Here is a 144,179-nt window from a genome sequence, read left to right as displayed (position 1 = left end):
CCAACAAGTATACCAAGGTTCTGAGCAGTAGATCTTTGCCAACAGTGGACAACCGTACATTCAAAACGGTCAAAATCAACCATTTTACAATGGTCTTTTCCACCAACCTTACTAGTCATACCAGCATCAAATGCATTATGCTAGCATGCAAAGACCAACTGCTCAGGCGATTCCATCGTATCCCGGGTATGCTTCACCTAACCTGAGCCAACAGTTACCATTCGTGGCAACTCTAGAGTTACCTGATTTACACCGGTTAACAAACGATCCAATTGCTTACGCCCCTTGGTGGTCGGCGATTCCACACAAACTTCCATCAGATATTCCTAAGTTTAATGGAAATCCGGGTGAAGATCCATCGAATCACGTGATGACATTTCATCTATGGTGTTCGTCAAACACCTTAAATGATGATTTGATAAGGCTTCGCCTCTTTCAGAGGACGTTAACGGGTCCAGCGGCTAAATGGTATATTGAATTACCTAGAGCTTCGTTCGACAACTTCAGCACCTTAGCCACTACCTTTTTAACCCATTTTCAATTACCTATAAGGTATGAAATGGGAACGGAAATCCTTACCAACTTCAAACAGACAACGGCCACTCACATATCTGATCATATACATGAGTGGCGACGTCGTCGTAGGATGGTAAAAACATACGTCCCCGATCAGCTATTAGCTGAATGGTTTATCAAGTCATTACTTCCGGCCATCACAAAAGATGTGGCCAAGGGGGGGGTCGTAACAGAAGAGCAAGTTATAGCTCGTGCGCAATATCTGGACTTGGTCTATACTCAGTCTGGCACGCTCTACGACAAAATACCTGACGCCCCTAGACCGGAATTCTCAATTCCTCCTCCTCCTAAATCAAACAATGACTCTCATGCCAGTGATGGCGTGATTGGCACGACAAACGTGAAATCGACAAAGGCTACATCCAAGAAAGCCCATAAGGTTTCAGATCAAAATGAAAAAGACGAAATTCTTGCTTCGGAAGTAAATGCCGTATCGACAGATAAGGGCAAAGAAACCAAACAACCAGGAAGCAAGAAGAAACAAAACAAAGGGAAGAAGAAGAAACAGGGTGAGCCATCACCTGAAGAACCTTCTTCAAACCCTCCTAGAAAGAGGAAATATCCATGCAGTATATGCGATGAGGAGGATCATTGGACAAGGGATTGTCCATACAAAGCTGAGCTGAAGAAATTCTTTAAGAGTTCGAAAACCTCAGCAGTGTTAACTGATCCATTTCCAAATCCAGGGACAAATCTGGTTGATAGTGGAAATGCTTCCCCGTCTCAAGTGCTAATGTTGTCGGTTTCAAAACAGTAGAATGATGCTTTGATCTCGACGAGGAACAAAGATTACGGGAATCCGCAGCTGTCGAACAACAAGGATAAAGATCAACCAAGTAGTTCGACAACAACTTCGACAGAAGTTGTAATGCCACCAGCAATACCTAAATTAACAATAAAACTGCCAAAGGGAGTAGTGCACAAGTCGACATTTAATCCTCGCGCTAGGGCAGCGCAGCATTATAACATAGTGGAAGATTTGGCCCAATCGCCATCCGCTATGTCGACTCTTGAAGTACTACAAAATTGCCCATCCCAAAGGCAGGCTTTGTTATCAGCTATTAGTGGGGTTGACCCAAGGGATTCTAATCTTGTATCCTTCGATCATAAAGGATACGATCCTCAGTTACCAGCTCAATTAGCTTTCCTTATTCAAGTGAAAGCCCTCAACAAAACCGTTCATCGAACGATTATTGATGAGGGGGCATCCACATGTATTATGTCGATGAGTTGCTGGAAAACTTTAGGATCTCCAACCTTGTCGCGATCTTCGACAACATTAAAAGCATTTGATGGACGATCGTATACCCCATATGGTATCCTGAATAACTTGAAAGTTGAACTAGGAGGGAAAACAGTAGAAATAGATGTCGAAGTCATCGATGGGAACCTTCAATACAACATCCTACTAGGAAGACCATGGATCTATGCCATGGCAGCTGTCGTGTCAACCTATTTTAGAAAGATTGCATTCCCTTTCCAAGGAGGGATTACAATCGTCGACCAGCAAAACTTCCTCCCCAATGGTTCTCAGGTTACGGGAAGCATTCCAATGATCCATGAAAGCAACCATCCGCTTCAAAATATCGGAGTAGGCCTACTGAAAGACCGCACCTTAATGGGAACTTTCGCGCTTCCACCTCCAACCTATATAGGGGAAGTAGCATTGGTAGGGGCCTGCAACATGATATCTTCCGCACAAAAGATTTCAGAAGACGATATTGACATGGATCATGCAATGGTTTTGCCCCCAAGCCCAACGAGGATATTGTAGCAATCAATGTTCCTAGCTTGGGAGGCAAACCCAAATCAATGCTCATCGTGCGTTTGCGTAGATAGGTCTAGAGAATATGGTACCCCAATGGATCCTTGGTCGCGAGTGCATGGAACCGACGAAGGAATCATACAATCAATGTTGATTGAGGGGGCACCATGGAATGATAGCCACCATCGTTCCTTTCTTCCGGATTGTGAAGAAGATACTCGAGATGACCTTTATCATCCTTCAGTCTTTGAATTCCTATCAAATACTGTAAATACGGTGGATTCCGAGCGGAACCTATCCAATATTGAAGAGACTATAGCCATAAATATCTCGACCAAAACAGATGTTGTAGAGAATATTTATGTTGGAAAATGTTGTTCTCCTTCAGAGCTGGAAATATATAACGCTCTTTTTCACGAATTTAGAGATGTCTTTACTTGGTCATATGATGAAATTCCAGGTATTGACTCGAGTATCGTTGAACATGAAATTAAGATGTATCCTGATGTCAAACCAGTAAGACAACGGCTTCGGCAGGTGCACCCCAAGAAAGCCGCTGCCATTAAGGCAGAAGTTGAAAAACTTCTCCATGCTGGTTTCATCTACCCGGTTCCTCTAACCGATTGGGTATCGAATATTGTCCCTGTTATGAAAAAACAAGGAACAATTAGAGTGTGTGTCGATTATAGGGATGTAAATCAAGCTTGTCCAAAAGACAACTACCCTACACCCTTCATCGACCAGATAATTGATGAATGCGCCGGATGTGAAATATTTTCATTTATGGATGGATTCTCCGGGTATAATCAAATAAATATCCGCCCACAAGACCAGTCAAAGACTGCATTTATTTGTCCGTGGGGCACATTCGCATATCGAAAATTACCCTTTGGTTTAAAGAACGCTGGGGCGACGTTTCAGAGGGCAATGAATTATGCCTTCCACGACATCAAGAACATCGTTCAACCATACCTTGACGACCTTCCGGCTCACTCGCGAAAGCGGACTGATCATCCGCAGCATTTAAGAGCGATATTTCTACGTTGCCGACACTACAAGATACGACTCAATCCACACAAATGTGTATTTTGCGTCAGTTCTGGTCCTTTACTTGTCTTTGTAGTCTCCAAGGACGGGATTCGTCTCGACCCCTGTAAGGTTCAGGCAATCATAAATTTGCCTCCACCTTCAAATTTGCTTCAGATTCAGAAACTCCAAGGGAAAGCAAACTTTCTGAGGAGGTTCATTCCAAATTACACAGAACTTGCTAAAGGTTATACTCATCTTTTGAAAAAGGATGTAACTTTTGTCTGGGATCAGGTGGCGCAAGCTTCCTTTGATGCTCTGAAAGATTCTCTAGTAAAAGCATCATTAATGTATGCCCCGGACTATCAAAGAGACTTCAACCTGTATCTGGCTGCAGCAGATACGACCATTGCGATGGTTTTAGTTCAAGAAGTCGATGGAATTGAACATCCTATATATTATTTAAGTAAAAACTTAAATGATACAGAAAGCAAATATTCGTACGTTGAAAAGCTAGCACTTGCTGCTGTTCAAGCGATACAAAGATTTCGACATTATGTCCTCTTTCGGAAAACTACCGTTCTATCAGATTGCAACCCCATGACTTATATATTGTCGCGACAGTTGCTGGGGGGCAAATATTCAAAATGGATAGAGATCCTTCAAGAGTTTGATCTGGAATTTGTAAAATCCAAATCAAAGAAAGCTTTGGTTTTCGCAGAATTATTATGCGATCTCCCATCGTCGTCCAACGATGAAACATCCCAAGAATCAATCGTGGACGAAAGTTTGTTTCTGATATCCGCAAGCGATGAATGGTATGGAGATATAACTGTTTATCTCCAAACCCAAAGATTTCGGCCAAACACCTCCCACTCAGAACAAAAACGTATTCGATACCAAGCAAAAGACTACATGATCGTCGGTGATACACTTTACCGTCGTGGTGTCGATACGGTTCTGAGAAGGTGCCTCACCCACGAGAAAGCCGAAAAAGCCCTGAATGAGTGTCATTCAGGCGCCTGTGGGGGGCATCAATCTGGTTATGCTACAACACAAAAAATCTTACGAGCAGGATACTTCTGGCCAACCATGTTCAAAGATTGCATAACCGCAGTCAGTAGTAGCCATGCTTGTCAGATTTTTGATAGCAAAACCAGAAGACCCCCCGCTCCGCTACAGCCAATAGTAGCTGTGGGGCCTTTTGCCAAATGGGGCATCGATTTCATGACATGTAACCCCACCTCGACCGGGGGGCATGGGTATATCATAGTCGCGGTTGACTATTTTACCAAATGGGCCGAGGCGATGCCTACATTAGATAATACTGGTGAAACAGCTGCCCTATTCTTTTTCAATCATGTAGTCGCCAGATTCGGCATACCACAGGCTATAGTTACAGATCATGGATCACATTTTCACAATCACATGATGGTCGAATTAGCTGCCAAACTAGGTTTGTCTCACAACAGCTCTACCCCATATTATCCGCAAGCTAACGGGCAAGTTGAAGCAATCAACAAAGTCCTGAAGCGCATGCTGCAAAGGATGATTGGGGTTCACAAAAGAAGATGGCACCTAATCTTGTACTCAGCTTTGTGGGCCTATCGAACATTGGTAAGGAATGCAACTGGATTCACACCTTTCCAAATGGTGTATGGCCTGGAAGCAATCCTACCAATCCAGTGTGAAATCTCGTCTCTTAAACTCGCAATTGATCTCCTCCCCGGAACTTCAGAAGAAGAGGCTCGTTTCTTGGAGTTAATCCAATTAGATGAAACCCGTTGTGACACCGCATTGGCTAACGAAGCCCATAAGAAACGAGTCAAGGCGCAGTTCGACAAGAATGTCAAACCCCGTGTCTTCTCAGAAGGTGATTTGGTCTTGCTTTACGACCAAGAATCCGATAAATTGGGAGCTGGTAAATTTAAGTCTTTATGGATGGGCCCCTATATTGTTAAGAGGGTATTAGCAAAAGGAGCCTACGAGTTAATGGATTATGATGGAATTCCACTGGTGCAACCTCGTAACGGGTTGTACCTCAAGCGTTACTATGCCTAATAGTAACCTATATGCTTTTGTTACATTTTTGTTTTCGCTAAAGTGTTTATTTTGGTTAAGTAATCCACTTTTACATTTATTGCAGATGTCAAATCCATTGGAACCGTGTGTTGGATATGCCGACGGAGCGAGTCGTAGTTCATGGAACCTATCCTCCGCAGCCTGGGCCATTTTTGATCCAAGTGGCGAGTTAGTGAGTTTCAGAGGGGTATGTATTGGTCAATCAACGAATAACATCGCTGAGTATAGCACGTTGATAGAACTACTCTCTGATGCCATCACCCATGGTATATGCCGACTAATCGTCAGGCTAGACTCGCAACTCGTAATACTGCAACTCACTGGTATCTACTCTGTCCGAAATCCAGCTATTTATCGCAAGTTCCTAAGGGTTAAGATTTTGGAAAGACAATTTGATTTTATTCAATATCAACACATTTCCAGAAACTTAAACACATTAACCGACTCATTAGCAAACTATGTGTTAGATAGACATTTGCAAAATTGATAAAAAGAGAAGCATCATCAATGTTTAACATATGGATCACATGAACCGAAATAAAACTCCGAAAATCAAAAATATATATAGCTGTTTATGGTTTACATATAATGTTCTGTAACCAAGACAAAATCGGTCATATGACCCAAAACTCAAAATGCTAGGGGGCACCCTAGTCTAATGATGCTCGTGATAGCAAGTCACGGCCTGTTCGATCATGCGCAAGAGACGAGTCCATCGTCTGGGCACACCAGTAGTATGCCGCTGTAGTTGCAACGGCAACTCGTCAATCCTCACATCTGGAATACCGAGAGTAAGGCTCTCGACCTGCTCCTGCACAGCTGAAAGAGTCTCAGCCACATCAAGATCGCGAAGAATAACTCTCCCGGTAGCCTCTCCTGCTGGGGCGACAGCTGGCACTCTCGGACGGGCTACTGGGCCAACGGGACCAACCTCTGCATGTACACATGAGTTTGATTAAAAGTCTTGATAGAATAAAGCACAAGAACATTATAAACAAAAACAATAAACAGTGATATGGTCAGAGATTTTACCAATAGCACCCCACTGCTCGCCAGCCGGCAGTACTAAATCTGGATCACCCCGGAAATCCATGCCAACATATGGATACTCGGCATAAAACATCTCCTGACGATCGAACCACCTAAAGAAGGTATCAGAAAAGGAAATCTGAGACTGGCCTGCATGCCGAGACATGTGAACAACCCATCTCTGCATACGTGGTTCGGTAGGAGAAGGTAAGTCAAGTGCAATGTACTGAGGCTGCATCAGTGGTATCCTCTCCAAGGCAAAGGCGGTCAAAATAGAACCGAACCCAAAGTTCTTCAATCTTCCGGTCTTTACCTTGGTCAGCTGTTCTTTCATCACCAGAAGTACTGCATCACACCAGTTGAACAATTTCGGTTGGAGGCATTCCAAGGCATGCTGCATATAGGACCTGTTGGCTACATGAAGAGAAGCACTACCGGCCATCCTGCCAAAAGTAAACAAGATAGCCCTGAGGGGCCTGTCGGTGACATCGCGGATAATGATCTTGCCGTCTTTACTCGGCTGAGATCCTTCCCTACAATACTGGCAGACATAATCTCTCACAGAATCGCTCCCCTGGACCGAACCTGACAAAGAGATGGGGGCACCTCGCCTCGACAAACCAGTCAAGAAATAGATGTCCACTGCTGTCAAGGGGATGGACTTGCCCCTAATCTGAAAAACTTGGTGGTTGGGATCCCAAGCATCGAGCAAACATTGCAGTAAGTTGATCTACTGTCTCATGCTAGAGATACGGAAGAACTTCAGCAAGCCACAGTTCCTCAGCGCGTTCACAGTAACTGGATCATGTAGGGCAATCATGTCCTCTTCTTCATGCTCTCGTTCTCACCATGTAAGGGTCATTTTTGCTCAAAGATCCCTGCAAAACAAACAAGAGAAGGAGTAAGATCCTGATTTTGATGCAAAACAAGCAAAATTTTCATTAAAAAATTGTGCAACAAGTTCCTCTTTTTCGCCCAACGCACCTACAGGAGTGGTTCACCTGCGTTGAATGTCAAACTGCCTTCATACTGGCTGACATTCAGCGCAGGTTTCGCTAGGCACAGGGTGCGTTGATTGAAAAACGAGCCCATGAAACCCCAGGGGCTCAGAAAAATAGGAAAAGAGGCACAGAATGCAAAAAGGAAACCATGAAAAGAAAGAGCTAGGGTTTAGCTCCTACCTGGTCCAAACGGCGCCGAGAATCGTCCACAGAATCTCCCGAAATCAGTTGATGAAAATTGAAGAGGAAGAGGCACCTCCAAAACTCCAACAAACCAAAGGCAAATGAAATGGTAAAATGAGAGGTAAAAACACTTTTTAATTGCTTTTCACGTAGTTCAAAGTAAAAAATTAGTGTGTAAATCTCATTTTCAAGCAAATATTGTTTATTTCTAACTCGTTTGATGAAGCAGTCGAAGATACAATACTATCTATTAAAAGAACAAAGCTATTTATGGTAAAAATAAAAAACAAGACCATCGTCGAGCAGTTTTAGCACACAGTTCATGCTCGTTAAAAAATAAACGCAAGATCCGAGCAGTTTTAGCGCATAGTTCATGCTCGTTAAAAAATAAACATAAGATCGAGCAAATGTTTCCACCCGCATTTAAGCTCGTTAAAAAATGAACTATTCCGGTAAATAACCACCGTGAATGTAGCACCATCAGCCATTAAAGCCTTGGTCGTGTTTTCCCTTCACCTCCACTTTTCCATTGGCCGATCATTCACCTCCATATTATTGTTTACCCATTTTGAGGAACAGCTGCGAAGAGTGATTTCACTAGCCATCCTTGTGACACTGCCGTGATTTGGAAATTCCAATCCTTCCCTGGAATCAGCTGCTACCCATTTTATCACTCGTTCCTCAAAAGACGAGTCTTCTTTAAGCTCTTTTCATTTGACTCGTAAAATATGAAAAGATTGCTGAGTTTTGGCCTTCCAGCTCATTAAAGTGACCGGAAGAGCTATCCCTCCTCTAGATTTTAATCTTTTTGGACCTAAGGGATTATTGCACAAAAAGATCGAGCGCTTGTTTTGTTCGGCTTGTTAAAGATATCGAAAATTCATCCCTTCTGTATTGTTTTATACTTTTTCGGACTTAAGGGATTAGATGACGAAAAAGGACTTCTGGAGTTAACTTTATGTACCTTTTCAGACTCTCTAAAAATGAAAAGGACCAAGTTATCCTTGTCGTTAGACTCGTTAAATGGATGAAATAGCGACAAACTTGTCTTTAGACGAGAACGAGTTTCACTATCGCTAGGCTCGTTAAAACATAGCGATGGGCTTGCCCGAAGGGCAAGTTATAGAACAAGCATATGTTATCCTCCTCAAGCTTGACAAAAATAAAGAGGTACTGGTCAGCAATGACTGGGGAAAAATTGGGAGAAACTCAAGAAAACTTTGATGGTAGCAAGTCGCTCTTGAACATGACACTTTTCCTCCGTACCACAATTGGGTTGGGTTGTTTCATTCACCGGTCACATCACCATGGTCTCGCCATACCATCCATATTTGTGGTAATGCTACCGATCCATTGCATAAGTGTCACCATATGTTCAAGAGAAGTCGTTCAGAGAAGTCACCTGTGTCCCATCCACTACCATACATTATACTCTTTCATGACCGCCACCCTGAATCATATGTAATCAGATCGTTTTCACCTCCATAAAAATCATTAGCTCCGTTCCGTGTCATCGATGTGGGATTCATTAAGGCCCTCCTTTGACGGATCGCTTCTTGTCGACATCAGCTCATTATCCAAGAAGTTGATCTAGGAACACCCCCTTCAGTACTTTGAAGCTTGCATGCCTCAATGGCAAGTTTCTCACTTCCGGCGACAGGTATACATCGATGACCTTCGACCGAAAGATTTTGCGTGGTGTTCGACGCCAAGTCCTCTATTCACACCACGTGAATTGTACTGCAGTACCTTGAGGGTCATCTTCATTATCGGTGATTCCTCTCGCGCTTGTTAACAGTTTACATCATTGACTGGTAATCAAGTGATTTCTTTCCATGTTCGACTTCAGAGCAATTCTCACATGGATCGACTTGTACTTAGAGTGAAGATCGGACGAGATTGAAGACCCCGGATCTAGTTTCATCCATCCGGGCTGCGATATATATTCAGAAAATAAAGACATGGAAATGTACAGCTTTGCAGCACAGATAATCATCCTACCAAAAGGATGATGGCTCTATCAGAATCATCAGTCTATCATCAGACGATTGTCTGTTATATGTACATGAAAATGAATTTATAAAGCTGAGCATGGGAATGCCCGCCTCAGCTAGATCATGAAAAAAGTATGAAAATAATGTATTGTATTGTATTGTATTACAGGTCTCCTCCCAGCATTGAAAGAACTTCGGATCCTCCTAATAAAGCATTTCACCCTATAAACGACCTCATACTTTAGGGGGCAACTGTTATAGACATTTTTGTGCCTAAGCATGAAATGTCCATAATCCAAGGGATCCAAAGTTCCTAAACATGTTGTTCCTACCCCTAGAGGAACAAGGCCAACAAACCACAGCAATTCACAAAAGTTCTCCACCAGAAACTGCTCAAAAACAAGTCAATTCAGGATCAATTCAGAGGCTCCACTAGCTGCTTGTGTTGAAATTCAGAGGCTACACTGGCTAGTTGCATTGCAACGCAGGTGTAAGCACTACCAGGGTGCGCTGAGCGGGAAATGACAAATGGCAGGATCCTTTGTGCGAGGTGTAAAGACTGTGGAAGCTTCCAGAATCTTCCTCCATGACACTTGCCTTGCTGAGTTCGACTAAGTGATGAGTAAGAGGCTCTTAGTCTCCAAGTGGAAGCAAGAACCGACAGAGAGAGAGGACACTATTCAGATCTCAAGCTGACTCATCTTCTCTCCAAACATCTATATATAGATCTCTCCTCCATGAGATCTAGAGGCTGGAATTTTGTTATTGCAAAGAATTACTGTTGGTTTGAGATTGGAATCATTGGGTGCTTAATGCTTTGAAGGGAGGTGAAGATAGGAATTTCATTTGTTGGGAGGTAGATGCTGGATTGGAACTCTCTTGGTTGTATCTCCTCCTGAACCTTGTTATTTCATCAATAAAGCTATCTTGGTTTCTCCTATATGCTGATGTGTCTTTGATGTATGATTGCATTAGTATATTTGGTTTATTTCTAATCCTGAACTAGTTATGAATATGAATCTATGTCTTTGTGTAGTGTTCCCTTCTTGTGATCTTGCAGGAACCTGTTGAAGCTGGGCGAGCGAGAAGGCAAGTAGCTGGGAACTCTCAGAGAGAAGAGAAACCGGATCGAGGGACAAACGAAAGACACCGGTTAGTCCATCCATCTCTCTTCATTCTTATTTCATAAAGGAAGAATACTAGAATAGCTGTCTCTGTTTGTTGCTAAGGCACTGTCACACCTTAGGTGGATAGGATCGTCCTGCATAGGCATTTTTCCCCACAACAATGTTCATCTCTTATCTAATCTTCGTACAAAAAAATCCATGAGAATCTTTTGATTCTCAAACTGTTTAAACTAAAAGCATTTTCTTAAATAAATTACATGAAATAAAAGAAATTCCATAATAATGCTCATTTTAGTGAGTAACTAAAATAGAGGATTATAACTTTTATAACTGATTTGGATGATTTCTCAAGAGAGGTCAAATCCTTGCTGGACTTGATAAGTAGCACTGTACACATAAGCTCTTGAATATGGTATTGAGAAGACATAGTACTCATATAGCTAAGTTGGTTGATTTGTCAAGAGAGGTCAAATTCTTGCTAGCCTTGATAAGTAGCACTATACACATAATCTCTTGAAGATGGCATTGAGAAAACATAGTACTCATCATCATAAAATATATTATCAACATCAATATAAACAACAATTCTATTTCCTTGATGCAACAATGTTGTAAAATCCTAGAAAGAAACATCACATCCTCGGGGAAAAGGGAGTAGCAACATCCTAACAAGATGAGTCATCTTGTAAGCATCCTTGTTTTTCATTTTGTTAGTAAAGCCAACCAAAAAAAATTATCCTCGCATCAAAAGCAAGAAAAACTACATAAGTTAGAGTGACATACTTCAGTAAAAAAGATAATTAATTGAATAAAAGGATGTGGTTCTAAAGGTGAAAGTGATTGAAAACATAAGGAAATAGTGGTGAAAAGGATGCCAATTCCTAGACCCAACATCTCCCCCCAACTAAAGCAACTACATGTCCTCATGCATACCATCAATTAGCCTTTAATGGATGTTGTGAGTGTAACTCAGTGAAATTATAAGCCTTTATTGGATCCTTAGTGATAACACTATATCGTTCAAAAGAAATCAAACCTAGCCACTAATTCTCCACCCCCTAAGTTTCAACTGAAAATAATGCTGATACTTAAGTGTTGGAAGCCAAATCAAAGGAAATTAGAACTTCAACCTAGGACAAGTAGGGCCACAACATCTAATATAATTAACATTCATTGGTATTCTTGAAAGAGAATTTTCAAAACGTGGGTATAAGTATGGGTCTTCATCCTTATGCCCATTATCACACATTTTTCATCTTAATTTTCCACCTTCTAGTGCACCCTATCTTAACTTTTCAATGTCCATAACTTTTCTATAGGGCACACACATTGTAGTCATTCTATCTAGAGACTGAAGAAACTTTCCATATGTTCTAACCACTGCTGCAGCAGAGCTTGGTTCCCGTTGGATCCACAACACCTTATTCTTCTACTTTTTTGTTACAACCTCATGGTATAATTTCCAACTTATCTAATTTTGAACAAATGAAGTGAATACCATGATCTAGATCTCCCCACATAAGGTTAGATACTTAAACTCTTTCTTCCATAATATATGAATTCATACAAATACAACTCGCACAAAAACTATTATTTTTCAAAGTTACACTACTTGAAAACCTCTAGAAAACACATAATAATGGATATTTTTTATGGCCTTCTTTATTTAATAGTTGTTAACCAAAAAAGAATGAATATTTTATGAAGAAATAAGGGATAGGAGGGAGAGGGATTTCTACATCTCAATAATTCATGTAGAAGATTGTACATATGCTCCTCAATTCCAATCATACTTCACTACATCCAATGAGGGAGATGCAGTAAGTGGTAAAAATGGGCGCTTCAAATTTTTGTGCCACATTATTATTTGGATTTGGGTTAGTTTGTACAGGTAGCTAGCGTCATAGAGGAGGATTACTCAATGGTGTATTGGAAGGAATTTTTAACTATTGTTGATGCACGAGTAACTATATAGGAAATTGTATTAGAAGATAGGTTCCACACCATCCTTGAGGCCATGGAAATGTTTGATTCAGAGGAGAGGGTGACTAGGGCCAAGGCATAGGGTTCTAAATAGAGGAGGGTTGGAAAATTTCCAATGGATTGTGGAATACTACAATTGCTAAGGAACCTACTAAGGATTATACATATTAGCTCATGTATTGAAAGAATATGATGGGTCTTGAGCCATACCTAGTGGCCGTGATTGCCATGGTTTCTTAGAGCCAATGAAATCTGATGACTTAGTCTCTTCACCTAATTCCTTGAATACCACTTTTAACCCTAGAAACAATGGGTAATGTCTTGTAGAATTGATCTTGCTCCCAAATGTTACTAATTTTTACATCATTAAGTTGGAACTCTATGAGGGGTTTTTTGTCTTACAATTGGGGCAGAAAATTGACAACTATTTCTGAGATTCAGCTGGCTTCTGCTTCACTTGTAACATATCTAATTGACAACATAGATAACTAATAATATTGGTCTTAAACTTTTCAAATATATCACTAATTTCTTCCCTTGTTACCTTGCCATGGGCTGATTTTTGTATTCTATCATAAGCATTTCATGCTAAAGTTTGATTCCTTGCTGATCCTCTTAATCTCGTCAAACAAAGTGGATCTATGTCATCATATGGCCCCTTTGATATGTCCCCTTTTCCCATGAGGTTGAACATGTCCAGAAAATCATCCTTCAGTCCTTGAATAAAAACTGTCTTTAAGATATCTTTATCCAAATCACTATTCTTGGAATTCTGTTAACTGTATTGGGGGCACTCAATATAATATTCCAAGATCTCATCCTACCTTAGGTACATTTTAAAAAGTTCCTTGCTTGGCCTATGGTCCTACAATATTCTTGATATTTCTCCCAAATGGGTTTTCTTCATGTCAACCCAGGAAGAAATAGATGTACCACCAAGTCATACAAACCCTCTTAACGCAAATCCCTTCAAAGTAGCAGGGATAAACTTTAGTTTTTAGGCATATGAGGTGTAATCATAAATTTGACATAAAACATTGAATTTGAAAAGAAAAGTATTAAGATATTCATCAGTTGTGCCCTAAAACCTTGGGATTTTTGACAACATAATTTTCTTCATTAGATCTTGTCCCTGAATGTTCCCAATATGGAATTGAACGATGGTAACTATGTCATGTACATTTTCATTTTCCATCTGATTATTCAAAAAAAATTTAGGGTTCATCAATTTTTTTTGGATAATAGTTTTTCATCTTGTTGCGAAAGCTTTTCTGATGGCTACTTAGGCTGGCTTATAGTACTCCTTGAGTCTTGAGTAGAGTTATCAAGAGGTTACATGTTTCCAAACTTATTTCTTGGTGTTCTGAATTCTCTCCATCTATACCTCCCTATCATTTTGATAAGTATTGATATTCACCTTCTGTTGATGCATATGATTTAAATATTCTTGGACTTGCTTCCAAGGAAGAGGGTTCACCAGATTTTGTCTCCCAAATATTTTCTCCAAAAGAAAATGACCCTTGAGATTCCATCCTTTGAGGAATATTTCCAAAAGTGGATGATTTATAGGATCTTGTTTTTTGAGAACTTACTCTTGGGGCAGGGGATTCTACCTCTGCTTTTGAGATAAGTTCCTAAATAAATTTCACCCGCCCCAAGTATTTATTTTTCCTCTCTCCATATCCCTTTATTCTTTCATGGTTAGTATTTTTAGGGGAACCAAATTTCTCTTATTCTCTATTCATGAAACTTATGTGTCCTGAATCAGTATGAGGCCAAGCCCACTTCAGTATGTCAGAGAGGCGTAGTTTCTTACCTCTAGTCTTACTACATTGTCACCTTAGAGTTAGGAACACTTCTAATATACTATATTTCAAGAATGCATTTATAAAAACAAACAATTCTAGTTATGCTCTTACACCTTTAATAGCCTCTTCGACAAAAACACTAAAATGTTGGCTGAATTAATTGTCTAAATAAAAGAAATCAATTTCTCACACATAAATTATCAACCAAGGTAAGTTTGTTATTTCAAGGTTATCATGCATAATTTATGTAAGCAACAATTGAGAACTAACATTGGCTAGTTCATAATTGTTGCTAAGCTTTCCTTTACAAGAACTTGGAAATCAATCAAACCAAAAGTTTTTGTAACTCTTCACACTTTCAGGAATAGAAATCAATGCAATAGAAGTCTCAATGTCAAACACTCTCTTGCATAAAAATAATGCTATGCACACAAGGCTAGAAATGAAATCACACTTGTAGAATAAAATAGTACTCATCTACTCTAAGATCAATATCGTAAGGAAAAGAAATAACACTCCTTGAAATCCATTTCTCACTTGCACAAAATCATTCAATCACAACCACACACAACCATCAATCAAATCAAAATCAACCCGCTCATTAACTACATAACACATTGTATCAGATGTAACAAAAATTAAATAATATATCAACAGTGGATTATAAATCTGTAGTAGCAATTGAACAAGAATAGTAGCAGATAGTTAGTAAGGATCAATCTAGGAAAAAATATGATGGCACATGAGGGACCTATATTAAATATTCTGCAAGCCAATTAACCAAACAATAACAACAATCTATCAAGAAGGAAATATGGAACAATTATAAATTGAAATGACGTAATTAAATACCATAACCTATAAGTGAATTAAAATAAATTAACTACACTACCTTTATAGACATAGTGATCCCATCTAAAGAGGAGGGCCCTTCATCCTTAGTATGTAGTTGGTAAAATCAAAACTTGTAGGCTAGCACAACAAATCATAAATGGACCACAAACTCACAGAACATTGCATTAGATCTGAAAATAAAATATAAGGATGCACAGTCTAAAAATAATGATGCCACCCCCCGCATGAGGTAGATGGAACATATCTTATAGGTTCATATCCTATCTAATATTGGTAACAAAATAAACCATGAAAATCTTTCGATTCTCAGGTTATTCAAAATAAAAGTATTTTCTTAAACAAATTATTGGAAATAACAATGATGTGGTAATGGTGCCTCATTTTAGTGTGTAACTAAAACAAAGGATTATAACATTTAAGGCCAAGTTGGTTGATTTGTCAAGAGAGGTCAAATCCATGTTTGCACAATGGTCTTGGTTAACCTTTCCAAGTAGAAGCATACACATAAACTCTCAAAGATGGCACCAAGAAAATAGAGTACAAATAAGCACAAAATAAAGTATTAGCATCGAAATAATAGCAGATGTATTGACCTTGTCTGAAAATGTCACAAAATCCTAGAAAGAAACACTTCATCATGTAAGAAAAATGGAGTAACAACATCCCAACAAGTTAAGTCATCTTGTAAACATCCTTCTTTGCCATTTTGTCAGCAAAGCCACCCAAAAATAATTATCCTCTCATCAAATGCAAAACAAATTGGATAATTTAGAGTGACATGAAACAATGGCATACTTTACTGAAAAGGATAATTAATTGAATAAAAGGATGTGGTTGTAAAGGTGAAAGTGATCGAAAAGGTAAGGAAATAGTGATGAAAAGGATTCCAATTATTTGACCCAATAGTTCCTTTTTGGGTTCTTTCTTAGACTTCCTCTCTAGTTCTTCTTGATTCGCTAATTTCCCCTTCTATCCAAGCTTCATGTTAGAACCTCCATCTTCTTTGAATGACCAAATCTTATTGGTTAGGGTATCCATTACGAGTCTCACATTACGGTTTATATCTGCAACTTTTGATTCCAACCATGCAAACATCTCCTTTGTAGGGTCCTAAGGTTTATTCACAGATTTGATGGCCATAGCTAAAGTTTTGTGACTTTTGGCATAACTGATCTAGATCTCTTTCAAATCCTCACAATATACCTCTAGAAGCTTTCTCTGATACCAATATGATTTGTAAATATCATTGATATTCTAGTGGACAGTTCATCACAATAGATGTAATGAAATTATACTTAAAATATGACATCTACGTTATGAGGGTTAATTTCTCCTTATATTTATGGATTCATTAATTATTGTATTATGCTTATGCATGCGATAGATAAAGTATGAAAAAAATAGAAAATGGTGAACTAAAACTCACAAACAACAATTGACAAAAGAATAACCTAGGAAACCCCTTCGAGGGAAGTCAAGGAATGATGTGCTCTTACTTGTGGGGGATATATATTGTATTCAACCAAATACTTAACCTTTTAGGATGCAATTTGGCATGCGGTTATATTTTCAAGAGAGTAGGGATGGATTTCCTTCTGAGATAGTGTTGTGCTCTACAACAACCCCCCATTTCATATCATTTTTAATATTATCATATGAAATGGGTCCCTTTAGAGTTTAATTGGTATCAATATTTTATTGTTCAAAAAATAATCAAATGAAATCATTATATAAAACCCTTTTGAAAAACCCATTTGATTAAATAAAACAAATCTTTGTCATTGCGATAAAGCGATCGCAAGATCGCATATCGCAATGACATAAGGTATATAAATGAGTGGCACATTGATCTCCGCCGATGCGATATCGCAATCGGCCATCGGCGATACTTTATGCAGATTTTAAAAGCACCCACATGCCATTAGCCCCGATGTGATATGCAATCGGCGATCGGCGATCGGCGATACTCTATAAAGCAGTCTTAACGCGCCCAAAGCTTTCCACCCCGATGCGATGCGATATCGCAATCGGCAATCGGCAGTATCACATGCATAATAATAAGGCACCCAGGTCTTACCCCCGATGCGATGCGATATCGCTATCGGCGATTGGAGGTTGTCAATAGTGTCAATACAAGAGGTTTTAAGGTTGTCCCGATACCCGATTGTGATAAAGCGCAGATTTCAATAAAAAGCCGTTAAGTGATTGGATATCGCGATTCATTCATATTTAAACCTTGATCTGTTAAGCAATCATTCACCTGCGCTCAACCGCCAAAACATCCATAGCACGCTTAAACGGGTCATTCGGCCGAATAATGGTATAATGGGCATTTAAGGGATGGCAGGTTTTAAACGGCCAATTAATGTGATCATAAGTCCTAAAATCCTCCCATGGATTGTGTCTGCACCCATTTTAAAAGCTAATCCATTATTACGCATCTGTCAATATTTTTCATCACTTGCAAGTTTTCATTGCTATTTCTCTGTATTACGCATATTTGCACCTCTGTGCAGAATTCATCCGAAGGAGAAAGCTCAAACAAAATGGGGAAGAAATCCAAGAAGGCCACAGGCGCTTTCACTACGCCAGCTGCAGGACAGGTTCTCACTAGCCAGAAGAAAGGATTAATTTTGGATACAACATGTTCAGGTCTCGGCAAAACTACTTGGCAGGGTACCTACAACTTAATCGAAATCGAAGAACCTACGGTGATAATAGCAGAAGCCACTGCTGATTCCACTCGGAAATCTGAGTCCACTCTCAAGGATTTGGCTGACTCCTTCCTTCACAGGATAGCAGCCAGGGAGCAAATTCTCCCATACACAGATGTAGTACGTTGGGCAATTGAAGAAATCCCAATCACGGACAGAACCTTCAGCACCAGGGATGGGAGAATTTTCGGGTCGTTCAAAGCTGAGAACTTGAGGCAGATGTATCATTTGCCCGAACCAGAGAAGATATACAATAAGGCGTTCCTGGAGAAATTCGCAAGTGAAAATGAAGTTGAATCCGAGCCCATCCGGGATTGGAGACAAAATCCGGCCAAGCATAAACACGAATCTTCCGGTAAGTACTCGGTTGACTCTCTGGCTTCTCCTTATTGCTATGCCGGAATAATGATGTGTAGACTATGGGGATTGCATGACTCTTCTAATTTCACCATAGAAATGGTGCCTCTAATGGAAGCAGCAGTAAACAGTATAATTATGGATTGGGCCACTATCCTCTCTGACAAATTAGCAACAGCTGTGCTTGAGTTTAGAAATAAGACTGTCGTCACTGAAAGGAAAATTCCCCCATTCTATTACAGTGCATATATTTTAGATACATTATGTTTCAATTCTGAATTTCCCGTCCTCGGCTGGAGGTGGACGCCACAAGATCCCACGGCTATCCACATTTACCATCAGAAATTATGGAAGACCTCTTATAAGCATCATCTGTACCAAATCTGCAATGGCTTTATGGTGCCTATTTATTATTCTATTTTTGATAAACCCATTCCCAAGATTTCCTATCAAGCTTCGTTTGATTTAACAGCCGTAGTTAGTTGGTTTGGAGAAGAGAGATTTACCTACATAAGAGTTTTCGGCAGCCAAGCCAACCCACATGTTCTCCCTTTGTACATACCAGATAAACTGCTAGCAAGAGAAATCGCTTGTCAGATTACGGCTGAGAGTACTACACAGACTCTCAAGAAAGAAAAGAAGAGGGGCTGGCCCTCTTTTCCCTTGAAGTGTGGTGTCTATACTCTGCATGATCTCAAACATGCAGAAAAGGAAGCCACAAAGATTCAATCCTTAACTCTGGCGACTATCCCAAATAGGCCGTTTGATCCAAACAAAGTTGTCTATACTGCACTAGAACAGGCCAAATTGACAAAATTTGAGCATAAAGAAGATACGTTTGACGACCTGTTCGTTTCAACCGAATCAATAGGTCAGGCTAGAGAACTCGCTAGAATAAAATATAATGATGAAGGGTTGACTGAGTTTAATAAACTTAGAGAACAGAGGTTGCAAACTCTGCCTCTAGATTTACTAGCAACGACCCCAGCGACATCATCAAGCGAGTCTGGTCGGCAACAGTCAAAGGAACCTCCTGTTATAACAAAGGATCATAAGAAGGAACAGGAGGAAAAGCAGAGGAGAGAACAAGAAGAACGGCAGAGAAAAGAAAATGAGGAAAGACAGAGGAAAGAGAAAGAGGAACAGCAAAAGAAAGAACATGAGGAAAGGCAAAAGAGGGAACAAGAGGAGCAACAGAAGAAAGAGCAGGAAAAAGAGCAGAAGGAGTCCCAAGCCGAAAAGGAGAAACAAACCACCACTGATGTCAATGTGGATACTAATATAGACCCCAAATTGCTCCAGGAATGGCAGCAATTTCATTCCATCATCAGTGGCTTGGAATGTTCGAAGGATACAGACACTTCCAAGACAAATGACACACAGGACATCACTTCACCTCAGGTTCTAAGTGGAACCAGCGGCCCACCCATTTCTAAGGATGTTGAGATAATACCAAAGGACCCCTCCGACCAAATCATTCTCCAGGTAGAAGATATTCCTCCCCTGGATGTTTTCTACAGCCCAAGGCATAGAGCAGTTGTAAAGCGACAAAGGAAAAGACGAAGGACTGATCAACCTTCCATCTTTCCAGAGCAGACAGTCACGGGTAATGTAGTTTGGAAGGAGGAATTGGACCCCTCCGATGACCTGACAAAACTGTCACAGTATGCGGGAGCCTATTCGGCAGCGACGATTGATAAGGCATCGGAGGTAAGTCTTCTACTGAAAACCAAGGACCAAGAAATTTTCGCATTACAGGCAGAATTGGCTGAGACAAAGCAGAAGGCAGAGCAAGCAGAGGAGCAATTGTTGGCACAACAGCAAATGAACAGTCAATTAACTCAGCAATTGCAGGCAGAAAAGCAAAGGATCGACCAAAGTGCGATCCAGAAACAGAAGGAATTATCAGAGGCATTGGCACAATTAAGGGCAGCGAACGAGCAAATGATGAAAACAAAGGATGAGCAAATCGCTCAATTGTCATCGCAGCTCGAAAAAGTAAAGGGCACTTCACAAGTGGCAGAATTCAGAGCGGAAGCATCACTAATAAACAGTGCATTAATATCCCAAGTTAAGCTCTTGTGTCAGCAAATCGCTCAAGCAGAGCCACTGTGTGAATTAACGACCTCCATAAATCAGCAGGTAGAGAAGGCCAGGAATGAATTGGATCAAGCTGAAGAGATCATAACTGCATTTCTTGACTGGCGAGATTCTGAGCAAGGGAGAGAAGCAAATTTGCCCAGGATCTCGGAAACACATAAAGACATACTCTTCACCGAATGGCATTCTCAGATGATGAAAGCAGAGAGGGCAGCTTCAAGATGTAAAGCAACTTCCAGCAATCTAGTGGAACTAGTTAACAACACTCTCTACTTATCAAATATGATTTCCCAATGCACACCAGGAAAGATGACAACAACAAACACATTGGAGCAATCATGTTATCCTGATTTAGAGGAAAAGGGGAGATTAATCGCTGGGATTAATAGTTTAAGCTTGGAAGCATATTGGCTCTTTCTGATTAAGCCGCATACACAGAGAGCCGCCCTTAAGTGCCTAACAGATGCAATCGGGTATATAATTCCCGATATTCAGGATGCCACCTATGCCGCCCAGCTCAGTTCGCGCCTCAACAAACCTCCTGAAGTAGAGCCAATGCTTGCGATAAGTCAGCTCAGATTTAAAGGCAAGCAGCCGACTTGATGAATCATGCTCCCGCCTGCCAGATCGCTGGCAAAAATAGAATCAAAAGTTATTGATACCAATTTAGTAGGATTTCTGTTTATTAGATATTTAAATTAGTTTAGTATTTATAGACCCTTTCATTGTTTTGGAAAGGGTCGTAAAGTTTTGTAACAGACTTAAAAGACTGAAGTTTGCACTACTGTGCTTCAGTCAATATTCTTTTATGAAACTGGACCAGTTGTTCTTAATTTGACAAGGAAGCTTCTTTATGCAATTGTGCACTATTGTCTTTGTTGAGAATGTTTTTGCGTTGAAGGAAGAACTACAAATAGCGATTGATATTGGGAGTGTCAAGAAGCTCATATGGTATTTCTATCTATGTCTGAATTCATTCCTTTCATATGAATTGTTATGTGATTATTCTTGCTATTGTTGATTATATGCATGCGCTGTAACAACAAATCTTTATTCATTCCACTATTGGATGTTTTATGATGTGCCTTTTCTTTAAATCATGTATATGACAATGATATAAATGATAAAGTGTGGTAATATCGCCTTAATCGCTTTGCTTAACTATTTAAGCATAGCAATCATGAATAGAATAACGTCCATGTCTGTCAAATGGAGTCATCTATATGCCCGCTTATAGATACGGATCATCAAGCGCTGCACTTTAAAAGCTCAATAAGTCCCCGGGATAGATCATAGTTATTATACTCTTGTCAATAGTTTTAGTTATTCGCTCATCGCTAGCGTAGTTTATAAATCATTCATTCATCCCGTTTATCTATTTTTGGGAAACTGGTCCCATTACCCCCAGTCGGAGCCACTATTCCAAACGGAAAAGGAGCTGTACTAAGGTTCGGACCGGGTGGTTATCCCCAATGTTGTTGCAGCGATTTTCGAGGCATCAACATTTTTGGCGCTAGAAGGAGGGCCTGACTGTGAATGGCAAGCAAACCCAAATCTGCAAGCCATTCTAAGAGTAATTCTCCCTCCAAATCTCCTCGTACTTCCCAATTGCATGCTGGTTCTCCAGTATACAATCAAGAAGGAGAGGAATCAACTACCACTGCTCAAACCCATCATACTCCAGAACAATTAAGTCTTGAATCCCCTGAAGTCCAGTCTCTTATCCACAAACTTCAGAGATTCTCGATTTCGCCACAGAAATCGGAGGTATCACAAAGCAGTGCAACTTCGCAGTTCAATTTATCTCATCCTCTCACCAGACTTCAAAGCGAAAAGCTCGGTATTGAACCCACTGAGTTCCCTTTACCCAAAAGGAAAAAGGCGAAGAAATATACTGAAGGATCTGATAGTGGAGAACTTTCATCCACATCCTCCATTTCATCTTCCCATCTGCAAAGTCAACCATCCACTCCTCCATTACATATTGTTGTTCACCAGGGATTAGAAGCCTCAACATCCCAACCTGCTCACTCCTCAGCATTATTTCCTTCCCATACATATGGAATTCCAACAGTAGTATCAACCACTATTGCTATTATAATGGCAGACCCATGGACCAGGCCAGGTGCAGTCAACATGCCTGCACCATTGCATCCTTTACCAGATGCTCCTGAAAAATGGCTACCCAAGTTTAACCCAGATGATGGAACCCAGGCTGAGGAACACATTAATAATTTTATGTTAGTAGTCAACTTGAAAGGAGTAATAGAACAAGATGTTGTTGTTAGACTTTTCCCTTACACCTTGCAAGGATCAGCTGGATCCTGGTATTTCTCTTTACCCTCTGGTTCCATTACCAGTTGGAACACTTGCCAAGAGCAGTTTCTTACCAAATATGGAGATGATAGGTCTTTGGCTACTTTAATAAACGACCTCTCCAATCTGAGAATAGAGCATAGGGAGCCAATAAAGGAATTTAATGCTAGATTCAATAAACTCCTGAATAAAATCCCTACAGCTTCCAAACCAAGTGAACAAATTCGAAGCGAATGGTATATCACCGCCATACCTGCTAATATAGCCATTTTTGTAGACAGGGCTAGGAAACCTACCTTAGCTGAAACATGAGAGAAGCACTTGCTGTGGAAAAGCGCATCAATGCCCTAGAGAAGAAAGCTGCTCTGGAAGACAGAAAAGCCAAAAAAGTCTCTTTCAAAGAGGATTCCAAGAAGAAAAACCCAAAAGACCCATATGACATGGAGGGTTTGCAAAAGGTCCTGAAAACTTTGTCTAATGAAATGGTTGAAATAAAGAAACAGGTGGCCGAAACCTCAAACAAAAGACCATTTAGGACTTATAAGAAAACTGAACCAAAGCCACCGAATGTCATATCTAACGCAGATTCAGAGCAAGAAGAAGAAGAAGAGGAAACAACCTCACAAACTGATGATGAAGAAGAAGTAGCTGAATGCCACGGAATGTGGGATTTTATACTCCCCAACTCTGATACCGATAATGAAGAAGAAGCCTTCCCAGTCACTACTAGAAGTAAAAGTACTTCTGAACCTGCCCAGGCAACTTCAAAGAAAAGGAGTGCAGGTGCTGCCACAGCAAAGGAAAAAGTACCTCCAAAGAAATCACCTGCAGTAGTTCCCCAAAACCAGCCTTCAACTTCTAATTCTCCTTTAACATCTAAAACATTAGTGGTATCCGATTCAATGGAATACAACATTGTTGATGACATGAAGAAAACTAAAGCAAACATAACCATGTTTGAACTTAGTAAATTAAAGCATCAGCAAAAATTACTTCTTAAAGAATTGAATGTTGTTCCCTCTACACCTCTTCCCAGTGCAAAAGCTGCTAACTATTCAGGCCAACCTCCTCCAGGTATGGTTGAAGCTACCGATTCAGTTCTGATTGGGGATAGATCAAATTCTCATACTCCACCCTTCCTTCTAACCTATGAGATCTATAACAGAAACCTGCACAACTGTTTAATTGACTCAGGGGCATCATCTAACATAATGCCAGCTTCAGTTTGTTCTAAACTGAATATTGAACCCCAGAAGTCTGCTATCCATATTGTACAGTTGGATAGGACCAAAGTACAGTTGTGGGAGAAATTAATTCCGTAACTATCAGGTTGTCTGCTGATCCCAGAGTAGTACAAAGGATTGACATCCTAATAGCCGATATACCTGAATTTTACGGTTTAATTCTGAGTAGGGATTGGTCCGAAAAATTGCATGGGTACATTTCCACTGATTGGTCACATATGTGGCTTCCCTATAAGGGTAAGCCAAATCAAATAAGGATCGATCGAGAAAAACATATGACCCACACAGTTACTGAATTTGAACAAGAAAACCAACCCGTAGCATTCAACAACAACATTTTGGGAAATTATTCATCAGAGTCATTCTTTGGCAACTTTGTTGCCCAACCCTCCCCTTTCTCAGTTAATCATTTTTCATCTCAGATTGAGAATTTTTCACAAACAGATAGGTCTAGATGTTTCAATGATGATGAGAAAACTGTAAATATGTTTGTTAATACTCCTTTATTTTGGTCTTTATATTTTGATGGCTCCAAGTCTAGCGAAGGCTCAGGAGCGGGATGTGTTTTGGTTAGTCCACATGGGGAAAAAACAATGCTGTCTTGTAGGTTAGAATTTGAATGCACTAACAACACAGCCGAATATGAAGCTTTAGTCCAGGGATTATATAAAGCAATCGGCCTTAAAGTGCAATACCTAAAAGTATTCGGCGATTCTGAAATTATTGTTAAATAGGTGAGGAATGCAATTCGTTGTCTTTCAAATCACCTCAAGCATTATCAATCGCTAGTGCAAGATCTTACCTCACACTTTTCTGCATTCAACATTTCCTCCATTCCTAGGTCGCAAAATTCGGCAGCCGACCTACTAGCCAATGTAGCTTCCAAGCTTCTACCTTCTGAAGACTACAGCCCTGATAGATTTTCCGTAGAATTGATTTTTAGGCCTTCAATTCCCGATAATGTCACTAATTGGAGAGTATTCAACCATGATGAGGATATTTTACAATTCTTAACTTCTGAAAAGTCCTATGATAATCAAATCATTGAAGAAGATGAGCATGACTCCCAAATAAAAGAAACACCTCAGGAAAATGCAATTCCTAAGCCTGTGGTAAAGCTAGAAGATCTTTATGATATTAAAGACAGGTTTAAACCTGTAACTAATGCAAAGCTCCAAAGCTCTACCCTAAGGTTTGAATTGATAAATTTAGGTACTGAGCAAGCTCCTCAAAATGTTAATTTAGGATTAGGACTTTCCTTGGAAGAGAAAGAGGCATTCATTAAACTGTTAAGGAAAAATAAACAGGTTTTTGCTTGGAAATACGATGATTTGAAGACTTATGATACATCTATTATCCAACATACCATTCCAATGCTTCCCGATCAGAAACCGATTCAGCAGAAGTTAAGAAAAATACATCCAAACTTAGAGAGCCAGATAAAGTCGGAACTTAACAAACTCCTGAAAGCCAAGATTATTTTTCCAGTCCGACACTCAAACTGGGTCTCTAATATGGTGCCAGTCAGAAAGAAAAATGGCGACATTCGAATTTGTATTGATTTCAGAAACTTGAATAAAGCAAGCTTGAAAGACAATTTCCCATTGCCTACTATGGAGCAAATACTTCAATCAGTAGCAGGCTCTGAATTGATGTCCTTTCTAGATGGTTTCTCAGGATACAACCAAGTCCTGGTTCATCCTGATGATCAGCTTAAAACTACATTCAGAACAAAATGGGGAACATATGCATATCAGAAAATGACTTTTGGACTTATAAATGCTGGAGCGACATTCCAAAGAGCTATGGATACAACTTTTAGAGGGTTGATTAATAGAACAGTAGTCGTCTATCTAGACGATATAACTGTATTCTCTAAAGAGAGGTCTAATCATTTGTATGACTTGAGTCAAATCTTTCAACACTGCAAGAGATATGGTATTTCTCTTAACCCTAAAAAGTCGTTCTTTGCTCTTGATCAAGGGAAGCTCTTGGGTTTTATTGTGTCCAAAGATGGCATTTATATTGATCCTGATCGGATCAAAGAAATCTCTGAAATCCCGTTCCCACACAATAAAAAATCAATGCAGTCATTTTTAGGCCAGATCAATTTTGTTAAAAGATTTGTTCCAGATTTTTCTCAAATTATTTTTCCACTTCAAACAATGATTAAGAAAAATTCAGTCTTTAAATGGGGATCAGCAGAGAAAGAAGCTTTTGATCTAATCAAGCAATCAATAGTCAATGCCCCATCCTTAAATACTCCAAATTTTTCCAATCATTTTACATTGTATACCATCGCATCCAACTCATCGTATGCTGCAGTACTCACGTAACTAAATGATCACAATTTGGAAGCACCCATTTCATTTTTTAGTTCGAATCTTCAGGGTGCTGAACTAAATTACTCCGATGTAGAAAAACAAGCCTTTGCTGTATTTAAAGCAGTCAAACATTATAGACCCTTCCTTCTGAAAACCCACACAAAAGTTATAGTTCCTTTCCCAGCGGTAAGGCAACTATTAATCCAAAAAGAACTGGGTGAAAAAAGGGCAAATTGGGTCACAGCGCTTCAAGAGTATGACTTAGAAATTAGGCCAGCAAAGATTGTTAGGGGCCAAGGTTTTTGCAGGATATTGGCAGGAGCATCCAACATTCCTGAATCAAGCGATACAGATCAAGCTGAAGAAATCAATCAGATAAGTGTTACTGATTCTGAATCTCAATATGCAGATTTAATCTTTTATTTAAAGAATGGTTATGCACCTCCAAATCTGTCTTACAAGAACAAAAGGGCCATTAGGTTAAAAGCGAAGAATTTTACAATTATTGATGATGTGCTTTTTAAGAAGAATTATGATTCTGTTTTATTAAGATGCCTTGAGAAACCTGAAGCCCAAAAGGTTTTGCAGGAGTTACATGATGGACCAGCAGGAGGACATTTTGGAGCTGACACAATAGCTCACAAGATTATTCATGTTGGATATTATTGGCCCACTCTGTTTAAATATGCCCACGAGTATGTAAGGAAATGCCTCAATTGCCAAACTTCTAATGGAAGACAACGAAAACCGGCTTTCCCTTTGCAACCAGTCAACATTGAACAACCATTTGAGCAATGGGGATTGGATATCATTGGGGAAATTAATCCACCTTCTTCCAAACAGCATAAGTATATCCTTACTGCTACCGATTATTTTACTAAATGGGTTGAGGCAATCCCTTTGAAGACAGCAAATTCTGAAGCAATCATTGAATTCATAGATCAATTCATCATTACCAGGTTTGGTGTCCCAAATGCTCTTGTTTTTTATAATGCTTCTTATTTCTCAGGCAATGCTATGTTTGATTTCGCTATTAAAAGAGGATTTAAATTAAAGTATTCTGCTAATTACTATCCCCAGGGTAATGGTTTAGCAGAATCTACCAATAAGAATCTGATCAAAATTATTAAGCGAACTATCGAACAGAATCATAGAAACTGGCACAAATCCTTAGTGTTTGCATTATGGGCTGATAGGATAACACAGAAAGCTTCTATAGGAACTTCTCCGTTTAATCTTGTGTATGGAAAAGAAGCAATACTACCCACAAATCTTGTTCTTCCTTCTTTAGCCCTAGTGCAGTTTATTGAGGAAAGTCCTTCCTCTTCTATTCAACTTAGACATGACCAAATTCTAAAATTAGAAGAGGAAAGAGAAAAAGCCAAGGTTATCCATGCCAAACATCAGCAAATCATCAAAGCAGCTTTTGATTCAGTCTCATCCGGTTCAAAACAATTCCAAGTCGGTGATTTAGTTCTGAAATGGGACAAAGCCCATGAGGACAAGGGCAAACACACCAAGTTCCAGAAGTTGTGGCTTGGACCATTTCAGATCTGTGAGAAGATAGGCCATTCGACCTTTATATTGCAAGATTTATCAGGTTTGAGAGATTCTCTCCCTGTTAATGGTCTTATCTTGAAAAAATTCTTCAATTGAGAAGGTAACCCCTTCTCCTTTCATTTTGGTAGGATTTTATAGTTTGTAGGATTTTTTAAGAAATAAGGTTGTAAGGTATCTTCCATTGACCTTTTGCTGTGTTTGAAAAGTTATCCATGGAAGTAGCATGAATATTTGCTTTTAAATAATAGAACTCTTAACCAAAAGGGATAATTTCTAGGAAATTAGGTATCATTGTATTCTGAAACCACAATTCAAGTTTTGTGAACTCCTCTCAAAGCATAGAAGTATTGTAAATCATTTTCTGTTTTCAAATTGGTCGTAAAAGGTTATCAATATCAAGATAGAAGCCAATCCAATTTCAGCATCTTCAACTCTTACCCTATCATCCATTTACTCTTAAGGAGAAGATTTTTCATCCCATTCACTAAAGATTATGATTATTCAGAGTGTAATTCTAAAATATAGATATTAAAGATAAGAGGTCTTATTACAAGCCTGCTTACCATGTTCATAGGGAAATAATTTAACTGACATTACCAATACTGCATACCAAAACAGGGTAATGGCTTGAAATTACAAGACAAGGGGTCTCATCACGAGCCAGCTTGTTCAGTTAGATTACTACCAGTGAATGGCATTGTCAAAAGCTGGCCACAAAACCAGGACAATGGCTTTTTATCCTGTCAATGGCAGAAAAGAGAAGAAGAACAAAATATGAAAACATGTTTTGAATTCATTCTGTTAATCACACTCTTAATTGGATGGGACAATGGACAATCACATGGTTAAAAGGTATCCCTGTCGAAACTATAAACGTTTGCTGGCAGCAGAGGCTCTACCTATGACAGATGAGTTTACTATAAAAGCTGATTTGGAAAGGTTTTCTGTTTTATCATTATAAACCAATAAAGGCCTATTTAAAACTTAGAATGTATTTATTTTCTTAAAAAAGGGAGGAAGTTAGCAAAATAGTTTCATTTTATTCGGAATGCATATATATCTAGTTATATTAGAATTTTCCCCTTTGATTGAAACTCTATTTTGAAAAAGTTTAAGTATTTCTATGATTTCCAGAGATAACTGGTTCTTCCAGCGAATCGCCAATTGTTGTGCTCTACAACAACCCCCCATTTCATATCATTTTTATTTATAAATATTATCATATGAAATGGGTCCCTTTAGAGTTTAATTGGTATCAATATTTTATTGTTCAAAAAGGTCCGATAATCAAATGAAATCATTATATAAAACCCTTTTGAAAAACCCATTTGATTAAATAAAACAAATCTTTGTCATTGCGATAAAGTGATCGCAAGATCGCATATCGCAATGACATAAGGTATATAAATGAGTGGCACATTGATCTCCGCCGATGCGATATCGCAATCGGCCATCGACGATACTTTATGCAGATTTTAAAAGCACCCACATGCCATTAGCCCTGATGCGATATGCAATCGGCGATCGGCGATCGACGATACTCTATAAAGCAGTCTTAACGCGCCAATGCTTTCCGCCCCGATGCAATGTGATATCGCAATCGGCAATCGGCAGTATCCCATGCACAATAATAAGGCGCCCAGGTCTTACCCCCGATGCGATGCGATATCGCAATCGGCAATCGGCGATACACTATTTATGCACATTATAATCCTCATTCTCCCGACGTGATGCGATATTGCTATCGGCGATTGGAGGTTGTCAATAGTGTCAATACAAGAGTTTTAAAGGTTGTCCCGATACCCGATTGCGATAAAGCGCAGATTTCAATAAAAAGCCTTTAACTGATGGGATATCACGATTCATTCATATTTAAACCTTGATCTGTTAAGCAATCATTCACCTGCGCTCAACCGCCAAAACATCCATAGCACGCTTAAACGGGTCATTCGGCCGAATAATGGTATAATGGGCATTTAAGGGATGGCAGGTTTTAAACGGCCAATTAATGTGATCATAAGTCCTAAAATCCTCCCATGGATTGTGTCTGCGCCCATTTTAAAAGCTAATCCCTTATTACGCATCTGTCAATATTTCTCATCACTTGCAAGTTTTCATTGCTATTTCTCTGTATTACGCATATTTGCGCCTCTGTGCAGAATTCATCCGAAGGAGAAAGCTCAAACAAAATGGGGAAGAAATCCAAGAAGGCCACAGGCGCTTTCACTACGCCAGCTGCAGGACAGGTTCTCACTAGCCAGAAGAAAGGATTAATTTCGGATACAACATGTTCAGGTCTCGGCAAAACTACTTGGCAGGGTACCTACAACTTAATCGAAATCGAAGAACCTACGGTGACAATAGCAGAAGCCACTGCTGATTCCACTCGGAAATCTGAGTCCACTCTCAAGGATTTGGCTGACTCCTTCCTTCACAGGATAGCAGCCAGGGAGCAAATTCTCCCATACACAGATGTAGTACGTTGGACAATTGAAGAAATCCCAATTACGGACAGAACCTTCAGCACCAGGGATGGGAGAATTTTTGGGTCGTTCAAAGCTGAGAACTTGAGGCAGATGTATCATTTGCCCGAACCAGAGAAGATATACAATAAGGCGTTCCTGGAGAAATTCGCAAGTGAATGAAGTTGAATCCGAGCCCATCCGGGATTGGAGACAAAATCCGGCCAAGCATAAACACGAATCTTCCGGTAAGTACTCGGTTGACTCTCTGGCTTCTCCTTATTGCTATGCCGGAATAATGATTTGTAGACTATGGGGATTGCATGACTCTTCTAATTTCACCATAGAAATGGTGCCTCTAATGGAAGCAGCAGTAAACAGTATAATTATGGATTGGGCCACTATCCTCTCTGACAAATTAGCAACAGTTGTGCTTGAGTTTAGAAATAAGATTGTCGTCACTAAAAGGAAAATTTCCCCATTATATTACAGTGCATATATTTTAGATACATTATGTTTCAATTCTGAATTTCCCGTCCTCGGCTGGAGTTGGACGCCACAAGATCCCACGGCTATCCACATTTACCACCAGAAATTATGGAAGACCTCTTATAAGCATCATCTGTACCAAATTTGCAATGGCTTTATGGTGCCTATTTATTATTCTATTTTTGATAAACCCATTCCCAAGATTTCCTATCAAGCTTCGTTTGATTTAACAGCCGTAGGGAGTTGGTTTGGAGAAGAGAGATTTACCTACATAAGAGTTTTCGGCAGCCAAGCCAACCCACATGTTCTCCCTTTGTACATACCAGATAAACTGCTAGCAAGAGAAATCGCTTATCAGATTACGGCTGAGAGTACTACACAAACTCTCAAGAAAGAAAAGAAGAGGGGCTGGCCCTCTTTTCCCTTGAAGTTTGGTGTCTATACTCTGCATGATCTCAAACATGCAGAAAAGGAAGCCACAAAGATTCAATCCTTAACTCTGGCGACTATCCCAAATAGGCCGTTTGATCCAAACAAAGTTGCCTATACTGCACTAGAACAGGCCAAATTGACAAAATTTGAGCATAAAGAAGATATGTTTGACGACCTATTCGTTGCAACCGAATCAATAGGTCAGGCTAGAGAACTCGCTATAATAAAATATAATGATGAAGGGTTGACTGAGTTTAATAAACTTAGAGAACAAAGGTTGCAAACTCTGCCTCTATATTTACTAGCAACGACCCCAACGACATCACCAAGCGAGTCTGGTTGGCAACAGTCAAAGGAACCTCCTGTTATAACAAAGGATCATAAGAAGGAACAGGAGGAAAAGCAGAGGAGAGAACAAGAAGAACAGCAGAGAAAACAAAATGAGGAAAGACAGAGGAAAGAGAAAGAGGAACAGCAAAAGAAAGAACATGAGGAAAGGCAAAAGAGGGAACAAGAGGAGCAACAGAAGAAAGAGCAGGAAAAAGAGCGGAAGGAGTCCCAAGCCGAAAAGGAGAAACAAACCACCACTGATGTCAATGTGGATACTAATATAGACCCCAAATTTCTCCAAGAATGGCAACAATTTCATTCCATCATCAGTGGCTTGGAATGTTCGAAGGATACAGACACTTCCAAGACAAATGACACACAGGACATCACTTCACCTCAGGTTCTAAGTGGAACCAGCGGCCCACCCATTTCTAAGGATGTTGAGATAATACCAAAGGACCCCTCCGACCAAATCATTCTCCAGGTAGAAGATATTCCTCCCCTGGATGTTTTCTACAGCCCGAGGCATAGAGCAGTTGTAAAGCGACAAAGGAAAAGACGAAGGACTGATCAACCTTCCATCTTTCCAGAGCAGACAGTCACGGGTAATGTAGTTTGGAAGGAGGAATTGGACCCCTTCGATGACCTAACAAAACTGTCACAGTATGCGGGAGCTTATTCGGCAGGGACGATTGATAAGGTATCGGAGGTAAGTCTTCTACTGAAAACGAAGGACCAAGAAATTTTCGCATTACAGGCAGAATTGGCTTAGACAAAGCAGAAGGCAGAGCAAGCAGAGGAGCAATTGTTGGCACAACAGCAAATGAATAGTCAATTAACTCAGCAATTGCAGGCAGAAAAGCAAAGGATCGACCAAAGTGCAATCCAAAAACAGAAGGAATTAACTGAGGCATTGGCACAATTAAGGGCAGCGAACAAGCAAATGATGAAAACAAAGGATGAGCAAATCGCTCAATTGTCATCACAGCTCGAAAAGGTAAATGGCACTTCACAAGTGGCAGAATTCAGAGCGGAAGCATCTGTTGTGGGGAAAAGTATCCGACTCGGATGACCCTATCCCTACTCTAAAGGTGACAGTCTTTAGCAACAACTGAAAGTAAAGCTTTGATATTTTCCTTTATGAAAGTACAGAGAGAAGGAAGAAAAGGTTAACCAACCTGGTGTCTTTCGCTTAGTCGATCCTTATCCTCTCTCTTTGTCTCTTGTTCCTAGCTCCTTGCTCTCTTTTCTGGTCCAGCTACACACAGATCCTGCACAAAACAAGAGAGGAAACTACAAGATACATGTACTCATAACTGATGCATGGATTAGAGTGAATCAAATATACAAGTAAATACAATACATCAATGCAATACAAGTATATAGGAGAACATGCAAAACTTTATTGATAGAAGTAACAGGGTTCTGAGAAGGTTACAACCAATGATGGCTCCAATCCAGCAGCACCTCCCCAGCAGCAAGAACTCTCCTCTTCACCTCTAGTAAAACAATCACCCAATAGCTCTAACTGTAAACCAACAGCACCTCCTTGCTTTACACAAAATTCCAGCCCCCTTTAGACCTCATAGAAGAGCTCTATATATAGGAGAGAAGAAGAAAAGAAGAGTCAGCTTGAGACTGACATGAAGCTGCCTTGTGTCCTCTCCCTCTTCAGTTAATCTTCAGTTCTTGAGTCCACTTGGAGATCCTTGCTTACACATGGTGATCAAGTACCTCTTACTCATCACAGGGCGAATCTCATGAACCAAGTGTCAGTTTGGAAGCTTCCTGGGCAGTTGACACCTTGCAGAATGACTGTGCCACTTGGCCAATCTCGCCCAGCGCAGGTAGCCTTCATTAGATTTGACTTCCAGCGCAGGTACAAGGAGGAGCAGTTGACATTCAGCGCAGTTGCTCAGTGGAGCAGCTGACATGATCCAAAATTAGCCTGTTTTGAAGTGTTTTCAGGTGGAGAACTGATTGGAAGTGCTGTTGTTTGATGACCTTGTTCTTTTAGGGGTAAGAACAACATGTTTAGGGACTGAGGATCCCTGTAATTATTGACATTTCATGCTCCATGTCGCGAGGCACAAAAATGTCTATAACAGTTGCCCCCTAAAGTATGAGGCCGTTTATCGGGTGAAATGCTTTATCTAGAGGGTCCGAAGTTCATTCCAGTGCTGAGAAGGCGCCCTGTAATACAATACAATACAATACATTATTTTTCATTCTGTTTTCATGATCTAGCTGAGGCGGGCATTCCCATGCTCAGCTTTATAAATACATTTTGGTACATAGAACAGACGATCGTCTGATAGTAGACTGATAATTCTCTGCTGAAATTATCATCCTTTGAATAGGATGATCATCTGCTGCAATGATGTACATGACAAATGCTTTTATATTTCCTGAATATATATCGCAGCCCGGATGGATGAAACTAGATCCGGGGTCTTCAAACTCGTTCGATCTTCACTCTAAGTACAAGTCGATCCATGTGAGAATTTCGCTGAAGTCGAACATGGAAAGACATCGCTTGATTACCGGTCAATAATGAAAACCGTTAACAAGCGCGAGAGGAATCACCAATAATGACGATGACCCTCAAGGTACTGCAGTACAATTCACGTGGCGTGAATAAAGGACTTGGCGTCGAACGCCATGCAAAATCTTCTGGTCGAAGGTCATTGATGTATACCTGTCGCCGGAAGTGAGAAACTTGCCATTGAGGCATGCAAGCTTCAAAGTACTGATGGGGGTTGTTCCTAGATCAACTTCTTGGATAATGAGCTGAAGTCGACAAGAAGCGATCCGTCAAAGGAGGGCCTTAATGAATCCCACATCAATGACACGGAACGGAGCTAATGATTTTAGTGGAGGTGAAAACAAACTGTGACATATGATTCAGGGTGGCGATCATGAATGGATGAAGGATAATGTATGGCAGTGGATGGGACACGGTTGACACTTTCAGAATGACCCCTCTTGAACATATAACGACACTGATGCGATGGATCGGTAGCATTACCCCAAATGTGGATGGTTTGGCGAGGACCATGGTGATGAGACCGGTGAATGAAACAACCCAACCCGATGTGGTACGGAGGAAAAGTGTCATGTTCAAGAGTGACTTGCTACCATTAAACTTTGATGTTCTCCCAATTTTTCCCCAGTCATTTCTGACCAGTACCTCTTTATTTTTGTCAAGCTTGAGGAGGATAACATATGCTTGTTCTATAACCTGCCCTTCGGGCAAGCCCATCGCTATGATTTAACGAGCTTAGCGATAGGGAAACTCGTTCTCGTCTAAAGACAAGTTTGTCGCTATTTAATCATTTTAACGAGTCTAACGACAAAGAAAACTCGGTCCTTTTCATCTTTAGAGAGTCTGAAAAGGTACAAAAAGTTAACTCCATAATTCCTTTTTCGTCAGCTAATCCCTTAAGTCCGAAAAAGTATAAAACAATACAGAAGGGATGGTCGTTCGGTACTTTTAACGAGCCGAACAAGACAAGCGCTCGATCCTTTTGTGCAATAATCCCTCAGGTCCAAAAAGATTAAAATTTAGAGGAGGGATAGCGTTCCGGTCATTTAACGAGCTGGAAGGCCAAAACTCGGCAAACTTTTCATATTTTACGAGTTAGTGAAAAGAGCTCAAAGAAGACTCGTCTTTTGAGGAACGAGTGATAAACAGGGATAGCAGCAGATTCCAGGTACAAATTGGAATTTTCCAATCACGGCAGTGTCACAAGGATGGCTAGATGAAATCACTCTTCGCAGCTGTTTCTCAAAAGAGGTAAACACACAAATGGAAGTGAATGATCGGCCAAATGAACAGTGGAGGTGATGGATGAAAACACGATCAAGGTTCTTATGGCTGATGAATTTACAATCTCAAAAGGTTATTTACCGGGATAGGTTCATTTTTTCCATGAGCTTGAACTCTGGGGGAAACTTTTGCTCACACTTTTCTATTTTTTAACGAGCATAAATTCAGTCATAAAACTGCTCGAATTTTGCGTTTATTTTTTAACGAGCATGAACTATATGCTAAAACTGCTCGATATACCAGTCATAAAAAGAACGCCTCCTATGAGATAACTATTTTTTAAGGAGCTTTATCTCACAAAGCTATGCTCCAATTTTGGCAAATTTTACTTTTGCCCCACAGGCTTTCTTCATGCAAGGTCAGAAACGGCTAATCCTACGAGTTTAAAGGGTTAGACCTACAGGTTTAAAGGGAGGACCTAAAAATTTAAAAAATAAATAGTCGTCCCTTGCTTGCATTCCAAAAGTTTGCATGCCCCCAGGTATAGGATAGAATCTCGAGGCTGCCCCTCCTCTCCCCTACCTCTGCTTTTCTTTGGGTGTTCACAGTTATTTGTCATCTTGCTAATCTGATGTTAACGATACTTGTCTTCTCGTTATTCTAAGGGGTCTTGCCCACTTTTAATAAACAACTATTTGTGACAATAGAAGAACACTACTCAAAGACAAAACATTGGTATTATTGAGGGAGGCTTGCCTCTTTCTTATTATCCGAAGAGGGTTCTATTCGCTGCCGCAAATCAATCTCTTTCTTCGGCGGTGTCTATCATTGGGTTGTCCAAAGATGGTTACCCTCTGTCACAACAATATAGTCCCCTACTTTGTAAGCTACCCCTGCTTATCCTTCAAAACATATGTTCTAATGGGCGAGGCTTGAATTCAAAGATGGTTACTATTCGTCGCAATAAGGGAATTCCTACTTGGGCAGTGCCCACCTCTTTAGACAAAGGTGAATGACTCTTTTGCCAAACACATATCTTTAACAAAAGAACACTATTCCAGAACAACCCCACTTCCTTCCACGGACGGGGTACGGACTAGTCATATTCTTCTGCGGAAATTCTTCCTTATACCCGGGGTTTCTTCTGCCCGAAGCAGACCAGGGTGCATGCCCCCTGGGTCCTAGTCTTTCTTTCCGAATCACTCGCACTCATTGGGAAGGAGGACCGGGGGTGGAGGCGAATCTTGAGTGAACAGACCATTTAGGAATGGTATTTGACTATTTGCGATGCGAGATCCCGGAAACGAAAGTTGGTCTACGAGCTTGACCACCCTTCCTTCGTGTGGAAAACACATTACTCTAAAGAGTGAGGAGACTATCGCTCCCATGCAATAAATATAGTCGCGTCCAAGGAGTAGGTTATAATCCAAGGGTCCTTGGACGACCATCACGTTCATATTAACAGTCTTCCCTTTCAATGTAACAGGTACATTGGGGAGGATTCCTAATGGTCGACTGGTTCCTTTATCAAAACCCGAGAGATTTCTCAACTCAGGTAAAAGCGCTGGGGAACCCAGTGCTTTCCAAGCAACAGAGGAAAGGATACTCACAGACGCCCCTTCATCAATGATAGTACCAGCCATAATCATTCTATAGATCTGGACAATGATTCTGAATGGTATACTGGCTGGTAACCGGGGTCTGCCTAGTTGATTCCAATCAAAGGATACAACCAGGTTGCTTGGTGGTGGGACCGAATATACGGCCGGATATGACTCTGATGATGTTCCTTCCTGCGATAAAGGAATGGGCGCATTGCCTTGACGCTCATCGGAGTCGGTGCTGATGAAAAGAACCTGGATGGTGTCATCCTTATTCTTTTCAGTGAGGGTGTCGCATGAAGATGACTCTTCGGCGACGGTGTCATTTGAAGACGGGTCTTCAATGACGGAGTCATTGGACGATAGAACCTCTGAAGGAAGAACCGGGTCAACTGCCGTTTCGACCTTTAGACTTTCGTCTGGTCTGGATTCAGTAGGTTCATTCTCAATGACCGACACTTCAGCTGACCACTTGAGCGGGCCAGCTGGATTTTCAACTATTGAGGGATTAGGCACGAGTTTTTGGTATCCAGGAGGAAGTCGTAACGGTGATACCGGACGATCTTCCAAAACTCTTTTTGCCTCATCTAAGAATGGACATTTGTGGATGGCATGATTGCCTTCACACAATAGACAGGGTGATCTTGGTCCCCTTCTTCGTCCTTCACTCTCATTAGTTGACGGATTGCAATCAACATGACAACCAGAGGTTGATGCTACCGGATTGTGCAACCTCGGGGACCAGTCCCTTAGTACCCAGGGAATACAAGGACAATCACGATGGAAGTGGATCCCTTTGCAAATGACACATGGCGATTTAGGCCCGGTCGGTGCAGTGTGTGGGTTTTTGTCAGCTTTCTTCTGCTTGCCCCCAGTCGCCTTCGCCAGAGGCTCCTTCTGCTTCTTTTCTCTCTTCTTCTTTTCCTTCTTCTCCTTGGGAGGCTGACTTTTGCCAGCTCTACCTTGCAAAGATGAAGGATCAGAGGAAGTATCATAAGAAGTGGAAGGCTGGTGGGTAGTTCTAGATTGTTCTAACTGTTGATTCGACTGCTCAGGATTAGTGGCGATCTGGACTACATTAGTTGAAAAGAGCCATACAGGTAGGCCAATTGTCAATCCTGGAAGTGACAATGTTGCCATATGAGGCGCACCAACATCTCCCCAAGAGGAGAAGGGATTTGGACTTCCGCCAAGGTTACCTCCTTGGTTGGTGGGCTCCATACTTTTCAACTGAAAGATCAACGTGGGAATAACAGGTGATTATGTTCCGCTTAAAATAAATTTTATTAACGACGCTTTTAGACACAAACTTGCTTTTTCATGTTTTAAGAGTCGAGAAAAAGCTAAAGATGACTCTAGTCGCCTTCGATGTTTTAACGAGCCCGAAGTGACAAATGCTCGGTTGGACTTTTTCAGTTATAGAGTTTGAAAAAGGCCAAAAGAAACTGCTCTGGAGATCTAGGCAGAGGGTGTGCCAAACCTTTCGCGAAACCACAGAATACGTTTTACGGTACGGTTGGTCGATCTTCGTGAATGCTGTGTTCACTGCATCGCGATCAGTAGGGCGGCCGACACGGTTTCCTAAGGATAAAGGATAAAAGCCTATAGGGGTCTCCCAATATACGCGACGGTACGCGGGAGCACAAGTCCGTGTTAGTGCCACCGACTCTCAGGAGGAATCACCCACCTTCGTAGAGATCGACAGTCACTATGTTTAACGACGCCGGAACACATCTCTACCTAGACCTCTAGATGTTTGCGTTATGTTACAAAGCGTTGTTATGTAAATTGGGTTTATTTTAATGTTGATCTTGCTTAACAGTTTGCCTTTCAGGGTCGCCACGAGATGTATATATACAACTTCCTATATGCAATCTAAGATGAGAAGCAAATCTTTTCAATCTTTCAACTTTGAAAACCTTAATCTACTGAGGGAAAAGAAAGACACAACTTTTTCCACAGATCATAGAACACACACTAAAATGCACATTTCCTAAATCGTCAAGCACACAGTCAAATGCAAAATGCACAATGCATGTATTTCTTTTCGTTATCCTTAATGTTGATGTAAGACAGAAAGGAAACTGTTGTATAATTTTGAATCTAATTTCAAGTAGAAATAAACAAGCTTGTCCAATAATAAAAAAGACACCTTATGATCAACTTGTTTAAACACAGGAAATGTATAGGTCCAAACCATAAAAATGAAAAACAAACAAACTCAAACAGCCATGAACAGTAATAAAACTAGCTCTTAAGATCACAAAGACACTTTTACAGTTCAGGATCTAAGAGGCCACAGCTATACTGGTTCGCTTTTCACAATGGGAAACTGTAACTGAAACAAGAAATACTGAAAGAACATTCACAGTTTCATCACACAACTGAGGCGGAATAATGTCAAGGAGAAGTGGTTTACAGCAAGTACAATGACCAGCAAGCAATCAGCAAAAAATCAGTGAAAACAGGGCTGAGACACAATGGGAAAACTGAGCAAGACAAAGGCTAACTGGACCAGCGCAGGCTCTGGTCTATCAATTTGACTCTCAGCGCAGTTCCCGAAGGGAGTACCTGCGCTGTAATGCAGACTGCCTGTGGACAGCCTGCACTGACACACGAGAGTTGCGTCTACAAAGAATTCCGGGTCATAAAAAGCTCAAAAATGCACTGTTTTTGCTGAAATAAAAAGCTATAGGTCAAGTACAGGCTAAGGGATGATCAAGAGGATGAAGATCTATCACAAAGAGTAAAGAGTCTTTTGTAGATAAGCTCTTCAAATCTTGAATTTGCTCAGCAAATGAGCAAGAGTAGCAGACCCTCTACTTCGCTTTTGATATAGTCAAAAGCTTTTCGATTTGGTACTCTTTTCTTCAAGAAATGAATAGCAAAATACTACAAACACCAACAAGATACTAGGTTCCCCAGTGGAGTCGCCAGTTTGTTGTGGGGAAAAGTATCCGACTCGGATGACCCTATCCCTACTCTAAAGGTGACAGTCTTTAGCAACAACTGAAAGTAAAGCTTTGATATTTTCCTTTATGAAAGTACAGAGAGAAGGAAGAAAAGGTTAACCAACCTGGTGTCTTTCGCTTAGTCGATCCTTATCCTCTCTCTTTGTCTCTTGTTCCCAGCTCCTTGCTCTCTTTGCCGGTCCAGCTACACACAGATCCTGCACAAAACAAGAGAGGAAACTACAAGATACATGTACTCATAACTGATGCATGGATTAGAGTGAATCAAATATACAAGTAAATACAATACATCAATGCAATACAAGTATATAGGAGAACATGCAAAACTTTATTGATAGAAGTAACAGGGTTCTGAGAAGGTTACAACCAATGATGGCTCCAATCCAGCAGCACCTCCCCAGCAGCAAGAACTCTCCTCTTCACCTCTAGTAAAACAATCACCCAATATCTCTAACTGTAAACCAACAGCACCTCCTTGCTTTACACAAAATTCCAGCCCCCTTTAGACCTCATAGAAGAGCTCTATATATAGGAGAGAAGAAGAAAAGAAGAGTCAGCTTGAGACTGACATGAAGCTGCCTTGTGTCCTCTCCCTCTTCAGTTAATCTTCAGTTCTTGAGTCCACTTGGAGATCCTTGCTTACACATGGTGATCAAGTACCTCTTACTCATCACAGGGCGAATCTCATGAACCAAGTGTCAGTTTGGAAGCTTCCTGGGCAGTTGACACCTTGCAGAATGACTGTGCCACTTGGCCAATCTCGCCCAGCGCAGGTAGCCTTCATTAGATTTGACTTCCAGCGCAGGTACAAGGAGGAGCAGTTGCATTCCAGCGCAGATGCTTAGTGGAGCAGCTGACATGATCCAAAATTAGCCTGTTTTGAAGTGTTTTCAGGTGGAGAACTGATTGGAAGTGCTGTTGTTTGATGACCTTGTTCTTTTAGGGGTAAGAACAACATGTTTAGGGACTGAGGATCCCTGTAATTATTGACATTTCATGCTCCATGTCGCGAGGCACAAAAATGTCTATAACAGCATCACTAATAAACAGTGCATTAATATCCCAAGTTAAGCTCTTCTGTTAGCAAATCGCTCAAGCAGAGCCACTGTGTGAATTAAGGACCTCCATAAATCAGCAGGTAGAGAAGGCCAGGAATGAATTGGATCAAGCCGAAGAGATCATAACTGCATTTCTTGACTGGCGAGATTCTGAGCAAGGGAGAGAAGCAAATTTGCCCAGGATCTCGGAAACACATAAAGACATACTCTTCACCGAATGGCATTCTCAGATGATGAAAGCAGAGAGGGCAGCTTCAAGATGTAAAGCAACTTCCAGCAATCTAGTGGAACTAGTTAACAACACTCTCTACTTATCAAATATGATTTCCCAATGCACACCAGGAAAGATGACAACAACAAACACATTGGAGCAATCATGTTATCCTGATTTAGAGGAAAAGGGGAGATTAATCGCTGGGATTAATAGTTTAAGCTTGGAAGCATATTGGCTCTTTTTGATTAAGCCGCATACACAGAGAGCCGCCCTTAAGTGTCGAACAGATGCAATCGGGTATATAATTCCCGATATTCAGGATGCCACCTATGTCGCCCAGCTCAGTTCGCGCCTCAAAAAACCTCCTGAAGTAGAGCCAATGCTTGCGATAAGTCAGCTCAGATTTAAAGGAAAGCAGCCGACTTGATGAATCATGCTCCCACCTGCCAGATTGCTGGCAAAAAATAGAATCAAAAGTTATTGATACCAATTTAGTAGGATTTCTGTTTATTAGATATTTAAATTAGTTTAGTATTTATATACCCTTTCATTGTTTTGGAAAGGGTCGTAAAGTTTTGTAACAGACTTAAAAGACTGAAGTTTGCACTACTGTGCTTCAGTCAATATTCTTTTATGAAACTGGACCAGTTGTTCTTAATTTGACAAGGAAGCTTCTTTATGCAATTGTGCACTATTGTCTTTGTTGAGAATGTTTTTGCGTTGAAGGAAGAACTACAAATAGCGATTGATATTGGGAGTGTCAAGCAGCTCATATGGTATTTCTATCTATGTCTGAATTCATTCCTTTCATATGAATTGTTATGTGATTATTCTTGCTATTGTTGATTATATGCATGCGCTGTAACAGCAGATATTTATTCATTCCACTATTGGATGTTTTATGATGTGCCTTTTCTTTAAATCATGTATATGACAATGATATAAATGATAAAGTGTGGTAATATCGCCTTAATCGCTTTTCTTAACTATTTAAGCATAGCAATCATGAATAGAATAATGTCCATGTCTGTCAAATGGAGTCATCTATATGCCCGCTTATAGATACCGATCATCAAGCGCTGCACTTTAAAAGCTCAATAAGTCCCCGGGATAGATCATAGTTATTATACTCTTGTCAATAGTTTTAGTTATTCGCTCATCGCTAGCGTAGTTTATAAATCATTCATTCATCCCGTTTGTCTATTTTTGGGAAACTGGTCCCATTACCCCCAGTCGGAGCCACTATTCCAAACGGAAAAGGAGTTGTACTAAGGTCCGGACCGGGTGGTTATCCCCAATGTTGTTGCAATGATTTTTGAGGCATCAACAGATAGATAAGTTGGGATTCATGTTTAGGTTATATACTAGAAACTGACATACTAGCAAAAGGGATGCATTGATTTCTTATTTTGAAAGGAAGAAGGTGTAGTTTCTATATCAAATAAAGTTTGGTTTATGGATATGTCCTATTTGTCAATAAAACCCCGTCACTTATTGTTTATGCTAGGGGTGAGACCATGTCAGACACCCTTGTATGGATAAAACTTCTTGGACTCCCCATGGAACCGTATACTATTAAGGATTTAAACATAGTCTTTGATAGTTCCCTAAAATTGTGACTTTTGATGCCATAACTTGATGAGAGGAATCCATTTAGGATTATAAAGGTTCAAGTAGGGTATGTAGCATACGCACCTTTTTTTTAGAATTTCTTGCAAATATTTTCCTTTTAGTTGTTTTACGGATCTTGCTAGGGTGACTTCCTCCACATCCATTTATTTTGCACCATCCTGGGTATCTCCTAGAATTGTTTCTTTATTTCTGGGTTGTCTTTTCATGTCTCTTCTTGGCTGGTTTCTAGTTCCTTTCTTTTGATATATCTTTGATCTATATCTGGATCCACAAATTTTGTTCCTTGTGTTGAATTATCTGCATTTGCACCATATGTTTTGTAGAGATTTCTACAAACTTGGCTCTGATACCATGTAGAAAATCTACCGTAGGTTAACCCGATAATTCAATATGAATCAAAGAAGAATACTATAACCTAATTCTACTATCAATTTGTGGAAGCTTAAAGATCGAGCTGGACAATATAACCAAAAGAAGAAGAATCAATCACACAATACACATGAAAATACTTTGGGGAAAGCCTCGGCTAAAAAACCCCACACTATTGTATTATCATACAGGTGGAAATACATAGGAATTATACAAAGCCTTAGCTCTCATAGCTAGCCAGCTCTTAGTACAATCCTCATAGATGCTCATAGGCAATCTAGGCTTCTCTCCCACCTTCCACTCTACCCTCCAATCTCTTATTTCCATGTGTTGTTCCTAGTGGATGATCTTCCTTCAATCAAGTGGATGACCTCCTCCAAAATTGCGCAATACTCAAGGATTATTGCCTTGACTGCATGCATGAGTTTTTATCCAAGAGAAAACACATGTAACTGATAGTACACTGCCCTTGACATTAATATCAACTGGATCTTTCTCAGAATAGACATGCATGTATTTCTGATGAGGGAATCTTCAGTTAACTGGAGTAGCACTAGTTGATTGCATGCATGCATCAACTGACTATTAACTCACCATTAGTTCCTCAAACGGTTTGGAACTAATTTAACTGCACTTAACTCAGTAAACTAAGTTAACTAACTACAACTCAAATATAACTCAATATTATCTCCTTAATTTAAGGGATAACTCTTGCATGACTTCAAAAATACTTCTAACTTGAATTTCTCCAACTAATTAATTTGAAACAAATTAATTAATTATTTCCAAGTAGCTGTTAAGACTAAATTCAATTTTAATTCCCAATTTAATTCAGGGAAAAATTAAATTGGAATATTCTTGTTTCCATATTTCAACATCCCTCTCAACAAGAAAGGGATTATCTGCCACCCCGATCCTGTCTCTATGGAACTCGAATTTACACTTTGACAATGCCTTTGTCAAAATGTTAGCATCTTGCTCCTCTGTTGAAATATATACTGCAACACATGATCCTCCTCGATCTATGAAAAGCCACGGGCAACAAATCTTGCCTTATGCTTCTCCACACTACCATCAGCAGCTTGCTTTACCTTGTAAAGCTAATGGGAATTCACAACTGACTTGTTCTCCGGTCTCGGAACCATGTCCCAAACATTGTTACAAACTATGGAGTCATACTCCTCCACCATAGCATCAACCCAAATTGGCTGTTGCATTGCTTCCTTAAAGGAAGATGGCTCAGTCTCAACACATTCCCCAGCAAAGGCCATGTATCTAGTGTACCTCTCAGGTTACCTCCTCTATCTGTGCTGAGAAGATGGTGCTCCCACATTCTCTCTTGCATCCTTCAACAATCTGTTAGCTTCTCTTGTGCGCTTTCGTCCATCAATGGAAGAGTCTACTTGAGTGGATGTCTCCACTCTTGGAACCTCTGCATGCAGCTACTCCGCATCACTCTGAAGCTCCTCCTCCTCAGGAACCAACAGTTCCTCCACAACCTGTAGTTGGAGCTCCCTCTCAAGGCAAACTTGCATGGCCTTCTGCTCATCAAACTTAAGATCTTTGTGAACCACTATCCTCCGATTGGTAGGCAAGTACACTCGATAGTTATGAGGTGTATCAATGTACCCCACAAATATCCCCAACTCTGCTTTCAGTTCAAGCTTCTTCTATGCATCTATTGTCTCATGGAAATATACCGATGAGCCAAAGATCCTGAAGTGACCCACATCTGGTCTCTTACCAGAGAAAGCTTCCTCCAGTGTCTTTATCCCAAGTATGCGATGCGGGCTTCTATTCTACAAATAGACCACTGTGTTGCATGCCTCAACCCACAAGTGAAGTGGTAGGCCTTAGTCATGCAGCATTACCCATGCTTCCCTTACAATAGTTATGTTCTTCCTCTCGGACACCCCATTCTATTGTGGGTTATGAGGTGCCGTCAACTCTCGTTTAATTCCTTCCATAGCACAAAAGTACTTAAACTCTTGAAAGACATATTCTCCACCATTGTCACTTCTCAAGGCCTTGACCTTCTTCCTTGACTCTTTCTCCACCAAAGCTTTGAACTCACAAAACTTTGTGAAGGTTTGGTCCTTCTTCTGCATGAAATAAATCCAACATTTATGAGAATAGTCATCAATGAAAATCACAAAATACCTTTGGTTCACTGTGGATGCCATCAAGAATGGTCCACACACATCAGTATGAACTCGCTCTAAGAAAACCTCTACTCAACTATCTCATTCATGAAAGGAAGAATTGGTGTACTTTTCCAAGGTACAAACTTTGCATGTGTCAACTTGCTCAAGTTTACCTTTGGGAAGTCCTGTAGATATCTGCTACAATATCTTCAAAGCCCCATGGTGCAAATGGCCCAACCAACTATGCCACAACTCACCAATGTCTTGGCTTTGCACCAATTCTGCTTTCGTACTCAATGTTGCACAATCATCTAGCTCTAGTTTATAGATAGTCTTCACCCGAATCCCTATCCTCTTGGTCTGACCCATGGCTATGTGCCTTAGGAATGCCTTTCCTTTATTCAAGACAACATTGCAACCTTTGTCCTCCAACATCGCGACTGATACCAAGTTCTTCTCCAGTCCAAGCACATACTTTACATCTGTCAAGGTGATAGGAGCTCCATGCTCCCTCTGAAAAGAAACTGTGCCCACTCTTGAAACATTATACCTTCCATCGTCACCCTCTATGCGCATCTTGAGGTCTTTCTCCTCCAAGGTACTGAATAAATTTTTATCACCGGTCATGTGGAATGAGGCTCCACTGTCAAGATACTAGACACAACCCATCATCGATGACACCATGCATGCAATGAGGGTAAAGTCCATTTCGAACTGAGAGGCTAATGCCTCACCTTCCGATCCTTCCAAGGATCCCTTCTTGGACTTCTTCGATGGGCAATTAGTCACATAATGTCCCATCTTGTGATAATTAAAGCATCTTACTTTACACATGTCACCCTTATTCCCTCCATGAGAAGAATTTGATTTGAAATGGGAAGCCTTCCCCTTCCCTTTCCTTGCCTTACTTGATAAGGCCAAATTTTCTTCATCATCATTCTTGGATGAATAACCATATCATGTGCTCCCCCTGATCTCCTCCTGCATAAGATCCAATCACAGTCGTTCCCAATCTGGAAATTTCTCCCTTCCATTCACAAAGTCCTGGTAGCTATTCCAACTCTTTGAAAGGTCAAGGAGAGAGAGGCTCACCATATCATCATTGGCAGTAGTTATTTCCACACTGCCAAGCTCATCTATGTAGGTGGTGAGCTTGTTTAGATATGTGGAAATAGTACCGCCCTTGTCCATCTTGATTCTTTGAAGCTTATCCTTGAGCGCCAATTTCCTCTGGTCACTACTGTTTTGGTAGAGGTCCTTCAATGTATTCCACATTGAAAATGAAGTGTCCTTCCCATGGATACTCGAGACAATATGGTATCAAACTCATACACTCCAAAGGGCCTAGACATGTTTTGGAGTCTTCATGGGTCACTTTGACCATCACAATCTAACATTCCTTCAACTATTGCAGCAAGGCACCTTTATGCCTTTGTCTTCAAGAATGCCTCCTTGAATAGTCTCTATTAATATATCTCCTCAAACACCTTTTTCCATTCTTATTGAGAACACATGCAGGTAAGGATCACTCATGGCAAGAAAAAATCAGTCTAGAAATACCCTACTCTAATATGATTCATGCAATGTACCAACTATAGATAGAAAATGTACGAGGGAAAGGCAAGCTAAAATTTTGGGCATTGAGTGCACTTGTAGGAGTCAAGGAGGTAGGGCTTTATCACTAAGACTATGGCATGCACAACTGTGTAAGCATAGGAGGTAGGGTGAACACATAACACACTTACAAGAGGTAAGGGTGCAAGGTTTTCTAACTAAAACTATGCCATGCGCTAAGGAAGAAATCCAAGACCAAAAGGAGGGTGCAAATCACATTCCTAAGGCATAAGGAGGGGCATCACTACCCACTAGAAGTGCATAATGCCCAAAACTAGGCATCCAGGGTAGGGTTAGTGCAAGGAGGAAGAGTAAGCAACAAGGAGAGGGGTCATTTTGACTAGGATTACGCAGTGCAAAGGAGAGAGAGGGAAGGCTTAGAGTGGCATTGAGTGCATCTTCAACTGACAATTAAGGTCACAACGAGGCTCTTGAAGTGTGAAATGCATTATTCCTAGCTTAGAAGGAATGTTGCAAGGTTAGTAAAATGATTAAGTATGGAAGAGTGAAACATGGAAAAACACGATGAGTTAGGGGTATGGTCAAACTTTACACATCTCAACTTGTCAATAAAATTTTAGGTAGGACTCAAGACTAAGAAGTTTCATCAAAAAAACAGTTCAAAAACAATCTCCAAGTGTTATAAGTGAAGTATGAGCATTTGTGACACATAAGTGTCATTTTGTGACTCGAAAGTGCATTATAACTATTCTTGGTGATATGACGACACTTATGAAGGGACACAGACACTTGAAATATGTGTGAAAACATAAAATGACACTTGAAGACCAAAAGAGATGATTCGCATAATGACAAGTAGGCCCCAAAATTTAAATATAGCTAAAATTTTGGAGGGTATTTATAGTAGCGGCAACACTTGGTGACACACTAAATGAAATCCAACTTCTATGTCTATGTTTATCTTTCTGTGAAGAGCCTAGCCCTTTAGGAGGTATTGAATAATCATAAGGATCACCCTAGTTTTAACACTTATCTCAAATTAACATGGGTTCTCGTATTCCTTGCTTAGCTTAATGACATGTAAAGACATGTCAAACCTCAATTGTTTCGATTTGGAAAGGATAATAATGTATTGAGCTTCTGATATTCATATGTTAAGCACATTCCTCAGTGTTTATCCACTGCCAGTGGGCCTGTTCAGTACCTCGATGGAGTCAGATCAAGGAATCATAAGCATCACCTCACTGCCAATATCCATGTTCAATACCTTGGTGAATTTTCTTGCTTCACCTCTTTACATAGGAATCATTTCTCTTCACCTCTTTATTTAGTTACCAATATAATGTACAAAGGAAACTACTTGTTTTGAAGGTGGAAGTGGGATCCCATATTATTTTACATGTAAGAGAGGTTGTACCTTCTTTAAGGGATTCATATTAATATGAAATTTGAGGTTTTCTCCTTTCATTTCTTTACTCAATCAAGTCAGCACATGACCCACCATTAATTAAAATTCCAAGTCAAGAATGAATATCCAAAGGTATGAGCATCATAGTTCCACCAAGATTTTTCCATTCTATGTGACTCGTATTTTCCATTTACACGTAACTTGAGTTACAACACTTAGACCCAAACAAAGAAAGAGACCAAGTATTGTAGTAGTCACAATCCATTTTTATTTCCACCACATTGTTCGTGTGTGCCATGCATACATTCTCACACAAGGTCTTATTTATGTACATTGACTGAATAAATAAGAAATAAACATGACATGACAAGACACACAACACATGACAAGGAAAGAAAATTGTATAGAGGTAGGAACACAAACTAGGGCTGCTACTCGAAATAATGATTAAGATCTTCGTCGTTGATGGGAAGAGGATCAGTCCTCCCATATAAGGATTTTACTCTATAAGAATGGTGGCCAATATTTTCATAGGTGTTGTAGGGTCCAATCCACAAAAACTAAAATTTGGTGTGATTTCCTTTCTCTTCATAGGCTTTATCCCACTTCAATACTAGGTCTCCAAGATCGAAATATTTATTCCCTAAAAACTTCTTGTCAAATTACCACTTGATTCAGTTCTGGTGGATTGAAATTTTTTATTTTTCTTTGATCCTTTCTTCCTCTAGCTTGAGAAGGGTAACTATCCTACTCTAAACAAGAAGACAAGGTTTACCTTTAAACTCTTGAGAACGCTGCAAGGTTGAAAGGTATATGTTCAGAGAAAGGATAGCTTTTTACCATATACAAATAAATAGGGAGAGGTATTCAGAGAGGGTTTGTGAGTAACAAGGTCAACCCTTAGTGCATTCAAAAAGGAATTATGCCATTTCCTTTGTTCAAAGTAAACAATTTTCTTCATAATATGTATTAGATTCTTGTTGGTAGAATTAGCGAAATTCTTCCACTGAGGGTAGTAGTTTGATGCATGTTTTAAAACAATAAAATTTTCTAATGTAAACTCATAAATATTAAATGATGAAAATTAAGTTGCATTATCAAAGACAAGCAATGTAGGAATGCCAAACTTGGTTATGATGTTTTGTTTGCAAAACTGGATGACTTCCTAATCGTTAACTTGTCTTAGCGTTATTGTTTCAATCCACCTAGTGAAATAATTTGTTGTGGTTAAAATGTTTCAATGTTACTTTAATGAATGACGAAATACTTCATCAATAACATCCAATCCCCACTATTGAAATGGTTCCTCAGTTTCTATGGGTAACAATGGGGTAGTTGACTTCCTATCATGGCCAACATATCTTTAACACATTGGGAACTTTTGAGCATAGGCATGTGCATCCTTAAATAATTTGGGCCAATAGTAACCAACCGTCATCACCTTGTGAGTAGTGTTATCATCCACGAAGTTCCCACCTGTTGGTCCATAGTGAAGATATATTAACACCCTTTCCAAATATGGAGGCTCTAGACATATGAGCAGTACACTATTGTGGTGCTTTCGAAAAAGCACACCATGCACAAGTTTATAAGATAAGGATTTAAAGATAATTTTCCTTTTCTATTTTGTGGATATATATGAAAGCAAGGTGTTGTGCTCTAGTTATTGTCGTATGTCTCCATACCAATATGTGGTTGTACATGTAGGAATATATTGTTCAATGTTATACATTTCGATCTCTTGTTCCCACCTAGAAGAATCCTCTTCTAATGAATCTACTGATTTTTATCTAAGATGAAGGAAACCATGGCCTTAAATAGTATGAACTGGCTTGAATTCAAGATCATATTATTCTAGGAATGTCATCCAGTTTTCCCTTCTCTCATCCAACTCTTATTGCACCAAGAGTGATCTAACTGTCAGATCAGGCACGCATATAATAATGTGAGCTTTCAGGAGGTAAGGCCTGAAACACTTAACCACCCATTATACTGCATATGATTTCTTATCAATGGTGGGATAATTCAGTTTTGAGCCTTGTAAACTAGCACTCATGAAATATATAGGTTTCTCGTTTCCTTGATTTTCCTTCTGTGTTAACAAGACCATGATAGATGTGTCAGAAGAAAAAGCGTATAATGCTAGGGCATCAACGATGGCTTGCTTGGTTTGGGAAAAGGAATATTTCTCTATCTTCTCACATTTATATATAGCATCCTTATTTATCATTCTTGTAATGGTTTAATGATATGTGCATAATCGAAGATGAACTTTGGAAGAAAAATATTATTTCCCATGAAAGATTCCATCACTTTCTTGTTCACAAGAAAAGGGATTTAAGCAATAGTCTTGGCCCTCTCTAGGTCAAACTTAATTCCACTCTTATTGATAATGTATGTTAAGAGGTTACCTTCAGATAGACTAAAGATGCTCTTCTTTAGATTTAGTGATATTCCATACTTATGACATAACTTAAAATTTTTCTTTAGATGATGGATGTGATATGATCTTTTCATGGAAAATATTGTTATGTCATCCAAGTAGACAACCAAACTTTGGTTGATCAATCAATGGAATGTGATGTCCATGGCCCTTGAAATGTAGTGCCAACATTAATAATTCCAAATGGAATGTGCTTGAAAGAAAATGTCCCCCACTTCGTCTTGAAGGTGGTTTTCAATCTATCCAGTTCTACTACTAGTACTTGATTGTATTCATAGAATCCATCTAGTAACGAGAAAATTTCTGACCTAGATATTGTTTGGAACTTGATTGAGGTCGCGAAAATCAACATACGATCGTATCTCACCAAACTTTTTTCGTGACAAGAATCAGGTTGGAAACCCATGTAGAATAACAAATATTAAAGATGATCCAAGCATCTAACTTCCTTAATTCCTTTTGAATTAATGGTTTGAGCATCATATGAAATTTCCTTAGCTTCTGTTGAAATGACTTCTCCCCTTCTTTGATAGGAATTAGATGCTAGGTGATACATGTATCATATATATTTATATTGTCAGACATCCATCCAAATACATCTTGATATTGTTTGAAAAGATGAATGAACAAATATCATTCTTGAGGAGAACAACATGTACTAAGGTTCACATATTTCATATCTTCTTCAGTTCCAAAATTCACTTTTTAGTGTGAAAACGTTGAGCTTTAAGTCTTTGTATTCATTAGTCCTCTAAAATAGTTTTGCAGATCATATAATTTCTCAAGAGATAATACACCTTTCATCATTGGATTCCCTTTAGATACTTGGGTTGTTTCCTGCAAAGCCTCTTTGTGCTCATCTTCTTCAATAGCCACATATTTGAAAACATTAGCATCTTCCATGAAGTGCAATCGCTGATCATCATTAAATACATGAAATTTATTTACATTTCCCGACCCAAATGGAATATAAATAATTTATATATAAATTCTATCTTTTAATGGTGGAATCATAGCAGTTGCATTGGCTAATGTATCTGTGGAAACATTACGAATTCTAGGAACAAAACTGACATTAAATTCTTTAAAGAATGAAATGAGATGCCATACCTCTTGTTTGTAGTTTCTCAAATTAATTGAAACAAAGTGAATGGTATTCCATACCTCATGGGTAACAATCTCTGAATCGTCAATTACCTTAAGTACTTCCACCTTGAGGTCTCTGATTTCTTCAATCCCAAAATGAGTGCTTCATATTCAGCAGTTTTGTTTGTGTAGTTGAACTCCAAAGGGACAAGATAAGATATGTCTTTTATTATGAGGGTCACTAAGAATACAAATAGCTCCAAAACCCTCCTGATTTTTAGAGCCATCAAAGTATAAAGTCTAGATGTCAGCAACTACTGGGTTAGTTCCTACACTAGTAGGTGTACATCTATGTTAAAAATTTCATTAACACCAATTGGACTACAAGAAACGAGTTCCAATTGTGTATCAAATGGTATAGGAGAGAGCTGCGCTTGATACCATCCATGATTAACCTTCAGAAATCAATTTCCAATAATGGCATGTGCAAAGTTGATTGGCTCATTATGTCCCTCAAGCGATATCACGCTATGTTTAATATAAGGTTAAATCTCTACTCAAAACTGATTATTTATTCCCTTATAGGGAAGCCATAAATATGTCTAGTTTGTAGAAAAATATCCTTGTAGTTTTCTCAACCAGTCTCTACTTAGAAGAAAACTGTAGGCTTCAAGAATTTCCATAATAAAAATATTGATGCATTGGTGAACTCTATCATTTGATGACGAATGAATGATAAAATTATTGAGTTCACCAATTTCCTCAACCAATGATCTATCGAGTTGTATGAATTTGGCACAGTCTTTTCCCATTTTTTGTTAATCTTCTTGGAAATAGGCAAAGGCATGACATTTGCAGATGCACCATAATTAAAAATGCAATTATGGAAATTATAGTTAAAGATTTAAAACTTTAAAAGAAAAGGAGGACATGTAGTATGTGAGTTCATATTAGAAACATTAACCACATATTCAATAATACCATGAGACTTACTTGACAAGGCCTGAGAAGAAGAAAATTCTTTACCTGATGAACGCTGTGATGAAAATGCTTAGACGATCAGTTCACATTGTCATGTTATCTTCACGTGCTCTCACATTAAGATATTTTCACGAGCCGTTTTCATATCCTTAATAATATGATAATCAATCGCTTCCTCATTAGCAAGATGTGTTGAAGTGTTAGGTGGTATAGTTTTGTTCAAAGACTCGTGAGTGATGAACTTATTCATATTTCCTGTTGGCATTATGACACAAGTTTGGCACTATGGCACAGGTGTTGTCCTTGATGGCAACTCACTCAAAGGGCAGATCACAGTTCAGGCTCTCAGCATGAAAGAAAATATGGTATATGCAGGTTCCTCTTAACAAAATCGCGTATACATGCGGGTGTACCGATCAAAAGGCACGCATACTTATGTACGCACTTTCATGCAAAGAAAAGCACGTACATGTGGGAAAAATTATGGTTGGTCCATGGTATTTAGTCTGACATATTTGAACCTATGGTTTTGGTCCTTGGTATTGCATCCAAAAAGTTGAACCCAGGTATTGAGTCCCTAGTATTGGATCTCTATGGTTTTGGACCATGGTTTGAGTAAGGCCTAAGACTATAAAAAGGGAAGGAGATCATTTGGCAAGGATAAGAACGGAAGTATTGAATCAAAACTTAAAGATATATTCATAATATATTATGAATATATTATTAAGAAAAATTTCCAAGATACATCATTACAAATAGACACCACTAGCTCCAACAGTGGAGAATTAAGCCACTACTTGCTCCTCAAAAGAAAATATCTCCTCTCTAATGCCTAGTTTGAGAAGTTAAGGTGAAAATTCCATTGCTTGAGTAATGAGGCTTGTTTTATAGCAAGGGGGATGACCTTTTATATCCCCATGACTCTTGAACTACTCTTATGACTTTGGGACTTTTAATATGACCTTTGGACATCCACAAGACTTTTGGACATTTACTAGTGACTCTTTTGTCCATATGTGACTCTCGAGCTTTCCCAATATTTACATTTACAATATTTCCCAAAATACATAATCATTTTCCACATCATCATATTGTTGCGACAACAAGGCAAGTCATTGAAGTTGATTACTTGGATTTCACATGAAGTTCTTTGATAAGTTATGACACTGCCACTAAGTATTCAATAATTTGTACAGATCTTGCACTATGATATCTTTCTACCCTCCAAAGGGCCTAGACATATTTTGGAGTCTTCATGGGTCACTTTGACCATCACAATCCAACATTCCTTCAAATTTCACAAAAAGGTACCTTTATGCCTTTATCTTCAATAATTCCTCCTTGAATAACTTCTATTTATAGATATCCTCAAACATATTTTGTCATGCTTATTGAGAACACTTGCAAGTAAGGATCACTCATGGAAAGAAAACAATAGTCTGAAAATATCCTACTCTACTATGATTATACAATGTACCAATTGTGGATCAACAATGTGCAAGGGAGAAGGAATATGACCTTATGGGTGCCAAGCACACTTGTAGGAGTCAAGGAGGAAGGTATTTCTCATTGAGACTACACCATGCACAACTATGGAAGAGGAGGTGGTAGGGTGAGTGCAGAGTGTACTTGCAAGAGGTAAGGGTGCAAGGTTTTCTAACTGTAACTGCACCATGCGCTAAGGAGGAAATATAGGGCAAAAAGGAGGGTACAAAGTGTAGACTTAAGGCAGAAGGAGGGACATCACTTCCCACTGGAAGTGCGCAGTGTACAACACTAGGCAGCCAAGGCCAGGGATAGCACAGGGAGGAAGAGTAAGCATCAAGGAGAGAGGTCCTGCTGACTAGGATTGCATAGTTCAAAGGGGAGAGAGGGAAGGCTTAGGGTGGAACAGAGTGCATCTCCAACTAATAAGGAAGGTCACAACTAGGCTCTATAAGTGCACAATGCCTAGCCCAAAGGAAAAGTTGCAAAGTTAGCAAAATAACTATGGAAGAGTCAAACATGGAAAAACATGATGTGTTAGGGGTATGATCAGGATTTACATGTATAAACTCGTCAATAAAACTCATACATGACCCAAGTCTAAGAAATATTAATCAAAAATCGAGTTCACAAACAATCTCCAATTGCTACAAGTGAAGTATGAGAAGTTTTGACACATAAGTGTCGTTTTGTGATTAGAAAGTCAGCTATGGTTCAAAAGTGAGCTATCTATTTTTGATGATGATCAAAACTTAAAGATATATTCATAATGTATTATGAATATATTATTAAGAAAAATTTCCAAGATACATCATTACAAATAGACACCACTAGCTCCAACAGTGGAGAATTAAGCCACTACTTGCTCCTCAAAAGAAAATATCTCCTCTCTAATGCCTAGTTTGAGAAGTTAATTACTTGTATTCTATAGGATAATTACTTAACCTTAAAACTCATTAAAATATATACACACAATATAAAATCCTTAGACATTTGAATATTTTTATATTTTTCATAGTAAGGAATAATAATATTTTCCAAGGTTTGTACATTATGATATAAATTCCACCTTTATAATTTTTCCCTCTACATCATTGATCGTCATGGTGGCTTTTTAAGAAACACATAATAAAGTTGTAGTGATAATATTGAATAACTAATGAATTTATTGTTATTGGAGAAGTGATAGGCTTCATCTGCAAATCCAAATTTCTCTTGAATCCAAGATTGATTCTGACAAAAACATTTTATACGACATCTAGCTAGGTTTTTCTCATAGATTTTCTACAACATCCCTCGCTAAGTGTCATCATGACGCACTCATATGTTCCAAAATTCCCTTCTACAAGAACATTATTTCAGAGATAATAAAGATCAATAATTTTTTGCTACAACATCTCATTACACGTCACCAAACATCAATGAAAAAATTTGTCAATCCAAATCTATTAGGGAAAGACAACGTCATTATGGGAGTGTACTAGTAGAAGTGAAACTAGGGTAGATGCTTCCCAAGATGGTGAAAGAACCAAAATTTGAAGTACGGTCGAGAATACTAGGAAACTACCTCTAATACATCAAATACCACACCTTGATCTGTAAGTTCATAGAAATGTGACCAACTAAAAGGTATTTAATCAATCGGATCCAAAACTAATGCTATCCAAAGGGCCAGATAAACTTAGTGCTAGGAGCTAATCAGTTTTATACAATCATTTTTTGAAACATAGAGAATAGAACTAGGGTTTTTAAGAATGAGCCTTACTTCTTCAACAATGTAAGTCTATACATGTGCTTTTGGAAGGAGAGATATAACCTAGAAAAGGAGGACATCCTTGTAGCCCTTGTGTTGGTGTGGCTTTTCTCACTTCCCAGGAAATTATGGAATGAGGAAGTCTTGGGAGGGATGAGGAAAATAATAAGTGCCTTTGTCAAAGTGTTGAAGGAAATAAAAATATGCATTCCAATACACTTTTTATGTATTCATCTATGTGTATATGAGCATTTTGGAACCCCTATTGACCTCCATAGACATATATCACCATGATGAACTACACCAAAAATATTTGGACTATGTGCATGTTCCATTCCATTGTTGCAGATGCCATGAATATGGCCACTTATTTTGAGATATCCTCTAAGTTAGAAGGAAGTTCCTCAAGATAAATAGTGGAAAATATATGTAGAGGGATTTGAGAGATGTTGTCACTACTACAACACCCACCAAAATTTTGACTATATTTGAATTTTAGAGCCTACTTGTCATCATGCGAAGTGTCACTTTTTGTTTTCAAGTGTTTTTCTATGTTTTCACACATATTTTAAGTGTTTGTTTCCATTCCTAAGTGCCTTTAGATCATCAAAAATAGATAACTCACTTTTGAACCATAGCTGACTTTCTAATCACAAAATGACGCTTATGTGTCAAAACTTCTCATACTTCACTTGTAGCAATTGGAGATTGTTTGTGAACTAGAGTTTTGATTAATATTTCTTAGACTTGGGTCATGTATGAGTTTTATTGACGAGTTTATACATGTAAATCCTGATCATACCCCTAACACATCATGTTTTTCCATGTTTGACTCTTCCATAGTTATTTTGCTAACTTTGCAACTTTTCCTTTGGGCTAGGCATTGTGCACTTATAGAGCCTAGTTGTGACCTTCCTTATTAGTTGGAGATGCACTCTGTTCCACCCTAAGCCTTCCCTCTCTCACCTTTGCACTATGCAATCCTAGTCAGCAGGACCTCTCTCCTTGATGCTTACTCTTCCTCCCTGTGCTATCCTTGGCCTTGGCTGCCTAGTGTTGTACACTGCACACTTCCAGTGGGAAGTGATGTCCCTCCTTCTGCCTTAAGTCTACACTTTTTACCCTCCTTGTTGCCCTATATTTCCTCCTTAGCGCATGGTGCAGTTACAGTTAGAAAACCTTGCACCCTTACCTCTTGCAAGTACACTCTGCACTCACCCTACCACCTCCTCTTCCATAGTTGTGCATGGTGTAGTCTCAATGAGAAATACCTTCCTCCTTGACTCCTACAAGTATGCTTTGCACCCATAAGGTCATATTCCTTCTCCCTTGCACATTGTTGATCCACAATTGGTACATTGTATAATCATAGTAGAGTAGGATATTTTCAGACTATTGTTTTCTTTCCATGAGTGATCCTTACTTGCAAGTGTTCTCAATAAGCATGACAAAATATGTTTGAGGATATCTATAAATAGAAGTTATTCAAGGAGGAATTATTGAAGCTAAAGGCATAAAGGTACCTTTCTGTGAAATTTGAAGGAATGTTGGATTGTGATGGTCAAAGTGACCCATGAAGACTCCAAAACATGTCTAGGACCTTTGGAGGGTAGAAAGAAATCATAGTGCAAGATCTGTACAAATTATTGAATACTTAGTGGCAGTGTCATAATTTATCAAGGAACTTCATGTGAAATCCAAGTAATCAACTTCAATGACTTGCCTTGTTGTCGCAACAATATGATGATGTGGAAAATGATTATGTATTTTGGGAAATATTGTAAATGTAAATATTGGGAAAGCTCGAGAGTCACATATGGACAAAAGAGTCACTAGTAAATGTCCAAAAGTCTTGTGGATGTCCAAAGGTCATATTAAAAGTCCGAGAGTCATGAGAGCAGTTCAAGAGTCATGGGGATATAAAAGGTCATCCCCCTTGTTATAAAACAAGCCTCATTACTCAAGCAATGGAATTTTCACCTTAACTTCTCAAACTAGGCATTAGAGAGGAGATATTTTCTTTTGAGGAGCAAGTAGTGCCTTAATTCTCCACTGTTGGAGCTAGTGGTGTCTATTTGTAATGATGTATCTTGGAAATTTTTCTTAATAACATATTCATAATATATTATGAATATATCTTTAAGTTTTGATCATAATATAACCACCAAGATTAAAACTTAATCAATGGTTAGGATCATCTCTGGATCAATCTGTGTGTGTTACTAGATGATTCTCACCTTATCTCAATTAATATTGATTAAAATATTAAACATATTCCTTAAGTTTAGACTTAGGAAATATTTAAAAATTGGTTGATAATCTAATTGAGACACTTCTAGGTTTATTTTCCAGAAACAATTTTTGGGTTTTGGATATCTCATGTATTGTTGTTATCACAAAAAAATTGATCATCTAGCCTAATTTACTAGATGGATCGAAGTACACCATGTAAAGCCAATTTTACCATAGTAAAATTTCTTTCACTGTGAGAAATTACCTAATAAACCACCTTTGTTAAGTAATTTATAGTTAAATCCATGAAGAATAATTAAATAAATCACTATTTATTTGATTTTATTCTAGGAAAAATTAATTAAACCATTGTTTTATTATTATTCCTTATCAAATTTGACCCAATCATGAAACGTAAACAGATAAATCATTATTTATCTTATTTTTCTCTAAGAATAAGTACTTAATCACTAATTAATTATTATTCTTTGTTAAATTTGACTAAATCCCTTAGGAATAATTAAATAAATCCTTATTTGTTTATTATTCCTTAACTAATTCCTTGAGATAATAAATAGATCATCTATTTATTTATTATTTCTAAATAAAAGTTTAAATACTTTTTCCCTCCTAAACAAATATGATAAAATATTCCAGGTGGTTATTCCAAGAATGGAGTCAATAATATTTTATTATTCCTCATTATTCAAGGATAACTCAATATTTTGTTATAAATAGAAGGGTTTTACATTCATTATTCACTTTTGATTCTCTTCATTGTTGCTCTCATTGTTGTAACTCTAATTATTTTCATTGTCGCACACCATATTTTTGTTGGGTTTTCACATTATAGAGGAGAGAGACTCTACATAGGCTGAAGATGTTTGAGGATAGCCAATAACCCATCCCATAGAGGGGGACTAGTAACATTTATCTGTTCTCTTCACAGGTGTTATTATAAAATTATTCTTTACATATCTGGTTTCACTTGGATGATTGGAGTTATTACTCTTCTTTTGTTTTTTAACTATGATTGTGGCATAGATTCGGACTTTGGTAGGTTTTGTTTCTATCAGTTGCTGCAGATCTACAATGTTTAGCAGCCATTTATATTGTTGAGGTTTTTTGTCATCCACAATCTTAAGTGGGTTATTTTCGTACATCGTTGAGAAGAAAAGACTACAACAAAATTGTGACTCCGCTGGGGAATAATTCCAATTCAGAAACCTGGGTCTCCAATACAAAATTGGCGACTCCACTGAGTTTTTATACTTCAAATACATAAACCTGGGTGACCTTTGGTTTTTAGCTTAGGGTTCCTTCTTTTTTCAATTCTCTTAATGTTTCCTAGTTTTTTAACGCTAGATCTAATAAATTTATGACTTCCACAAGCTTTCTGGTCATTTCAGCAGGGCACAGGAACTGATCGCGACAAAGGCGACACTTTTTTCCGAGATTTCCCGACAGGGATCCACAGAACATAAATCTCAGTTTTTAGCCCAAAAAGTGTGATCCCTACAGAGAAACAGGTTAGTAACTACGATTTTTGGGTTTTAGGGTTTTTCTCAAATCAGTTTCTAGGTTTTGCAGAGAGTTGTATGTTGGGTGTCTGACCTCTGTCTCATCCCTCTTAAGCTTTGATCCACTCTATTTTACTCATCGAAGTTGAATTTAGCCTCCCCTAGGGCTTCTAGTACACTTCAACCTTTCTAGGAGGAGTTTAGCTGAGTGAGTAGTCTGATTTTTAGCAGCGCTTTCAGCCACATTTTCCAGATCTGTATTGTTAGAGTCCTATAGTGATAGGATTTATAACTTTTTAATTGGCTGCAGTTAAGTCTTGTAATATTGTACATATATTTTCTTTCTGCAAATGTTTTCCATATTAAAATTAAAAAATGTAATGAGGGTATGTTCTAAAAGAAATATCAAAGGACAAGAAAAATAAGAAAAGATCAAAAAATAAAAAAATATGAACCCAAAAAAAAAATAGATTATGAAAGTGTGCAAGTCCAAGTGCCACTACTTTTTACTTTACTATCTTAAATAATGGTTGTGTGTAGCTTGTCATATATGCCACAACCGATGATAGTCAAACTGTTTAATCTTGACTACTTCATACTTTGAATTTCATGTTTATAGTTAGAGAATAAAAATCTGACCAAACAGTTTAATCTTGGAAAATTAGTAGATAGGCAGTACAATAAAAGGAGCTCATTAGCTTAATCTGAGCCCTTGGAAGATATTAGGTAGTTTGTTTCATAAAATAAAAAGGAAAGAAATGGGTTTGCTAGCTTAAATGCACCCACCAAAGTGAAGAAAGAATGTTAAGTTAGGAAAATGGGTAGGTAGAAGAAAGGTTGTAGAAATACAAGTCATTTGAAGCATAAGCACTACTATCATGCTTAACCATGTGTTTCAATGTGCAAGAGTAGTTATCAAAGTGAAAAGCATGTTCACAAGCTGACTTGCCTAACTTCTCCTTCATTGCACTTCACTCCCCACTATATACTTACTAATTTCCCTTTTACCCCTTCATGGCTTGTGAAGGCACCATTTCCATTCATTTTGATTCCTACCCCTTGGTTTCACACATTCCCTAGCCTTCTACGTTCATCCCCCTTCACAAAAGTCCCTTCCCCTAGTGTGAAACCCTTTTTCCCCTTGGAAAAATCACTTTCCCTTTGTTAAACTCCCTAAAAACCAAGAAAAACCCACTAAACCTCTTATCCTAACTTTTATTCCCACCCCCCCATTACTTTATTCACCCCAAAAAGTCATTTTCACCCATTATATTCCATAAACCCACAACAAATCATGGATTAATTGTGCTTAACCGTAATTAATCCCATGGGCTTTGCTAAATCCCGCCCCCATCTCTTGTCGTGCATCTCCGCCACGCAATGACAGTTAGATCATCCACCCCCAGATCCAATGGCCCTTGCCCATATCGTGATCGCTCAATGCTGGACCTTTTCAGCCCGAGAGCACGTGATATGGGTGGTTTTACTCAGGCCCATTTTGCTACGTGTCAGCCTCTCACATACATCACATTCCCTTGGAAAAATACTGCCCGACCCTCATAAGCGATGCAATTCCCTCCAATATCGCCTCCCGGCCATAAAGCAAAACTGTCACTATTCATATAATTTCCCTGCTAATTCTAACTGCTCCCCACTAAAAGCCCACATACCCCGTTTTTAGCCTTTTTCGCCCGTTTGCACTGTTGAAGCCTCTGAAGCACACCAGCACCCTCAGTGCTCCTGTGACCAGCTACCAACTGCCAGAACCTTCCAAAACACCATCACTGCACACCTTAGAGCCGCAAAAGCCTCTACAGACCTCAATTTTAAATCATTTTGCTACTGTGACCATAAAATTCCAGGTATTTAAGCAGAAAACCAAGAATTTCCCTCTCATTTAAAAGTGTACACTAAATTCATAAAATAATTTAATGAATTTGATTGAATTCCCTCTTAAATTGAAAGTATTCCCCTCCTAAACTACCAAAACCCCTACCTACAAACTCCTGATACCCTACTCCTGTCACAAAATTGCCAAAACTTCACTTGTAATAGCCATATAACCCAAATTTCCACACTTTATTTCAAAAATGGCTACCTAGACTTCTCTACATGTTAGACCTGTGAAAACCCCTCATTTAGACGTCGACCATGTGGCCCTAGCAAACAAAGACTTCCAAATCAAAGATACATCCACCCCACACCACCTTCTGACAATCCACTGTTGAGCCAAAGATAGGTTCCTAAACCATGTTGATCATATAAACCTTTGGGAATCTAATCTCCCCAAGTATACATTCCTAGAATTTCACCCTTTTCCAGACATAATACATTTTTTCCAAGCCATAGGGCTATTGAGGCACCAAACCATGATATTTTATTCACTATTACTGCTGAATCCATCAACCAGATGTTGCAAATCCAGCCTAGTCCTAATTTGAATCCATTTTCCATTGGAAACATGTTGGACCTGTACATCACAATGGGCCTAGACAAGATCAAACAAATATTTCAGAATTTCATCATTGAGGAGTGCCATATTCCTAAAGACATTCCACCCTATGTAGCCACTATTTTTTTAGAGATCGACAGGAGAATAATTATCATGATTTCATGCATCCTAGGATGGACATCAGACAAGTTTTTGGATGAGGTTATCATGGCCTTCTTGTCCATTTTCACTCCAGGAAAGCCTCCTACCATTTTGTATGATTATGCCCAGTGCATTGCAGACAAAATGCATGAAAAACTCACTAGACTGCCCACTAAAAGAGAATTCAAATACTCTTCATTGTTGTTTCATATGTTCCTCTATTACCAAACAAATATATTCCCTTTAAAGATCCAGAAGTTGGACACCAATGGAAAGGAAAGATCAGTTATCTTCTAGACACCAGTGGTCCACAAGTTTTCCACTTCATACAAAGACTTCATAGACTCTTTTATATACCCAATTATGAACATGCTGACTTCTAAGACTCAGCCTAGAATTAGCCCAGAAATTAAAAGAGTACTACAATTAGCCAAGAATAGCAAAGTGGGAGACTGGTACCTCTACCAGAATCACATTGAAATCAAGATCTATGGTTGTGAGCTAGCCCCTTACAAATTTCCAAAATACCTCCCCGTGAGGATATTTTCCCTTGAATACTTCAGGCAAATGATAAGTGTGGATGAGCTCAACTTCCTAGCTGGTAGGAAGAAGACACAGTTTAAGATGAAAAACCAAATGGGCCCTTTCATATGCAACACCAGAGAGGTCAGACCTAAAGCTGATAAGATGCTTCAGGAATTGAAATTCAAGAACATATTCATCTAGCATTATGACCCTCATGGGGTTATAAACAAGCTTAGACAAAAGGTCAAGCTGGGACCTTACATCCACTGCCCAAGACTTGACATAGAATAGTATTCTAATCAGTCAGAATGGGTAGGGAATACATTGATTGAGATGGACAACACAGTGGTGGATGTGGAGAACACCATGATTGATTTAGAGAAACAATTTGACCAGAGCTCTTTCCTGCAGGTTCCAGAGTTGGGAGAGCCAATGAACGTCCCTCCTATCATTCAGACCCCTCTCAATGAGGAGAAGAATCCTAAAATAAATAGGGAAGAAGCACCAAGTTCTGCTATGGAGACCACTCATGAGTAGTTTAAGCTAAAAAAAGGCCCAAATTGAATCATGTGTCTGAGTAGGAAGAAAACATTGCATCAGAAGATATCATTGACTTTGAGGCAATGGGGTAGAGTAGTAAACAAACAAAAGAGACAGCTGCATCAACAGAAACACAACAACCATCTACTTCAAACATAGAGATCATACAATGACAAAAGTGTGTGGAGGTGTCTTCCTTTGTCAGGCCAGCTGACAAGGAAATAGATATCAAAGAAATATTTAAGGAAATTAAAATGAGGAACGAAAAGTTGACGGTAGACACATATGCCAAGTACCTGAATATGACACCACCAAACCAGAATAGATTGATGTCATCCTTTGACATCAAAGAAGGAAAAATTTAGGTGTCATTCCTACAGCCCACTGTACAACAGCCCAAAACATCAATAGACTACAAGAAGACCAATTTTCAGGTCTTGGCCAGGGATGTTCTTCCCATAGATCAGATCGAATTCCATAAACACACTGGAGAAATGATCTACTCCACCCTCACAACAAAGGCCATGGCAACATTCAAACTAAAAGATTCATTGGACAATCTAACAGCCTAGTACAAACTAGAAAAGGCATCCTCCAGTGCCAAAGACATGAGGATAAAGTACTTGGAAGAACTGATTATTGAAATGGGCCATGGCCCAAAGGACATCAAAGCTGTAGAACAGTTAATCAAGAAGAAGAATGAGGATATTGCAGCCCTTAAGAAACAACTCAATCTGCCTTAGTTATAACATCCATAAACAAAGGAAGTCCTGGAAAGCCAGACAAATCATGAAGAGATGATGGACTTGGTGCTACAACTCAATGACCAATTGGAGGAGATGGAGAAGGAACTAGAAATCTTGATTTAGCTCAAACAAGCTAGCATTGATAGTGCTCCTCCAACTTTCATTCCAACAATGACCACAACTGTACCTTCCACTTTGGCAGGAACATTAGTTCTAATTGGTCCAATGGCCACTACATTGTCAGCATCAACTTCAACTACACCAACAACAACATTAACAGCAACAGTTACCACATGTGAAGAAGAAAACAGGATGGTTAAGGAAATGGAAGAAATGTCCATTCAGACCAATGAAATGAACAAACTCAAGGAGAAAGTCAGCATCCTTGAGACAAATTACAAACTTCCCCAGATTATGCATAAGGAAGAACAGTAAAATGTTTCAAGAATGAACGAAAGGATTAAAGGCCTAGAGAAAGAACCGACCTTGACTGAGCCAATAGGAAAGGCTAGAGAGCAACTGTGGGCCAATATCATTGAATCTGTCAATGATATTTGGTCATCTATCGAGGTCATTTTGAGCAGATTGATTTGATTAAGCAAGCAATAGAGGCCATTCAAAGGGTGAAAACAGAACTTGGAGATATGCCAGAGGAAGCAACAAGAATTATCCACTTCCTCAACTCCAAGAATAAATATGAACTGCAAGAGCTTGAGATACCTAATAGGATAGGTATGATTTTGGAAGTCAAGAGAGTCCTCACCAAGATGAATTTAATGTTGAATCTAGAAGATAAGTGTTAGAACATGCAGCTAGCCATTGACAGGTTCATGGCTAAATTTGAACTATTGAAAGAAAAGGGATTACCTAATCCCTTAGTTATAAATGACAAGTTAATGACACAGGCATATTACAACAAGAATATCAGGGAAGTATCCAAAGAACAGGTGATGACTGCATCTATGAAGGGCATGCCAATAGGCAAGGTCTTGTACCAAACTTTTGAAAACTTGTTTTACCTCTAGCATGAGGTAAAAAACTTGTTTATTAATAAGCCCACTTTTTCCAAATACATAGATGCAGATGATATATATAGAAAAATGATCAATATCCAATTACCAGATGAAGAAAGATGGGAAAAACTGAGTAATTTACTGTAGTAAAAACACAGTAAATTATAAAAAGTAAATTATAAATGTACACTAAGAAGTGAAACAGTAGGGTAAAAGGATATTGACAGGTCAGTAGGATTAAAGTGTATCAAATAAAAGAGTATTAGGTGAAAGGTTAGAGTGAAATAGAGCATGCAACGTGAAATCCAAATAGCCTAGTAGCATAACGGGCTAAAAATCAAAGTCTACAGCCAGCAGAACAAAAATAAAAGGGACATCAAGAAACAATTCAATAGATGTCTCTATCTTCTTGCAAGAAGAAATTTCTTTTTTCCTAAATTAGTTCTGAATACAGTTTCAGATATTTTGTAATTCCTTTTGTATAAATACTTCAAAATTTGAAGTATTAGGGTGGATTATTTTACATTTGTAGAGTTATTATGATCTTGAACCTAAGGGTGATTGTACCATTTTCAAGTCAACAAACTGGAGCAAGTAATAAAAGAATTTCGCTACAAGATTCATTAGATGAGCCATTTGCAGTGAAGTACTTTTTTTGTGTGATTGTGTTACCTTTCTTATATGTTTTCATAATCTTAAATGTGTTCTAAATCTAAATGAATTAACTGGAAATATCACTCAGAATTTATTTAATTACACTCTGTTTTGCATAGTTATTTATTTACATGTTTTCTTTTGATACATGGATTTGAGAACCCTTAATTGCTCTCCCATCTCGGTTGACCTCTTTCATTCCTTCCAAAGTCCGGCCTAGGGAACCCTTAATTTCTCCTTGGATCTGATTTGAAGCCATTCACCATTTAGCCTCTGAGATCTGCAGTAACGTATCTATCTTGCCCTGTAGACACTATTTTTAGAACCGAATCCAGTCTTGTTTGTCAGACATCTGACTCCATAGCCCAATGGTATAAGCCAAACCTCTATCCATCTAAGTAAAGTGATCCCACCACCAAATTTTCAAAACAAAACCCAAGTGCAAGCAATAACTAGCCTAATATCATCTTAACTAAAACAAAGTTAAATTATATAGAGAGAGCCCTCTCTGAGCATCAGGAAGGCCAGGTACTGATCTCCAAAAGTGGATTGTGGTTACCTTTGGTTTTTCTTTCTTCATACTTCAAAAGAAATATCAGAGTGATAACATGTACCTTTCTGTTTCAGATCTATTAAGATAGGTTGTTACCATCCATAGTGTCACATTTGGTCATTTGCCTTAGGGTCCCATCGGTTTCCCTAAGTGTTACACCAATCTCCCTATCTTTTTGTAGTGATCTTCCCTCTGGTTTTTTGCTATTGTTTCACCACTTTCCAGTAGCTTAGTGTCACTTGATCCTAGTCACACCGACATTCATATCTCTTAACCGTTTCAATGTATTTTCCTTCAGTTTAGCCACCAAGCAATACAATGTTTGCAAACCTAGTATGGGTGGGGTTTAGTTAATCATTTTGCTATTCATTTTCTGTTATTTATTTCAGTTTATTTTCAACAAGTTTTTTTCTTTTTTACAAACACAATTCGGGCTTAATCAATTAATACAGTTGCACACACAAGCACACCTTAAGCGAAGGGCACTTGGTTTACACTGCTAAGCCAAGAACTAACATAATAAATTTATCTCCCCACATCGAGACAAAGATATATTACTAATTTCCCTTCACCATTTCCGTGTTCTGTGTGTCCTAACATCATTGTGCCACCAAGGCATGTGTCGAAGAGACTATTAGGCCTTCACCCCTAGTTTCCTCTTGGGCATATTACTCCTCCCCGTCGGATTCGAGTTCATAGCCCTCCGAGTCCCAAAACGGACTCTTCTCCAGGTTTTTCTGATTCCTCATCTGATTGCAAGCCTCTTTCACTACATATCGTCACCATGTCTGGACCCATAGCTGGTGAAGGAACCCAACTTGGTGTTGCTTTGGTTCTATATCAGTGGTCACATCAAGAGGAACAGCCTCAGGAACTCTTTCGACAACCCCCATGCTCCCCTTTATGGTTGGGTTAAGTCTACCAGATCTCAACTTGTTGATAAATGACCCCATACACGATGATGCTAGTTGGCGCTCTATGCCGACTAAGCCTCCCTTAGACATCCCAAAGTTTGACGGTATTGTTGGAGAGGATCCTACCAACCATGTTCGATCCTTCCACATGTGGTGTTCGTCCAACTCCATAACCAATGACTCCATTTGTCTTCATATCTTCCAATGCACACTCAATGGAGACATTGGAAATGGTATGTAGACTAGCCCTTCACATCTCTTTCCATTTTCGTGACACTTGCTAAAGAATTTATTTCATATTTCTAGTTACCTCTCTAGTACAACACTGGTATAGAGTTATTTACCACATTCCATCAGTCCTCTGTCACTTGCCTTTCTGACCATGTTCAAGAGTGGCGTCGAAGGAGGGGCACATGTCATGCCCTGCCTTTCAAAGACCGTGTCTATCTAGATTGGTTTCATAAGAGCCTTTTATACCCCATTGGGTAAGATGTCGCGTCCCATTTTCCTCAGACCGAGGGAGAAGCTTTGCAGACTGCTTTGACATATGATCTGATTTATGCACAATTCGGTTATGTCTATATCATCATTCCAGACCTCCCTCATCTTGGAAGTGCCAATGCACCGGGAGCATCACACACCACCGATGGTATCGTTGGATCCCTTTCACATTCTTCGCCATATACTCAGCAGAGTTATGGCTACCTGCAGGGGGGCACTAGTTCCCCTAACACTTATGCCCCTCCTGCTAGCAACATGTTTCTACGGCCCCAACCCATTTATGAAATTGTTGCTCCTCCTTATGTATAACCGAGCACTTCATTCCCTCAAGAATTAGCACTGCAGCCTCCCATGCATGCTCAGCCCCAGCAGCTACCACCCCCTTAGGGTAAAGTGTTTGCACAACAAAGTGCTACCAATGCCCCAAATTCTAAGAAAAAGAATAAGGGGAAGGGTAACAATGGTAACCAGGGAAATCAAGGTAACCATCGTAGTGAACCCCAAGAGAACCCACCTAACATCAACAACCAGCAACAAGGCAGCCAACCCAAGTAGAACAAGGCTATTCATACAAACAATCCTCATGCATGTTGTGGTGTACATGGCCACTATACACATGAGTGTCCTCTCTTACCCCAGGTGCACCAAACATGGGAAGCTCAAGAAGCTTCTAGAGGTCAATAATCGCCTCAGATTCTTGCACCAAGCCAATCGACAGTTCTCCCAAATCCTTTCCCTCATCAAGGATTTTTTTCTGCTCAACCCCAGCCAGGTCAAGCAGCCCATCTCCCCCAACCTTCTGGTCCCAGTGACTACCAGATCCTCATGATGAACTCTAATGAGGTTAAACCCTCTAATATCAACCTACAAACTCAATCACATCAATATGACAAGCCCTCCACTTTGTCAGCTATCGAGTCCAAAACCAAAGTATCCGCTGAGCCTCTTATGACACCAAATGGTCCTTTACAGATTCCTCAACCTAAATTTGAGGCCATTCCCTAGATCCCAAAGGGACCATTACACTGTAATGCGGCTTCTAACAGAGCTTCCCATACATACAGTATAGTCGACGACTTGGCGCAATCACCTGCTGCCATGTTGACATTGGAAGTACTCTAGTCTTTCCCTTCTCAAAAGAAAGCTCTACTAATTGTCTTGGGTGTACTGGATCCTTCCAACGATCGTTTGATTGTCTTATCGGTTGATACATTAGAGCACCCCACATTTCCTTCATCTGTTGCTTTCCATATAAAAGTTAGATTTTGTAATTCCATCATCTCCAGATGCATTATTGACGAAGACGCATCCACCTGTGTGATGTCTACTTTTGTTTGGAAACAACTTAAGTCACGTGAGTTGTCCCCCTACACCATCACTTTGTGTGCTTGGGATGGACACCCCTCCCAGCACCTTGTCATGTACTGCAACTGTCGAGTGACCCTTGCGGGCAAGAATGTCCATGTCGATATCGAAGTCATCGATGCCCCTCTAGATTACAACATTGTCTTAGGTCGTAGTTACACATATGCCATGTCATCTGTCGTGTCTGTGGTGTTCCAGAAGATGTGATTCCCCCATGAAGGGAATATCATTACCATTGATTAGTTGACTTACTATGAGCCGACATCTGTGACATCCCATAATTCCATTATCTCGTCGATGTCCGACAACCAGTATTCAACTCCTTGCACCAGTGTCTCACCCGGAGTCTATAAGGATTCCTCATTGTTGGGTTCTTTCCTTGGTCCTCCCCCTCCCATTTCTGAACCTACTTACATGAGTGTTTGCAGGTTACAAGCGTCACGGGCTTCCCTTGAGTAGTCTGGTACATTAGATCAACAACCATCTCGTCAACACCTTGCTATTGCTCTTCCAGCTAAACCCTCTGGACCCACTCCCCTAGGATCTTCTCCATTCGTGGGTGCCTCTTTTATGTTCCCACCAGGAACTGTTATGCCAGGTCTCAACCATCCAGGAGCTATTCCACCAGGACATCATCCTGTTGGGTAGATACCTTTCTTATTCCTCTTTTATGTTCCCACCAGGAACTGTTATGCCAGGTCTCAACCATCCAGGAGCTATTCCACCGGGACATCATCCTGTTGGCTAGATACCTTTCTTATTCCCCCCTCCAGGAATTTTTTTTGTACCTCTCATGGCTTCACTGATCCTTCCTAAAATGACTCTGGGGATCCCATTATGGTACATTGATGCCCCTACAAACATTTTGCCTGGTCAGCCAAGACCATATTGCGCTTTGACCTCAATTCAACTAATCCCCATAACCCCTGCCGCTGCTTTAGTTCCATTACGACCTCAACAGGCACCAGCTCTTGTTGTGAAGGCATCTAGTCAGGGGCCCAAGCTAAAATGAAATAACTCAAGGAAAAGGCTCCCTAACCTCCTCCATCCCCTAAGGCCCCAAAGTTAACACCCCCATGCGCCTTGTGTCAAGTTTTTGGGCACGCCACCAACAATTTTCTTGAACTTCCTCAACTTAAACCTTTGGTTCATGAAGCGTTCCCTGAGTTGAATATTCAGGAAGTCCATGTTAACTTACCGGTCCCACCTAAAAAACTCAAAACTCTTCACACAACCCACCCTTGTGCCCTGTGTGATCTTCATGGTCATTATTCCCATTGTTTCCCTCGTCTCGATGAATTTCGCAATTGCCTTGCAATGATTCATGAATATGAGGCCACTCATAGTGGAGCCTTTACTCCTCTACCTATGGATTCAAGTACCACCAGTCAACTAGAACAAGGAGACTTTGGCCCTACTATTGTGATCCCTCCCCCTGATGTGAAGATGACGGACACCAAAGGCCCCATTCTTTACCTTTCATCATCCTTGAGTTCCTCGCAGGCAAACATTTCTGAGGCATCTGTGCGCACTTTTGTCGAACCTCTTTTGATAAGATCCCAGGTCTCAACATCAGTAGATCCTCCATCTACCAGTCCATCATCTACCATTCCAGATGATGCGTATGTGAACCTTATTTCTCAGGTTGATGCACCAGGTAATGCCGCCCCGTCATGTAGTTAGTATTTTTCCCATCTCCCAGCTTGATGAGGACACCATGGAAGCTATGTCTACCCCTGATTACTGCTACCCTTAAGTAAGGGGGCATTTATTTAGAGCATTTTGAAGGTCTTTTCCTTCCTAATTCTCTCAATGCGCTCTACCTCTAGAAATTTTTCTCATAGCACATCCCTTTGATTTGCGTGTCTTTATTTATACCATGAAGTTAGGTATATTACATCATATCATCTATTGTATTTTGTGCCTTTCAGATGGATCCATCATCCACACCGTATATTGGTCATATCGATGGTGCGAGTTGCTTCTCCTGGAATCTAGCCTCAGCAGCCTGGGCCATTTTTACCCCCTTGCATATGTTAGTCCTTTCAAATAGTGTGTGCATTGGATCTTCCACCAATAATTAGGTCAAATATGATGCAGTGATATGTTTGCTAGTCGATGCCCTTGCTCATCGCATCCTTCATCTTCATGTTTGTTTAGATTCCTTGCTACTTGTCATGCAATTGAATGGTGTCTATCATGTGCATAACCAAGTCCTATTTAGAAAATATCTACGAGTGAAGCTATTGGTACGTGAATTTGAAACGATTACTTTCAGTCACATGCCTAGAGCCCAAATTCACTATGTAGATACCATTGCAAAAAACATTCTAGATTGGAATTTATCACTTGTATACCATAGAAGAAAACCATAAACAAAACAAATGGAAAACCATCATCATCATATAAAATGCATAATCATATTATGCATCATAAATGTGTTTGGAGCCTTAGCTCTAGATACATCAACATGCCAATAGAATGTTACAAAAATCAAAATAAAAGGAACCCACATGTCCCTGCATTTAGTCACTGTCTGGAGGATCTCGCGCCAGAGGCTCTACTCCACTTGCATGTAGATCACGTACTGCCTGACTAACCATCACCACGCACCGCACGATACCGCGCCACTCTAAGGGAAGACTAGTGCACTCATCTATGTATCGATCCTCTAAGTCATGCCATCCGCATTCTAAAACCTTGGTCAAGAGTACATGAAACCCACAGTGCAAATTAGCAAGCAGCGCAGTATCCTCTAGACCCTGTTGGGACAATGATGTCCCCCGATCTATAGCCCTAGATGCTATGGCTCAGCCTGCATATCTTGTTGGCTTCACCAGTGCTATGTTTGCATACAACATATTTCCCACTTAGTACCATATACGTGTGATAGAAATATAAAATGCGCCATAAAATATAGAAACTTAACACTTACCATCTGGTCCCCATGCTCGCCTAGGTGGAAGTCGTAAGTTAGGATCCCCTTGATAGTTCATCCTACTATAAGGGTAGTCATCAATGTAAAGGGGCATCTAATCCTAGTGTGCGAAAAACTCTGGTCAAAACACCCGTCTGACTCCCCCTCCTCCTCCTGTCTATAGTAGCTACCCCCAGCGGTGCATCTTGGGCTCCTATGGGCCCCCATCTCAGATCTGTACATGAGAATAGATAGTGGGTTATCTTCTCAAAGAAAAACACACATAGTACTGTACCAAAAGCATAGTCACGATTCACTTGCCTCTTGCAAAGAATTAACTGTCATTTCACTGATGATAGCATCATCTGGGCCCACCCATAGTAGGTCGCGGCCAAGGCACTCCCAACTAACATCATCTTGCCACCAATGATGTGGTGGAACACCTTGCTACCCAAGCCCCGTAGCAAAACTATGGCAACATCCTATGTCTCTAGCCTCTCTAGATCAACAAGTGAGATAATCATGCCCTTGACACGAACACCCCGTCAATAATGGCAGTCCACAAACTCAGTAATTTTCCTCCCATGAGGTAACACCGGATGAATATCCCCCACCACTTTGAGGGGAGGCAATCCAGTCAAGAAGTAAATATCCTATAATGCAAGCTTGATCTTGTTCCCCTTCACGAAAAATACCTCTTGGTCTGGATCCCAATATCTCATAACTCTCGATAGCAAGGGCTCACCTGCCCTCATTAATGGGTTCTATACCAACTTGAGAACCCCATAATGAGCTAATTCCCCTCGAACCACCTGATCCCCCTGGATCTCAGATCGAAGGGCATCCAAGTCTCATTCACGCCAGTTTATTTTTAGCTCTACCATGCCTACAAAACACCACATGTCTTATCAGTATAGAGAAGAAAATAATGGTCCACATTGATAATCCTACAACCCCCACTAGGCTAGCAAACAAACCATTCCTCCAGCTACAAATCAGAGTTTTCAGCACAGAAAGTGTGAGCTCGCAGGTTTCCAGCTATTTCCTATGAGCCAAATTGCACTTCTGGACCCAGAAAGTGCGATGTGACCGTGAGCAAGGGCAAGGGTCTCTCAGGGAGATGCCACGTACCAAAACTTAGGAGATAAACCACTAAAATTGAAGAGATGAGTAAGGCCACCTACCTGAAAGTCGTAGATCATGATTCTGACCATTGGTTTGTCCGCTACAATCTCCACAAGATTTAGGGCCTTTACCTACTCTCCAAATTCACCACAGCTCACTTAGAAAATGAATCCAAATTGGAGGGAAAATGTCATTTCATAGAATAAACCCTAATTGTCTATCGCCCATGGTGACTAGACTGTAGCTCAGTTTGACAAACCATAAGCATAGTTGGAAAGCTCTCACTGAGCTCTAAAATGGGTCTTTCTCAATTTTTGATGATTTGACACTTCACCCGGAAACCATTTTTCTAAGAAGGTCGCTTGGTCGTCTCTCAAAATCGAATTTCATCATAAAGTGACAATTGTACTTTGAGGTCCACCTCCTCTTACTAATTTTCATACCATATGTCGATTTTTGTAATGAGTAACCATCATTTACTCATGTTTTCATGGTCCCCACCGGGCCTCGTTTGTGTGACAGCGTCATCAAGTCACCCTTGATCAGCGCATCCACAATAAGTCACCCTTGCATTCTTGGTGTCTATTTCATGTCCCGTCATATCATGTCACAATATTCCATCCATATTTGCATATCGTTCATATTGTGTTGCCCATTTTGGCCTCCAGTCATACTCCCCCCATCCCCTCCAGAATTGAGTTAGTCGCTGCCAGGTCAACCATGCACTTTATGCTCAATCAAAGGAAGCCATTTGTTTGTCCCTCAGTCCCATTTCCCCATTATCCCTAGTGTCATTTCATCAGTCACATTACTATTTTCCCTCATGTGTTAGTTGAGGATCCTCATTGCCTCATCTCTCACGGGCCTTATTCTGTTGACATTAGCTCATTTACTCTCAAATGCATTCAAAATATCATCCACTTTAACCCTTATTGTCACCATTTCACTCACATTTCACAACTCCATGACCATATAACCTTTCATTAGCCTCCATTTTCAAAATTATATGGGTTCCATTTGTGTTTTGCAAAAGTTAATGATTTCTAGTATTATAAGTGAATTAAATGGTTAAAACTTGGAAAAATGACATATACATGCTAATACTTAAAAGTGGCTTGAGTTTCATGACATGTGTAGGTCATTTGGAAGTTTCCAAGGCACCCTTATGTGGCCTCCAAATTCGAATTCCCTTCAAGATATGGAAGAAGATTTGGATAAAGGTCAAAGAGGATATGTGTCTCATCATTACCTATTTGAGTTGTAACTCTATGAGATTTTCTAGGGATCTAGGAAGAGAATAATGGACCTCCATTAATGAGGTAGCTTCTTAGGTTCTTGTATAAATAAGAAAGCCTTCTCCTTTCAGAGACATGTGTAAAGTTGGGGAAATTCTCATGTTTTGAATATAGAATTTGGATTTGGCACCATGCTCATAAGTGATGTTCACTTTGATTTGGTTATGCCTGCATTTGGAGCCTCTCAATTTTCCATCTCTCATGCTTTTAGATTGGCCACCAACAATGTGTGAGATTTATTGTTTTTCATAGATTTAGATTTATTGCTTTCATAGATTAAGATTTATTTCTTTCATATCTTTTCCTGTGTGAGAGGTTAAGAGTGATTGTTTCTATTTTCTTTCTACCTAGAAGGTAAGAGAAATTGTTTTTTTTTTCTTTCATATATTTTCCTGTGTGAGGTTAAGAGTGATTGTTTCTATTTTCTTTTTACCTAGAAGTTAAGAGCATTTGTTTTTTATTTCTTTCATATATTTTCTTATGTGAGAGATTAAGAATGATTGTTTTTTCTTTCATTTCTGAAAGAGTGGTGTGCTTTTCAGTTCCTGCAAGATTGAAAGATCAAGATTTTGATTTTGTGTGTTGTACTATAATTTCTTTTTAATTGAGTGCTGAATAAGAATAGGTGAATTTTGTTTGTCACTATTTGGTTTCGTAGTTATATTGATCTAAATTTAAAGTTAATTTCTAGCATATACAGTGCACGCATGCTTCGTAAGTTTTACGAAACCCCCAGGTTGACAATTAAATGATAGGCAATTAATTTGCCTCAAAATTTTGGCACCTTTGTTGGGGAAGTGTGCATAGGAACTAGCTTTCAGTCTAGAGTTCATATTTTTTCATTTTTTTCCTAGATGCATGATTAAAGCATGTAAATCATTTAACTGCATATCATTTTTATAAAAATATAAAAAACTCAATATTAACCATTTATGGACAAAGAATCTAGAATGTAGATTAAACATTCTTTGGAGCACAAGGACTACATTGAGGAATGGTATCGAAATGCAATTGCGCCACGAAATTCATCCATTCCTCAAGAGATCTTTGCGAGAAATTGAAAGGTCAAAATGACTTCTCATGTCCTCATACACAATCAAGTACATTTTGCAAATTTGGATATAAACATTTTAGAAAGGTTAATTCATAAATGGCTCCATTGGAAACATTCATATACTTCAAAAATATATATATATATATATCTTTCTAGGATAAAATAGGGAAATAAAATCAAGCTTGATCGCATTCTTTTTAAAGTTCTTGATTGCATTTTTTTAAGCTATTAGACTTTAAAATCTTTTAGAATTTTATTTATTTTCTTGCATTTTTTTCATTAACAACACAAATATTTTCAATAAAAAATTCATATTTTGATTTTAAATAATTAGAATAATAATAATAATAATAATCATGTTAGATTTTCATTAAAAAAAAAGAAAAAAGAAAAATAAAAAAGAATCATTTTCTTTCAAAAAAGAAAATCATGTTTTTGAATAAGGAAAATGAAAATTTTGAAATCAGTTTTCTTCTTTGTTTTTCATTCCCAAAAGAATTGACAATTTAGGCTCTCATGCGACCTGTAAATAAAAAAATTACATTAGCTTAAAAATCAAATTCCAAAATTCATCATTAAAAAATAAAAATAAAAAATTTAGATCTTGCTTTAAATTGCTGCATATCTATTCCATTTTGAGGAGCTGTAGAAACGACTCGTTTCGGCAGTCGATCCTAATTTAATTCTAGTGCATCCATCATGATCCTGGATCTTTCCCAAATTGAACTCCTCGCTTTAAGGATCTCTTCTTCCCATGGCTTTAGAATAAAAAACACTGGATCTCTTGTCAAAGAAGCGATGAACAGAGACATGCCTGCAAAGAATATCCACTCTACCATAATCAAATATTGGAAAATTAATAACATAAATATCAGATAAGGGTTTCTTCGTATTTTTGAATAATGAAGGGATTTGATGGACATGTTACAACTGAATCCAATTAATCATCAAAATAATGTAGGCACACTCCATTCACAACATGTTTAGTGTTGGCAAGCAAAGCAAATCTACTTTTTCATGTCTCTGGTTGCTACCTTTGTGCCATTCACTTCCCAAAGATTCAATAATATCTTCAATATAATTCCTTTCAACCTTTGGCCTCGAATTATTGAAGGACCACTCTGTTATGCCAAATCATTTACAAGATATTGTGATGGATAATACTTGAGGAGACTATTACTTGATTCAATATTGACAATATCATGATGATCATATCCATTGCCAGGAATGGTACCTTCACTAGAATAGGTCATTCATGTAAGCCAATAGCCTCCATGTTCCACTAATAATTCTCCCTTTTCTTAAGATCATTCAACTCAGCAACCCATTTTCCTAACATTGTAACTTGTCTCTCATCTAGCTCTATCAAAAACTGTGAAAATCATGCTTCACTCGCATCTGTTGAAGCTTGAACTTTGGACAGTTTCAACCTAACATCTTCCAACTCCTTAATGTACTGCTTCCCAGTAGAAGAAGTGGAGCTTTGTGCTTTAGAGCAGTTTGAGATTGGTAGGAGAAGCAACAGGGATTATTTAATTGCAAGACTCAACAGTTACCTAAGCATTTGCAAGAAATGTGTAGCATCTTAAAAATGTCAGTTTTAAAACACGATTTCAGGCAAATGAAACGAATTTCAAAAAACTAAAACATGGATTTTTCTTAGAACAGGGTCAATTATAAAAACCCAGGAATGATTTTAGAAAATTTGTAACCGATTGGGAGATATTCGGGGTTCTATGGAGCCTTACTAGGAAAATTGCGGAGAATTTTTTTTTTTGATTAATGCACAAAAATAGTTGCAGCCATGCAAGGATTAGATCTGGTTTTGGATGCTACAGTGGTTTAAAAAATCAAATTTGTGATTTGCTTAACCTAAATCTATGGATTGGTTGCAGGGTGATCTCCTCAATTCCTCCTCTCAAGCAAGCTCTTCTACTTGTTTGAGAGCTTTTGCATGTTGCAAGCATTACACAGCTTACGACATGGATAACTAGAAGGGCCATACTTGCATATTTTTTTTGATGTTGTGATTAGCCAACAAGACTTGTTGGATACATATCAACCGCCGTTCAAGAGCTGTGTGTAGGAAGGGCATGCCAGTGAAGTCATGTGTTCTTACAATAGCTTTAATGGAGTCTCAACACGTGTTGATTTTAGCCTTCTTAACAAGGTTGCGAGAAATGACTAGGGACTTCAAATTTATATTACATTAGACTGTAGCATTGTCTACCTTGTTTACACTGCTCATTGGTATGCTCAGATTGTAGATTTCAGTTTTGGCTAATTTTTTGAACGCGATTTTTGTACACAATTCCATTTGATTTCCTTCATATTCACAACTCTAGCATTATCACCAGGAGGAGGAGGAGAAGGAACAACAGGGCACAAAGAAACCCTAGTGAATAAATCTACATAGAAATCAGAGGGTCGAATCTCTACCATGCCCAGTACACAAAAAAACGATTTTACATGGAAAATTTTGTTTTTTTTTTCGTTTTGTTATGTTTTATTATAATTATTTTTTGTAGAATGTTTTTGTAATGTTTATATATGTGTTTTATATATTTATATATGTTATGTTTTATGAAAACGTATTTTTGTATATCGATTGTACATATAATTTTTTTTTGTATATATTTCATTTTGTGAATATTTCTTTAATTTTTTTAGATTGTATATTTTATTGTCTTTCAAGAAAGTTTCCATGAGAAAAATTGTCGAAAATTTTTGATGTGAAATATGGAGCAAATTGAGAAAAATATTGTTGTGATGGTTCACTCAAACACACCTGTCGAAGAAATATATATATATATATATATATTTATATATAAAGAAAAAAAAATTATATTTGCTAATTGTTCTGGAAGAAGTATTGATCAATTTGAACATTGGACTGGTTATTTGTTCATAACAAAAATGCATAACTGTGTGTACTTAACTGTCTGTTTAAGATTTTAGATACAAACACTGCACAATTATGCAGCTGAAGCACAATTGTACAGCGGAAAAACAATTATGCAACTATGTATTTAACTCAATGATCTACTTGTCAACAATGCATTCTAATCAGAAAATCATGATCAAAATTTAATGGATTTGTCTAATGATTATGTTTTCAAGCATGATGTAGGAAATAAGAAGAACTATGAAGGAGCTTTATCTATAGGATCTATTGATGAATTTTTTTATCGAAGATTCTTTTGCATGAGCCATTAAGCATTTGCAAATAATATTTCTTTATCTTTATGAAATGTTATGATTCAAACATAAATTGAGGAAATCGTTTTCTTTTAGAAATTGGATTTATTATCACAATTGTGAAATTGGACTACCATTTGAAACGAAGACACATTATGAACCTCTTAATTTTGCAATTTTTTCGTATGTATCAAAAATAAATTGATCACTTCTCTTTGAACATAGTTACGTCTTATTGCAATGTTAGTGCCATGTTTATTTTCAGATTCCAAGACAATCGAAGAATTAAAGGAGGCCAATTTATGCATGATTGGTTTTCGACGACCAATTTCAAGAGACATAAACCAATTGAATCCATTTCTATCATCCATACATTCCATCATTTTTCCTCTTCAAAATCACAAGATATCCAAACATTTTCGCTAAGCATCGCCATCACCATTTTCCTTGCAAAGAGTCGCATGTTTCCTTTACATTTTCCATTCACATTTTCCATAATTTCCATTCATTAACCCATTAATATATACATTCAGTTTGCTTACATTCTGATTTGTCCTTTTGCTTTCTGTTCACTTGTTTACCCTCTTGTCATTTTCCTTTCCATAAATAAACCTTGATCCACTGCAAAAAATTTCATTCATAGTCCTTCTAAAATCATGATTTCATACTTGCGTTAGATGATAGAGGATTTATTAAGGCCTATCCTCTAACAAGTCTTGGCCTATCGACATCAACGCATTATCTAGGTTCAGGGCTAGAGTCCTTATTAGTACCTTGAGGCTTGTATGCATCAATGACAAGTTCTCTCGCTGACAATCATGGGAATAGATCAATGTCCCTTGATCGTTGGATCTTGCAAGTGGCTTGACATCAGCTCATTTATTTGCACTTTGCAAGATGTACTTAGCTACCTTGGCACTCGTTGAAATTAATGGCAAGTTTGTCTCACATTGGTTAACGACATTCATCAATGGTCGGTAATCCAATGACTTCTCTTCATGCTCAACAGCAACACATTTATTCGCATGACTAGAATTGTACCATTGGGTTTTGTAGCAGGTGAAGATTATATCATTTCAGCATTTTGTAGCAGATATAGCAGATTTAGCAGCAGAAATAAAGAATACACTTTCACCACCTCATCCACTATTTATGCAACCAAGAAGCAGATGAAATTCTACATTCTATTCCATGATCCAGTAGCAGTTACAAATTCTCTACATATGCACAGTTTGTCCACTTCCTAGGTAAGTAAAGGTATTTTTTTTTTCTAACTTTTAATTATAGAATTCCTTGAATATTGAAGTTATAATTTTTGGAAAATACTTCACCATATTTCCTTTCTCATTTGAAAAAAAAAAAAATCGTAAACAACTTTAGTTGGGGGGAAGGGACATCCATTTATTATCACATCCATATCAATTCATTCCATTTCACTTCATTTCATCCTAACATACTTGTCCTAATCATTATGATTGCATAATGGTTCAAAAGTTATGTGATTTGCAAATAAATGCCTAAATGATGAGCATATTATATGGTTGATTTATGCATTCTTAAACATGTTCAATGAATCTTGCTGCAACAAAAAGAAACGAGGTATTGAAACACGAGAACCAATATTAATTAAGATTTGGTTGTCACACAAGAACCAGCCAAACATGTTGCAATTCAATGTATGACAAGGAATACTTTGCAAAACAAAATAAAATTTTCAAATACTATCAAATGCAAAGCTTAAGGACATATGATATAAGCCAAGCTCATGCAAAAGAAAATCATGATTAAACAATGCAGTAGATTGCATGAGGATATGCAATAATGTCAGTTGGGGGGTATGTAGAGCCACCAAAATATATTCAAAATATAATCCACTTTCACCTTTATTGTCACCATTTCACTCACATGTCGCAATTCCATGACCATATAACCTTTCACTAGCCTCCATTTTCATAATTATATGGGTTCCATTTTTGTTTTCCAAAAGTTAATGATTTCTAGTATTATAAGTGAATTAAATGGTTAAAACTTAGAAAAATGACATATACTTGCTAATACTTAAAAATGGCTTGAGTTTCATGACATGTGTAGGTCATTTGGAAGTTTCCAAGGCACCCTTATGTGGCCTCCAATGCTCAAATTGGAATTCCCTTCAAGATATAGAAGAAGATTTGGATAAACGTCAAAGAGGATATGTGTCTCATCATTACCTATTTGAGTTGTAACTCTATGAGATTTTCTAGGGATCTAGGGAGAGAATAATGGACCTCTATTAATGAGGTAGCTTCTTATGTTCTTGTATAAATAGGAGAGATTTCTCCTTTCAAAGGCATGTGTAAATTTGGGGAAATGCCCATGTTTTGAATATAGAATTTGGATTTGGCACCATGCTCATAAGTGATGTTCACTTTGATTTGGTTATGCTTGCATTTGGAGCCTCTCAACTTTCCATCTCTCATGCTTTTGGATTGGCCACCGACAATGTGTGAGATTTATTGGTTTTCATAGATTTAGATTTATTGCTTTCATAGATTAAGATTTATTTATTTCATATGTTTTCCTGTGTGAGAGGTTAAGATTGATTGTTTCTATTTTCTTTCTACCTAGAAGTTAAGAGCAAATATTTTTATTTGCTTTCATATCTTTTCCTATGTGAGAGGTTAAGAGTGATTGTTTCTATTTTCTTTCTACCTAGAAGTTAAGAGCATTTGCTTTTATTTGCTTTCATATATTTTCCTGTGTGAGAGGTTAAGAATGATTGTTTTTTCTTTCATTTCTGAAAGAGTGGTGTGCTTTTCATTTCCTGCAATATTGAAAGATTAAGATTTCAATTTCGCGCGTTGTACTATAATTTCTTTTGAATTGAGTGCTGAATAAGAATAGGTGAATTTGGTTTGTCATTATTTGGTTTCGTAGTTAGATTGATCTAAATTGAAAGTTAATTTATAGCATATACAGTGCATGCATGCTTCGCAAGTTTTATGAAACCCTCGGGTTGACAATTAAATGATAGGTAATTAATTTTTCTCAACATTTTGGTGCCATTCGGTTCCTACTAATCGCAGTGTTCATAGCATGCACATCTCCTCTAGATGATATATTTAGTTTTGCAAAGCCCTTCCTTGTTCAGTAGGGCTTCTCCGGTTGTTCTACCCTCCCTCCCACCTATTTTTTGAGGGAAGGGGCTTTGTATCTCATGTGCTCAGATATTATTGTATTCAGTCATGGTTCATGTTTTTACCAGGTGCATTATGTATATGGAACACATTTTATTATTTTTTGGCTCTGTTATGCCAGCATGTCATGTATCATTCAGCATGTACTTCATCGCTCAATTTTATATTTCTATGCGAACCATTATTTTTGTACTAAGTTATCTCGGCGGGTATGGGTATGCCTCCCCTGCCTCAGTGAGGTCTGGTAGCACAACATAAAGGGAAACTTGCATTAGTCTCTCCCCCTCTATCCATATCCTCTTTCGATTCAGCGTTATTGGTCTCTCTCTCTCTCTCTCTCTCTCTCTCTCTCTCTCTCTCTCCCCGTGTGTTGTCTAGTGATTGTGTCTTTACAACGTACTTCAGTCATATGTTTTACTCCTAGCACTCGTATGTTGGGGGGCAATCTGTTATCACCAAAAAAAAGATCATCTAGCCTAATTCACTAGATGGATCGATATACACCATGTAAAACCAATTTTACCATAGCAAAATTGCTTTCACTGTGAGAAATTACCTAATAAACGACCTTTGTTAAGTAACGTATAGTTAAACCCATGAAGAATAATTAAATGAATCACTATTTATTTGATTTTCTTCTAGGAATAATTAATTAAACCATTGTTTTATTATTATTCATTGTCAAATTTGACCCAATCATGAAAAATAAACAGATAGTTCATTATTTATCTTATTTTTCTCTAAGAATAATTAATTAATCACTAATTGATTATTATTCTTTATTAAATTTGACTAAATCCCTTAGGAATAATTAAATAAATCCTTATTTGTTTATTATTCCGTAACTAATTCCCTGAGATAAAAATAAATCATTTATTTATTTATTATTTATAAATAAAAGTTTAAATACGTTTTCCCTCCTAAACAAATATAATAAGATATCCCAAGTGGTTATTCCAAGAATGGGATCAATAATTTTTATTATTGCTCATTATTCGAGGATAACTCAATATTTTGTTATAAATAGAAGGGTTTGACACTCATTATTCACTTTTGATTATTTTCATTGTCGCACAACATATTTTTGTTGGGTTTTCACATTATAGAGGAGAGAGACTCTACACAAGCTGAAGATGTTTGAGGATTGCTAAGAACCCATCCCATAGAGGGGGATTGGTGACATTTATCTATTCTCTTCATAGGTGTTATCATAAAATTATTCTTTACATATATGGTTTCCATTGGATGATTGGAGTTATTACTCTTTCTTTCACTATTTAACTATGATTGTGGCATAGATCCAGACTTTGGCAAGTTTTTCTTTCTATCAGTTGCTGCAGATCTATAATGTTTAGCAACCATTTATATTGCTGAGATTGTTTGTCATCCACAATCTTAAGTGGGCTCTTTTCGTACATCGTTGAGAAGAAAACACTACAACAATTGTATCCTCTCCACCAAATTTCACGGCTAGAACACATGTGATGCTACAAAAACTAACATAGCACTGAGAACAATTTCTACCATTCTTTCTTTCATTGTTGCATCCATTTGTACTTTTAGTTTTTCTCCCAATTGTGAATCTTATTTTGCTTCTAATATGACATCAAAATAACTTCTTTTATGACTTCCTAATTTACAAGAAGTTATGCTTCTAATATTGCATCACTTGTTGCATCTAGCTTTGATTCCATTATGGCATCTTATTTAGCTTCTAGAATGGCTTCCATTGTAGTGTATTTTTGCTGCTTCTAATATTGCTTCCATTACTACTTCTTGGTTTTCTACCTGAATGGATTTTTTGCTTTCTTATTAGGTAATGCTAATTTTGGCTTCTGATATTGATTTCATTATTACTTATTTGTTTTCTATCTGAATTACTTTTGTTTTTTCTTCTCAGGTAATGTCAATTTTGGTTGCTAGTATTTCTTCCATTATTACTTCTTTGTTTCCTACCTAAATTGCTTTTTTTTTTTCTTATTAGGTAACACCAAAATTTTCTTCCAAGATTTCTTCTAGTGTGCTTCTAGTTTGGCTTCCATTGTTGCTTCCTTTTTTTCTTCCTTATTAGCCTCATGATTTGCATCATTTTGGTTGCAAGGTTTGCTTCCTGTTTAGCACCTAGGTTTGCTTCCTTTTTAGGACCAGGGTATTCTTCCTTTTAGTGTTGGGATTTTATTCTTGATTATTCTCTAATTTTTTCTTCTTGTTAAGAAACCAACTTAGCTTCATATTTAGGTCCAATGATAGTTGCAAGTATGGGTTACAATTTAATACCGAATTTTACTTCCATTTTAGAGCCACATTTTTCTTCCATTTTAACAACTCTTGTTGCTCCCTTTATAGCTTCCATTTATTAATTTAATCTTTTGTTTAAATTAAATTAGTTAAGTTTATCATGCCTCTTAAATAACTTTTTTGATTGTAGAGTAAATTATATCACATTTGAAATCTATAGCATACCATTTATAAAGAATTTTTAGGGAAGTGGAAATCCATACAAACAAACAACATCATTACACTTATTAAATCTCCATCAAAATAAAATAGGAAAGCTTTCAGGTTTCTTATTGTTATAGACCACTTGAAAACATTGTAATAAAATAACAAGATATTTTTTTTTAACTATAACATGTGTTTTTATATTATTAATAAACAAAATTGTTGGTCTGTGACCAACTACACATAATGCATGCCTAGATAATACATGTCCAAGTGATATAAGGCAAAATGGTACATGTCAGAATGATACAACTCAATATGGTACTGTAGGTGAAAATGATACATATGATAATAAACATGAAAAGAGACATCATAACGATTTATCAACAATGATCCATGATGGAGTATATATGATCAATATCACTAGCTACTACCAACAAATTGCTCATCATCATCACCATGTCTATCATGGTCATCATCAATGTCATCATACTCATTGTCTACCTCAATGTCCTCTCCATTTATCTCATCATCATCAACATATAGAATGTCTGAACTATACCCAACATAATCTAGATCGATCTCAGGATCAACTAGATCTTCTAGAAGACCCATGTTTTGCAAAAAAAAGAAAAAACATTCAAAATGAAATTTATTATTTATTTAATGATATATTTAATATTTTTGTTATATTCTAATATTACAACATATGAAACAAAACCATAATCATATTACATTATATCAAAGTTTACAAATATACCATAATAAAATTTCAATTAAGTTCCAACTAAGATGTTATTCCAATGATGTAAAACATGAAACAATTCTAATAAACGTTAGTAAAAGTTGTAAAAAAAATTGTTATACAATTTAACTATCAACTATAAATTCTATTACATAACCTTAAGTGCCAATCATCTCCTATCAATATATAGAATTATTTTTTTTGTTAACATTAACTTTATTGACATAATCAAATAGAATTATACAATATTCCATAATTCAATTGACAAAATTCCATAATTCACTTGTGTCTTCATAATTGTGTTGAACGAGGGTCTAGGCATTGTGGCCAGCTCGCTCTTGACCAAACACACTTTCTAGATCTCAAAGAATTCAATTTGGTTGCTCGGTTTGGTTTTTATGCCCTTGGTTGAAATTTTTCATCTGTCCTTGAATGGCATTGGGAAGTGAGTTGAAACAAGCCATAACTACAAAGATGAGGTTTGGTTGGAACACTGTTAGTTCCTTGGAATCATGACATCATGTTATAGCCAGGGACACCCCTCTCTAGTGACTTCATGGACCGATCGTTGTCTAAATTGATGGTTTTCATAACTATGGTTTTGTTCATTAGCATTCAATTCAATTTCTTCATTATATGCTCAGATCTTGAGAGTTGTTCCAAACGAGGGTTTGGGCACTATGGCTATCTCACCCTTGCCCAAACATACCTACAGGAGCTAACAAAACTCAATTATGTTTCTTGGTTTGTTTTTATGCCCTAGTTTTAAATTTACCATGTATCCCTAAATGGCATTGGGAAGTGAGTTTAAACTCACCATAACTGGAAAATTGAGGCCTCGTTGGACATACCATCAATTCCATTGGAATCCTGACATAAAATTATCCTATGTCATTATTAGGCGATGGAAGTACATGAAACTATCCTAAGTTAAGCATTGAAAAAGAAAACCTATGAGTTAAAATTAATCTAACTTTGTAGGAATTTATAGGGTAAGTTCCTCAGGTAGAACACCAAAGGACACCACTCACAAACAAATCACATATTAATACACCAGTATTCTTGACGTGGTTAAAACCCTCAAAGAGGGAACCAGTCCACTACCTGAGTCGATGTGGCCACTTCAAGCAATTTATTAATAAAAGAATGAAAATTTACATAAGCTTCTCTCATGAACGGTTACACTACAAATGACCCTCCATGCTCTTTAAATAGAGATCATGGACCAATCTGGTGTTAAGACATGGATCAAGTGTCAATAAGACCGAGGAGAGAATCAACTAATGGATCACTTCATGTCTAGAACATATCGTGACCATGAGATTGTAAGTTACAAATGTACATAGTAAAGAAACACACTTTACCTAACTCTACACTAGACCAAGTTATACTTAACTATTTCCTATGTGTCGGAATATCCTAACATCCCCCCTTAAGAACAAGTTGGGATAGGATTGAATGATGTACAAATATGACACAATAGGAGAAAGAAGGAGGCATTAGAACCTATCACCCCTTAGTGAAATCTTCCTAAACTCCAACCATAAATCGAAGTTTAGTAAACTTCGCCTCTGTGAGAGCCTTTGTAAAGGTGTCTACAACTTGATCATCAGTTGAAAAATATTGCACTTCAAGAACATGGTCATGAATGAGCTTTCTGATGAAGTGCATGTGTAGTTCATTTTTTTTATTTTTTTTTTTTTTTTTTTTTTTTTTGCGTTGATGTTGGACTGGATCTTTGTATAGTTGAATGGCACTTTGATTATTACACCAAATTGTAGTCAGATGTTGCTGTTGAAAGCCAAACTCTGACAGGATTTGATGAAGCCACAAGGCTTCCTTACTGGCTTCTACGGCACCACGATACTCTGCTTTTGATGAAGAAAGAGAAATGACACTTTGTTTCTTGCAAGCCCCATGTAATAGGTCTAGAACCAAGAGTGAAGACATAATCGGCAGTAGACTTCTGATCATCAGGGTCACCAGCCCAATTAGAATCAGTAAAACCAACCAATAGAGGAGATGCTTCTGCACTATAATGAATCCCAAACTGAACTATACCTTGAACATAACGAAATATTCTTTTAGCTGCTTTCCAATGAATTTCATGTGGGTTTTGCATAAACCAAGCAATAAGGTCAACAACAAAGGAAAGGTCAGGATGAGTATGGGTCAGATACAAAAGTTTTCGTACAAGTTGATGGTATAAGGTAGCATCAACTTCAAGGGAAGTACAAGTGACTGAAATTTGGGCTCCAGAATGAAAGGGAGAAGGGGTTGGTTTACAGTCTTCCATGTGAAAATGGGGTAGAATATCACAACCATACTTGGATTTGGAAAGGGAAATACCTTCCTTAGATTGCAAGACTTGAAGACCAAGAAAATAATGCAAGTTTTCTAAGTATGTCATTTCGAACTTCCTTTTAAGGCTGGACTTCACATGGTTTATAAGGTTGGGATCACTACCAATAAGGATAATATCATCAACATAAACAACAAGAATGATAAGAGACTTTCCCACTTTCTTGGTGTAGACAATATTGTCAGAATGACACCTAGAAAAGCTAGTTTCTCAAAGAAAGCTATCCATTTTGGCATACCAAGCCTGAGGGGCTTGCTTGAGACCATAAAGGGATTTCTTAAGCTGACATACAAGGCTGGAGTCTGTTTGTATAAAGTCAGTAAGTTTTTCCATAAAGATTTCTTCATGCAAGTCCCCATGAAAGAAGGCAGATTTAACATCCATCTAATGGACTTCCATTTGAAAGGGGCAGTAAGGGAAAGAACAAGGAAAATAGAGTTCATTTTGCAACAAGGGAGAAGATTTCAGTATATTCAATGCCTTCAACTTGTGAAAAACCCTTAGCAACAAGACGAGCTTTATGTTTATCAACTTTTCCATTTGGTCCATACTTGGTTCTGTAAACCCATTTTCATCTAGCAGGTTTTTGTCCCTTTGGAAGAGGAACAAGATCACATGTATCATTTGCCAATAATGAACGATATTCTTCACTCATAGCTACGTCGCAATCTGGATGGCTTGAAGCTTCTGCAAAGGTGTTAGGATCATAATTTGCTGAAGCTTGAGCCAGTAAAGAAGAGGATATATCAAACTAAGAGCGTGTACGTCGTTGGTCTGTAGGATCACCTGCAAGAGCACCTGCTGCATCCCGAGTAGCACGAACCAATTTTGGACATTAGGGAGCTGAAGGAGGATCCTGAGAAGGTGGGGGAGGATTTTCATCCTCGCTGTTATCATCTGAAGAAGAAATATTTTCAGAAGTAGAAGGGATAGAGAGAGCTGGCACATCCGTCGAACTAGGCTCATAGGTCGATATATTTTCAGAGAACTTTACATCTCTTCTAATGATAACATTTTTGGACTTAAGTGGAACAAGTCTATATCCTTTGAAATATTCAGAATATCCAACAAAAATACATTTCTCACTCTCAGGTTCTAAAGCTTTATGTTTCTCATCTGGAATATGGGCCCATGCTTCATTTCCAAAAACACGAAAGTGACTTACATTTGGTTTAATTGAGCTCCATGCTTCTTCTGGAGTGATATTCTTTAAAACCTTAATAGGAGTGTGATTTACAATGTAATTTGCATAGTTAATTGCTTCTGCCCAAAAATTAAGACTATGTCCTTTAGATTGAAGCATACAATTAGCCATTTCCTTTAAGGTGTGATTCTTCCTTTCAGCTACACCATTTTGTTGTGGAGTATATGGAACAATATGTTGCATTTGAATTCCATTCTCAGTGCAAAAGTTGATGAATTTGTTGTTAACATATTCTCTGCCATTATCAGATCTTAGCTTAAGAATTTTATTTCCATATTGTTTTTCAACAAAGGCCTTAAAGGCCAAGAACATGTTAAATACTTCACTATTGAGTTTTAAGAAGTATACCCAAGTGCGTCTGGAGAAATCATCAATGAAAGTTAAGAAATACTTGTAGCCAGAAAATGAAACAAGTAGAAGTGGGCCACATAAATCACTATGAAAAAGTTGTAAAGGGGCTAAGGCGTGCCAAGAGGAATGTTTTTCAAAACTATCCTGATGATGTTCTCTGAGTACACATCTGGAACAAACACCATCTCTGCAAGGTACTCTTGGAAGACCTGTCACCATATTTTCTTTACCTAGATTCTGAAGGGAGCGATATTTTAAGTGACCAAATCGCTCATGCCAAAGTTTGCTCACTTCATCATTATGAGCAACAAATACCGAGGGAATATTTGATGACCCAAAGTTGTTAAACTTATATGACCTTGTAGAATCATCAGCAATGCCAGTAGCTAAATCTGTCTAGGATCTCTTAGGTCCTTAATTACAACATCGTGAGGTGAAAATTCAATGATTTTACCTTCACCTGAATGAGTTATCTGATATACAGACAGAAGGTTGTAGGATAAGGTTGGAACACATAATACATCATTAAATTGACCATTATCTAGATGAACAGTTCCAGTCCCTACAACACTAAGAGATCTATCATCACCAACATATATATTTTTGGTGTTACAATCATTTAAAGAAGAAAACATGGCTTTGTTGTTGGCCATGTGATAAGAAGCTCCAGAATCAATGAGACACTCATGAGAATGAGAAGAAGAAGATACATTTAGTGAATAACCAGAGCGAGATGCTTGACAACCACATGCAAAAAGTGATATTCCTAAAGATGAAGTTGAAGTTGAAAAGTGCTCCAAATGGATGTTATGCTTCTTCATTGCTACTTCCAAGGCTTCTATCTTCTTAAAGAATTTGTATTCTAAGTGGCCATCTTGATTACAAAAGTGGCAATGTCTATCAGTCTTCTTCCCTTTGTTTTTATTTGCCTTATCATTTTGTTGAAATGATTTTTCATTTTGAGACTGAAATTTCTTAGGACCCTTGTTTGGTTTAAGACCATTCTTTTTAGGATACTGCTTCTTAATATTATTTGAATTCGATTTTTGCTAGGTGGTTAAGGATTTCTTAGAAGAGTTTCCAAGATTAAGAAGAACAAGATATACGAGCTTTTCTTGTTGTCTTATTAAAGAGTTGCAAAAGGCATCAAAAGAGGGGGACTTGTAGTCCTGTCCTTGAGAAATAAAGGCTTCTCTAGTAGAATGGAAGGTGGAAGCAAACACAAAGTAGGCTAGTCCCAACTTATTAAGAATGGAATAGATAAGGCTATGATCTTCTTTCTCAACCTTAACACCTTCCAAGAGAAGTCTAAGGGTCTAAACTTGGACAAAAAATCTTCAATGAAAGAAAAATTATTCGGGTCCAATGTAAGCAACTCATTTTCGAGTTGATGGGCTCTAATTTCATTTTTAATTCCAAAAACTTTTGTGAGCTATTTAATTTCTTCATTATGAGTATAAAGTTTTGTGATATGGAATCCAAGGTCTAGAGAAATAGACATCCCTATCAACCCACGTGCTTGATCTTGCCTATTTTCCCATTTGGCTGCCTTATCTTCATCTTGAGGTTTGATTTCTTGGCCTGAGGCTATTCTGTAAAGACCTTTACTTCTAAGTAAATCCATAATGTAGGACCACCATTGGAAGTAGTTGGTGCTCTCAAGAATAAGTTGGCATGGACTTTCCATTTTAATAAAAATTGAAGCTGTAGATGCTGAAACTAAGTGTTTGAATGGAAAGATCTTGAAAAATTAGGCTGATTAAAAAAAACGGCTCTCAAAACGGCTTCCAGATGAAGAAGTTATGTTTTTTTGAAAAAACGTTGTTGAAGATGTCGATGAAGTTCGTGAATGTGTGGAAATGAATGATAATGTTATATTTTAAAGAAAATGTCCTCCCCTCCCCCCCTTTTCAAACTTAATCTAATTAGCTCACTTAAAAAAAAAATTATGTGACTCACTTTATAAATATGTGAAAGTCACTTTTACAATGGTACTTTATGAGCTACCCACTAAATTATAACTTAAATAAAAGATAAAGAGACTTTAGAATTATAAGTGACTGACTTTTTATAATGGGTGAGAACACTTTGACATAAAGTAATTTTAAGACATAAGTTACACGTGTTTTTTGAAAAAATAACTCAACAAAAAGAAAGATTTGAACGCAAGACCTCTATTCTCATAAAGTAACTTTGGACCAAGTGAGCTAGTTTAAAAGGTTAGTAAATTTTGGAAAAGAGCAATGGTTTTTTTTTTTTAGTCATTGAAGCTTTGGGGTGCGTGCTTACTTGAAAAAGCTCTTTTTTGCCTACAAAACAAAAACCACAAAACACAACACAGACATACAAAAAAAAACAAACCTTACATCTTGAAGTTAGCTTTAGCCAGAAACTAAATATTTTCTGCAATGTTTTTGATTTCCGAGATCACACTAAGGTGCTGCAGAAAAGAGCATACACATGAGAAAAATTCTTCCTTTCTGTTTTTGATTTGCCCAGATCGCACAGAGTCGCGGGGCAAAGAGAATACACATAAATGAAAGGTATAGATCAGGTAATAAAAAACAGAGAGCTAAATAAACTGAAATAAACAGAGAGATGAGAAAATAGAACTGCAAAGAAAGATTGTATACCTCCAGATCTTAAAAATGGTGTAGTTAGGGCTACCGGAAACCTTTTCGTATGAAACAAAGGGTTTCCTCATTAGAACAAATGCTCCTAATAAAATAGAGTAGTCCTCTCGGCTTGAAAGTAGTTAGAAATAGTAGATATAGGAAACGACAGTCGGATGCAGTTGTACCAGCTTTAAATTTGGATCACCAACAGATGCAAACCTCAAATAGCTCTGATACCATGTAGGAATTTATAGGGTAATTTCCTCAGACAGAACACCAAAGGAAACCACTCACAAACAAATCACAAATCAATACACTAGTATTCTTGACATGGTTAAAACCCTCAAAGAGGGAAACAGTCCACGACTTGAGCCAACACGGCCACTTCAGGAAATTTATTAATAAAGGAATGAAAATTTAAATAAGCTTCTCTCATGAATGGTTACACTACAAATGACTCTCCATGCTCTTTAAATAGAAATCATGGACCAATCGGGTGTTAAGTCATGGATCAAGTGTCGATAATATCGAGGAGAGAATGAACCATCAAATCACTTCATGTTTAGAACATATCGTGACCATCGGATTGTAAGTTACAATTGTACACAGTAAAGAAACACACTTTACCTAACTCTACACTAGACCAAGTTATACTTAATTATTTCCTATGTGTTGGAATATCCTAACAATCTTAAGGAAATTATCCAACCAAAATTTCAAAGTAAGCTAAACTCTATTCTAATCTGGTCTGAAACATAGTATGTCCAAAGATGAGGCTTATGTATTTAAGTTTGATGATGGAGGAGTTCAAGAACTACTTAAGGATTAAGTATTTTTGGGGTTTAAGAGAATGAAGGAACTTATGGGATTCACTATCAACTAGGGTCTCTCTACTAGCATTCAATATTAGGATTGACTCAGGTGATCGACTAGGGTGTTAACATGCCATGATAATACCTCAAGAAGCTACATAATGTTTCAATTCTAAATAAATATTAAAAGATGAAAAATTAAAACCAATCTTAGAAAAACACATAGTACCTCATAAACTAACAAATTTCATCATCATGAGCATCAATTCCACAATAGTGCCACTCTTCTCAATAGTAATAGAATTCCAAACAAGAAAAAGAAAAAGGTAAAATATAGTGAACTCATTCCTCTTGTCACCAATGTGTTATGATTTACAAATTAGAAGTCTCTTCCTATTTATACACGGGCTAAGAGACATTTGAAATGTGTGGGGAACATGCCTTTTCACATAGCATGAAATACATCCTCATTAAATTTGGGTTTACAATAACTCATCCTCATTAATTTTCTATTGTGCATGAATCCTGCAAATTGGATTGATTTTACATGGTAAAAAACAGGGATTGTGTGCGTCAAATAAATGCACACCAGGAGCCGTAATTAATTGGAAGTGCAACATTGATCATTCCATCCTAAAGATAAAAACATATTCTACAACATATCATACTCATTATCCTAAAATCAATCTTACTCACTCAAATCCAAGTCTATCAATGTAGTAATTCATGATATCTACCAATGTTCAAGACTGAACAAATGTGCACTCTTGATCCAAACCAATTACACTCTTAGTAATGAAATTTGAAATCAGACATGATTGGACAATACATAACCTTAGGATATAACCCTGCATCATGTCTAACAAATATCCTAGATAGCTATGTTTCCCACTTATACACAGCTTTCACATAAGGCAAGTCGAAGCAAAACTTAGTATGTTGTATGAAATATGAAGTATAAATGTTGAAGCTCAAAGTAAAGATATAACAATGTAAAAGTGTGTAAAATCATTAAATAAACAATGTACAATTTGAATCAATCGAATTTTCTAATAAATGAAGTTTGTGTGTGCATTTTAGTGAAACAAGGAAATTTTAGCTTGCTTCACAAAAATGCACTCCGAACCTTCATTTCAAGTCCAAATTTAATGATTCAAATCGGAGAGTATTATTTTACTCATAAGTAAAGTTAATACAATTATTTTTTTTCTAATTTCATGATTTGAAGGTCAGGAATTTAATGTAAATGAAAGTGTTGGAGCAATCGTAGTTCATAGTGTCTCCCCAAAAGTGTCAATATTTTGTGAACAACGGAAACTTACTGGATGAAAATTAGTGCGTAAATTAATAATTAGTAGTATACAATTTGAATCAATCAAATTTTCCTTAATTGAATAAGAAGGATCCGCTCTTGCCTTAACAAAAAAAAAAGAATCAATCAAATTTTCCAAGAAATGAAGCATGGGTGTGCATTTTAGTGAAGCAAGGCAATTTTGGCCAGCTTCACAAAGATGCACGCCCAACCTTCATTTCAAGGCCCAGTTGAATGATTCAACTTGTAGAGTATTTTTTTAGTCATAAGTAACATTAATACAATTAAATATTTTTAATTTTTCACATGTATATATATTTTTTTTAAGAATACTTCAAATTGAATGGATTTCATAGGGTAAAAGGCAAGGTTTGTGTGCCTCAAATAAATGCACACGAGGAATGTATTGAAACAATGGGATGGACTAAGAAAAATAGAATTTCAATTTTAATAGTTGAAACTTGTAGTTTCTTGGTTAAAACCCCATAAGTAAGGCTATCTGACCTTATTTTAGTAGTAATTAGGTTTAAATGTTTCGAAGGGATAGATAAATAGATAACACCTAGTGTTTGCAGGGTCTATTTTAGGGTTTTTCTATATAGTACATATTTTTCAGGGATTTAAGTTTAAGATTAGGTCAAGTGACCTAGTTAGAGTTTGAAGATAAATAGGCAAGGAGAATGGAGACAAATAGGATTAATTCTTATTTGTTTTTTAGAAATGAAGTCTAAGTAGATATTGGGTTTTAATGTCACTCATCGATTGGAAATCTCCTTAAAAGGATTTTCCAACACACATGAAAATGGTGACTAGAATATCAAAGTTTAAGAGAATGAATGAAATTATGGGATTCAATATTAACTAAGTCCTTTTTACTAGCATTTAGTATTTAAGATCCACCCAGGTGCTAACATGCCATGATAATACCTCAAGAAAATACATAGAATTTCAATGTTAAACAAATATTAAAAGATGAAAACTTAAAACCAATTTCACAAAACACATAGTACCTCATAAACCAACAAATTTCATCATAATGAGCATCAATTTAACAATAGTGCCACTCTTCCTCAATAGTAGTAGAATTCCAACATAGTTATAGATGAAATAAATACTCGAGCCCAAAAACCCCAAAAAAACATGAAAAAACAACCTAAAAATGAAAATTGTTTATTCTAGAACTATGGTTTTTTTTTAGGGTAAATTTTCAACATTTTTTTTAAATGGAAGTAAAAACCAATTTATTTTTTTTAAATGAATAAAAGAAACACCCCTAAAATAATTGTTTATTCTAGAACAATTTTTTTTTTAGGGTAAATTTTCAACATTTTTTTTAAATGGAAGTAAAAACTTTTTTTTTTTTTGAAAAATGGATGAAAAAAATACTCTTGAAAAAATTGTTTATTCTAGAATAACAAAAAAAAATAGGGTTACAATTTTGACATTTTTTAGCAATGGAGTTAAAGAGAAAATATCCGGACTTTGAAAAACTGTAAAATTCCAAGAATTCTCAGGCATGATGTTAAAGATAAAATATCATGTCTCGAATCTTGATAATTCCAACTATTTCCATCCATGTTGTTAAAGATAAAATATCTTGACTTTAGAAAACCTTGAAATTGTAATTGTTTTTGACCATAGCATTAAAGATAAAATATCATGTTTTAGAAAAACATTAAAATCTTGACAATTTTTCAACCATGCAATTAAAACCAAAGATTATGGCTACAAAAAAGTTTCAAGTTTTCAAAATATTTCAAGCATGACATTATGAATTTTTTTTATGACAAAAAACTTTAAAAATGAACACTCAAGAGTAATTTATTTTTTAAATGCAAAATATATAGCGATTTTAAAATCTTAGCCTAAGACAACTAGATACATTACAATTTTTTCTATAAATCAACCATCAAATTGATATGCAGTGTAGGTGAACTCGACCCATTGTAATGAAAACTTAAAGACCAACCATGAAATTGATACATTGTGGGGGCAAACTTGATTCATTATAACGAAAATTTTAAAATCAACTATCAAATTGCCCATAATGGGATCGGGTTGTTAGACGAGCATTGACACAGACCCTGTAGAAAAAAATGAAGATAAAAACCAAAATAAAAAAATAAATGTATAAAGAAATAAAAATGAAAAATACAAAAGGAAACAAAAATTCAGATATTGAAAAAAAAACAATTAAAAAAACACAAAAAAATAACAAAAAGAAACCAAATTTTAAATATTGAAAAAAATTAAAAAAAAAAAAAAAAAAACACAAAAATGATACAAAAGAAAAAAAAAGAAAAAAAATTCAAATATTGAGAACAAAACAATAAAAAAGCACAAAAGTAATACAAAAGAAAAAACAAAATTAAAATATTATAAAAAATTAAAAACAGTGAAATAAACACAACAAATAATACAAAAACACCAAAAATTCAAATATAGGAAAAAAGGTAAAAAAAAATAAGAAAAACAATAAAAGGAACATATATATATATATATATATATATATTTTAAATAATAACAAGGAATAAAGCATAAAAAAACTTAAAAACATGACAAAAAAGTCAACTATAAAAAAAGGTAAAAAAAAACCTTACAAAAAAAACTTATAAATATAAAAAATTAGAAAAAAAAAAAACCGAATATCATAAAATAAGTTAAAAAAAAAAAAAAAAAAATTTAACCCAAAAAAATTAACAAAACTAAAATTAAAATATTTTCTTTTAAATAATATTTTTTTTAAATAAGAATAATTTTTTTAAAAACAAAAATCATTAATTTAAATAAAAAACATTTTTTTAAATACAAAACATTTTTAATAAATAAAAAAAAATACATAATTAAAAATATTAATTTGAATTAAAAAAAAAACATAGCTGAAAAAATCAAATTGAATTAAAAAAAGAATAATTAAAAAAAAAATCAAAACAAAACAATTAAAAAAAAAAACACATTAAAATTTAATTAAAAAACAATTAAAACTAAATTAAAAATTAAATTTGATTAAAAAACAATTAAAACTAAATTAAAAATTAAAAATTAAAAAAAAAAAAAAAAACAAAAAAAAAAACAATTAATAAAAAAAAATTAAAAGAAAGAAATTTTGCCACCCCCGAGCGGTTGCAAGCAACCACCTCTCCGCCGGTGCCCGCGGCCAACCCCGCCCGGGGGGTGGTGGATTTTTTGTTTTCTTTATTAATTGTTCTTTTTAATAGTTTTTTTTTTTTTTTTAATTGTTATGATTTTTTTTAGTTTTTTAATTTAACTTTTATATATATATATATATATATATATATATATATATATATATATATATATATATATATATATATCAATCTCTTTTTCTTTTTTTTTAAGAATTTGTTTTTAATTATTATTATGTGGTTGTATTTTATCTTTTTTAACTTGAAAAATTTGTTATGGATGTATTTTTTATTTTATTAATATTCAAATTTTTCTTTAAATTTTATGTCTTTTTGAAATATTTTCCCTTTCCTATTTATTTTTTAATAATATTATTTTTTATTTATTTTTGGTTTAATTTTTTTTATTTTTACAATTGAATTTGGTTTTATTTTTACATTTTTATGGGTGTTTTTTTAGTTTTTTTTAATATATTTTTTATTATTTGAGTCCTTTTAGTCATGTTTTTTAATTTTCTTTTTTATGTTTTATTATGAACATGAAAATCACAAACATTTAAAAAACATATTCACATTCAAAACATTACAAAATTTAAAGTATAAAAAGAAGCCCTCTAAACAAAAAAGGTTGATGCTGCATCAACCCTTTTCAAAATCAAGATGAAAATCACTAACATTTAAAAAAGGTGTTCATACTTGCTACATAAAAAAAAATTAAAGTGTTAAAAATCAACCCTCTAAAAAAAAGGGAGTTGATGTTGCATCAACACTTTTCAAAATCAACATGAAAATCACTAACATCAAAAAAAAATGTTCATACTTGATACATAAGAAAATTTAAAGTGCCAAAAATATGCTAAAAAAAGAGAAGTTTATTCTGGCATCACCACTTTTCAAAATCGGGTGATTTTTTGCTACCGCAAAAAAAGGGTACCAGTTCACTTTCTCGTTTGATCGGTAACTATGTTTTCCAAGCAGGAAAAAGAAAAATGTAAAATATAGGAAGCCCCTTCCTCTTGTCACCAATGTGTTACTATTTACAAATTAGAAGTCTCTTCCTATTTAAACATGGCCTAAGAGACCTTTGAAATGGGTGGGGAACATGGCTCTCACATAGCATGAAGTAAATCCTCATTAAATTTGGGTAGACAATAATTGATCCTCATTAAATTTGTATTGTGCATGAATACTCCAAATTGGATTGATTTTAAAAGGTGAGAAGTAGTGATTGTGTGCCTCAAATAAATGCACACTAAGAGTTTTAATTAATTGGTAATGCAAGAATGATCATTCCATCCTAAATATATAAACATTTTCTACAACATATCATACTCATTATCCTAAAAAAAATCTTACTCACTAAAATCCAAGTCTGCAAATGTAGCAATTCATTATATTCGTCAATGTTCAAATTGGAACAAATGTTTCCCACTTATACACAACTTTCATATAAGGCAAGTTGAATAAAAAGTTAGAATGTTGCCTGAAATATAAAGTATGAACAATTAAGCTCAAAGTAAAGATGTAATAGTGAAAATTTGTGTAAAATCATCAAATAAAAAATCTACAATTTGGAGCAATATGATTGGCAGTTAAATGAAGCTTGGGCATGAATTTTAGTAAAGTAAGACAATTTTGGCCTTCTTCACAAAAATGCGTGCCCAACCTTCACCTCAACGCCAAATTAAATGATTCAAACTAGAGAGTATTTTTTTACTCATAAGTAACATTAATACAATTAAATTTTTTGAATTTAGTGATCCGAAGGCCAAATTTAATGTAAATGAAAGTGATTCAACAATCACAGCTCATAGTGTCACCCAAAAAATGTCAACAATTTATGAACAACAAAAAATTAATGGAATCAAATTAGTGTGTAAAATTAGTATTTAAATAATATACAATTTGAATCAATTAGATTGTCCAAGAAATGAAGCTTGGGCATGCATTTTAGTGAAGAAAGGAAATTTTGGCTTGCTTCCCAAAAATGGATGCCTAACCTTCATTTCAAGGCCAAATTAAATGATTCAACTTGGAGAGTAGTTTTTACTCATAGGTAAAATTAATAAATTTAAATATTTTTATTTGTTCATATTTATATTTCTTTTGTTCGAGAATACTCAAAATTGCATGAATTTTATAGGGTAAAAGGCAGGGTTTGTGTGTCTCAAATAAATGCGCACTAGGAATGTTTCGAAACAGGGGGATGGACTAAGAAAAAACAAATTTGAATTTTAATAGTTGTAACTTGTAGTTTCAAGGTATGAAACCTATAATTAAGGTTGTATGGCCTTATTTTAGTAGTAATTAGGTTTAAATGTCGCAAAGGGATAGATAAAGACATAACACCTAAGGTTTGCAAGGTTTATTTTAGTGTTTTTCTATATTGTACATACCTTTTTAGTGTTTTAAGTTTAAGATTAGGTCAACGGACGTAGTTTGGGTTTGAATATAAATAGGTCAGGAGAATGGAGACAAATAGTAATAGTTTTTATTTTCTTTTTGGCAATGAAGTCTAAGTAGATCTAGGGTTTCAATGGAACTCATCAATTGGAAATATCCTGAAAAGGAATTCCCAACAGATGAAAATGGTGATTATAATTCTAGGATTTAAGAGAATGAAGGAACTTATTAGAATCACTATCAACTACGACCTTTCTACTATCCTTCAGTATATGAGATCTACTCGGATGCTAACATGCCATGATCATAGCTCATCAAAATACATAGCATTTCAATGTTAAACAAATATTGAAGGATGAAAAGCTAAAAGCAATATCAGAAAAACATACCGTGCTTCATAGACTAGAAAATTTCATCATCATGAGCATTAATTCCACAAAAATGCTACTCTTCCTCAATACTAGTAGTATTCCAAACAAGGAAAAGAAAAACGTAAAATATAGTGAACTCCTTCCTCTTGTAACCAATGTGTTAAAATTTACAAATTAGAAGTTTCTTATTATTTATGCATGGACTAATATACCTTTGAAATGCGTGGGGAACATGCCTGCTCACATAATGTGAAGTACATCCTCATTAAATTTGGGCAGACAGTGGCTCATCCTCATTGAACTTTTTTTATGCATGAATACTCCAAACTAGATTGATTTTATAGGGTAAAAGTTTGGGACTGTGTGCCTCAAGTAAATGCACACAAGACTTGTAATGAATTGGAAGTGCAACAATGATCATTCCATCCTAAAGATACAAACAGTTTCTACAACATAGCATACTCATTATCCTAAAAGAAATATTACTCACTAAAATCCAAGTATGTCAATGTAGCAGTTCATCATATCTGCCAATGTTCAAATCAGAACAAATGTTTACTCCTGAGCCAAACCAATTACACTCTTTGTAATGAAATTTGAAATGGGACATGATTTGAAAATACCTAGCCTTAGGACATAACCTTCCATCATGTCTGACAAATATACTATGTAACTATGTTTCCCACTAATACAAAACTTTCACATAAGGCAACTTGAAGAGAAACTTAGAATGTTGCATAAAATATAAGGTATAAATATTTAAGCTCAAAGTAAATATATAAAAATTCAAAATTCCATAAAATCATTAAATAAAAAATCTATAATTTGAATCAATAAGATTGGCCAAGAAATGAAGCTTGGGTGTGCATTTTAGTGAAGCAAGGCAATTTTGGCGTTCTTCACAAAAATGCACACCCAACCTTCATTTCAAGGCAAAATTTAATGTTTCAACTTGGAGAGTGTTTTTTTACTCATAAGTAACATTAATAATATTAAAATTTTCTAATTTAGTGATCTGAAGGTCGAAGTTAATGTAAATGAAAGTGCTGAAAAAATCACAGTGAATGTTCTCACCCAAAAGTGTCAACAGTTTTTGAGTAACGAAAACTTACACGAAGAAAATTAGTGTGTAAAATTAGTAATTAAATAGTAAAATTTGAATAAATTAGATTGGCCAAGAAATGAAGCCTGGGTGTGCATTTTAGTGAAGCAAGTCAATTTTGAGCTACTTCACAAAAATGCAAGCCCAACTTTCATTTCAAGGCCCAATTGAATGGTTCAACTTGCAGAGTTTTTTTTTTTTTACTCATAGGTAACATTATCACAATTAAATATTTTTAATTTTTCTCATATGTATTTCTCTTATTTAAGAATATTCCAAATTGCATGGATTTCATAGGGTAAAATGCATAGTTTGTGTACCTCAAATAAATGCACATCGAGAATGTTTGGGAACAAAGGGATGGACTAAGAAAAATAAAATTTGAATTTTAATAGTTTAAACTTGTAGTTTACTGGTTAAAATCCTATATGTAAGGCTAAATGACCTTATCTTAGTAATAATTAGGCTTAAATGTTTCCAAGGGATATATAAAGAGATATCACCTAGGGTTTATAGGGTCTATTTTAGGCTTTTTCTATATTGTACATATGATTTAGGGTTTTAAGTTTAAGTTTAAGATTAGACCAAGTGACCTAGTTAGGGTTTGAAGATAAACATGTAAGGAGAATGGATACAAATAGGATTAGTTATTTTTTTTGTTTGGAGTTGAAGTCTAAGTATATCTAGGGTTTCAATGCCACTCATCAATTGGAAAAGTCCTAAGAAGGAATTCCCAACACACATGAAAATGGTGATTATAATTCTAGGGTTTAAGAGAATGAGGAACTTATGGGATTAACTATAAACAAGGGCCTTTCTACTAGGGTTCAATATTTAATTGTAACATTAATACAATCATTTTTTTCTAATCTAGTGATCTGAAGGTAGATGTTGAGGTAAATGAAAGTGCAGGAGTAATCATAGTTCATGGTGTCTTCAAAAAAGTGTCAACAATTTGTGAAAAAAAGAAACTCACTGGAAGAAAACTAGTGTGTAAAATTACTAATTAAATAGTATACAATTTGAATCAATCATATTAGCCAAGAAATGAAGCCTAGGATTTCGTTTTAGGGAAGCAAGGCAATTTTGGACTACTTCACAAAAAGACATGCCCAACCTTCATTTCAAGGCCAAATTGAATGAATCAATTTGGAGAGTTTTTTTTTTTTTTTTTCTCATAAGTAACATTAATACAAGAAATGTTTTATAAATTAGTGATATGAAGGTCGAAATTAATGTAAATGAAAGTGTTATAATAATCGTAGTTCACGGGGTCCCCCCCAAAAGTGTTAGCAATTTGTGAACAATATAAACTTACAGTGATCCAGGTGGATATTGGTGGCTACCCGCCAAGTCCACTTGGATCCCCACCATTGTTTCTTTCAGCTTTTCAGTTTCCTTCATTGTACCAAAGTTTACTATTTTTAGCAGTTTTTCGAGTCCTGAACTTCCAGAGCCATTTTGAGGCCCTAAACGACGTGTTTTAGGAAACCTGGGAGCAACATGGGTCCATGGACCGATGGTGCTCTTCCCAAAGTTGTAGTTCTTGGATAGCCCTTTCTAGTGAGATATTGTGCGCGTCAAACAGAGATCGTATGCCAAAGTTACAACCCCAGGAAGTTGATGTACCAATTTACCCAAGCAAGGCCTACAGTTTGGTGTTTCATCTTCTAGGGTTAGGTTTTTGGATGTTTAGGGTTGTCCATTGTTTCTCAACAATAAATAGGCCTTCGAGCCTCATTGTAACACAGTTTAGAGGCATGTAGCCGCCACATCTCTTCTCAGAGATAAGCTACCATCGTCGTAGCTAGTTTATTTCCATTTCTGTTTGTAAGCATATTTCAGTATTTTACATTAATGAAATGAAGTATTATTTCTGTTGCATCTCTGTGTTTATGGTTATCTCTATAATTTGTTGTGTTCCTATTTAAATCTGGATCAGTGGCATCAGAGCGGTCTGCTTTTTCTATGTTTTTCTTTGCATGTCCCCAACGAGGACGAGATATAAGGAGTTAGGGCTTGAACTGGTCAAAACTTTGCAAGACCAAACTTGGAAATCCTGACGGTCTCCCATGGCGGATGAAAAGAAAGATGAATGGGGTAGAAGATTGTATCAAAATCTTGCTCGAAGAAGCCCTCGAGTGACAAAGGAATGTGATGATGGACAACCTTTCCCAGATTCTTCAGCGGTTACCCAAGGGCAACGCATTGACTTCCAACAGCTACTTTGGAAATGCCACACCATTTAAGGTACAAGTTAATTTTGAAACCCCCATATTCGAGGGTTAGATAGACACAAATGTCGTCGATAAATGGTTAAATCTGCTAGAGGGTTATTTTTCTGTTCATGATTTTTCCAGCTAGGAAAAGATTATTTTTGCTCTTCTCAAAGGAGCCCCCCACATCAAGGACTAGTGGGAAATCTACTGCGAGCAGAAGGATGAAAGTATAGGCTCACTATTTTTAGCTGCATTCACTTGGAATTCATTTTGGGACGCCATCAAGGAGCAGTACTACCTTGTCAGAAGCTATGAGGATCAATACATAAATTGGACCATGCTACGGTAGGGAAGGGACCAAGACATGCCAGAGTTTACCAATATTTTCCATACCCTTCGCACAAAGTTGGGTATCAAGGATTCAGAGCAGAATTTGGTACTCAAATACTGTGGCTACCTGCACAAGTACATCCAAGAAGAAATAGAATTCCTGAACATCTCCTCACTCGGTACGACATACCGATATGCCGTCAAGGTCGAGAAAAATCTTAAACAGAAGAAGCGAGACTTTGGATCTATGAATCCAAGGCAAGGGAAAGGTGCCCCAAAATCGCAAAATAAAGGATAAAGCCAAGGCAGGGCGGCACAAGACAACTCGCCAAAGCTACAAGCAAAGAATAGCACCACGAAGCCGAGAAAGGACATGGGAAAGTGTTGTGAGTTCCATAAGAGCTCCACTCAAAACACAAGTGAGTGTCGGGCCAAGCAATCACTGGTGGCCGAGCTAAAGGTTTTAGAATCAGATGGATGTTCCGATTTTGAGTCAGAACCCAACAAGGAGAATGAAAAAGTGAAGCAGATTATCAATGCAGAGCCTAATGCCACCGTTGCCACCACAAAGATCCAGAAGGAGGAACCTGAAGATCCAAAGGAGGAGGAGCGTCTCTTCCACTCCCAGATGTGGGTAAAGGGATCCCTGCTATAGTTCATTGTTGACAGCGGGAGCCAAATGAAACTCATTTCGGTAGAGGTCGTGAAGCGGTTGGGCTTATTGACCACAGCACATCCACAATCGTACACCATCGGGTGGCTTCACCAAGGACATGATATTCACATGAGCCAACAATGTCACCTTCCATACAACATCAAGCCCTTCATGGATGAGGTATTGTGTGACATTGCTCCCCTTGAAGTTTGTGATGTATTATTAGGACAACCATACTTGTGGAAGCGACATGTTGTGTATGAATCAAGGCCCTGTGCTGTTATTGTTACTTTGGGAAATAAGTTGTACATGATACTGGAGGTAGCACCACCTACTGCCATCTCTTTGATTACTGCAAAACAATGTAGTAAGCTCATTTCCAAAATCGGGAAGTTTGTTTTCCTGATGATACACCCTCAAGGAAAGAACAAGACGGTGGCCATGACCTCCAGAGAGGGCCCCTCCGCACAACAACTACAGATGGACAAGGTTGTGGAGGAGTACGAGGACATCGTCACCTCCCCCACAAGGGTTCCTCTGCACTGTCAGGTCAAGCACTCCATCGATCTAAGCCTAGGTGCACCGCTGCCCAATGGACCAATCTATCAATGCTTCGTTTTGGAGAATGATGAAATCAAGAGGCAGATTCAGGAGCTGCTGTAGAAATTTCACATTCGTCGAAGTTCATCACCCTGTGGGAGCCTGATCATGTTGGTACAGAAGAAGGATGGGACTTGGAGACTCTGTATTGACTATTGGGCATTGAACAATATCACTATCTGTAATAGGTACTCTATCCCATGGATTAATGACCTCTTGGACCAACTGAAGGGGGGAAAATATTTCAACAAGATCGATTTGAAGTTAGGATATCACCAGGTACCAATCGAACCCTCCAATGTGTGGAAGACTACCTTCAAAGCCAAGTAAGGCCTTTTTGAATGGTTGGTTATGCCTTTCGGATTGAAAAATGCTCCTGCAACCTTCATGAGGCTAATGGATGACATCTTGCGGCCACTCACCAACTCATTTGTAATAGTATACTTGGATGACATCCTGATCTTCAGCCAGAGTTGGCGAGAGCACCTCCACCACATCTGATAGGTTCTCCAAACACTGCGGCAACACAAGTTATGTGACAATTTGGAGAAATTCACTTTTTGCATGACCTAGGTTCAGTATTTGGGATACATTATTGATGAATAGGGGTTGCATGTGGATCCATCCAAGATCCAAGTCATTCAGGATTGGCCATCTTCAACCACTCTAACAGAGCTCCACAACTTTCTAGGTCTTGCCAACTAGTACCGCAGGTTCGTGTTGGAATTTTCTCATATCACTTGTCCCTTGAGTCAAGTCACCAAGGGAGGAGTGAAAGAAAAATTCTTTTGGTTTGAATCTCAATAGAAGGCATTCACAGAGTTGAAATATCACCTCTGCTCGGCACCAGTGCTCACATTACCAGACTTGCAACAACTATTTGAGGTCAAGACAGATGCCTCTGACTATGCTATTGGGGCAGTCCTTACTCAACACGGGTATCCAGTGGCATATCACAATGAGACACTTTCAGACATAGTCCGGAAGTATCCCACTTATGAAAAAGAGATGTATTCCATTGTGCAGGCATGCCGACAATGGAAGCATTACATTTTGGGGAAGGAAACGGTCATCCACACACACCACCAACCCCTGTAGTTCATACAGACCCAAGGGAAATTGCAGAATGATCGCCATCAGAAGTGGTCCACATACCTACAACAGTTCCATTTGAATATCAAGTACAAGAAGGGCAACACCAATAATGTTGCAAATTGCCTTAGTTGACCACCGATCATGGTGTTAACCACCATGCTCAACTCTTGTGGGCACGATACTTTTGATTGGCCACTTCTCTACAAAAGCGACCCAGAATTTGGCCACACATACCAGACACTCTTGGAGGGTCAACATGTTCTATATTTTCACCTCCAAGATGCCCTGTTATGCCACCTGGGTCACCTTTGTGTTCCTTTAAGTGAGTGTGCCAGGATTATTTGGGAAGCACACTACAGTCGGGCTGCTGGGCATTTCGGGGTTGAGAAAACAATGGCAGTACTGCAGAAGTATTTCTATTCGCCGAATCTTCAACAGGATGTCGGGAAGTACATCAGATCATGCATTGCCTATGCCATTGCCAAACCAATCATTAAGAAGCAAGGCCTCTATACCCCGCTGCCTACCCCCAGTCGACCTTGGGAATCCATCTCCATGGATTACATGTCAGGCCTTCCTTCCACTAAGCATGGAAATGACAGTGTTTTTGTGGTCATCGATAGGTTCTCGAAGATGGCCATTATGGTGGCCTGCAAGAAGAATATCACAACAGAAGCCACTACTAAACTCTTCTTTGAACAAGTGTGGATACGCTTTGGGATCCCATAGTCTATCATCTCAGATTGGGACAGTAGGTTCCTCAGTACATTTTGGTGTAGTCTCTGGTCGATGCTGGATACTAAACTCACTAAGTCCACAGCCTTCCATCCTCAAACTAATGGCCAGAGAGAGGTTGTCAATAGGATGATCTTACACATTTTGCGCATGCACAACTCAAAGCATCCATGCACATGGGATGAGAGCCTCCCCTATGTTCAACATAGCTTCAACCAGCCTCTCCATAGCTCGACTGGCCACAGCCCTTTTCAGGTGGGCTTGGGATTCCAGCCACTATGTCCCATTGATGTGGCCATGCCATTTGCAACTGCTCATGCAGATTCAGATCATGTCTAGTCCGAAACAAATAAGGCAAACAGCTTCATTGAGCACATCCAACATATTCAATATCAGGTCCATGACATTCTTGAGAAATCAAATTCCAAGTACAAGCAACGACATGATCAACATTGGGTGCCACACAAATTTCAGGTGGGAGACAAAGTCTGGTTGCATTTGCAAAAGGAACGCCTTAGTGGAGCCTATCGGAAACTCAGACCACTCCAATATGGTCCTTACACAATTACCAAGGCTATGGGAGACAATGCATTTGATCTCATCATTCCCTTATTCCTTGGCCTGCACCTAATATTCAATGTGGACCGCCTTCGACCATACTTTCCACCATTACTAGACACATCCAACATTGCAAAACAGCTCACACCCACAGAGTTAAATCCAAATTGCATGGAACAAGCTACAATTGATCAGATCATGGACACACAGATCAAGCACACTCGCCAACAGAATATTCAACTATATTGAGTTGTCAAAGCTAACCAGCTCCTTCACCAGGGCAAGTGGCTCACCAAGGATCAAGTTCAACAGAAGTTTCCTCATCTCATGGAGGAACTCAACGAAATGGGGACCATTGCTTCCTAAGGTGGGGGGAATGATCTAGGTGGATATTGGTGGCAACCCGCCAAGTCAACTTGGACCCCCACCATTGTTTCTTTTAGCTTTTTAGTTTCCTTAATTGTAGCATAGTTTACTATTTTTAGCAGTTTTTCGGGTCTTGAACTTCCGGAGCCATTTTGAGGCCATAAATGACGTTTTTTGGGAAAACTGGGAGGAACATGGGTCCACCGACTGATGTTTCTCTTCCCAAAGTTATATTTCTTAGATAGACCTTTCTAACGAGATATTGTGCACGTCAAACAGAGATTGTATGCCAATGTTACAACCCTGGGAAGTTAATGTACCAATTTACCCAAACGGGGCCCACAATTTGGCATTTCATCTTCTATGGTTAGGTTTTTGGATGTTTAGGGTTGTCCATTGCTTCTCAACAATAAATAGGTATTTGAGCCTCATTGTAACATAGTTCAGAGGCATGTAGCCGCCACATCTCTTCTCAGAGATAAGCTACCATAGCCCTAGCTAGTTTATTTCCATTTTTGTTTGTAAGCATATTTTAGTATTTTACATTAATGAAATGAAGTATTATTTTTGCTGCATCTATTTGTTTATGGTTCTCTTTGTAATTTTTTGCATTCCTGTTTAAATCCGGATCATATGGGAAGTAAATTAGTGTGTAAAATTACTAACTAAATAATATAAAATTTGAATCAGTTAGATTGGCCTTGTTATGAAACCAGCTCACAAAAAGACAAAAAGGATAGATCAACGCCTTAGAAATAAGCCTCTTCGAGGGGGCAACCTCCTTTATGTTACACAAATGAACAATTCTTGGATGATACAAATTACAAGACCTCCTTTTTTTATATAGGAGTCTAAGGGGTCATAATATAATCATAACCGACATAAAAATAATAATGTAAGGGCACAATAATAACAATAGTGGGCTTCTATGGGGCACAATAATAACAATATGGGGACTGCATGGGCACAACAATATAATAAGGGGGTTGTACTAATAACAATAAGGGGTTACACTAGTAGTATAGGGACCTAACATGCCCCTCTCATTTGAAAATTGTTGTCCTCAACACTTGAGTAGTTATTCATGCTTCTGTATAAAATTCTTGTCCTCGCATGTGGAATCTTCAATGGGTAAGTTCTTCCACTTGATGAGATACTCTTAAATTGATTGATTTCATAGCTATCAGGTTCTTTTTTCTCTGACTCCTCCAGGATCCAATATGATTTTTCCTTCCTCGTCAAGTTCTGGCAATATTGTTTGAACTGGGATCTTCTGCAACTTTTGAATGAGTGGCCACACTTCTTCTTCCTTCTTTCATTCATCCATTTCTTTGTTTATCCAATCTAGTTGGATAATGGAAATAGCATAAAAAAATGCTTCCACATCCTCATCCTTTCTTGAGAGTGCATCTGCAACAACATTTTGCTTCCCTTTTTTGTAGATGATTTCAAAGTCATAACCCAACATATTTGTGATCCATTTTTTCTTTTCTTCTAAAGATAATCTTTGTTCTAAAAAGTATTTAAGACTATCATGATCCATTTTTACCTTGAAGTGCCTTCCCATTAGGTAAGGTCACCATTTCTTAAGTGCATGTAATATTGCCAACATTTCCTTCTCATAAATAGCTTGCTTGAGATGTAGCCGTAAAAATACCCAATCGCCTACATCAAAACTTCTTTCACTGCGATGTTGATCTTCCTGTTGTTTCATTTGATTCTGCACCAAAGTGGCGTTATCCTTTAAAAGTTGGAGAACTTGTTGTTGATTCTTGATGTGATCTTTCACTTCTTGAATCTTTTTCTTCTTGATATGTCCTTCTATCTTGAGAGTTTGAGGAGTCGTAATTTCTTCCAATGCATTACAAGATATGGTTGGATTCATTTCTTTATGCTCGATGTGATATTTCACTTCTTGAACATTTTTCTTCTTGATATGTCCTTCTATCTTGATAGTTTGAGGAGTGGTAATTCCGGCCAATGCATTACAGGATATGGTCGGCTTCATTTCTTCTTTCTCAAGGGTTGGTTCCTGGTGTATATCCTCTTCTTTTGATGTTTCTTGATCTTTTTCTTCCTCCTCTTCATAATCTATGTAAAATAATTTCTTCTCAACACACTTATGACTTTTAGTGTATTTGCTATCACAATTGTAACAAAGCCCTTTTTCTCTTTTTTCTTCCAATTGTTGTTGTGTCAACCTTGTAGGTTGTGGAAGGCTAGGAGAAACAACACTTCCATCTTTATAGTTGTGAGGGGTAGAATTCCTTGTTGCCATAATTTTGCTTTCCAATTTTTTTGCCAACCTGAATGCTTTCTCTAATGAATTAGGTTCCCAAAGATGAACCTCATGTTGAATATTATCCTTTAAAGTCCCTATGGAGACATCAATCCTCTGCTTCTTGGGAATATCATTTTCCCTTATATTTAATTTTTCAAAGTCCTCAATGTGCTCTATCATTGAACACTTTTGTTTGAGATTTATCAATTGGCTAAAGAAGGTGTTGCTCTTTGTATCCTCATAATGTGTTATCATTTCCTCCATGAAAATTGACCATGTAACAAGTGGTTTGCGAGAACAGAGCCCTTTATACCATAAAAATTGATCCTGTTCTAAATATGAAGATGTAATACATACCTTTTGTCATAATTTCACCTCATGTAGATCAAAATATTACTCCATTTGTAGTATCCAATTTACTGGATCCTTGCCATCAAACTTCCTCATATCGCCTTTTCTTGATTTTATGAACTCGATCTTGAAATGACTGTAACTCTGTAATTTTAGATCTCCAAGTTCTAAAATTGCATCTTGAAATAGCCCTTTGAGTCCTCTTTCTAACCCTGCAATTGTGATCAATATTGGATTCTGCAAAGAAGAGTTAGATCAAATCTCCCATGATGACCTAATTATAAACCTTTTCAAAAGAGATAACTTTTTTGAAGTGCCACGTGTCACTGTTTCGACCTTCGTATTTGGAAAAGATACAGAGAAAACTATAGTCCATTATATTTTTGTAACTTCTTACGAAATTTCAATCTGATTATTAGAGAGATAGTTATGACGATTTTCCCCAAGTCAGCTATTTATAATGTAATTTGGGAGTCTGCAAAAATCCTAACTTCCTCAGATTATATCGCCGAAACTATAGTGAGATAAGATCTGAAATTCGGACCCGAGCTTCACCAATATTTTTGTTCAAATGATTTTTAATTTCATAGTTTGAAACTACGTAGCAAAGATATTATAGCAAAAATTCCACGCTGACCTATTTGAGATGCAATTCTGGAGCTTGCACAAACCCTAACTGCCTCAAATCATATATCCGCAAATATGGTGAGACGAGATCTGAAATTCAGACCCACCTTTCAGGCTGATTTCTTCTCAAATGGGTTTTTGTTTTAGCTTCTGAGACTTCGTAGCCACATATTTATAGCGAAAATTCCATGATGACCTGTTAGGCGTAGCGAAACCCTAAAATCTAAAGCTCTGATACCAAACGTTATGAAACCAGTTCACAAAAAGATAGAAAAGATAGATCAATGCCTTATAAATAAGCCTCTTTGAGGGGGCAACCTCCTTTACATTACACAAATGAACAATTCTTGGATGATATAAATGACAAGACCTCCTTTCTATATATAGGAGTCTAAGGGGTCATAATATAATCAGAGCTGACATAAAATAATAATGTAAGGGCACAATAATAACAATAGTGGGCTTCTATGGGGCACAATAATAATAATATGGGGACAACATGGGCACAACAATATAATAAGGGTGTTGTACTTATAACAATAAGGTGTTACACTAGTAATATAGGGACCTAACAGGCCTACAAATGAATCATGCATGTGCATTTTAGTGAAGCAAGCCAATTTTGTCCCGCTTCACAAAAATGCACACCCAACTTTCATTTCGAGGCCAAATTTAATGATTGAACTTAGAGAGTATTTTTTTACTCATAAGTAACATTAATACAATTAAATTTTTCTAATTTAGTTATCTAAAGGTTGAAGTTCATGTAAATGAAAGTGCTACAACAATCACAATTCACGGTGTCCCCCAAAAATTGTCAATAGTTTGTGAACAACAAAAACTTACTTGAAGCAAATCAGTGTGTAAAATTACCAATTAAATAATATACAATTTAAATCAATCATATTGGCTAAGAAATGAATCTTGGGTGTGCATTTATTGAAACAAGGCAATTTTGTCCTGCTTCACAAAAATGCATGCCCAATCTTCATTTCAAGGCAAAATTGAATGATTCAACTTGGAGAGTATTTTTTTACTCGTAAAAAACATTAATACAATTAGATATTTTTAATTTTTCACATATATATTTCTATTGTTAAAAAATACTTCAAATTGCATGGATTTCATAGGGTAAAAGGCAAGGTTTGTGTGCCTCAAATAAATGCATACCAGGAATTGTAATTAATTGGCAGTGATATAATGATCGTTCCATCCTATATGTCTAAGAAATTGCACCTCAGTCTTGTGGTGTAACAATGACCTAATGGGCTTCAGCCTTGTGGTGTAACAACTCCCTAATGGGCCTCAATATTGTGGTGTAACAACACCCTAATGTGCCTCATTTCTTGGGTATGATAGAGCAGCTTCTTTGGACCTTCTTATCTGTGATATTAGAAAATATTATGACAAAGATATGAAGGACATATGCTAAACCTTATGACAGAGATGTCATGGCTGACCTATGACAGAGATATCATGACAACCCTATGACTATTCCACTGTATTATTGGTAAAGTTCTCTCTACATAATTACTTATGATGATATGGGGCGAATGCAATGTGGAAATGTCAAAAATGTTTTAAAATGCAACTATCTACATCAAAGACTTCTAGCACTAAGAAAATTAACACAATTAGTACTCTATTGTTTAATGCTTAATGATGAATATTCTTGAGTAAATGTTGAAAACCACAATAAATTGTATGGTTATTAAATCTAGTCCGTAAGTTTAAACATCTATGTGGGGAGTGAGGAAAAATTATAGGTCACCTATGTATGGTAATGAATCTATTTTCCACGTTGAAAATATGCGTAGGTTTGTCATTTTAGTTTTTTTGTTTATATTTGGATTTTGAATTGATTGTTGATTTGATTAGTCTAGTCAAATACTTAAAAAGGATTTGTCCCTCTAATCCTCTTGTTTTTTTCTTTTTCTTGTGTGGTGGTAGTCTTAATTCTAGAAATACTTAGAGTCTTGACTTTTTGAAATTCCTAGATACTATCATCCTATGGCTAGCTATCATCCTCCTACAAGGTGTGATAGTTGTTATCCCCTACAATGTCCTAGGCTAAGGAGGAGATCGAAAGAGGTAACCTCGAACCACTTTTAGTTCAGTAGCTAGCCCTACTAAACCAGAGAATAAATGGAAAAGGAATGTATTTTAGGCTAGATGTATAAGTCTTGTTTGAGTATTTGAAAATTTAGGGTTTTTAAGTTTGTTGGACTAGGGATGAGAACATACAATTAGGTCAAGGTATCAAGTGTGCAGTAACAGACATAACGAGGAGCTATATAGAAATTTTTTGTGGTGAACTTAAGATTTAGTTAATGTAGTATAGGTCCGAGAGTTTAAGAAATCATAATGAGCATGTATTAGCATGAATTCATTAATCTAGTTGAAGAGAAACACAAACATGATTTTCCACATAAACAGAGCTTTGAAATCTAAGAATTCTACCTATATGACTGTAAGGAAAACCATAAAAAGAAATAAAAACATGTAAAGAGAGATGATTTCATTGATAAGAAACTGATATGAAAGGGAAACAACACCACAGACTCACTGAACAAGTATTCCTGAAAAATAGTTGCCACTGCTCCTTGATTAGCTGTATGAAAACATAAGGTACAAGTCTCTACACAAAAGTCCAACCCCACTCTCTGAATGAGAGATGATACATATAGACTCAATAAAACAACTTCCCCACCTTCAGGAATCGAATTCCTAAGTGGTTGAATCATTTCCAAGATTCTCTCAACCAATAAGTGAGAGTGAGAAGGTCAAACACAAACTCTTCTTTTAGACTTTCTTTTGTGTTTTGGTTCCTTTATGAGGCCTAATTAACTATAAAAAAAACCTATCATGTCTATTTATTCATGATTACATCATATAAACCTCAAACTACTGAAATTACATCATGAGTTTAACTTTGCCCAAGTCAAACTAAAAAAATAAGAAATTACACAGTGCAATTTTTAAATAAAACTCAGAAATTTGCAGAAGCGAAACACCAACTTTGGGGCCACTTTTAGGTGCCTTCCTAAGGTCAAATTTGAGATCTAATAGAATGTTAAACTAACCTTTCCTATCTAGTTTCCAGAACACCTTGAATTTTTTAAAATTACCCATGGGAAGGCCTTCAAAAGTTGGGTAGAATGATGATTTTTGACACCTTTTTCTCAAAATATGAGATCTGTTTAGAAATCAGATGAAATGGGTTTTTAGAGGAGTTCATAATATTTCCAAAAATGCAAGCCACTTGTCATTTGGAGCCCTAAGGAAAAAGTGCAGTGAAAAGGCGTTGCGCTTCTGTGAATAGCCTAATTTCTAAATTGGGCACCAAAATTCTCAAAAAACCAAAAATGCTCAGAAAACCTTCAAAATTGGTCATGAAGTGAAAAACTAGGTATTTTATGCTCTCATGGATGTTTAAACGAGCATATCCAAGTTATCCCTCTCATTTTTTTCATTTAGGGTTTCCTTTAGCTTGTTTTTCAACTGCTTGAGCTTGATGTTCCAAATCATGTTTCGAGTCTGATAATGGTGGGCTATGTGCCTCAATAGATGATTATCCCTGTTGGATTTGTCAAGAAGTTGTTCTAAGTGGCCATTTACCTTACTTAGCCAATACTCTTTGTCTTCATTTATCTACAAGGAAATTCTGTCTTCCATGTCTAGGTCTTCATCTAGTAGGTTTTGTTCTTTTTCTTTCGTCAATGCCCTTTTGAGTGCCTTGGTCCTTGGATTATTTTTTCCAACTTTCTTTTCCTATTCATCATTTTCACAAAGCTCTAACATTTCTTTACCTTTAGCTCCTTTCTACAACATCTTAGATTGCTCTTTCTCCATGATTAGCTATTTGGCCTTAAGCTGACTATTTTCTTGCTCTCAAGGAAGGAAATGATGAAATGAGGAAGTTAGGGAAGGGAAATGATGATAGGGTAATTTTGGGACATGGATAGGGGTGGTAGAAATATTAGAAAGTTTGAATGGAGTGAAATGAGAGTGGGAGATGAGTAAGAGAAATTAAAAAATAGTCCTGCTAGGAGAATTGCTTAAATTGATAGGTATGAGCTAGGGTTTGTGAAAAGGTGAGGTGAACTGAAAGTAAATGAGTTGCATGGTGGATGATGTGATGATTTATATATAAACAGAGCTATGAAATGGAAATTCTCAAAGTTTGAAATGTCCTATATGACAAAACCCACCATTTGCACTAGCTTTGAAGCATGAAATTCATATAAACCCTAGATTAACAAAACTCACCATTTGCTTTTGCTTTGCACAAAGAAAAGAGAGAGTAAGATGATGGTACTCGTTGAAGAGATTAGAAGAGAAAAAAATTGGAATGCAAGCTTAGATTTGTAATTTGGGTGAGTTTTTGCAAGTTTCAAGCCACTCTGTCCAAAGTGCAGTGCCATTGACAAAAGCGTAGCACAGTTCACAGAAGCGCAACGCCACCTCCAGAAACGCAGTGCCAACTTGAAACTCATAGTTGGAGGCCTTAAACTGCTCCCAATTGCAAACTTGATAGATCGTTGGAAATCTCTTGAAGTCTGCTATAAGATGAACTCCTAAGGAATGTAATTTTGACACTCCAGCAAGGTGAAACATTGATTTTCCCAAGATCACTCCAAAAACACAGTGTGCTTCTGAAAACATCATAGCGCCAACTTGCAGAACACTTTTGAATGCCTTCTTGAAGCATTGTTGAGATAAAGTGGTATGGTTGGAAATATTATGATGTCATACAAAATAGAGTCCTTAATTATTTCCAACACCTGCTCTAAATCCCTTAAACATTGTCTTGAAGTCAAGCTGCCCAAAAGTCTAACAACTCTCCCATTGCACATGTAGTTTGGGAATTTATCTCAAATAATAATACCTGTGCATAAATTGAAGGAGGTTTTTGTTCCCTAACCTATCATTGACAAAAACCTCTTTCAGCTTTGTAAAATACTTCTCCATTTGGTCTGAAACATATTTTGAAGAAAAAATGTCCCTATGATAAATGATGAGATGAGGTAGTGTACAACAACATTGTCCTATTTGAAATAAAACATTAAATTTAACTTTATTTTTCTTTCCCTAATAAGCTAACCCACTTTACCCACTAAATTACATGATGGACATGTTTTTGTTTTGGCATATGGTATCATGATGACACATGGAGTGAAAACCCTAGAACATGACCTAAAATGAGGAATTTAACATTTCATGACCCAAGATATTTAAATGAATATATGATACCTCGAAGAAGACAATGACCATGATCAGTGATGAATACCATGAGTAAGTGAAGGGAGCAGCAGTGACCTAGACACAATAGCTAGTAACCAAATTTTTATTTGAAGAGTCAATGAAATGACAAAAATAGACTTGACACCCTAACAACACCTTGTAAGAGCATATTTGATCACTGGTGACAGGCTGAACTGGCTGACACTAACATTGGCTCTAGCTGGGGATGGAAGCTCCTTGGAGGCATTAAGAACACCGTATACCTAGTAGCCTTATCCATTGGGCATGGAGTCAAATTGCAAAGACTAAATTCAAACTAAAAACTGACTAACTGTCTTAGCTTGAAAAAAATCTAAAGTTGACTAAACTTACCTATGGAAGTAGACCATCGGGATCTTAGGGCCTTCACCTTAGGCTTCAAATTCTAGTGATAAACACCCACCTGCTAAAAATATATATACAATCATTTGTAATTATCCCTCAAGTGTAACCAATCCAGCAAATGACTACTTATTTGAATTCTGCTCATAATTTCCTTCAGCAGGAAAAAAAAAACAAAAGCTAGGCCACTCCAACTGTCTATTGAACATGTGCTCATGATCCATAAATACAAGACAATTCATCTTCCCATATTGCTACAACAAATCAGTGTAAGGATCCTTAAAAATATGAAATGTTACCTTGTCTTGAAATCCATCAAAAATAAAAGTACTCCTTTCATTTTGATCTAAAAGAATACTTGGTTGTTGATCCATAAGAAGGCATAGGGAAGTATGACTTTCTATCACTTGAGTGTTGGGTGTAAATTTCTCAAGCATGAGCAACTTTTATGCTATCTCTGGCATACTGTCTATCTCAGACTCATACTCTCCCAATTCATAGCTTAAATCATCCTTGAAAAGAAAACATTCTTCAAGATTATTGAACATGTTAGCCATATTATCTTCATGAAAGAAAACAGTCCCTATTAGCTGATCTCCTTGCAGGAAATCTACATCACAAATTGGCTTACTCACAATCATTTTTTGTATAGTTTCATCAGTCTCATGACTGCCATCATTTGAACCCAGATTTTCATTTTCAATACTGGATGAAATTTCATTTACACATTCTTAACTCTGTGAGCACTAAAAACTTGCCTTAACTTAGGCTATAACATGGTTTTTCAAGAGCTGATCTATTTCATTTTTAGAAAGAGGAGAACACTTATTTTTATAGAAATCAACATTGGCTTGTTGATTTTCATTTTCAAGGTTGGGAATAGGCCTTTCTCTAATTTGATCCCAGCCTACTTCATCCAAGGAGGAAGCTGCCAATTCTTGTTTGGAGGAAAAATCATAAAGGGATTCTAATATATTTTATTCCATACATTCTTCATCCCCATATGAATTTTCAAGAAATTTATTGAAATTTTCAGAAATCTCACAACATCTATTGATCATTGATAAGGAAAAATTGCAGCTTTGGTAATGTTGAAAGAACACTGAATGAAAATCCTTTAGAGAATATAAACTAGCAGATGGTAGACTCTCATACCATTTCCTTGCTATTTCCTCCAAGGTGGCCATGACGATATTCATTAGACATTCTTCAGGAAACTTAGTTTTTACGATGTGAATATGAAAATGAAATTGGACCAAATGCAAACTAGCATCTTCTCCATCCTCACCTTTAAACTTTGGCAGCCCTGTTTGCTAATCTATACAAGGAATTCGATTCAGAAAACCAGGAATATGAGCTTGACTCATAGGAGCATACATTAGAGCAGTTGAATCCATCTTGAAAACAGTTAAGTCACCAAGAATTGCTTCAAACTATCGCTTTTTGAACAATGGAGTCACCATGAAAATTCTAAACCTTTGGATTCTTCAGCACTGGAGTAGCTAGGTGAAAGATGCACAACCTTTCTTGTGTCTGATCATTGTTCACCATCAGCAATCATATTTGATCATTGTCATTCTTTCCATGGAAGATATATCGCTCATTTCCCCGACAACAACGCCAAAATGTTATTCCCTACAATGTCCCGGGCTAAGGAGGAGATCAAAAGAGGTAACCTCAAACAACTTTCAGTTTAGTAGCTAGCCCTACTGAACCAAAGAGGGATATCTATAAGGATTTGTCAATGAATAACTGGAAAAGGAATGGATTTTAGGCTAGATGTATAAGTCTTGTTTGAGTATTTGATAATTTAGGGTTTTTAAGTTTACTGGACTAGGGATGAGAACAGGAAATTAGGTCAAGGTATCAAGAGTGAAGTAACATAAATAAAGAGGAACTAGATAACAATGTGTTGTAGTGAAATTAATATTTAGTAAATTTAGTATAGGTCTAAGAGTTTAAGAAATGGTAATGAGCATGTATTAGCATGAATTCATTAATCTAGAAGAAGAGAAACACAAACATGATTTTCCACATAAACAAAGCTTTGAAATCTAAGAATTTTGCCTATATGACTGTAAGGAAAACCATAAGAAGAAAGAAAAACATGTAAAAAGATATTATTTCATCAATAAGAAACTGATATCAAAGGAAAACAATGCCACAGACACACTGACAAGTATTCTTGAAAAATAGTTGCAACTGCTCGTTGATTAGCTGTGTGAAAACATAAGGTACAAGTCTCTCCACAAAAGTCTAACCCCTCTCTCTGAATGATAAATGATACATATAGACTCAATCAAACAACTTCCCCACCTTCAGGAGTCGAATTCCTAGGTGGTTGAACTGTTTCTAAGATTCTCTCAACCAACAAGTGAGAGTGAGAAGGTCAAACACAAACTCTTCTTTTAGACTTTGTTTTGATTTTTGCTTCCTTTATGAGGCCTAATTAACCATAAAAACAACTTGTACTGACTATTTATTCATGATTACATCATCTTAACCTAGAACTACTGAAGTTACATCATGAGTTTAACTTTGACCAAGTCAAACTAAAAAACAAATAAATTACACAGTGCAATTTTTAAATAAAACTTAGAAATTTGCAGAAGCGCAACGCCAACTTTGGGTCGGGTTGAGGTGCCTTCATGAGGCCAAATTTGAGATGTGAGAGAATGGTCAACTAGCCTTTCCTATCTAGTTTCCATAAAACCTTGAATGTTTGAAATTTACCAATGGGAATGCCTTCAAATGTTGATTCTCCCAAGGTATCTCCAAAAGCGGATTTCCTGTCAAAAAGAGTGGCAGAATGATGATTTTTGACCCCTTTTTCTCTTTTTTCTGAAAATATGAGTCCCGCCTGAGAAATCTGATTTAATGGGTTTTGAGAGGAGGTCATAAGCTTTCCAAAAATTTAAGCCACTTTTCATTTGGTTCTCTAAGGAAAAATCCCAGCTAGCCCAATTTTTGAATTTGGCACCAAAATTCTCAAAAAACCAAAACTGCTCATAAAACCTTAAAAATTGGCCATGAAGAGAAAAACGAGGTATATTATGCTCTCATGGATTCTTCAGCAAGCATCTCCAAGTTATCCCTCTCACTTTTTTCATTTAGGGTTTCCTTTAGCTTGTTTTTCAATTGCTTGAGCTTGATGTTGCAAATCATGTTTCTGGTCTGATAATGATGGGCCATGTGCCTCAATAGTTGATTATCCCTGTTGGCTTTTTCAAGAAGTTTTTCGAAGTGGCCATTGATCTTACTTATCCAATACTCTCTGTCTACATTTATCTCCAAGACAATTTTGTCTTCCATACATAGGTCTTCATCTAGTAGGTTTTGTTCTTTTTCTTTCGTCAATGCCCTTTTGAGTCCCTTGGTCCTTGGCTTCTTTTTTCCAAATTTCTTTTCCTATTCATCGTGTTCACCAAGATTTACCACTGCTTTACCTTTGCCTCCTTTCCGCAACATTTTAGATTGTTCTTTCTCCATGATTAGTTGTTTGGCCTTAAGCTGAATATTTTCTTGCTCAAGGAAGGAAATGATGAAATGAGGAAGTCAGGGAAGGGAGATGATGATAGGGGAATTTTGGGAGATGGATAGGGGTTGTAGAAATCTTAGGATGTTTGAATGGAGTGAAATGAGAGAGGGAGATGAGTAAGAGAAATTAAAAAATAGTCCTGCTAGGAAAATTGTTTACATTGATAGGTATGAGATAGGGTTTTTGAAAAGGTGAGGTAAACTAAAAGTAATTGAGTTTCTTGTGGGATTATATGATGATTTATATGTATATAGAGGTATGAAATGGAAATTATTAAATTTTGAAATGTCCTATCTGACAAATCCCACCATTTTCACTAGCTTTGAAGCATGAAATTCATATAAACCCTAGATGAACAAAACTCATTATTTGCATTTTCTTTGCCCAAATAAAAGAGAGAGTAAGATGATGGTACTTAGTTGTTGAATAGATTAGAAGAGAAAAAAATTGGAATGAAAGCTTAGATTTGGAATTTGGGTGAGTTTTGACAAGTTTTGGGCCACTCTGTCCTGAGTGCAATGTCGTTGACAGAAGCGCAATGCAGTTCACAAAAGCACAGTGCCACCTCCAGAAGCACAACACGGTTCATAGAAGCACAACACCTACTTGAATCCCACTTTTGGATGCCTTAAACTACTCCAAATTGCACATTTGATAGATTGTTGGAAAGCTCTTGAAATCTACTATAACATGGACTCCTCAATAATGTAATTTGGACACTCCAAAAGGGAGAAACATCGATTTTCCCAAGGTCACTCCAAAAACACAGCGTGATTCTGACAAACGTGCAATGCCAACTTGCAGAACACTTTTTGCTACCTTCCTGAAGAATTTTTGAGCTGAAAGTGCTATGGTTGGAAATCTTATGTTGTCTTCTACATAATAGAGGCCTTAATTACTACCAACACCTGCTCCAAATCCCTGAAAAATTGTCTTGCAGTCAAGCTCTTCATAAGTGTAACAACTCTCTCGTTGCAAGTGTAGTTTGGGAGTTTCTCTCAAATCATAATACTTGTGCATACATTGAAGGAGAATTTTTTTCCTTGACTTATCATTGACAAAAACCTCTTTCACTTTTTTAGAATTCTTCTCCACATGTTTAGAAACATATTTTGAATAAAAGATGTCCCTACGAGAAATGATGAGATGAGGTAGTGTACTGCAACATTTTCTTATTTGAAGTAAAACATTACCTTTACCTTTAGTTTTCTTTCCCTAAGATGCTAACTTCCTTTACCCACTGAATTACATGATGGACATATTTTTGTTTTGACATATGGTTTCATGATGACACATGGAGTGAAAACCTTAGACGATGACCTAAGACTAGGAATTTAACCATTTTCATGACCCAAGACATCTAAATGAAGATATGATACCTCAAAGAAGACAATGACCATGATGAGTTATGAAGACCATGAGTGAGTGAAGGGAGCAATAGTGACCTAGACACAATAGCTAGTGACCAAATCTTTATTTGAAGACTCACTGAAATGACAAAAATTTGACTTGACACCCTAACAACACCTTGTAAGAAATATTTGATCACTAGAGGCACGCTGAACAGACTAACACTAACATTGGCTCCAGCTGGGGATGGAAGCTCCTTGGAGGTGTCAAGAACACCATAGACTGAGTAGCCTTATCCATTGGGAATGGGGTCAGATTGCAAGGACTAAAGTCAAACTAAAAACTGACTCACTAGCTAACCTTGACAAAACTCTAAAACTGACTAAACTTACATATGGCAGCAGACCATTGGGATCTTAGGGCCTTCACCTTGGGCTTCAAATCTTGGTGATAACTGCGCACCTGTTGAAGATATATATACAATCATGTGTAATGATCCCTTCAGTGTAACCAAACTAGCAAATGGCTACTTATTTGAATTCTGCTCGTATTTTCCTTGAGAAGGCAGAAACAACAAAAGCTAGGCCACTCCAACTGTCCACTGAACATGTGCGCATGATCCATAAATACAAGAAAATTGATCTTTCGAGATGGCAGTAGCAAATTAGTGTAAGGATCCTTAAAAATCTGAAATGTTACCTTGTCTTGAAATCCATTAAAAATACAAGTACTTCTTTCATTTTGATCTGAAATAATACTTGGTTGTTGATCCATAGGAAGGCATAGGGAAGTATGACTTTCTGCCACCTGATTGTTGGGTGTAAATTCCTCAAGCATGAGCAACTCTAATTCTACCTCTGGCATATTTTCTATCTCGGGCTCATACTCTTCCAATTCATAGTCTAAATCATCCTTGAAAAGAAAACATTCTTCAAGACTATTAAACATGATATCCTTATCCTTTTATGAAAGAAAACAATCCCTGTTAGCTGATATCCTTGCAGGAAATCTACATCACAAATTGGATTAATCACAATCATTTTCTGTATAGTTTCATTAATCTCATGATTGCCATCATTTGAACCCAGATTTTCATTTTCAATAATGGAAGAAATTTCATTTACACATTCTTGACTGTGTGAACACTGCAAACTTGCCTTAACTTGGGATGTCATATTGTTTTTCACGAGTTGATCTATTTCATTTTTAGACAGAGGATAACACTTAGTTTTATATAAATCAATATTGGCTTGTTGATTTTCATTTTCAAGATCGGGAATAGGCCTTTCTCTATTTTGATCCAGTCTGCTTCATCTAAGGGGGAAGCTATCAATTCATGTTTGGAGGAAAAATCATAAAGGACTTATAATATATCTTCTTCCATACATTCTTCATCACCATACGAATTTTCAAGAAATTTAATGAAATTTTAAGAAATCTCACAACATCTATCCATCCTTGATAAGGAAGAATTGCAGCTTTGATAATGTTGAAATAAAACTAAATGAAAATCCTTTAGAGAATATAAACTAGAAGATGGTAGAGTCTCATACGATTTCCTCGCTATTTCCTCCAAGGTAGCCATGAATATATTAATTAGACAATCATCAGGAAACTTATTCTTTAATATTTGAATATGAAAATGATATTTTACCAAATGCAAACCAGCATCTTCTCCATCCTAACCTTTAAACTTTGGAAGCCATGTTTGCAAATCTATACAAGAAATTCGATTCGGAAAACCAGGAATATGAGCTCAATTCATAAGAGAATACCTTTGAGAAGTTAAATCCATCTTGAAAATAGCTAAGTCACCAAGAATTTCTTCAAACTATTGGTTTTTGAACAATGGAGTTGCCATGAAAATTATAAACCTTTGGATTCTTCGACGCTAGAGTCGTTAGGTGAAAGATTTATAGCCTTTCTTGTGTCTCATCATTGTTCACCATCAACAATGGCACCAAAATGTTATCCCCTACAATGACCCAAGCCGAGGAGGAGATCGAAAGAGGTAACCTCAAACCACTTTCAGTTCAGTAGCTAGCCCTATTGAACCAGAGAAGGATCTCTCTAAGGATTTGTCAATGAATAACTGGAAAAGGAATGGATTTTAGGCTAGATGTATAAGTCTTGTTTGGGTATTTGAAAATTTAGGGTTTTTAAGTTTACTGGACTAGGGATGAGAACAGGCAATTAGGTCAAGGTATCAAGTGTGTAGTAATAGACATAAAAAGGAGCTAGATAACAATTTGTCGTGGTCAACTTAAGATTTAGTCAATGTAGTAAAGGTCTAAGAATTTAGGAAATCATAAGGAGCATGTATTAACATTGATTCATTAATCTAGAAGAAGAGAAACACAAACACGATTTTCCACATAAACAGAGCATTGAAATCTAAGAATTCTGCCTATATGGTTGTAAGGAAAACCATAGGAAGAAAGAAAAAAATGTAAAGAGAGATGATTTCGTCAATAAGAAACTAATATGAAAGGAAAACAACACCACGGACTCACTGAACAAGGTACAAGTCTCTCCACAAAATTCCAACCCCTCCCTCTAAATGAGAAATGTTACATATATAATCAATCAAACAACTTCCCCACCTTTAGCAGTTGAATTCCTAAGTGGTTGAACTATTTCCAAGATTCTCTCAACCAAGAAGTGAGAGTGAGAAGGTCAAACACAAACTCTTCTTTTAGGCTTTGTTTGAGTTTTTCTTTCTTTATGAGGCCTAATTAACCATAAAAGAAACTTATCATGTTTATTTATTCATGATTACATCATCTAAACCTCAAACTACTGAAGTTACATCATGAGTGTAACTTTGACCAAGTCAAACTAAAAACTAAGAAATTACATAGTGCAATTTTTAAATAAAACTCAGAAATTTTCATAAGTGCATCGCCAACATTGAGGCCACTTTTAGGAACCTGCTGAGGTCAAATTTGAGAGCTGAGAGAACGGTCAACTATCCTTTCCTATCTAGTTTCCATAAAACCTTGAATTTTTGTAATTTCACATGGGAAGGCCTTCAAAAGCTGATTCTCTCAAGGTGTCTCCAAAAGCGTAGTGCATGTCAAAAATAGTGGCAGAATGATGATTGTTTACACCTTTTTCTCATTTTTCTCAAAATTTGAGCCCTTTCTGAGAAAAATGATGAAACGGGTTTTGATAGGAGTTCATAAGATTTCCAAAAAAGTAAGCCACTTGTCATTTGGAGCCCTAAGGAAAAAGCGCAACGCGCTTCTCTGACTAGCCCAATTTTTGAATTTGGCACCAAAATTCTGAAAAAACAAAAAAAGCTCAGAAAACATTCAAAATTGATCATGAAGTGAAAAATGAGGTATTTTATTCTCTCATGGATGCTTAAGCAAGAATATCCAAGTCATCCCTCTCATTTTGTTCCTTTAGGGTTTCCTTTAGCTTGTTTTTCAACTGCCTAAGCTTGATGTTGCAAATCATGTTTCTGATCTGATAATGATCGGCCATGTGCCTCAATAGCTGATTATCCTTGTTGGCTTTGTGAGGAATTTTCTGAAGTGTCTATTGACCTTACTTAGCCAATACTCTCTGCGTTCATTTATCTCCATGGCAATTATGTCTTCCATGTCTAGGTCTTCATCCAATAGGTTTTATTCTTTTTCTTTCGTCAATTCTCTTTTTAGTCCCTTGGTCCTTGGATTCTTTTTTCCAACTTTCTTTTCATGTTCATCACGTTCACCAAGATATAACATTGCTTTACCTTTTCCTCCTTTTAGCAACATCTTAGATTTCTCTTTCTCCATGATTAGTTGTTTTGCCTTAAGCTGACTATTTTCTTGCTCAAGGAAGGAAATGATGAAATGAGGAAGTTAGGGAAGGGAGATGATGATAGGGGAATTTTGGGAGATGGATATTAGTTGTAGAAATCTTAGGATGTTTGAATGGAGTAAAATGAGAGAGGTAGATGAGTAAGAGAAATTAAAAAACATTCCTACTAGGAAAATTGTTTAAATTGACAGGTATGAGCTAAGGTTTGTGAAAAGGTGAGGTAAACAGAAAGTAAATGAGTTGCTTGGTGGATGATATGATGATTTATATATACACATAGGTATGAAATGGAAATTATTAAAGTTTGAAATGTCATACCTCACAAAACCCACCATTTTCACTAGCTTTGAAGCATGAAATTCATATAAACCCTATATGAACAAAACTAATTATTTGCATTTTCTTTGCCCAAAGAAAAGAGAGTGTAAGATGATGGTACTTACTTGTTGAATAGATTAGAAGAGAAAAAAATCAGAATGCAAGATTATATTTGGAACTTGGGTGAGGTTTGGAAATTTTTGGGCCACTCTTTCCCAAGTGCAGCGTCGTTGACATAAGCGCAATGTTGTTCACAGAAGCGCAGCGCCACCTCCAGAAGCACAACGCAATTCATAGAAGCACAACACCAACTTGAATCCCACTTTTGGAGGCCTTAAACTACTCCATATTACACACTTGATAGCTCGTTGGAAATCTCTTTAAGCTTTCTATAAGATGGACTCCTCAATCATATAATTTGGAAACTCCAGCAGGGATAAACATTGATTTGCCCAAGTTCACTCCAAAAAGACAATGTGCTTCTGACAAAAGCACAATGCCAACTTACAGAACACTTTTGACTGCCTTCCTGAAGAATTTTCGAGCTAAAAGTGGTATGGTTGGAAATATTATGATGTCTTATACACAATAGAGTCCTTCATTACTGCCAACACCTGCTCCAAATCCTTGAAAAATTGTCTTGAATTCAAGCTCTCCAGAAGTGTAACAACTCTCCCGTTGCAAGTGTAGTTTGAGAATTTATCTCAAATCATAATACTTGTGCATAAATTGAAGCAGGTTTTTTTTCCTTGACCTATCATTGACAAAAATGCCTTTCACTTTTGAAAAATTCTTCTCCATTTGTTGAGAAACATTTTTTGAAGAAAAAAATGTCCCTATGAGAAATGATGAGATGAGGTAGTGTACTACAACATTGTCTTATTTGAAGTAAAACATTACCTTTACCTTTATTTTTCTTTCCCTAAGATGCTAAATCCCTTTACCCACTGAATTACATGATGGACATATTTTTTTTTGACATATGGTATCATGATGACACATGGAGTGAAAACCCTAGACCATGACCTAAAATGAGGAATTTAACCATTTCATGACCCAAGACATTTAAACGAAGATATCATACCTCGAAGAAGACAATGACCATGATAAGTGATGGAGACCATGAGTAAGTTAAGGGAGCAGCAATGACCTAGACACAACATCTAGTGGCCAAATTTTTATTTAAAGACTCATTGAAATGACAAAAAATTGACTTAACACCCTAACAACACCTTGTAAGAGCATATTTGATCACTGGCGACAGGCTAAACTGAATGACAATAACATTGGCTCCAGCTGGGGATGGAAGCTCCTTGGAGGTGTCAAGAACACCATAGACCTAGTAGCCTTATCAATTGGGCATGGGGTCAAATTGCAACTAAATTCAAACTAAAAACTAACTCACTAACTGACCTTGACAAAACTCTAAAACTGACTAAACTTACTTATGACAGCAGACCATCGGGATATTAGGGCCTTCACCTTGGGCTTCAAATCCTAGTGATAACTGCCAACCCGTTGAAGATATATATACAATCATGTGTAATGATCCCTCCAGTGTAACCAAACCAACAAATGGCTACTTACTTGAATTTTTCTCATATTTTCCTTGACCAGGTAGAAACAACAAAATATAGGCCACTCCAAGTGTCCACTAAACATGTGCTCATGATCCATAAATACAAGAAAATTGATCTTCCAATATGGCTACAACAAATTAGTGTAAGGATCCTTAAAAATCTGAAATAATAACTTGTCTTGAAATCCATCAAAAATAAAAGTACTCCTTTAATTTTGATATGAAAGAATACTTGGTTGTTGATCCATAGGAAGGCATAGGGAAGTATGAATTTCTGCCACCTGAGTGTTGGGTGTAAATTCCTCAAGCATGAGCAACTCTGATTCTATCTCTGGCATACTGTCTATATCAGACTCATACTCTTCCAATTCACAGTCTAAATCATCCTTGAAAATAAAACATTCTTCAAGATTATTAAACATATTATCCCTATCCTCTTCATGAAAGAAAAAAGTCCCTACTAGCTGACATCCTTGCAGGAAATCCACATCACAAATTGGCTTACTCATAATCATTTTTTGTATATTTTCACCAGTCTCATAACTGCCATCATTTAAACCCAGATTTTCATTTTCAATAATGGAAGAAATTTCATTTACACATTCCTAACTGTGTGAGCATTTCAAACTTGCCTTAAATTGCACTGCAATATTGTTTTTCAAGAGCTTATCTATTTCATTTTAAGACAGAGGAGAGCACTTAGTTTTATAGAAATCAACATTGGCTTGCTGATTTTCATTTTTGACATCAGGAATAGGCCTTTTTCTATGTTGCTCCCAGTCTGCTTCATCCAAGGAGGAAGCTGTTAATTATTGTTTTAAGGAAAAATCATAAAGGGATTCTAATATATCTTCTTCCATACATTCTTCATCCCCATACGAATTTTCAAGAAATTTAATGAATTTTAAGAAATCTCACAACATATATCCATCATTGATAAGGAAAAATTGCAGCATTGATAATGTTGAAAGAAAACTGAATGAAAATCCTTTAGAGAATATAAACTAGCAGATGGTAGAGTCTCATACAATTTCCTCACTATTTCCTCCAAGGTAGCCATTAAGATCTTCATCAGACAATCTTCAGGAAACTTATTCTTTAATCTTTGAATATGAAAATGATATTTTACCAAATGAAAATCAGCATCTTCTCCATCCTAACCTTTAAACTTTGGTAGCCATGTTTTCTAATCTATACAAGGAATTCGATTCAGAAAATCAGGATATGAGCTCAATTCATAGGAGCATACCTTCAAGAAATTGAATCCATCTTTAAAACTGTTAAGTCACCAAGAATTTCTTCAAAATACCAGTTTTTTAACAATGGAGTTGCCATGAAAATTCCAAACCTTTGGATTCTTCAACACTGGAGTCATTAGGTGAAAGATGAATAGCCTTTCTTGTGTCTGATCCTTGTCTTTCTTTCCCAGGGAAGATATATCACTCATTTCCCTGACAACGATGCCAAAATGTTATCCCCTACAATATCCCATACCAAGGAGGAGATCGAAAGAGGTAACCTCGAACCACTTTTAGTTTAGTAGCTAGCCCTACTGAACTAGAGAGGGATCTCTCTAAGGAATTGTCAATGATTAATTGGAAAAGGAATGGATTTTAGGCTAGATGTATAAGTCTTGTTTGAGTATTTGAAAATTTAGGGTTTTCATGTTTGCTGGACTAGGGATGAGAACAAAAAATTAGGTCAAGGTATCAAGTGTGCAGTAATAGACATAAAGAGGAGCTAGGTAACAATTTGTTGTGGTGAAATTAAGATTTATTCAATGTAGTACAAGTCTAAGAGTTTAAGAAATCATAATGAGCATGTATTAGCATGGATTCATTAATCTAGAAGAAGAGAAACACAAACATGATTTTCCACATAAATAGAGCTTTGAAATCTAAGAATTTTTCCTATATGACTGTAAGGAAAACCATAGGAAGAAAGAAAAAAAATGTAAAGAGAGATGATTTCATCAATAAGAAAATGATATGAAAGGAAAACAACACCACAGATTCACTGAACAAGTAATCCTAAAAAATAGCTGCAATTGCTCCTTGATTAGCTGTATGAAATCATAAGGTACAAGTCTCTCCACAAAAGTCAAACCCCTCTCTCTGAATGAGAAATGATACATATAGAATCAATAAAAAACTTCTCCAACTTTAGGAGTCAAATTCCTAAGTGGTTGAACTGTTCCAAGATTCTCTCAACCAACAAGTGAGAGTGAGAAGGTCAAACACAAACTCTTCTTTTAGACTTTGTTTTGAGCTTTGCTTCCTTTATGAGGCCTAATTAACCATAAAAAAAACCTATCATGTCTATTTATTCATGATTACATCATCTAAACCTCGAACTACTGAAGTTACGTCATGATTTTAACCTTTACCAAGTGAAACTAAAAAACTAAGAAATTACACAGTGCAATTTTTAAATAAAACTCAGAAATTTTCAAAAGCACATGGCCAACATTAAGGCCACTTTTAGGTACCTTCCTGAGGTCAAATTTGAGAGTTGAGAGAATGGTCAACTAGACATTCTTGTCTAGTTTCTAGAAGACCATGAATTTTTTTAATTGGCCCATGGAAATGCCTTAAAACGTTAATTCTCCCAAGGTGTCTCCAAAAGCACAGCCCTTGTAAAAAAGAGTGGCAGAATGATGATTTGTGACCCCTTTTTCTTAATTTTCTCAAAATATAAGCTCTTTCTGAGAAAAATAATGAAATGGGTTTTGAGAGGAGGTCATAAGCTTTCCAAAAATGTAACCCACTTGTCATTGGAGCCCTGAAGAAAAAGCGTAGTGCCAAGGCACTACGCTTCTCTGACTAGCCCAATTTCTGAATTTGGCGCCAAAATTCTCAAAAAACGAGAAATGCTTAGAAAACCTTAAAAATTGGTCATGAAGTGAAAAATGAGGTATTCTATGCTCTCATGGATGCTTCATCAAGAATATCCAAGTCATCCATCTCATATTTGTCCTTTACGGTTTCCATTAGCTTGTTTTTCAACTAGTTGAGCTTGATGTTGCAAATCATGTTTCTGGTCTGATAATGATGGGCCATGTGCCTCAATAGCTGATTATCCTCGTTGGCTTTGTGAAGAAGATGTTAAAGTGGCCATTGACCTTACTTAGCCAATACTCTTTGTCTTCATTTATCTCGAAGGTAATTTTGTCTTCCATGTCCAGGTCTTCATCTAATAGGTTTTGTTCTTTTTCTTTTGTCAATGCCCTTTTGAGTCCTTTGGTCCTTGGCTTCTTTTTTCCAAATTTATTTTCCTATTCATCATGTTCACCAAGATATAAAACTCCTTTAAATTTGCCTCCTTGTTGCAATATCTTATATTTCTCTTTCTCGATGATCAGTGGTTGGGCCTTAAGCTGATTATTTTCTTGCTCAATGAAGGAAATGATGAAATGAGGAAGTTAGGGAAGGGAGATGATGATAGGGGAATTTTGGGAGATGGATAGGGGTTGTAGAAATCTTAGGAAGTTTGAATGGATTAAAATGAGTGAGGGAGATGAGTAAGAGAAATTAAAAAACATTCCTCCTAGGAAAATTGTTTAAATTGATAGGTATGAGCTAGGGTTTGTGAAAAGGTGAGGTAAACTAAAAGTAAATGAGTTGCTTGGTGGATGATATGATGATTTATATATACACAGAGGTATGAAAACTCTGAATGTTTGAAATTCCTTATCTAACAAAACCCACTATTTTCACTAGCTTTGAAGCATGAAATTCATATAAACCCTAGATGAACAAAACTCACCATTTGCATTTTTCTTCCCAAAGAAAGAGAGAGTAAGATGATGGTACTTATTTGTTGAATAGATTAGAAGAGAAAAAAATTGGAATGCAAGATTAGATTTGGAATTTGGGTAAGTTTTGACAAGTTTTGGGCCACACTGTCCTGAGCGTAGCGCTATTGACAAAAGCACAACACAATTCACAGAAGCGCAACGCAGTTCATAGAAGTGCAAAACCAACTTGAATCCCACTTTTGAAGGCCTTAAACTACTCCATATTTCACACTTGATAGCTCGTTGGAAATCTTTTTAAGTCTGTTATACAATGGACTCCTCAAGAATGTAATTTGGACACTCCAGTAGTGATGGGCCTCTAAATTAGACATAAATTAAGGCCAGTGTCTCTAATTTAAAACATAAATTAAGGCCTATGACCATCCTTCAGCACATTAAACCTCTCTTTTTGCATTAGATAATTTATTTTTAATTTTAATATATTCATTAGGAAGGTTTATGAATAATTGAATATTTGTGCCTAATATTATTTATTTTTTGTGCAATATTATGAGAATATTGGGCAGATTATGAAGAGTTGGAGGAGAAGATAATTTAGGGACTTGTTCCCTACTACTATAGGATCAATAATAAATAATAAGTCAACAAGACATTATGGAATTATGGCACAAATTGTGGAACTCCAATGATTGAGAAATCTAGGAGTGTGTTCCACTAATTAAGGGAGCAGATCCACCAATCAAGGGAGAAGATCAACTAATCAAGGGATTTCGGTGGGGAAAGCTTCCTCCATCCATGGGGAATGATTCTTAATAATTTTTTATAAGTACCAAGTCGAATTTTCCTCTAGGGAATGATTGAGAAAATCTAAGAATGTGTTCCCTGCCATTTAATGCAAATTCTTAGTATTGGGGACTAGATCCACTAATCAAGGGATTTTTGTGGGGAAGCTTCCTCCATTCATGGGGAATGATTCCTAATCATTTTTTATAAGTACCAAGTCAAATTTGCATCTAGGGGGGTATTTTCATTAGTGTTATTGTGGAGAGAGCTTGTATTTTTGCAGCTCCATTGTATTTTCTTGCAAGGATGTAATTCTATTGATGAAAATAATGAAGATTGTTGTCATGTTCAACTTCTAAATCTTGTTCTCCTCCATAGGTCTTTGGGTCTCCTTGGGCTTGGCCATCCTACGAACCTTAGAGCCCTTTTGTATCATTTTCTTTCATTTTTTCATTGCTTATTCACATGCATCTCTAGTTTTTATTTCTTTCTATTTCTGCATTTAGTATTACTGATTTCTTGTTGTAGGATTGAGTTAAATGGTTGATGTAAGTTATTTTGTAGGATCAAAAGCATTATTTCATCCTTGGAAAATCTTTGGAAGTTCATAATAATCCTTGAATTTCTTGGATTAGTCTTCTTATTCCCATATCTAGATTGTTGGACCTCCTTTTTAGCAAAAAACAGTAAATTATGATAGTTTTTAGGGCATGCTAATGAGCTTCAATCAAATTAATTCCACTTGAATCAGATTACAAAAACATTCTAGCTCATAACAAAAATTACCCCAGTGAATTTGCACTTGATTTTGTTAGGCACTTTTTAGATTTACTAGCTCACTAGTTCTTGAATTTCTAGATTTTCGATTAGTAATGTTTTTTTAATTTTTTTTTGCATGGGTTAACAGAGATATTTTTAAATGATTCCACTTGGAATAATGGCCTAAGACATCCTAGTTAATAACAAAATTTGTCCCATCCAATTTTGATTTGATTTTCTTTGTCATTAAACCCTCACCAATTTCATCATTTCACAAGGAAACTTCTCCAAGCGTTTTGAGCAAATCCATTCATCTCCCAACTTTGGTTTTGATTTCTAAGTGATCCTATGAATTTTTCCACTCCATTCCACCCATCACACCTTTTCTAGGCCTCCCATCACCTCCAACACCTCACAATTTATTCTCGGGTGTATCCTGTAGGTTCACTATAATTCCTATAGGATCATCTTGTAGGTTTTCCTGTAATGGCTTGTTTTGAGGCCAAATTGAGATAAAACCTCTAGGAGGTCACCAAAATCCTCCCAAGGGTATCTCACACCATCCAACCATATCCTAACCCTTCCATCCAACCTCCAAAATCCTTAATTCACCTGCCACATCACCAAAGGAAATTAGTTTGCATACTTAATTTTGCATGAAAAGACAAAAGACAAAAACATATTTATTTTAGTCCCTTTGCTTCCACATTAGTGATGTTTGATGCTTCTTACTTCCAAGCTTAGATAGTAGCATTTGGTTCATGATAATTTAGCATTATTGCAAAACATAGTTTCTTGGCAGTTAATTAGGAAATGGGGTGCTTTAGCATTGAATTTTTGTCTCTTTCTTTGTACTTTCTTTCTTGCAATAGGTAAAGGTTCCATTTCGGGCATTTCATTTTCTGCAATTAGTTTAGGATTTGACTTCAGTACATGCACTCTATTACATCATGACAACAAAGGAAGGACATGTTGTATGATGCACATATAGTGCCGACACTTTTGAAGTTTGTATGAACCCCGGGTTGATAATTAAAGTTGGTAGCCTTGGGAGTTGCAATACCGAGGCTCATCAATTTTTGGCACCATTGCCAAGGAGGTGTCAAAGTATGAATTATTTTCTTCCCTAGTTGATTAATGTCTTTTCTCTTTTTGCAAAAACAAAATATTTGCATTAGGTATATTTAATTTCAAAAGTAGAAAATTTCATTGCATTATAGTTTTCATTCAATCATAACAACAAAAATAAAATTTCTCCAACACCAACCCACCCCCCCATTTGATCACATGGTGCTGTAAGAGCCATATCACCATTCACTTTTGCAGGTAGAAGAAGAATATGGTGAAGAATGTAGAAGAAATTGATGGTGATGATGATAATGAGGAAGATCCTATTAGATTTCCCATTCAAGATACTGATGGAAGTGTGCACATGAAGAACATCCCTCCATATTTTCTTCCAAAACTTCATGGTCTAAGGTTAGAGGCTCTGGAAACCTTTCTCTTTGAATTTTAGATTGTTTGTAGATCTTATGGTTACATATTAAAAACTCAAAAACTGAGATTGTTTCTGACAATATTGAAGGATAGAGCTCTTAAATGGTTCATGAGTTTAGGGACTAATTCAATAAGATCATGGAGTGAGATGCAAAAGATATTTCTAGAAAAATATAAATATCATGATCTTAAAGAAGAAATCTTTAGAATGAATCAAAGAGAAGATGAGAGTCTAGAGGATCTAATAGAGAGGTTCATGTATAATGTTAAAAGGGGAAAACTACATCATTTATGATCTGACACACTAAAAACCCTCTTACTTAGAAAAATTAGGGATGAATGGATTGATCTCCTTAATCTCATGAGTAAAGGTGATGTATATCAATTTTCATTTGAGGAAATTTGTGAAACACACAAACACATATCAAAAGGGAAAGCAAGAGTAGGTAAATCGGCATCAAGATCAGTAAGTCAAGCTAAATTTGGAAATTTGTTTGATGATTTTAAAACAGAAATTTTTAGAAATATAACAAAACAAGTAGAAATGTTAAGAATGCAAGATGAAGGAGAAGAAAATGCTGATATTTGTGTTGTAGAATCACACCCTTTCCTTGGCAACATTGGCCATATCAACCCCAAAACCAATCTTGGCAGCAAGGTTGGCAAGGAACTTATGGGAGCCATCCACAATATCCTCAGTATTTTCCTTAATATCCTCCATACCAAACTCCATGTTCTCCTTACCATTCATCTCCACCACAACCACAAACCCATCCACATCCATCTCAAATATACACTCCCACTCAACTACCTATACCACCATTCCCAAACCCACACATCGAAGTAGCTTAGCCCACTTACAATGCTAAGGTACAACACTTCCAAACAACTCCTCTTGAGATCAATGGTATTTGCCATAGCTCAGGAAGAGTATTGCAAAAAAGAGATCATCTTGATATCATTGAAGGACCACATCCAAAAGAAGAAGATTCAAATAAGAAGACCACAAAACCATGGGTTGTGATTGATGAAGAGAAGACATCAAAATTAGAGATTGAGAGATCTCCCTCATGGTTACCATCAAATCCTCCATGTATTCAAGATAAAAATCAGCAAAAAGAGGAAGATTTGAAGGTCACAGTAGAAGAAGACATGAGTAATGATCCAGATTAGCAAAAGGACTAGGGACATCACAACTATATTGAAATATGGTTCCATATAGTCACTAAGTTGCAACATCACTCTCTTCCTCAACTATGCTTGATCCTTTCAAACTCAAATCATTTGGTCTCTGAAATCCAGATATGTGTCAAAGCATACATTTCAAGCCTCCACATCAATTTTTCTTTCATTTTGATCTGCACATAGCTCCATTGGAAGTATTATTTTACTTGAAAGTGAATTTTTTTTCAAGTAGGGTAGGTTAGAAGAAAAAAAATGAGAAAAAAAAATCTTAGGTGAAAACCTTCTTAGAGGCACTTGAGATTGGCTCATTTATTGAAAACCTCCATGAGGTAGTCAATGGGTTGAAAAAAAAAAGGAAAAAAGAGAAAAAAGAAAAGATCCTAAGTGAAAACCTCCTTTGAAGCACCTAGGCAGACCTACTAGTTGAAAACCTCATTGAGGCGGCTAGTAGGCCTAGAATAAAAAAAGAAGAAAAAATAAAAGAAATCTTTGTTCCATGCATCTCTTTGATGAATGCATGTACTCTCCAACATCTGCAAGCAACAAGAACAAGTTGGTACAGAATGGAAAATTGGTCAAACATAGTCAAAAGAAGTCAAATTTTGACTTTCTCCTAATTCGCTCAAATTGTCCTTGCAGAGCTTACAACCAAGATTCTTAATGCATAAGAGGGAGGCCACCAGGGCCATGGATGAGGCACAATGAGGTCACTAAGTTTCTCATAGGATGAGCAACACTTTCGACAGGGGGTATAATGGGCCTATAAATTAGACATAAATTAAGGCTCATGCCTCTAATTTAAAACATAAATTAAGGCCTATGATCATCATTCAGCACATTAAACCTCTCTTTTTGCATTAGATAATTTATTTTTAACTTTAATATATTCATTAGGAAAGTTTATGAATAATTGAATATTTGTGCCTAATATTATTTATTTTTTGTGGAATATTATGAGAATATTGGGCAAATTATTAAGAATTGGAGGAGAAGATAATTTAGGGACGTGTTCCCTACTACTGGAGGAACAATAATAAATAATAAGTCAACAAGATATTATGGAATTATGGCACAAATTGTGGAACTCCAATGATTGAGAAAATCTAGGAATGTGTTCCCTGCCATTTAATGCAAATTCTTAGTAATGAGGACTAAATCAACTAATCAAGGGATTTTTATGGGGAAAGCTTCATCCATTCATGGGGAATGGTTCCTAATCATTTTGTATAAGTACCAAGTCGAATTTTCCTCTAGGGGGGATTTTCATTAGTGTTATTGTGGAGAGAGCTTGTATTTATGCAGCTCCATTGTATTTTCTTGCAGGGATGTAATTCTATTGATGAAAATAATGAAGATTGGTGTCATGTTCAGCTTCTAAATCTTGTTCTCCTCCATAGGTCTCTAAGTTTCCTTGGGCTTGGCTATCCCAGGAACCTTAGAGCCCTTTTGTATCATTTTATTTCCTTCTTTTCATTTCTTATTCATATGCATCTCTAGTTTTTATTTCTTTCTATTTCTACATTTAGTATTACTAATTTCTTGTTGTAGGATTGAGTTAAATGGTTGATTTAAGTTCTTTTGCAGGATCAAAAGAATTATTTCATCCTTGGAAAAGCTTTGGAAGTTCGTAATAATCCTTGAGTTTCTTGGATTAGTCTTCTTATTCCTAAATCTAGATTGTTGGACCTCCTTTTTAACGAAGAACAATAAATTTATGCTATTTTTTAGAGCATGCTAATGAGCTTCAATCAAATTAATTCCACTTGCATTAGATCACAAAAAAATTCTATCTCATAAAAAAATTTACCCCGTTTCATTTGCACTTGATTTGGTTAGGCATTTTTTAGATTTACTAGCTCACTAGTTCTCGAATTTCTAGATTTTCTACTAGTAATGTTTTTTTTTTTTTTTGCATGGGTTAACAGAGATCTTTTTGAATGATTCCACTTGGAATAGGGACCTAGGACATCCTAGTTAATAAAAAAATTTGTCCCATCCAATTTGGATTTGATTTGCTTGGTCATTAAACCCTCACCAATTTCATCTTTTCACAAGGAAACTTCTCCATGCTTTTTGAGCAAATCCATTCATCTCCCAACTTTGGTTTTGAGTTCTGAGTGATCAGAGGAATTTTCCCACTCCATTCCACCCATCACACACCTTTCCTAGGAATCCCATCACCTCCAGTACCTCACATTTTTCTCTCAATTATATCCTGTAGGTTCACTGTAATTCCTACAGGATCATCTTATAGGTTTCTAGTACATCCTATAGGTTTTCCTGAAATGGTCTTTTTTGAGGCTGAATTGAGAGAAAACCTCTAGGAAGTCACGAAAAGACTCCCAAGGGTATCACACACCATCCAACCATCTCCTAACCCTTCCATCCAACCTCCAAGATCCTTAATTCACCTGCCACATCACCAAATGAAATTAGTTTTCATACTTGATTTTGCATGAAAAGACAAAAGACAAAAATAGATTTATTTTAGTCCCTTTACTTGCACATTAGTGATGTTTAATGCTTCTTACTTCCATGCTTAGATAGTAGAATTTGGTTCATGATAATTTAGCATTATTGCAAAGCATAGTTTCTTGGCAGTTAATTAGGAAATGGGGTGATTTAGCATTGAATTTCTGTCTTTTTCCTTGTACTTTCTTTCTTGCAATAGGTTAAGGTTCCATTTCAAACATTTCATTTTCTGCAATTAGTTTAGTATTTGAATTCAGTACATGCACTCCATTACATCATGACAACAAAGGAAGGACACATTGTATGTCGCACATATAGTTCTAACACCTCTTATGTTTGTACGAACACTAGGTTGATAATTAAAGTCGGTAGCCTTGGGAGTTGCAATATTCTTGTTGCAATACCAATGCTCATCAAGTAGGGAGAAACATTGATTTGCCCAAGGTCACTCCAAAAACACAACGTGATTCTGACAAAAGCGCAATGCCAACTTGTAGAACACTTTTGACTGTCTTCCTGAAGAATTTTTGAGCTGAAATTGATATGGTTGGAAATATTATGATGTCTTCTACATAATATAGTCCTTAATTACTGCCAACACCTGCTCCAAATCCCTAAAAAATTGTCTTCAAGTCAAGTTGTCCTTAAGTGTAACAACTCCCCCGTTGCAAGTGTAGTTTGGGAATTTCTCTCAAATCATAATACCCGTGCATACAATGAAGGAGGTTTTTGTTTCTTGACCTATCATTGACAAAAACCTCTTTCACTTTTGTATTTTTCTCCATTTGTTCAGAAACATATTTTGAAGAAAAAATGTCCCTATGAGAAATGATGAGATGAGGTAGTGTACTGCAACATTGTCTTATTTGAAGTAAAACATTACATTTACCTTTATTTTTCTTTCAATAAGATGCTAACTCCCTTTACCCACTGAACTGCATGATGGACATATTTTTGTTTTGACATATGGTATCATGATGACACATGGAGTGAAAACCCTAGACCATGACCTAAAATGAGGAATTTAACCATTTCATGACCTAAGACATTTAAATGAAGATATGATACCTCGAAGAAGATAATCCCCATAATGAGTGATCAAGACCATGAGTAAGTGAAGGAAGCAGTAGTGACCTATACACAATAGCTAGTTACCAAATTTTTATTTGAAGACTCACTGAAATGACAAAAAATTGACTTGACACCCTAACAACACCTTGTAAGAGCATATTTGATCACTGGTGACATGTTGAATTGACTGACACTAACAGTAGTGACAGGATGCATGAGATAAGGAAGGAGATGAGACACCTAGCCAGTCAATTGGATGACATGCATAAGGCCATCATCTACATTAGTACCTAGATGGAATCCCAAATGAAGAAGACTGAAGTGTTGGAAGTGTGAAGAATTCAAGGATCTTAGTTATTTAATGCAAGGTGTTGCATTCAAATGTTAATTTTTAATTTTCCTACAAAAAATCATATATATATATATATAGAGTTTGGATGTAGGGATTAGGAATTTTTTTATATAACATTCCCTTTTCAAAAGTTTAATTCATGTTTTGTATACAGGCCTAACCTTTCATGTTGAACATCACAACCTTAAAATATATTATGCAAGGTGTTGTATGCAAAGGTTACTTTTTAATTTTCCTAAGAAAATCATATATATATATATATATATATATATATATATATATATATATATATATATATATATATAAGAGTTTGGATGTAGGGACTAGGAATTTGTTTATATAACATTCCCCTTTCAAAAGTTTTATTTATATTTTGTATACAAGCTAAACCTTTCATGTTGAACAACGCAACCTTAAAATATATAAAAATGGGTCCAGAACTTGTATAAATTGGAAATTAAAGTGCACGCAAGTTTGGGGTCAGTTAGTTGCTCATTGGAATTTACCAGAAGAATCAATGACTTTCCGACAAGTTAACAAAATCCAATGTTATAGGATGAGGACCTGTCATAAAGCAGGATGGCTAAATAGCCCTGCATCTCCAAATCAACTACCACGATTCACTCTGACAAGTCCCCTCTGCTTTTCACAAATTACTATGGGGACCCCTTAGAAGTGGTTAATGGTTTTTATGAAAACCATGCATCGGAGGTTGGTGATAGTTCATATACCTATTAGGAGAGTCCAGAAAGTGAGAAGGCCCTTACATGTCATCAGTCAACCTCACCCCTCCACATCATCTCTTGTACATCCATGTCACTCTTTCATACCCCTGACATCATCATGATTTTTCATTTTTCTTGCTTTGTACAAAAAAGATAAAATGTCTTCCCACTTGTTATTTTCTCTTTCCTCTTGTTGCAGAGTTATAGTGACCAACATCTATAAAATAGTACAAAATGGCTAATTAGTTACTAAAAAAATGACTAAAATTTGCAGATAAATGACCATTTTTCAGTCGGTGACTAATAGTAGTTAATTTATAGTATCTTATAACGTGACCAACTTTTAGTCATATTTAGCTTAATCATTAATTGGTTGTCTCAATTTTATCGTCTAGTAGTATATTTAGTCATCAATTTGGTCATTAATTTAGTTATTAATTGTCATAATTAATGACCAAATACACAACAAAATATACTACTACATGATCAAGAGAGAAAACCAATTAATGACCAAAGAAGTATGATCAAAATATTGGTTGCATTATAAGATACTATAAATTAGCTACTAATAGTCAAATATATGCAAATTTTAGTCATTGTTTGAAACCAATTAATGACCAAAGAAATATGACTAATTTTGCTCGTGTTATAAGATACTGTAAATTACCTACTAATATTTATATATATGCAAAATTTAGTCGTCATTTGTAATCACAAATTTATGTTTTACAATATTCATTTATCTTTTTATGGTAGTTTTATATTCATTATATAAATGACTGATTTAATAGTTTATATTCATTTCATTTACTTTCATTAATAATCACTAAAATGACTTATTTAGTCGTTGTATATTCATTTTATTTTTGTTCATCATTAATCAATAGAAACTACTAATTTAGTAGTTTTGGATTGATTTAATGCGTTCATTATTAATCAACATAAGTTAATTAGTATGATTTTGCAACTAAATTAAAAAAAATGCCATACATTGTGCATGTTCATCTAATATGCAAACACAAAGTTAAATATCTTAATTACAATACTAAATAATATCAAATACCACTATAAATAATTTCAACCACATAAATTATATTATACGAAATGTCAAGTATTACAATATGAGTTTCCAACTTAATATTTGTTGGACTATAATTTACACATGAAATATTGTTACATCACTTCAAAACATTATCATTGTGTTGCCAAGGCATTGCAAGTGAATTCACCAACTCTAAAGACTTAACGATCAAACTATATGTGTGTGTCTCACGTAGGATATTGGCTTTAAGGTATCTAACTATACCATTTCTCTTCTCTCTCTTTTTGCATTTCACTCTAGTTTTATTGTTCTCCTCTTTCTTCAAGTCCTACTTTTTACCACAACTACTGAGATCCTCTTCTGAAAATGAAAGAATATACAATGTAGAGTATAAGAAATGAAATATGATGAACATCAATGAAATAAGGAATTGCTGGGGCAGGGGCGCGGGGGGGGGGTTGAATAAGTAATTATGAGATTCTTTTCTTTTTTCTATTATGCTTACATTTCCACTTATATTCTATTACTTGTGAGATAATTCATTCACAAAATCAGTGAACAACAAGTTCAAACATACATTTGCACACAACAATCACATGAGCAACACACACATTTGACACAGTGTTTTTCATGTGGAAACATAGAGGGAAAAGACCACTAAATTTGTTGTGTGTTTATGATGTAAATTAAGCACCTACTTAATTACATTTGTTTGTTTGTGAGCACCCACTCATAGGAGGCACCATCCCCCTTTGGTTAGCAACCACCAACTTGCCAAGAGACACCAACCTATTCTGAGTTTAGGCACCAACATGGTCTAACAACTGTTCTACTATTTCATACAATTTTCAAACTGAAAAAAGATGCATACATATTATAAGTAAAATACTAAAATGGTTGGTTGCATATTTAACTTCTGCACTTTGTCTTCTATGTTCTCATGCAGATATTCTTTACTTATTGCTCACAGAAACATCTCCTCAGCACTCTGCATCCTCTCTAAAGGGGTCTCTGTTGCCTTCTCTTCAGCACTACCATCACTATTCTTCACATAGCACACCCACTGCACTTGCTATTGAATCACTTAGTGTGATATTGGTGGTTAGACCTCTCTGTCTCTACACCCACCTCTCACTCCTCACCACTTCAACGATATGCTCAACTCCCCTAATTTCTCAATTAAAAATGATGGTTTTTTTTCATAGAGGCACTCTACACAAGGCTATCTATATTTTCTGTACTCTTACTGCCAAAATGTACTTTGACATGGCTCCCCCTACCATTTTTGCATCTCCTAATAGTTTCCTGTCATACTATTAAATCAGAGATGGGCCATGGAGGTTTTTACTAAAAAACTTCATAAATATCCATGTTGAGAAGTTAAGTATCAGACAACATGCACACTCCTCCGGGAGTCCCATTCTTATTTATTGCTTAATAAAGCTTGATAGTCCTCAGGTATGGCTACTCTGACTTCATTTATTTATCCCAGTCATGCACATGAAGTAGCCGATTGCTTCCTTCATTCCTCATAATCGTCTCTATAAAATGATGTCCTTGGATCCTTGTATCATAGTATTTTACATATTTATCCCATTTCAACAATCAACTCCACTGATCCTGCATTCAATTCTACAGCTGCTAACCCATACATCCTTATAAATTCATTGTACTGCCCCATACATACATGCCATATCGTAACTTACAAAGGCGTGACATTATGACGTTGCACTCCCTGATATCCTTGGATTCATTTGCCTTTCATCTCCTTTAGAAGTTGTTATCTCATAGGATAGAGATCTATGATCATGGACTTATCATTATATCAAAGCCCCTTAATATCGTAACTTTCACAATTTAAACATTACAATATTTCTCAGTATAGATATCCTCAGCTCCCGTGACGCATAAATCCTTGAGTGTTTTCCTTCTAATATGACTGGAACTGTGACCGATGGCTTAGCGCTTAGGTACTAAGGCCTTCAGGCTCCTACTGAAGGCCAAATCTTCCTTTGTTAACTGCTCTACACCCTTGGTTCTTTAAACTCTCATGACCAAGTTCCAACACAACATCATAAGTCCCTTGCATTGTAAATTTTCCAAAAACCATTTGCACAGGAGTTATGAGGTCCTCATCCTCTGATATGTTGACCTCAAAAATGATGTCATAATTTCATCATTACTCCATGTGGTGACTCCTTAGTGGTGACACATATCACTTGGATTTGGCCCATTACGCCACGTAATAATGTTGAATTTGCCTGCCATGTGTCCTATCGTACTATCACATCATGCTGACGTCAGTTTCCACTGCAGCTTCTCGAAGCCAATCTCATGTTGCCATGTGTTCTACCGAAAGAGAGAGAAAGAGTCTCGATTAACCTTTGGTTTTTCAACACAATCCGAATTTGTTAAAACTGATAATCATCCCTAGGATTTTTAACAATATCGTCGGCATGGGATATCGTAACTTCTTAAAATACATATGTTTGGAAGTTTTGATATTCCAATATGCTTCAACCTCAAATATTATAATGAACTTCGATGTTTTGATGTGCTCAGAGCTCCAATATAGCCTGCTCCATGGTTTTGATGTGTCGTCTGTTGTGACCTTTGATATTGCAACTTGTTCCAATGCTCCAAGGTTCTGATGTGTTGACTGCTCTGACCTCTGATATTGCAACCTACTCTGATGCTCTAAGGTTCCAATGTGATGATCTACTTTGATATCTCGATATCTGATATCCTGCCTACTCTGATATTTCATCCTTTTTAAGGCTTCAAGTCCCAAGACTTCGGCAGACCATATCTTTTGATCTAGGAGTCCATTTTTAGACTTCCACATATCATTGGAAATCTCTTCCAGAGAACTTTTCAATGGATAGGGTCAGATGTAAGCTTTGATCCCATTTTCTACCTCTGATATGGCTGTAAACTCTATGCCACACATTTCTCCTTAACTCTTATTCTTGTATATGGAAATTTGAACTCCCAACCACCATAGTCATCATTTTATTACTTCTCCAGTAAGCTTGCTACTATGATGATTCTCTACAAAAAACCTGTAGCTACCATTGGGATTCCATCTGGACCAACACAATAGTCATCATTTTATGGCTTTCCCAATAAGCCTGCAAATACCATAGGAGTCCTCCTAACCCATTACCGCATGCATATGTTGCAAAGAGAATTCATCCCAGTCTAGTTGACATCAGTGCCAACATCAATGCCATATTAACACCACCACCACCAATTGTCCAACAATCTCCCCCTTTAGCATTGATGGCAACACGATAAGATCCTCCTCGGGATAGGCATGATCTTCTCTGATGCCTCGGTGATCTTCTCCCTCATTTGACATCAATGGAAAGGAATACTTCTTGAAGGCTCCCCTGAAACCATTGTAACCTACTCTTCCATGGATCCCATATGCTAAGTAGTTTCCACCACCTACCAAAATATAGTC

The sequence above is a fragment of the Pinus tabuliformis genome, chromosome 3_2 (assembly GCF_031772625.1).
Source record: "Pinus tabuliformis cultivar Carrire ecotype Pingquan chromosome 3_2, CPIR1, whole genome shotgun sequence".
Taxonomy (NCBI): Eukaryota; Viridiplantae; Streptophyta; class Pinopsida; order Pinales; family Pinaceae; genus Pinus; species Pinus tabuliformis.
The sequence above is the reverse complement of the archived record's forward strand: the minus strand, read 5'-3'. Positions refer to the sequence as shown.